The 144,179-nt window shown below is 46.0% G+C and overlaps 2 protein-coding genes across 2 annotated transcripts; both read left to right on the forward strand.

Moving 5' to 3' along the window:
- Positions 1–2,059: 2,059 nt before the first annotated feature.
- Positions 2,060–2,557, forward strand: LOC101558419 (gamma-aminobutyric acid receptor-associated protein-like 2). Its single transcript, XM_055128570.1, has one exon. It carries the CDS (start codon positions 2,060–2,062, stop codon positions 2,555–2,557), a length of 498 nt encoding a protein of 165 aa, XP_054984545.1.
- Positions 2,558–10,940: 8,383 nt separating this feature from the next.
- Positions 10,941–94,530, forward strand: RALA (RAS like proto-oncogene A). The gene is made up of 5 exons (XM_055121647.1): positions 10,941–11,191; positions 75,847–75,996; positions 79,031–79,239; positions 88,917–89,091; positions 92,653–94,530. Exons 2-5 carry the CDS (start codon positions 75,883–75,885, stop codon positions 92,773–92,775), a joined length of 621 nt encoding a protein of 206 aa, XP_054977622.1. The 5' UTR covers positions 10,941–11,191; positions 75,847–75,882; the 3' UTR covers positions 92,776–94,530.
- The last annotated feature ends 49,649 nt before the right edge of the window (positions 94,531–144,179 follow it).

The following is a 144,179-nucleotide window of genomic DNA, read 5'->3' on the forward strand; positions in this document are numbered from 1 at the left end:
ATCATTTCTTTTTCTCCCCTAACTAAAGTACATTTTGCCAAAAATAAATTCTTGACTCCAGCAATAATATCGCTGAGTTGCATTATTTCTCTCACATGGTAGAGGCACCTACTTTGAAGGGTCAGAAGAACGTCACCGCTAGTGGCTAAAGCACCTACTTGGCATGTGTGGTCCTAGATTTCTGTTTCTGTTTTACCACATATCAGTGATGAAAATGTGACCCTGGCTTTATGTAGAGGTGTTAAATTCCAATAGGTTGGCTTAAGAGCAATGTCATCTTTGTACGGTGCTGTTTACACAATTTAAGTAAGTTACTGACTTTAATGAATTATTTTATAAAAATCCAGCCCATGCAGTGTGGTCCTGGCAGATCCAGTATGTTGTTGTTGCTTGGTTGGTTTTGGGGCCACACTGAGCAGTGCTCAGGGCTTATTTCTGGTTCAGAGATCACTCCTGGCAGACTCAGGGAGCCATATGGGATGCTGAGAATTGAACCCAGGTTGGACTCATGTAAGGCAAGCATCCTACTAGCTGTTCTATCGCTCGGGCCCCTGTACGGCTATTTGTGTCTGACTGCTGTGTTGCCTGTGATCTCTGATGCCACAACTTCTGGCTATACTGCAGCATCCTGCCAGTGTGCAGACACCACCAGCAGCCTCAGTGAGCACCATAACCACTGAGCCCTAATCATGGCAATAAGAAATCCAACAGAGGAAAGAGGGACATTGGTGCAAGATTTGCCAGATGTTCTGTGCCTGGCATTGTCACTCAGTGCCTTCAGTAGCTGAAGCCCTGAGTGACAATAAGGAGTAGAGAAGCTTAGCCAACTGGCAACTCAGCAAACTGGCAGTGTGCACGTAAGAGCTGGCAACTGTGTGATACTAAGGCCCTGAGATTTTGAAGTTTCCTGTTAATGCAGTTTAACCTAGTTTATCTTTACAGTTTACATACTTACCTTCAGAAGTCTCACCTTTGTAATTTTTCTCATGATTTGTTTATTTAAAAAATCAATGTTGGGTTCAGGGAGATGCCCGAGGGGTTCAGCACAGGCTTTGCATGCTGGAGCCCTTGGTTTAATCCCTAGCATTGCATTGAGCTGAAAGTGGCCCCTGAGCACCGCAGGGTATGAGCCACAAACAATCGATATTGATCTAATATACTTAAACATGTAATTCTTGACTTTTTTAATGAGTAAGAAAGACAAGAGCCTTACGTAGGAAATTACGGGACACAAGAGAAATGTGGCTGTTGCTATGGCAGTCAGAGGAGGTGTGGAAAGTCTTCTTGGGAAGTGACATGTAAATTGTGATGTGAAAGGTGAGTAGGAGTTTCTGAGGGAAGGGGAAGTAGGCAGTTGGACAAGGAGAGGGAGGAAAATTTGTCCAGATTTGACGAAACAGCAAGAAGAACAGAAAGTATGGTATTGTTTTTTACATCTTCATTTCCTTTCATCCTGGTCTCTTTCTAGGCTGAATTGGAATTGCAACATACCCAGTGATGAAAATGTGATCCTGGTCTTATGCAGAGGTGTTAATTTCCAACAGTTTGACTCAAGAACAATGCCATCTGGGGCTGGAGCGGTAGCACAGCAGGTAGGGCTTTTGCCTTGCACGAAGCCGACCAGAGTTTGATTCCCAGAATCCCATATGGTCCCCTGAGCACCACTGGGGGCAATTCCTGAGTGCAGAGCCAGAAGTAACCCCTGTGCATCGCTGGGTGTGACCCCCGCCCCCCCCCCAAAAAAAATTCCATCTTTGTACAGCGCTGTTTATACATTTAAGTATTTTATTATATAAAATTATATAATAATATATAAAAATTAACAAAAAAGTTAAGTGCTGCTAACAACAGTATAAATTAGACAGGGGTCGGTCACTTATATCATTAGTTGTGCCTGAACTTTTAAATCCATAGCCTAAACTAGATACTTACCGAACTTAAGGCTTGTTCAAAAGTTAAGTTCAAAAGTGAAGGAAGAGGCCTCCGCTGCCGCTGCTGTGGTCGGTGCGCTGAGCCCCGCGGCTCCCCGGCCGGCGGCGTCCTTCCCCGCCAATAGTGGATGTTCCAGGAGGAGCACTCGCTGGAACACAGGTGCGTGGAGTCGGCCAGGATCCGAGGCAAGTACCCCGACCGGGTTCCGGTGATTGTGGAGAAGGCGTCCGGCTCTCAGGTTGTGGACACTGACAAACGGAAGTATCTGGTCCCATCTGACATCACTGTGGCTCAGCTCACGTGGGCCATCAGGAAAAGGATCCAGCTTCCGTCGGAAAAGGCCATCTTCCCGTTTGTGGATAAGACTGTGCCACAGTCCAGCCTGACGGCGGGACAGCGGTACGAGAAGCAGAGAGCCGAGGACGGGCCCCTGGACGCGGCCCCCGGCGGAGAGGACACCTTGGGCTTCCGAGGGCCGCGCCCGGCCGCGCCTCCCGCCCCAGCCCCTGGGACCGGGCCCGCCGCTTTCAGCTCCCGCCAGAGCCGCCCGCGACAGACGCCTGTTAGTGCATCTGTAACTGGATTCAGTTCTTTAGTATGTTATTGGAAGGTTTCGTCTCCTTAGAGTAGTAAATTATCATAGAGTTTTATTTCGAGTTTTCTTTCCTTGCTCTGGCCAACTCGTTCCTCCGGGAGCCGTGAAGATGTTTCCATTCGGGTTCTTCACGTGGAAGGGAGGAGACCGTCAACTTTACTCTGGATTATGTTTGAAACACGAGATGGCTAGGTACTAAAAGCATCCAGATGCGAGATGGCTAAGTATTAAAAGCATCCAGATTAAATCCTTCGGAATCAGAATGCTTCACTAGATTTTGCCAACTGCCAATCATGTTGGGCTGAACTAATATGTTCCTCTTTCTGAAACTATTAAATAATTAACAATAAAACTTCCTTTTATAAAGGCAAAAAAAGTGAAGGAAGAAAATTATATTAGAACTGATTTAGAAAAATTATCCTTACCAAGTAAGCCTAAAACATAAAATTCAGCGACAAAGGAAATGGAAAGATTCCTAAAATTATGGATAGATTAATTACCATTCATGAATATTCTAAAATGACTTACTAAAATTTTTCAAAAGAAACTTATCAAAAGAAAGCTAGAATTCAGATTTCTTTATAATTTTTGGGTTATGATATTAATAAAAATGGTATCTCAAAACTTTTGTGAAAGGAAGGAGAATTTAGGTAGACGTGGGAGGGAGGGATGTGTATATGAGGGACACTTCACAGGTGACAGTGCTAATGTCAAGGAATCAGTAAGATATAATAAAAAAAAACAGCAAAAAAAAAAGAGGAATAACTGATGGAGCAAGTCCCTCAAGAAGATAGGAGGTGCTGACATCTACAGAAGAGATGGGGTGAAGGCTCTGGTTCAAAAATTGAAGGTTTGATTATAAAATGCACTATCTCATGCAATTTTTAATTCTATTCATAACTATACAATATAATTATTTCTAAAGGCAGAGAATACAAAAATTGTCCAAGTCTTCTACTTATTGATACCATGTTAATACCCAAGATTCAAGTCACTTAGATTCATGGGACTTATCCCAACAGAAGTGTGTGTGTGTGTGTGTGGGGGGGGGGTGTCAGGGGTTTGGGCCAAACCCGGGGAAGCTCAGGGTTTACTCCTGGCTCTATGTTTAGGGGTCACTTCTTGTTGTGCTTGGGAATCAGATGCAGTGCTGGGGATCAAATGGCGGGCAGGGGACCTGGGGGGGAGTGTTGATGACTTACAGAACAAGAGTCTTTTTAAAAAAATTTTATTAGTGAATCATCTTGAGGTACAGTTACAAACTTATGAACTTTCATGTTTGCATTTTGTTTACATCCCTCCACCAGTGCCCATTCTCCTCCACCAATGTTCCCAGTATCCCTCCCATCCTTCCACCCCATCCCCCCACCCACAGACCTCTGTGGCAGGGCATTTCCTTTTGTTCTCTCTCTCCTTTTGGGTGTTGTGGTTTGCAATAGAGGCACTGAGTGGCCTTCATAGAACAAGAGTCTTAACTTTAGTCAGACCTCTATTCTATCTCTCTGGCCGGCACACATTTTTTCCTTTGTAAGATTCCTGGTACAATGTCCGAATATAATAAATATTTCGTAAATGCAAATTCAATTCCAATTCCTTAGTTGACTCCACTATTTATTACTGGTAATTTTTATTTTTATTTTTTTTTTAATTTATTTATTTTTAATTAGAGAATCACCGTGAGGGTACAGTTACAGATTTATACACTTTTGTGCTTATACTTCCCTCATACAAAGTTTGGGAACCCATCCCTTCACCAGTGCCCATTCTCCACCACCCGTAAACCCAGTGTCCCTCCCACCCTCCCCAATCCCATCTCCCCCCCACCCCACCCTGCCACTGTGGCAAGGCATTCCCTTCTGTTTTCTCTCTCTAATTAGCTGTTGTGGTTTGCAATAAAGGTGTTGAGTGGCCGCTGTGCTCAGTCTCTAGCCCTCATTCAGCCCGCAACTCCCTTCCCCCACATGGCCTTCGACTACAATGTAGTTGGTGATCGCTTCTCTGAGTTGACCTTTCCCCGGAACGTGAGGCCAGCCTCGAAGCCATGGAGTCAACCTCCTGGTACTTATTTCTACAGTTCTTGGGTGTTAGTCTCCCACTCTGTTATTCTATATACCATAGATGAGTGCAATCTTTCTATGTCTGTCTCTCTCTTTCTGACTCATTTCACTCAGCATGAAACTTTTCATGCCCATCCACTTGACTACAAAATTCTTGACCTCCTTTTTTCTAACAGCTGCATAGTATTCCATTGTATAGATGTACCAAAGTTTCCTCAACCAGTCATCCGTTCTGGGGCATTCGGGTTTTTTCCAGATTCTGGCTATTGTAAACAGTGCTGCGATGAACATACATGTGCAGATGTTGTTTCGATTGTACTTTTTTGCCTCTCTGGGATATATTCCCAGCAGTGGTATTGCTGGGTCAAATGGGAATTCAATATCTAATTTTTTGAGAGTCGTCCAAATTGTTTTCCAGAAGGGCTGAACCTATTACTGGTAATTTTTAATTCTTCTTTCTCATATCTGTATCTTTTGATTACATCCTAATTACCAGATCCCTCCTGATTTTATGAATACCTTTTATGAATACCTGATCTATCCCTACCTAAAACCTTTTCCAGAGCAAACCATTTGTGATAATTTATTTTAATGAAGCATGATAAATTCATATTCTGCATAAAGATCTGAAGGTAACCTGTGTCTGTCTATATACAAGTGCATATTCTAGGCAGTTTCCAATTTATCATGATTGACTTTATTTGCTGTGGGAACTGAGGCTGCCAAAGGGTGAAGGTGCGGCAGGGAGAGAGTTAGGGAAGTGTTAGAGAGATACCTGCACTCTGTAAGCCTTAACACCCAGATTAATACTATTGCCAGTCATACCTCAATAAAAATTTTTGATTAAAAAAAAGACATTGTGAAAGTGATGTGCACTCAGTAGAAACCATACCTTGAACGTTCATCTGCTCTCTGGCTAGCCATATGTAGTACGATACTCTCTTGTTACTTGAGAGTGGCAGTGAGCCATAACTCCCAGAAATCCATCTGATCACAAGGGCAAACAATCTTCTTTCATCTATTTTCATCAGAAGAGAAATTGATGAACAGCAACTCCATCATCAGCAATTAATTTTGGCTCAATACTTCATTGTTCATACCCAGTACACTTTTACTCTGTATATTAATAGTGAGAACCCATACAATCGTTGTTTTTACATTTTAGAGAAGCATTTAAGAAATTACATGGGAGATATACAACACTGCATTATAAAATAGTCTTTGTGTTACATGATTTTGTCCAATTACGGTCTACAGTAAGTGTTCTGAACATGCTTACTATAGGCAAAATAATGCTAAGGTATTTAGTAGGTGTTTAGATTTAAGTGTTCTGAACATGCTTATGATAATGCTAGGATATTTAGTAGGTGTAATTATGTATTTTAACATATATATGTATATGTATACATATATATATTTTATTTGTGCCAGGTATTGAACCCAGGTGTCACACATGCAAAGCACATGCTTCTCTACTGAATCATTTCTCTGGCCCCTGGCATACAATTTATGATATTGAGTATTGGGACATACCCCCAAAATTTCACTTCAAGTCAAGGAAGACTTACATTGTATACAAATTTGCTCAGTGCCTGGGCTAAATTTGAGCTTAGCAATTGCCTTGCATGTGTGAGGTCCTGGGTTTTGTTCCTGACACTGCAAAAAAAAAAAAAAGAAAAGAAAAGAAAAGAAAAAAGAAAAAGAAAAAAATTCTAGAAATTTCTAGTAAAATACAGAAATTAATGTTGGGTATGTGAAAATTCTTCTGATCAACAACTTAGAAATCAAACAAAACCTAACATGGGGTCAATTTTCATTGTGGTAAATGTTGACCAAAGACATTATTTTCAAAGACTTTCTTATTATGTGTCACAGTGCTTAAGAATAGCCCTTGAAAATTGGGTCAAGAGAGATAGTACAAAAGGCTGAATGTATCCTTTGCATTATTAAGTCTCAGAAGCACCTCATGGTTCCTTGAGCACTTCAAGCAGGAACCCTTGAGCAGGACTTAAAAACAAACAAAAAGGAACATACTTGGTTTGCTATGTTTTCACTATTTGAGTAATAAAAGGCTCAATTTTTATCTAAAGTTAGTACTAAAATTGGTACAACTGAAAGACTATGAAGAAACCAGTGGAACATAGGAAAATTAAACAAAACCTAGCACATCTATTTAGGTGATCAAGGAAAATATTATATTTGGAAGATCAATTTAAGCAATCATTTCCTTAAAATGATTTATTACATAACAATAAATATCAATTTTGGAGTCAGTTTAAAGATAGGCATACAAAGTAATTGGATCTCAATAAAATATTATAAGAGCACTACAGTCTTCTCTCTTAGAAGAGACCATAGCCATGTCGCTGACCCTATGCCAGGATGTTTTATTGGGGCGCCCCAGAGGGGGGCAGGTTAGGCCCCTATCTGCCCTAAGAGACCCAGCTGAAAACCTCCAGAACTCAACTACTCCCAGCTGCTCTCCACATGCTCAGACGAAGCCTCACCCATGAGTGAATCTGCAGAAAATCCAGGTATTTGGGACCTGTGACTGAAAACTCCAGGTTCAACAGAACTGGGAATGGGTGCCTTCCCTCAGCCCCCTCCAACTCCCCCCCATTAAAGAAAAAGAGCACTATACAGTTACAAATCCAAAATTGTATTTAATCAGTGTTTTATTAATATAACCCAAGATATCAGAAAAGAGCCAAGGAAACAATAGAAGTATTTTCAACTATACAAGTTAAGGCTTCCATGACATAAAAAAAGAAACAGCTGCGAACTCCACAAATATTTATATACCTTCTTTGGTTTGTTTTGTTTTGGGGCCATACTTAGCGGTGCTCAGAGATCACTCCTGGTGGAGCTCAGGGAATAATATGGGGTATTAGGGGGTGAACCACTTGCAAAGCAAGTGTCCTGCCCACTGTACTATTTCTTCAACCCTAGTATATTTCTTCTCTGCACACAAAATGTTTACATTTCAATCAGTTACTTAATTTAATAATGAGAAAAGGTAATAAAAGCTTGTTCAGTAAACAATAACATAAAAACATAAACTTGCCATATGTGAAATGCTGTTCTAAGCACTTCCACTGTCAGTCACTGTCACTGCCATTCTGTTGCTCATCAGTTTGCTCGAGTGGGCACCAGCAATGTGCAATGTCTCCATTGTTAAGACTTATTGTTACTGTTTTTGGCATATCGAATATGCCACGGGTAGCTTGCCAGGCTCTGCCGTGCAGGTGGGATACTCTCTGTAGCTTGCCAGGCTCTCGGAGAGGGGCAGAGAAATCGAACCCGGGTCGGCCGCATGCAAGGTTAACACCCTACCTGCTGCGCTAACTCATTTAACTTTAAAACACTGTAACAGAATATGGTAAAAGTGAGCAAAATTTTCTATTTTTCTCTCCACTTTACATCCTACACTTTTCATATTAAATCAAAGAAGAGTCAAGTTTCTGTGAAAAGATATTTTAGTAGAACTCTTAAGAGTTGAGTTGGGTTTGGGCTCTTTTTAGGGTTCTGTGTGACCTCTGATAAATTATTTAAAGTGGTTTCCCCGAACTTGAATAATAATCCCAATTTGAAGGAAGATGTAAAAGTTAAAATTCCTTGGCCTCCATTCAACCCTTGCTAATTGACTATGTTTACAATGGGACTGGGGAGTCTCAATTTTCTCTCTAGCCACAGACCTGACTCTGATAAGCAAGGACAATTGAGAACCTGTAGGCTTATCTCCACCCCACCCCCCACTCCCCGGGGAAAAACATTTGAAAATATGTGACTCATGTGGGGAGGAGTTTAAAGACTAATTTGTCAATTATTGATACATTTTCTTGACAATTGGCTCATCTAAGTCCAAACAGAACTTTTAGGGATAGCCCACAGGCTGCAGTGTCCACACATTTTGGAGCCATGTACTTCATGGAGGTGGCACATCACCTTGTACAGTTCACACTATGGCTTACACTCCTTTACTGGCAGTGCTTGCATGGGTGTTCACCAGAGCAACTGTTCTACCTAGTACGCATATGGCTTCCTGAGGACCCTCAGGGTTGACCCCTGAGCGCAGAGCTAGGAGTAAGCCCTGAGCACAGCTCAGTGTATCCCTAAACAAAACTTTAGTTGCAATGCAAGTGCCACAAATGAAGTGGGTTGCACACTTCAACTGAGGCACGTAGTTGGGTTGTAGTTCCCAGCAGACTTTGCATATATATATATATATATATATATATATATATAATTGTGAATGTTTATGCATACATATGTACCTCAAAGGAAAAATATATGTTGCTTTGTCTATTGGGTAAACTTATCTACCTTAGGAAAACACTGGATAAAACCTAACAGGACTACATAATTTATATTGCATTTGCTTAAACAATTATGGAGATGACAGAAAATTCACAGGAAGTTACTTTCATGTTTCAAACAGTAAATTGTATGTTAACTCTTATTATTTTATAGGGATATAAAACAAACTACTAATTCTAAAACATAACTATGAAAAAGCATATTCTAGTTTAAAAAAAAAGATCAGCTTATGGAAGCGTGAACATATGACTATACTGGTCATTAAACTCCTTTATTTTTTTTTGTTCTCTGCTTGTACATAAAATTTGATCATAAACAATACAAACCAAACCTTACAAGTCAGGAAGAAATCTAAATGTGTTTTAAAGGAAATCTTTCTAATGCTCTTTGAATTTCTTAGGTGCTGATCTCAGAAATGCCCATCTGTACCAGGTATTAGTGCTAGTTAATATCTACTTACAATTATGTCTTTTCAGGGCTGGAGTGATTGTACAGTGCTTAGGGCACTTGCCTTGCACAAGGCCAAGCTGGGTTCAATCTCAGGTACCTCACATGGTGCCCTCCAAACCCATCAGGACTGATTCCTGATCACCACTAGGTGTGAAAAAAAAAACAATTTTGTCTTTCCTTGCAATTATCTCAAAGACCCTACAATTCATTCATTCGTCTTACAATATCTTTGAGAGGCAGACTGGTAGAAAGCTATTGTCTTACATTGAAAGAAACGGTATAGATTTCACTAGGGGCATCAGAACAGAGAACAAAAAGGGGACTCAGAATCATTGTTCTAATGTGTGGTTTAGTAGAGTACCCATCGGTTGCTTAAATGTGTTTCTACTCCAGGAAAATGGAGAATAACATCTGCATATTCAAGGAACTGAAGGTGAGTTTTTCACCTTTGTTAGCTATAAATGCAGCTACAGAGGAAGGCAAGAAAATAGTACTTAGTTTGCTGCTGCTGTTTTTATAACAGTTTTGTGTGTGTTTCTGAAGCGTTTGTTCAAAACGATGCGTGCAATTTCGGACAGCCTTAAAGCGGGGTTGGCATACTGAGAGCAATTAAGAAACGTCTGGGTGCCAAGCGCTGACTTGAAGGGGCTGCGCTTCTGTGCCGGACCTTCTCCTCCCTGCTGCGTGCGCCCTCCCCTCCTCAGCCGCACCAGTTCCTGATGCTGGTCACTCCTGCCATACTCAAGATTCTTGTAAACAAGGCCTATGGCACTTGAAGGACTCTTAGACGCTGTCAGCCTGCAGACGGGCACCAATGGGCATATATTTGCTTTCTGGGCCACCCGGGCGGGCTCGTGGGCCCACACGGAGTGCCCGGCGTGCGACACGGGTCGGGACGTGCAAGGAAAGCACCTGACTGGCTGTACCATCGCTCTCTACGGGAGCTCTAGAAACAAAAGAACACTGCAGCGGTTTCCCCCAGGCCAGCTTCGAGCCGGCCAGTCCAGTGCGGGGTCCCGAGCCGTGTGCGCGGGTCTCCAGGCCCCTGCCGCCGTCTGCGCAGCCCCGGCCCACCTTCCTACCCGCATCCCAAGCCGAACCGCGTCCCCGCCCGTAGCCGGGCCTGCGCCGGGATCGGCTGCCCCTGCCCGTGACGGGCGCGGCAACGAGGGATGCGGCGCCTGCGGGAACGAACCTGTCAGCCCCGCGAGCCCGCCTCGATTCCGGACCCCGGGTCCGCACCGAGGCCGTGCCGGCTCCCTCAGGGTGCACGGAGCGGGGGGCACCGCCGCTGCCCACGCTGCCCGCCGATCCCGCGGGGACTCCCAGCCACGCGGTCGGTGGGGCTGCAGACCACGGCTGGGCCATGGCGGCGCGGACGGGCCCGCAGCCCGCCCGCAGACCTCCGTCTTCCGACGCGGGGACCCCCGGCTCCCCCGGGACGGGCGACTCCGCCTCCCAGGGGCTCAGAGCCGCGCCCACCCGGCCATTGTTCCCGGCCCCGGCCCGCCGCACTCCTCGGCGCCCGCGGACAGGAAGTGGCCCGAGGCCCCGCCCCGCGGCCCGCGCCCCGGAAGTGATCCGCGGTGGCTGCTGCAGAGCGGCCGGGAGGAGGGTGGGTCCCGCGAGCTCAGCGCCCGGAGTCCTCCTCCTCCTCCACCGCCGCCGCCGCCGCCGCCGCCGCCTCCGCCGCAGCCGCCGCCGCCGCCGCCTCCCGCTGCCGCCCCGCAGCCACCCGTCCCTGTCCGTCGTCTGCCGCCGGGGCGCTGGGCCTCCCGAGCCGGCCCGAGCAGCGCAGCCGCCGCATCTGGAGCTCGGGGCGGCGGAGCTGACGGTGCAGGTGAGCGAGCGGGCCCGGGCGGCGGGGCGGGGGCGTGTCGGGCGGGGTGCACGGCCGGAAGGTCACCGCCCCCGGGGCCGCCGCCGCGGCGCCGACCCTGCCCGGACCCGGGCCGCCACGCCCTGCGCTCCGCGCGGAGCAGCCCGGCCGGGCGCGGGGCGTTCGCCTGCCGGGGCGCGGGGCACGGCCGGGCGCGGGATGCGGGACGCAGCCGGGGGCGCGGGGCACGGCCGGGGCGCGGCGTGCGGGACGCGGCCGTGGGTGCGGGGTGTGGGACGCGGCCGAGGGTGCCAGACGCGGCCATGGGTGCGGGGTGCCGGACGCGGCCGTGGGTGCGGGGTGCGGGGTGCGGGACGCGGCCGTGGGTGCGGGCGCGCTCAAGGGCAGCCCCGCGCGGGGCCCGTGGTCGGGCAGTGCCCGGCGAGCCCGGACGTGGGTGGCGGGTGGCCCCAGCGCTCGCGCCGTGGCAGGCAACCTTTCAGCGTTTGTTTCCGAATGCATTTAACTGCATCTTGTTGGTTTTTCTGTCTCTCGTATCATGTTATTTTTGTGGTCCTTAAAAGATCGTTTTTAGGCTTCGGATTTCGGTGGGGCAGAGCCTGCGGGGACCCTCCTTCTTGTGCTCCCTCCCTGGGTATCGTTCCTTCCTGGGGAATGAGCCAATCTCGGTGCCTTTTACCGGCCAGTTAATCTCAGCTGTTTCGTGCGGTTCCAGTTCTAGGCACAGAGGAAATTCCTTTGTCGTTCAGTTCTTTGACGACTTGGCTTTTGTCTTTCTTCCAAAACTCTGTCCTTCCCTCGCGACTAAACCGTGTGGCATTGTGATCCCGCGTTATAGCAGCGCGTGCTACATTGTTAAAGGTTTGCTCCTCAGCAGTTAGTGCTGGAATATCAGGGTTTCCCGCTGATAGAAACTTTATGTTTGGAGTTGATGACCACATGCAGTACTATTTTAATCATTTCTTGAAAAGAGGAAATTTGGGCTTGTCACTGTATGCAAACACATCACAGACTTGCTTACAGTGACCTTGACTTTAGTTGCTAACGACCTTTCCGATATATGCATGCTGTTCTCCAGCATATTTGCCGAGTGAGCAGTGATCAGTATCATTCCTGTGAAGCGCTTCCTCACAGTTTATCCCTCTGCTTCCGAGAGGAGAGAGGAAGGGCTCGGCCAGCAGAGTCTGGGCTGTCCCCGAGCAGGGCTGCTGGGGCGGATGATTTGTGTCTGTATAAAGAGGCCGGGTGTGAAAGTTCTGTTATCTTCTGCAGATCTGATCATTGTCCTGCACTGATATTTTTCCCCAAGCGCAGCTTCTACAGAACATAAATAAATGTGCTGGTATCATTTCCTGTTTGTGTGTGTATCTGTTATTTACTTTGTAGCTGAATAGCAATGATAGTCACTTTTTAAAATTTATTTTTTTATTGATGAGATTTTGTGGTTTACAGTGCTATTAATAATGGTTTCTTGTGCACACAATTTCAGCACCACACCCTTCACCAGTGTACCCTTCTCCCTTTCGGAGGAGCCCAACACCTCCTCCCTCCGACTCCCGCTCCCCAACTCAGTTATGTGGATCACTTCTCCAGTTTTTTTAAAAAAAAATTTTAAATGTAAGATACCAATTTTTGAGAATAAATTTAGTCACTGTGAAATTACAAAGTTACTTATAATTTGGCTTCAGGCATACAGTATTCTAACACCAATTCCTTCACCAGTGTCTAGTTCCCTCCACCGGTAACCCCGACCCCATTTGCGCCTACCCACCAGTCTGCTTCCACTAAGGTCATACCCCAGGATACTCAGAGGTTACTCCTGGCTCTGCACTCAGGAATTACTCCTGGTACTGCATGGGGGGGTAGGGAGACCATATGGGATGCCAGGGATTGAACCTGGGTCAACTGCATTCAAGGCAAACACCCTATCTGCTGTACTGTCACTCCAGTCCAGAGGCTTTTTTTTTTCTTTTTTTTTCTTTTTGGATCAAACCCAGCAATGCTCAAGGTTACTCCTGGCTCTGTACTCAAGAATTACTCCTGGGGGGTGCTTGGGGGCCAATATGGGATGATGCTGGGGATTGAACCTGGATTGGTTGAGTGCAGGGTAAATACACTACTCACTGTACTGTTGCTCCAGCCCCAAGACTTATTTTTATTACAGATTTTTGCCTGTTGCTGATAGGGTTTCAGACACACTTTACCCTTGTCAGCACTACCCCCTCCTCCTCCTCCTGCTTGAACACTTCCCTGCACTGTAGTCACGTGGCATGTTTCCACTGGATGCCAGGTCTCCATTCTTTGTTTCTATCATCTTTGTTAGCTCACCGTTCTGTTTCTTTAGATCCCACATAGGAGAGACATCATTCTATGTTGGTTTCTCCCTCTGAGTTCACTAGGCATGGTACTCTCTAGGTCCCTCCATGTAGCAGCAGATTGCATGACTCTGCTTTGCTTATGGCTGAATAATATTCCATTGTGTACATGTACTATCTTTTCTTTATCCAGCCGTTTGCTCATGAACACTTGGGTTGTTTACAGATTTTGGCTATTATGGATAGTGCTACAGTTATGTTGCCTTTGGACCTTTGTTACTACCTTGTGGTGTGTCTTAAATCCTACATACAAGACAGTGACAGTCACATCTAGAACAGTGGGATGAAACTGGTGGATGAAGGAAAAGATCATGCTTTTTATTGTTTCACAACACGGTAGATATCAGGAAAGGATGGATTTCCAGAGGATGGGTTTCCGATTTTAGTCTAGTAACCATTTTGGTAATAGCAGCCCTCATACATCGATTCCCTTCCTGCCCCACACTGAGAGATAAAAGGGTGCGTGCGTGTATTTGTGTGTGCGCATGTGTTTGTGTGTGTGTGTGTGTGTGTGTGTGTGTGTGTTCTTATCATCACACCTTTGCAGGCTAGGTGGTGTTTCTGTACCTCACTGGAGGCAGCTAAGGTGCAGCAGTCGGATTTGAAAGTCCTATTTCTGAGAGCGTTCAGTATTGCCGTGGGTAAGACTTCGGAAAACGGTGATGCATGTGTCTGAGCTGAGCTTCAGGAAAGCACCCATCTCTTCAGTCCTGCCAGCAGTGGGTTGCCGACAGCACTAGCCCCTCTGTGCTCACCCCAGTGAGCCTGTGGTCACTGTTGGCATCTTGTGTATGCATGGGGCGTGCATTTTTCATGTGAACACCTTAGGAAAATAAGGTATTTGGAACCCTAGCCCCATTTTTGATTGCTGCCTTTGACCTCTGAAGGCCTGGGGAAGTCCCTGTTTGAGAGAACCATGAGAAATCAACGTTCGTAGCACGAGCTCTCTTGTAAAATGGTGCTGTAGGTTCTCTCTAGTGGAGTGGGGGGAGGACTTGGAGGGAAGCGGGGAGAATTGTAAAAGAAGCAAGAGCATACAGGGCTTGTTTGGGCCATTTTATTTTATTTATTTATTTATTTATTTATTTATTTAATTCTTTTATTGATTCACCATGTGGAAAGTTACAAAGCTTTCAGGTTTAAGTCTCAGTTATACAGTGCTCAAACACCCATCTGTTTGGGCCATTTTAGATTAGATTTTGTTTTCTTTGGGGGTTTGGTATGAATGAAAGCTTAAACACAGCAGAACACTAATTAGTCTACTTACTATTAAGTGCTAGCAAGATTTTCATCCATCTTTCCAGATCTGCAGTCTTCTCAGAAATGCACGTTTTAAATCAACTTAATTTGAACATGGTTTCTTCGCTCTTGTTTTGGGACCACACCAGCTTGCCCCTGGCTCTGCTCAGGGATCGAACCTTGGTCAGGTGTGTGAAAGCAAAAGCCTTAGCCACCATACTCTCTCTGGCCCCTGAGCAATGTGTTTTCACCTTTTTAAAAAAATTTTTTTTTGCTTTTTGGGTCACACCTGGCGATGCACAGGGGTTACTCCTGGCTCTGCACTCAGGAATTACCCCTGGCGGTGCTCAGGGGACCATATGGGATGCTGGGATTCGAACCCTGGTCGGCCACGTGCAAGGCAAACGCCCTACCCGCTGTGCTATTGCTCCAGCCCCTGTTTTCACCTTTTTGTTTAAAAAGAAGTTTATAGCACTAAAAAGCTTGGTCTCTGATCCCCTTTATCTTTGATTTTTTTCTCTCACCTAAGTTTTTTTTTTTTTTAATTATTAAGGTAATTTTAAAATGAGAGCCCAGATTAGGTGACAGTTGATAGTACGGTGAGAAGGGCATCTGCCTTGCATACGACTCACCTGGGCTTGATCCCTGGGATCCCAGGTAGTGCTCTGAGCACCCCCAGGAGTAGTTCCTGAGTGCTGAGCCAGGAGTGGACCCCAAGTATTGCTGGGTGTGTCCACCCCCACCCCCCCAAATAAACAACAAACCAAACAGGAAGAGTCTAAATGCTTATAAGTTTTAGGGGTACAGTACTATCACGAAAGTGCCACTATCTTCCCACCGCTGTGCATTTTACCTTTCTTTTCCACCACCATTGCCACTACTGTTCTGTTCCTAGACTTTATGGTTTCTAATAGCCATGTTTACTCCCTTGCTTGCTTTGTGTACAGCATATGAGGGAGCTCATTTGGGTATTTTGGGTTTTTTTTTTTTTTTTTTTTTTTTTTTGCTTTTTGGGTCACACCTGGGCAATACTCAGGTTCCTCCTGCTTCTGCACTCTGGTACTCCTGGTGGTGCGTGGGGGACCCTATGGGATGTCAGGGATCGAACCTGGTGTAAGGCGAGCGCCCTAACTGCCATACTCTCTGGCTCCTCATTTGGTGTTTTTCTTTCTGAGCATAGAGCCAAGAATAAACCCTGAGTAGCGCCAGGTGTGGTCCCCAATGAGAATAAATAGGAGATGTGAGTAAATTTTTAGAAATGTGCATCTAGGATTCAATCATACTTAAAAATAAAGTCAGTATCTCTGTCAGGGGGAAGGTCTGTAATAATCTGAAAATTCTAGGCTACTCCCCCCTGGAAACCTCTGTTGGATACAGCAGGCATAATTTCATGGCTGGTTCCTTGTACTGGAACGTAATCAAGGGACTACAGTATCATTTTGGAGAACAGCACACAGCAAAATCATGAAATTGTCGCTTCAGCCTGTTCTAGCTCCTCTGACTGTGGGCCCTTGGGTCATTATCGGTAAAGTTAACACACAAAGCCCAGGTGTTTGTGACGCCCAAGCTATTTCAGGCTGTAGGAAGAGGGTTCTGGGTCCTAAACTTCTGTCCCAGTCCCGGGGTCTGGCTCTCGGCCCCTGTGTGCCTTGTGGCCTGTGCCGACTCTCCTGGTGCTCCTGTCTGCCCATCTCCGTCTCCGTGCTTGGTTTCTCCTGCTGGTACTGGTGCTGACACTGATTTTTGCTGTTGTTTTCCTTTGGGGGGCTACCCCTGACTGTGTTCAGGGATCACTCCTGGCAGCATTTGGAGACCGTATGTGGTGCTGGGGTTGAACCCAGGTTGGCTGTGTGTAAGACAAGCACCTATCCACTGTCCTGTCTGTCTGGGCCTGGCCCTGAAATCTCTTTTCTCATAGCACACTCAGTTACAGCATTATCAGGTTTCTGGAAATCTAGTGTTTCTCTGCCCCGCCCTCCCTGTGATTCCACCCACTCTCCCCCTCCTGCTCTTCCTGCTCCTGAGCTCGCTGGGTCACACCCCTCCAGAATCTCTACCTTGCTTTGATTTTTCTTCTTGATCACCCCTCAGAAACAGTGCTTTGTTTGTTTCTTTGTTTTCTGAAGATAATAGCTCAGCTTTAGAGCAGTTGTCTTGTGTATGTGAGGCCCCTGGGCTCAACCCAGCACCAGAAAAAATAATTCTGTCCTTACCAAGCTGGGCCAGGTGTTCATGCTTGCTGAGTCTATTACAGAACTACACCGCACTCAGTGCCTGCGTGAGCCAGCTGAAGTCACGTAACTGTTCATACACAACACACGTGGCCACACTCGCACAAAATATTCCTTACCGGCCTTTATTAAGTTCCCCAACTTCCTCGATTTACAGCCTCCACCCTTAATATGCCATTTTTTTTTAGATCAATAGAAATCTCAGTTTAATTTGTTAAATAGGTTTAGAACAACTTAGTAGCAGTTGAAAAAGATAAGATACAAATTAAATAACCTTTCAAGAACATAGTACTCTAGCCAGTCTCCCTTACTTGGACATTTAAATAATTTTCAGTATTTTCCAGTTTCAGATGACATAATAAAAGACAGTGCATTTATTGTATTATTAAAGGACTAGCTTTAGTAGAAACACCTGTGAAGGTATCGCCTTGCTTTTACAAAAGCCTTACATTAGTACCTGGTTTTGCTCACTAAAAGTACCCCAAAGAGGATTTTTGTTTTACAACAAAAGCCAAAAGTGGCATCACTGTCTGTTAAGGCTGCCGCCTGCGGCAGCCGCACCTGAGTCATGGCTGGGCGCGGCAGCCCCTCCCCACGAGTGCCTTGTTTCGCCTGTACTCACCATTTCTGTTTTCACGGTAGTGGTGTGACTCTGGGCTCCGGTGGTATGATTTGGTAGGGAAGACAGTTCTTGAAAATGCCTGAAGATGGTATTTGATGAGTGACAGTCACGTCTTTCCGCATGCTGCTGTCTCGTCTGTGACTGCTCACAGATGCCCGTGCTGCCGAGAGCAGAGCGGTGCCTCTCCTGAGGGTCCAGGGCAGTGGACAGTCACCCCCCACTGCAGTGTCTCAGGCCTCAGCTCGCTTTTGGGCATTGATTGATTTTTTAAATTTCTGGCAGTCTAATTGGTGAGTGTAGCTTTTAATTTGGGGCCCCAACCTGGAGGTTCTTGGGGGGAGAGTGGTTCATGTGGTGGAAGGGATCAAACCCGGGGCTCTCAAATGTAAAAAACAAGTCCGCCAGCAGAGTCACCCCCCACCCTCAAATGCCCTCTTCGCTTTCTTTTATTATGTGAATTTAACACTTTCATATGATCGAGGACCATTTTTATTATTTTCCAAAAGTTCATTGTCAGAGCAATGGTACAGTGGGCAGGGTTCGTGCCTTGTACGTGGCCAACCTGGGCTCTGTCCTCGGCATCCCATATGGTCCCTGAACCCCGACAGGTGTGATCCCTGAGTGCAGAGCATGAGGAAGCCCTGAACATCACTGGGTGTGGCCCCCAAACCAAACAAACAACAAATAAATTTAATTGTCTGTTTTATTTGTTCACTTTCTAAATATTTGCGACCCATCACCCCGTTTTCTTATTTGTTCTGAGTATTTTTTGTTTCAGTATTGTTCCTCTTAATAGAGTTTCCTTAACCACTATGTATTCTTGTATTATGATTATTCACATTTGTATTGCCGATTTGGACACGGTTTTCCTGCTATTTTACTAAATACTGATGAATTTCTTTCATTATTGCTTCTCTTAGGCCCAGTATGTTATTTTGTCATTTGTATATAGAGATAGTGCCTCTTTCAATATTTACGCTTTTAATTATTTAACTGTATTAGAACAGTGGGTAGGGCCTTTGCCTTGCACATGGCTGACCAGGCCGACCAGGGTTCGATTCCTCCGCCCCTCTCGGAGAGCCTGGCAAGCTACCCGTGGCATATTCAATATGCCAAAAACAGTAACAACAAGTCTCACAATGGAGATGTTACTGGTGCCCACTTGAGCAAATCAATGAGCAATGGGATGACAGTGACAGAGTATCTCCACAGAAATGTTTAGTAACATTGTCACTGCCTTAATTCGGATACTTATTGATTATTGTGTTTTAAACAGTATACACACTTGCACTAGGTCAGTCACCTTTCCGAGATTTGTCTTTCCGCTGTCTGTAAGAGACTTTTTCTTTTGTTCTGTTTGCTTCTGGAAGCGAATCCCAGCCTTGTGCCCGGAGTCTCTTCCCGTGGTGCCAAGGAACCAAGCGGTGCTATGGCTCCAGCTCAGGCCTCCCCTTACAAGTGGGAGCTCGGCCCTCGGGGCTCCTGTGGCCTATGTAAAGGCCTCTAGTGGAGATGAACTGATGAGACGCAGGAGAGACCAGCTTTCCTAGGGCACCGGCAGAGTTCAGTGTGGACTGCTCTTGCTTTCTGCTGAGTCACCAGTCTGACTCGACTTTTCAGATGGCAGGATTCTTTCAGACCCCTCTGGCCTCTCTCTTTCCCGGAGGGACATCGTCTCTGAAAATCTCCCCCAGACATAGCCATCTCAGCTGGTCGGCTGTGCAGGTCAACTAGCGTCCCCTATTTTGATGTGGTGGTGACTGGGGTCCTTGGGTCTGTAGAGGACAGGACAGCTAGTAACCCGATGACTTGAGCCTGAGGGTGGCATAAATTGTGGTTGTTTTGAGACACATTTCAGACTTAGATAGATGGTCTGCTTGAGTCCGGTCTCTCTCAGGTAGTGAAGCCTGTTCTCTGGCTGGACGTGAGGTGAGTTTGTCCTGCACAGTATATTTCTGCGTGGACTTATCCACGCGGCGCTTACACACCGGTACTGCTTCCTGAATTTGGAGTGGGGGGTTCTTTCATGGCCACCTGAAAGAACTTTCATCCATAAAGTTCAAGTAAGGAGCTCTCTGTAGTTGTATAATTTTAGGGTTAGGTCTTGGTCCCGCTGGGAGCGTGAGTCCAGATCCCTTCATCTGTGTCTGTCTCTCCCTTTGTTTCTGTGATGTTTACTTTCCCAGGGGTGCTGGCCAATAGACTCTCCGTTTCTTGATCACTCACTGCTCCGAGTCCCTCTTGCGATGTCCAGTGCATGGTTTGCTGCCCCGGGAGTGCAGGTGGGTGGGGACTCAGACAGTCTCTGACTCCGCAGGTCAGTGCCGTGAAGCACAGCCAACTGTCTGTCCCCTCTCTCCCTGGTCTCAGCTCCTGCCTCACCTGCTGGTAGGTGCTCTGTCCTGACGTCTGATCTCTTCTGTTTTCACCAGCCTTGCCTCATGCTTTTTGTTTTTGGTCTGAGGATTTTCCATCTTCCTTCGCCTTTCTGCCTAGGGCATTTTGTCTGTGATGGAAAATCCCTCCCTGTACCCTGAGGTTTCGGGGGCCCCAGCCCTAAAGTCAGTGCTTGGCTGATGGTTCCCGGCTGCACCCCGCAGGGAGGGTGGCTCTCCGTGTCTGTCCCCTCACGGACTCTTACTTGCTCCTTGTGTGTCTCAGACGTTTCTGGGTCTCTTGTCATTAGAACTGGATCATTGTTCTGCTTATTTCTTCTTATCCGTTGTTTTCATTTGAATTAAAAAAATGCATCCTGTCTATATCTTTAATTTTGTTAATGTTTATATATTTTGCCTTTTTGTACATTCCCAGCCATTTATGTTTTGTTTTTCTGTGGGATGTCTTTTTATGTTTTTTTGCTTATTTGTGGGGATTTGTAGGCTGGATTTGTTTGAAATAGCACTTTGAGATAGAATTTACATACCATAAGTGTATATCTTTAGCTTGTCTTGTATAGTCCCACAGTTGTACAGTGGTCATTTGGTCTGATTTGAGAACATTTCCTTACTTCAACAGAAAATTCACCGTTATTCCTTTTTCCCTCACCCCACTCCAAGACCCAGGCTTATAATCTACTCTTCCCACCTACTGTAATTCTGTTGTCACACTTAAGAGACAAATTCCATAATGCCATCTAGCATCTAGTTCATGCAGTAGCACTGCACTGTAGCACTGTTGTCCCGTTGTTTGTTGATTTGCTCAAGCATGCACCAGTCACGTCTCCATTGTGAGACTTGTTGCTACAGTCTTTGGCATATCGAATACACCATGGGTAGCTTGCCAGGCTCTGCCTTGAGGGTGGGATACTCTGGGTAGCTTGCTGGGCTCTCCGAGAGGGATGAGGACTCAAACCTTGGTTGGCCACATGCAAGGCAAATGCCCTACCCGCTGTGCTGTCGCTCCAGTCCAGTTCAAGCAGTATGCAGTTAAATTTCCTTGGTTGTCTCCTACTGTTTGATAGTTATTTTTCCCTCATTCCAGTATGTAGTCAAGGATGGTAATTTCTTTTTGCTTGTTATGTTTTTTAATTTCTTGTATATTTTTTCTTTGATGGTATGTGGGTGGGGGGGGGGGTTGTGGATCGGCTGAGGCCATACCACCTGGTACCCAGGGCTTACTCCTGGTTCTGTGCTAACAGAGTGCACCTGGCAGCATGGGGGATAAAATGGGGTGCTGGGCATGGAGCAGTGGCTGGCCTTGTGCCTGCCGGGCGCCTCAGTCCTGTACTCTTACACCTCATTTTAAAGGTATTATTTGTATATCATAAACAGTTTTTTTATTTTAGGTTTATAGTGACTTTTAGTAACTTTATTGAATTGTATACTCATCACAAAATTCTGTTTTTTAAATGTTTTCTTAAGTGGAATAAAATATTCCCAGTAATATAGTCATGACTTTCCAATTCAGTAAAATCTCTTATGGTCATTAATCCTCATTCCTAATACTAGCCCTGGACAATCATGAGCTTACATTTTGTCACCATAGATTTGTCCTTTCTGGACATTACATGTAAATGAAATAATAGGCCTTGTGGATTTGGTTTCTTTAACTTCTTGTCTAGTTCATGTTGTGGTATGTCCTGAACTTGAGTATATGCTATTTTGCTTATCCATTTACTAATGGATGGGCACTTATATTGTTTTTCATTTTTTGTTGTTATAAGTGATTACTATATAAACATTTATATGCGTGACTTTCTGTGTACTTTTCATTTCTCATGGGTAAGTGGAATTGCTAGGTTGTATAAGTACTTAATACTTAGGTTGTATGCTTAACCTTTAAAAAAACAGTCAAAATTTATTTTCTAAAGTACCTGTACATTATTTTGCATTTCTACCAGAACTGTGTGAACTCCTATTTCTCTGCAGGTTTACTAACAGTTTCAACAGTTAGTAGTTTACTCACAGTTTTATAAGAATATTTTTATAGCTATTCTAGTGGGTATAAAATAGTAATAACACTTGGTTTTAATATGCATTTTCTAATGACTGTGTATCTCTTCTTGTACCTATGAATATATTTATAGAGAGAATATATATTCTCTATAAATATATTTATATATTATATATAGAATATATATATGTGTATATATATGGAGAGAGAGAGAGAGAGAGAGAGAGAGAGAGTTTGTTTTTTGCCTTTTGGGGCCACCCCCAGCAATGCTCAGGGGTTAATTCTGGCTCTGCACTCAGGAATTACTCCTGGCAGTGCTCAGAGGACCATTGGACCGAGGTCAGCTGCGTGCAAGACAAACACCCAACCCCCATACTATCACTCCTGCATATATATATATATATATATATATATATATATATAAAGTATGTATATATTGTAATATAAATGTTTTTTCTTTGGTAAATGTCTGCTTAAATCTTTGACCAATTTAAGAAAAATGTTTCTTGGGGCAGCAGCGATAGATTAGTGGATAGGATGATTGCCTTGCATGGAGCTGACCTGGGTTCTGTTCTTGGCACCTTGTGTGTTCTCCCAAGTCCTGCCAAAAGTGATTACTGAGCACAGAGCCAGGAGTAAGCCCTGAAAATTGCCAGATGTGGCCAAAAACCAAAAAAATTTTCTTTTCTTGCTATTGAATTGTAGGAGTTTTCTGTGTTCTGAAATTCTTCCTCAAATAATAGAATTTACAAATATTTTATCCTAGAGAGTTCTTTTTTATTTTATATTTTTGGCAATGGAATTAATCATGAGTGTTCTTTAATTTTTCTAATTTACCGTGTGTCCTTTTTTTTTTTGAGGCTTGAAGAGAAACTGTGCTTACTTCCCTTTCCTGGCTAGATGTCATAGTCAGAGATCTTCCCCTTCATCGTGGTTCTGCAGCTGAGCAGAGAGAAGCTTCCTTTCAGAGAGGCAGGGAGAAGGTAGACATCACTTGGCAGTTGGTGCCTTCCAGGGTGGGAGCAGAAATGCAGGATTTGGCTGGTTTTCTCTCTTCCTCAGCTGTGCTGATGATCCACTCTGCTGGCAAACTCTTACTTGTCAGCAGACAGAGAGACCAGTCTTGCCCCATGGCACTGCCAGGAAAGGCCAGGAAGAGTTGCCAGCCTGGGTCACTTCCCTGCTCTGAAGTGGACAGAGCACCCTGATGTCCAGCCCTGCTCAGTGGGAGGAAGGTTCTTCAGGGTCAAATCCTGGCTGCTGCTTTGCGGATGTTTTGTCACTGCTCACGACTGAGATAAAACCAGAAGTAATGCGTAGAAGTTTAATATCTGGAGTAGGAGAGGAAAAACAACCCTGTGTTTGTGATCTGGTTTCTTGAAACTGTTCGCCTCTGATTTTTCTTAACAGACTCCCGTGATACTAGTCTGGGCTGACATGCTCCGTGTTTCCCACCCGCCTGAAGTGCCTGTGCGGGATGGCCAGTATCAGCAGGGATGAAAATGGATTGTTAGAACTGGTCATGCTTTGCGTTTTTCTGGGAATTCTTGTATAGTCTCCTTAAGTATACTTTCCTTTTGCTCCAAATGGGGGTTATTGGAGTTCCTGCATTTCTGCAGGCTGTTGAAATAGATTCTTAAAGATGTTTTGCTGCTTCTCGAACTCCTTCATTTATTTGACTTGTCAAGCTCTGACAGTGTCCATACGTTGTATGATTAATATTTGAAGAGCTCTTTTTAAATTAGACTATAACAGTTCCTTTTTACGGCATTGTGTGTTCAGTGAGGTAATGGCACTCATTGTGATTTTTATCCCTTTACCTGTTTCTCTAAAATCCCAACTGACAGATACAACTGACAGGAAAATATTACCATAAAATTGAACATAAGTTTCGATGCAGGGTGCCTCTTGTGTTACTGTCATTCCTTCCCAGTACTCTGTTGTGTTTTTGTTTTTGAGGCACTTAGATCATCAGTTCTGTTCATGAAAGGGTTTCATGCTTACAGTGTTCACGCACCACACCCTCCTCCACCAGAGGGTCCCTTTCCCCAACTCCTGCCAGTTCTCGGGTTCTGTTGCCTTTGTTATTCCCGCGCTAAGTGTCTTTGAATCCCTTGTGAGAGAGCGCATTCTCTCTCTCTTCCTGGGGGGACATCACATTCATGATACTCTCCAATTCCGTCCATGTGGCAGCAGACCATGATTGTGTCTTTTCTTGTAGCCGAGTCCGGTTCCATAGTATATACCACAGCTGCTCTTTCAACTCACCTGTCTTGGACACTTGGGTTGTTTTCAGATCTTGGCTGTTGTGAATAGTGCTGTAATGACAGAGGAGTGCAAATATCTTTTCTGACTTGAGTTTTTGGGAACTAGGGGTAGAGGTCCGAAAGTGGAATTGATGGGCCATCTGGAAATTCAGTTCCTCTGAGAAGTGCTCATTGTTTTCCCAAAAGGTCGAACCAACTGACATTCCTACCAGCAGTGGCGGAAGGTTCACTTTCCCCACATCCATGCCAACACTGGTCGTTTCTGTTCTTGGTGAGTGCCGGTCTCACAGGCGTCAGATGATGTCTTACTGTGTTGATTTGCATTTCCCTAAGGGGTGCAGGGCATTTTTTCATATGCCCATTGGCTATTTGTATATCTTCATTGAAAAAGTTTCTCTTCATCGCTCCTCCCCATTTTTGATGGGGTTGTTTTTTCTTACTAAGTTTTACAAAGCTCCATGTATCTTGGCTATTAACCCTTTGTCAGATGAGTGGCAGGCAGCTGTTCTTCGGGGTGTCTCTTGTCCTCATTTCTTTGGTGGTGCAGAGGCTTCTTACTTAGATGTGGTTTCATTTATCTTTGCTTCTATCATTCCAGACAGAATAAAATGGAATTTATTTTTAGTTTGGAAATTGGATGCAGAACTGAGAACTTTGTGTTTGGATTGTCGCTATAAAACCTGTCCTATCTGCTAGAGTTAGGAAGTGTTTCTGGGCTCGCTCAGAAGTGGAGCATCTGCTTTCTGGGCACGGGGCTCTGAGGCCTTAGGATCCCTGGCAACCCCAGTCAGGCTTGAGAGGAAGCCATTGGGCCTGCTGTTTGGTATTCCGGGAACCACAGTGAAGTGTGTGATCTCCTGCGCTCAGCGGACAAATGTGCAAGGATTGCCGTCAAGTGTAAGAGTACTGCCACAGCAGGAGTACCAAAGACTGACCGAGTGTGTAAGAGTACTGCCACAGCAGGAGTACCAGAGACTGACCGAGTGTGTAAGTGTGTTATGCTATAGCCAAGTATACTACCACAGGAAGCATATGGAGACTAACCAAATGTGTTACACTGTAACCAAGTGTACTACCACAGGAAGCACATGGAGACTGACCAAGTGGGGGAGCCCAGCTGCTGCCACAGCAGGATGTGTGAGTCACCCCAGAACAGGGATGGGATCATTACAGAAACACTGACCAACAGAAGGGAAGGGAAGAGTGGCCCTCACAGGACCCCTGGCCCACCCGATTACTCTTAGAAACGCCCCTGAAAGACTAAGCAGCCGCTCCTAGCCAACACCGAAATACGTGTGGTGGTATTTGAGATATCTATTATTTCTGCCATCTTTCTTTAAAATTTCATCTTTGTACATCCTGACTCTGCTTAGGGGTCTCTCTGGGCAAGGCTTTGAGGACCTGTGGGTGCAGGGGCTCGCCCTGGCTAGTGAGCGAGCACCCTGCCTACTGTACCGTGTCTCTGGCTCCTGCACCTTCTCTGTTCTGAGCTTGTCTGTGTCCTGATCTGCACTCTGCTCTCTGTGTTCCTCAGGTGCTCATTGGAGTGGCGCTTAGTACACTGGCATGTTTTTGAAGGCCTGTTCAGTGGACTGAGTCCTGGACATTTCACACACACCTTCATATAATTGCAGATGATAGTCATGTAATTCCTTCAGAGTTCCCTGAAAGTTCCGTCAGACCATAGAGCCCTTGTTTCTTTGGTTTCTAACCATGCTGATCACAGGAATAATACAAGAGCAGCGACTTGTTTGTGGGTCAGGTTTCATGGCTTCAGCCGTGAGGCACACTTGCCGCTGGAGGGGAATCACCCTCTCTGCCGACAAGACAGTTCCTTCCGGGTCCAGCGCAGGCCACAGTGTCGGGTTCATGATTTCCATCCGATCCCCACAAACAAACCCTTTGAGGTTGAGAATAAGGAAACGGGCCCTCCCAGTAAGAATCAGGAAGTAGGGTTTTAAGACAATAAATCTTTGACTATACAAAGTAGAAACACAGACGGCCATTTGGCTGACGCATGTCCCCTCTGATTGCCAAGAATCCTCTTCCTCCTCCTTTCATGCGTGTCCCTCCTGAAGCTAGCGGAGAGCCTCAAGCCCCGCGAGAGCTAGACCCTTGTCTAGTCAAGAGAGCCTAGAAGTCGCCCTCCCTGCCCGGAGCCCAGGAGCTCCCCACATGGAAGGGGAAGGCCTGGCACTAGACCGTTGGCCTCTGGTGCTCAGGGAGATGGCAGACCCTCTAGCTCCCAGACCTGCTCTGACTGTCGGGGTTTCCTTCCCCAGCCCCGAGTGGGGAAGGCAAGTGCACAGGCAGTAGTGATCAGGGTTAGGGAAGGAAGGAAAAAGGCAAAAATATGTAAAATTGTTAGGAGAATCCAGATTTAAAATTCCAGAGTTATTGAATCCAGGGAAAACTGCCCCAAATTCTTAAGAGCTACTGAGAACACAGTAAGTAACCTGTTAGGATTCTAGGTTACCAAGAGAACTATTTCAGGTTTTCCAAGTAAAGGAATTTGTGAAACAAAATTCTGAACTCAAAATTTTGCAAGATGCCCCCAAAATTAAAATACTTCATCTGGTAACTAAATTATTCCTCGTTGATTATATAGTCTTGTTGGAAACATCTATAATTATTATTACTGTAATTCCCCTCCTCCACTATCTTAATTTTAATACACTAGGGGATATGATGCTGCCAGCAGGTCAACCTGTACCTGTGGGGTGAGTGCATCAGCAGCCCGATGGTGCCTTCAGGCCTCCTGACATCCAAAAATTGCCACTGTGCCTCTGCCTGACCGCAACAACTTAGGACCAAGTTTACCAAGTAATTAAACGGCCATAAGTTAGGTATGTGGGAGCCATGCCCAAAGACCACCTTTGGCTCAGCTATACAAGCTCATTTACTGGCCTTATTTCAGAGACCCATGAATAAATCTCGAAAGAAACCAAAAGCCACAGTTAATCTCGGACCTACGCGTGGCTGAACATACCGGGGTAAATCAGAGGGGGGGTGGGTTGGCCTGTGTCTGCCCAGGCAGAGCCCCCAGCAGCCGTTTGCTTCCACAATCCAAAATCGCGGCTGTACCCCCAACCTGACTCCACTGTCTCAGGACAGACCTCTCCAAGACATAATCAGCTGAAAATCCGGGTATGCAGGTTTTATGACTGAAATCTCCAGGCTTTAACAGAGTTGGGGTGGGCTACCTCCCCCCACTTCCCAAGATACACAGAAGCAGTGACAGTCACCTCCACAAACAACTCCAGCCCACTCTGTAGACTCGATTACTGGCCTTGCTTCAGAGACCATAAATAAATCTCGAAAGAGATCAAAAGCCACACAGCAGCGAGTCCAGGGAGACACCACAGAGCCAGATCTCTCTGGGCCTCATACCAAGCCAGTTTCACCGGGGCACCCTAGAAGGAGCAGGTGCCATCTCCCTGCCTACCTAAATGGAATCCGGCGTCCAAGAGCTTCCACAAGCAAGACGCAGGTATGCAGGTTCCAGGGTTAAATCTCTATGCCACATGGTGGCAAAGGCACTGGGCTGTCCCTCCCTGGCTCCCTGCCTGCTCATTGGTCTGGCTGTCACACACACAATGTGCCTCCAGGTGCCACCTTCGCACACCAACATCCCTGTTCCAGAGACACAGCAATCAATGATCACGGAAGTCACCACAGCACCAGAGATCTCTTTGGGCCCCATACTGAGCCAATTTCACGGGGCACCCCAGATGGAGCAGGTGCAGTCTCCCCGCCTACTCCAGATGGAATCCTGGTGACCAAGAGCTTCCACAGCAAGGCCCAGGTATGTGGGTTCCAAGACTAAATCTTTATGGTGGCAGAGGTTCTGGGCTGTCCTTCCCCATCTCCCAACCCCCCTCCTCCCACCCCCGACTCATCAGCCTATCTGTCATCCCACAATGTGCTTTCAGGCGCCATCTTAGCACACCAATAGCCCTGGTCCAGGGATGCCCAGTTGAATCCTAAAATGGATTAGTGCCCTACAGAAATATCTCTGGAACCCAACTACTTACAGTCTAGAATTCCAGAAGTGCGCAGCCGTGGCACTGAAGATACTCAAAATGAGCAATGGACAATCCAGCATCTGCCCCTGGCAGGCAGGTTTGAATGGTGATGGGAAAATTTGAGCAAAACCAAAAGTAGAGAGACAGTATTGGGAAATTGCCTGCCATGGAGGCAGGGTGAGGACTGGGATTGGGGAGAGGGGATATACTGGGGATACTGGTGATGGCAAGTGTGCACTAGTGGAGGGATGGGTGTTTGATCATTGTACAGTTGTATCTCAAACATGAAAGCTTTGTAACTGTATCTCAGAGTGATTCAGTTAAAAAAGAAAGTAATGTGGAGTTCATGCCCAATGCAAGTCAGCTTAATCAATGGCTGAGTAAATAGCAGTATTCCTATATAAAAAATATATATATATATTAAGGTACTGGATACATAGCTGGTAAACACGTTTATTGATTCATTTTGGGGGTGGTTGTTGTAGTAGAAGTTGCTGTTTCTTACAACCAGAGTGTGATTACCAAAGCTTTCCCATCTGGATGTGTGAAGGTTTGTCACAACTTGGTTTCCACTTTTGTTTTAGTATGTTTTGGTCTCAGTTGAAAAGATCTTTTATTAGACTGAGTGAAACATAGTTTAAATTTTCATGTGAAGATATGAGTACTTTTAAATTATAAGTTTACAGTTGTTTTCTTTTACATTAGAGAATGAAAGATCATAATTTTTTATCAATCTTGGGTTTAATCCTTTAATCCTTTGTCTCATTTCCCTCAGACTCCAGCTCCTTACTTGGTACTGTTCGGCTCAGGTAAACTACCCTTTATCCTTAGCGTACCCCACGGTGTGTCCAGCCTGGCTGTAGTTCTGCGTTGTTTGCTTGGGTCCCTGTAGGGGCCACCCCAGTGTGCAGGCGCTGTTCCTGCTCTCTGCGGGGGCTGTTCCTGCCTTGCTCCAGGGCCCTGTGCAGTGCCAGGGTTCGAGCCGGGGCTGTGGGAGGCAGCAAGCACCTTGCCCACTGTGCTTTCTCTCCTGCCCCTACAGTTTTAAACCTTTGATACAAAATAGTGACAGTTCTTTAGTTTCTCAAAGTTAATGAAAATGTACCATATTTGGGGGGATTCTGTGTGTGTGTAGGGTGGTGGTGGAGAGCCTAGTGGGGGTCTTTGTCCGTGCATTACTGCCACCGTTTTGCAAAACAACCTGGTCATTTGTACTCAGAAACTTAATTTTTTAAAGAATGGACCTCATCTAGCTGTCCTTAGGGCTGACTCCTGGCTCTGTGCTCAGGGTCACTCCTGGCAGGCCCAGGGGACCAGAGGGATTCTGGGGCTCAAACCAAGGTTGGCTGAATGCAAGACAAACCCTACCTGCTGTACTGGTCCTCCGCACCAGTGACTTAGGATTTTAAAAATATTTTTTTCCTATAATATAGAATTATTTTATTTTGAACGATAGCACTGCGGGGTAGGGCATTTGCCTTGCTCGAGACCGACCCAAGTTCGATTCCTGTGTCCCTCTCGGAGAGCCCGGCAAGCTACTAAGAGTATCCCGCCCGCACAGCAGAGTCTGGCAAGCTACCCGTGGTGTATTCGATATGCCAAAAACAGTAACAAGTCTCACAATGGAGACGTTACTGGTGCCCGCCCGAGCAAATTGACAAGCAATGGGATGACAGTGCTACAGTGCTAATAAAGAATATGTGCATGAATCTCTGCAAAATGTAGGAAACCCATTAATGCTTATAAATGACTTTTGGGGCGGTTTCTTTTTATTAATACATTATACATGTACATGATACAACTATTTTTTTCAGTGATTTCCCTAAACCTTAAAAATGTTAGTGCTTGGGGCTGGAGTGATAGAACAGTGGGTAGGGCATTTGTCTTGCATGCGGCTGACCTGGGTTCGACTCCCAGCATCCCATATGGTCCCCTGAGTGCCGCCGGGGTAATTCCTGAGTGCAGAACCAGGAGTGACCCCTGTGCATTGCCAGGCATGACCCACAAAGGAAAGTGAGTGCTCTTTGATTTAAAATCATTGAAGTTACAATTGTGATATCAGGGTTCAGATTGATTTTTTCAGATGAATAGTGGTATAAAATATTATCACTTATGGAAGCCAGAGTGATAGTACAGAGGGAAAGTGCTTCCCTTGACCTGGGTTCAACCCCTGGCATCCCATTTGGTCCCCTGCGCCCCACGAGAGTGATCCCTGAGCATAGAGCCGGGAGTAAGCCATGAGTACCACAGGGTGTGGCTTAAAACACCAAAATAAAAGTCCAGAAACAATAAAATATTCCCACTTACATTTAAAATTCTTGACATTTAAAGAACAAATAGCAGTAAGTTTCCTTTCTATAGACTGTTTCCATTGTGATCATCAGCAGACCTAAGTTTCAAACCTGTCCCCTGCAGGAAGTGGGGACAGAGGGTTTAGAAGGAAGCATCCCACAAAGCACTCACAAGAAAGGTGTTTTCAGAACAAAGCGTTGCCCCAGATGTGTTTTCTTGATCCCAGAGCTGAGATATATTGGCAAAATGATCCCAGTAATTAAATCAAAAAGGAAAGAATGATAGCGATTGCTTTTTAATTTTTGTTTTGCAGAATTTTTTCTTTTATTTTTCCTCTTTTTTTTTTAAAAAAAATATTATTAGTGAATCACTGTGAGGTACAGTTACAAACTTACGAACTTTCATGTTTGCATTTGGTTTACATCCTTCTTCCAGTGCCCATTCTCCTCCACCAATGATCCCAGTATCCCTCCCACCACTCACACCCCATCCCCCACCACCCCACCCTGCCTCTGAGGCAGGGCATTCCCCTTTGTTCTCTCTCCTTTTGGATCTTGTAGTTTGCAATAGAGGTATTGAGTGGCCATTGTGTTAGGTCTATAGGTCCTCCCAATATTTAGGTGTTCCCTTCTCTATCTGAGCTGCCTTTTCCCCCAGCATGTGAGGCCAGTTTCCAAGCTGTGGGGCAGACCTCCTGGTTCTTATCTCTACTACTCTTGGGTGTTAGTCTCCCATTCTGCTACTTGATATTCCACAGTTGAGTGTGATCTTTCTGTCTGTCTTTCTCTTTCTGACTCATTTCACTTAACATGATACTTTCCATGTTGATCCACTTATATGCAAATTTCGTGACTTCATCTTTTCTAACAGCTGCATAGTATTCCATTGTGTAGATGTACCAAAGTTTCTTTAACCAGTCATCTGTTTGGGGGTACTCCATTTTTTTTCCAGATTATGGCTATTGTAAACAGTGCTGCAATGGATATACAAGTCCATGCTTTTTAATTTTCTTTACAAGTCCGTTGCTTTCCCTTTGTAGCACTGTCTATAGCACTGTCTTCCCATTGCTCATCTATTTGCTCAAGCGGGCACCAGTAACGTCTCCATTGTGAAACTTGTTACTGTTTTTGGCATATTGAGTACGCCATGGGTAGCTTGCCAGGCTCTGCCGTGTGTGTGGGATACTCTCGGTAGCTTGCCGGGCTCCCTGAGAGGGGCGGAGGAATCAAACCCTGGGCAGCCATGTGCAAGGAAAACACCCTGCTCCCTTTGCTATCACTCCAGTGCTTTTGCTTTTTTTTTTTTTTTTGCCATTTTATTTTATTTATTTTTTAATTTTATTGAATCACTGTGAGATAGTTACAAGCTTTCATGTTTGGGTTACAATCTCATAATGATCAAACACCCATCCCTCCACCAGTGCACATTCCCCACCACCAATATCCCGGTATACCCCACTTTCCCACCCTCCCCCTGCCTCCATGGCAGACAATATAGTCTCTCTCTACTTTTGGGCAAAACTAGAAATTGCGCTTTCCCTTCAATATGCAAAACTTGTAGGCATCTGTGTCTTGGCAGCGTGTCAGTTTCTCAGCAGAGCTTAGAGTACTTGGGAGAGACCTATGGTTCTGGGGACACACACGTATGGTCCATGTAGTGACATGTCTGCATGATGCAGCCAGCTGCGGTCATATGCCGGGCACTGTGCTGGACAGGAGACCAGCATGTGATCCAGCAGGCAGAACCCTCCAGACGTGGTTGAAAAGGGTTGAGTCCATCAAGGAGATGACTGGGTCAGGGAGCAGAATGCCTGCACTCCGAGGAGAGGAACGTGGTTGCTGAGGAGGGTCAGGGAAGCTCAAAGCCTCTGCTATTGGCAGGGTGTTGGGGTGGGCTGCCCAATCCCAGCCTCAGCGCAGGCGGGGATGATCGGGTTGTTACGAATCAAGGACCCGTCCAGAGAACTTGAAGAGCTAGTTCTGGGGCTGTTGGCACAATTCATTGCAGTGTTTTTTTTTTTTTTTTTTGGGGGGGGGGGGCACACCCAGCTTGCTTGGGACTTACTGTGGTTCTGTGCCAAGGGATCAACTGTTACTGCTGGCAGAGCTGAGGGGGCCCTGTGTGGTGCCAGGGAGTGGACCTGGCTTGGCTACATGGTCAGTGTCCTCCTGCTGTTCTGTCTCTCTGGCCCCGCAGAGCAGCATTTTTCACAGGCCCCAAAACATAGAATCAGTTTAATTGCCCATTGACAGATGACTGGATAAAGCCATGGTATATGCACTCGATCGAATATCATTGCATCATCAATAAAAAAAATGATATAATACCTTTTGAGACAAAATGGATGAATTTGAGATTATGCTAAGTGAAATTTAAGAAGTGGAAGATGGTTTTACTCCTGTGTGGTCTAGGAAATTTCTAACGCGTATTCTGAGGCTTGGTGAAACTGGGGTGTCAGCTCAGGCGTGGTGGGGAGGAGTGGCAGAAGGGGCAAGGGGGTCTTCATAATGGGGGAAGTGCAGATGATCACACAGAGGCATGAAGCTAACCCCTGATGTTCCACAACACCACAAAACATCACCCAGTGATACGAAAAAATCTTTTATAAAATGAAGACAAAAACTTACGTATTCGGATTGGGTTTGCTTTCCTGGACTTAGTGGTGTATTGTCACAGAGACCAGCGGTGTCGGCCTCCTGTGGTGCTGGGGGCAAAGGTGCCATCCTTGGCTCAGCGCCTGGGTGTGCCCTGCTCTGGGCTATCTCCCCAGCCCCCAGGCTACTTTTTTACTGTTTTCTCCATCAGTGCTTCTGAAATCATCTCATGTGAAAGAACAATTACATTTTTTCCAATATGTAACTGACTGATACTTTTGTAAAATACAGTGAATTACTTAAAATTCCTAATGGGTAGAAAACCAGACTGTTGAAGCAATGCGTTGTTGAGGGATGAACTCTTCAGTAGAACACATGCCTTGCATATGTCACTCCTGGATTTGATCCCCAGTACTGCAGAGGAAAAATGGAGGGGGGTTAATTTGAACAGACTTTAAAGTACTCTTTAAATTCCTCAATAAGTTTCTTAGTGTGTATTCTCAATTTGTTCTTCCCTAATCAGGAATCAGCCATTACCCTTTGATTACTTCAACTATAGAGGAGTGATATCTTTCTTTTTGTTTTGTTTTGTTTGGGGCCACCCCCAGCAGAGCCCAGGCGTTACTCCTGGTTCTGCACTCATGGATCACACCTGACCTGGCTCAGGGACATGATGGGTGCAGGGGATCAAACCTGGGCTAGCCACTGCAAGTTAAACGCCTTACCTGCTGTACTGTGACTTCAGCCCCAGAGTAGGCTCATTTTAAACTTCTCTATCAATAAAATCATACACCAAATCCCCGACTGCTCTTTTAGCTACTAGCTCTTAGTTACTAGAGCTTTATAGTAGGTCTCTAGTCAGTAGAGTAAGAGTCAGACAACATGTTCTTAAAGGACCAGTCACTGTCAGCCTTTCAGCCCCTGTTTCAATGACACGCTTCACCTATTGTAAGTAGAAAGCAAACACAGCTAATATGTGAACAGATGGGAAGGGTGTGTCTTAACAAAACTGTTTACAAAAAGTAGCATTTGCTTTGAAACTAAATTGCTCTTTAGAAATTTGAAGTGGGACTGGAGTGATAGTGCACAGTGCGCTGGGCGCTTGCCTTGCATGCAGCCAACCTGGTTTTAGTCCCTGACCCCATATGAGCCCTTCAGGATCCCTGAGTACAGAGCCAAGAGTAAGTGCAGAGCACTGCTGGGCGTGCGCCCTCAAAAAACAAAACAAAAACAAATTAACTATTAAAAACTAAAAATAGGAAAAGCATCAGTTTTGTGTTGTTCTTGCCAAAGATGCATAGTCTGAGTGAATGTTTTCATCAGGCAAAACCCTGTGAAGGGCAGTCTCCAAAATAATTGGCCAGCTTTAAAGGCGTATGTTTATGAAGTCAGAGTGGAGACCACGGAGATGCAGCAACTCTTTGCAGTAGATGATTCTAACCAGGTGCAGAGTCTTGGATAAGATCTGAGGATTCTATTGTGGGAATGTTGTTTATGTTGTTTATTTTTCTAAAGTGATACCTTATTATATTTTGTGGGTGATTGTTCTTGTTTGTTGAAATAAACACAAGATATTCAAGTGAGAAGGAATATTTTATCAGCAACTTAAGCTCAAATAGCCAAGGGGGAAACTTTCAGAATGACCTGGCAAATTTTCTGTTAATTTGCGATTGTTTTGAAATTTTAAAAAAATAGGTATTATCATTGGGATGTTTGCTCTTAAAATTATAATTATTTTTTAAATGTAAAAAAATTTTAATTTCATTAGAATATATTATTGATAAAAGTAAATGAAGCGCTTGGTCCTCAGCGCTTCCATACAAATTTAAAAATCATTTCACACATTTCCACCAGAAGAAATCGCCATCTTTTCCCTTGGGATTCCATTGAGTCTGTAGGTGAGGTTGGGGCGAGTTGGCATCCCAGCGATGCTGACCTTGCAGCATCCTGGGGTGTGTGTGGGGTGGGGGGCCAAGTGCTCTCCTGGCTATCACACCAGCTGTGTGCTGCGTGTGGAGTTGTCAGGACAGACACAGCAGCCCCCGTTTTGCTCCCTGACTCCTGTCTGGTGGGAGCGGGAGTGTGGGTGTCACTGCTCCGGCCCTGACTGAGTGCAGGCCTGCTCCTTAGCCGGGAACCAGAACCACCATTGAGCTGCACGGATGGAAAGGGGAGTGGTTTACTTTAAGTCACTTGATTTGTTTTTGTTTTCTTCCTTTTGGGCCACTCCTTGGCTCTTACTCCTGGCTCAGTACTCAGAAAATATTCCTGGTAGACTTGGGGGACCATTTGGAGGTGCTGGGGTGCCCTGACCAGCTGCAGACTGCTGCAAAGCAGGCACCCCGCTCCTCTGGCCCGGAAGTCACTGAATTTTAGGGCGAATTGTTTGTTTCAGTATTTTGGGCCACGCTGGGTGATGCTATCGTAGATAGGTCACTCTAGGATTTCTATAAAACACGAGATGATCTTTCTAAACATAAGAAAAAAATATTTTTAAATACATAAAAAATATAACTATTCCAGTTACAGTAACTCTTCACTCAAGTTCTTAAATGAAGCTGAACTCTTCTTTTTTTTTAATAATGTAGGAGTACTGCTATTTATTCAGCCATTGATTAAGCTGATTGAATTGGGCATGAACTCCACATTACTTTTTATTTTATTCTATTCTGAATGTTACGTCTGGAGTGATAGCACAGCAGGTAGGGTGTTTGCCTTGCATGTGGCCGACCTGGGTTCGAGTCCTCCATCCCTCTTGGAGAGCCCGGCAAGCTACCAAGAGTATCCCACCTGCGTGGCAGAGCCTGTCGAGCTACTTGTAGCGTATTCAATATGCCAAAAACAAGTCTCATGTTACTTGGTGGGACACATTACTGGTGCCCACTTGAGCAAATCAATGAAGAACGGGATGACAGTGCTTCATTCTGAATGTTAACTTTATTTCATTATATTATTATTATTACCCCCCTTTTTCTTTTAATTCACCATGAGATACAGCTACAAAGTTTTCATGTTTGAGCTTCGGTCATACAATCATCAAACACCCATCCTACCACCAAAATCCCCAGTATTCCCCACTCCCCCCATTCCAACCCTTCCCCTGCTTGTGGGGCAGACACAAGTTTCCCCCACACTCTCTCTCTCTACTTTGATTACACTCACTATTTCAACACCAGTCTCACCACCACTTGAACCTGCTGAAAAGGTTGAAAAACAAAATGCTAGACAATTTGTTTTGTATTGCTTGTTATGGATAGAATATAATGTCCAGGAAATTGTGTCATTTTCTTCCGGGAGCTTTAGTTTATAGTCTCTGGGTCTTGGCCATTGATGAGATTACATGGCGTAGAAGATATGACTGCCAAGCTTCTGGAAAACTGGGGATCTGGGGGGAGGAGCCCCAGTCCTGATCCAAGCGGGCTTGGAGATCTCAGTCACAGGTTTCTGCATATCTCAGTTTTCCTGCTGATCTGCTCTCTGGTGAGGCTCATCCCATTTTGGGTAAGGCTCATGCCCTCTTGGGTGAGGCTCGTCCGAGCCTTGGGCATGGCGGTGGTTGGGTTCTGGAGGTTTGGAACTGTTGGGGCTCTGCTTGGGGCAGGAAGGGAAACTCAACCCGCCCCCCCTCCAAGGTGCCCCAGTAAAGACTGCCTGGCTCGACAGCAGGGCATTCTGTGGCACTCTCTTCTGGGAGCTTTAGTTTATAGTCTCTGGGCCTTGACCATCGATGAGATTACATGGCACCAGGTGCAGTTTGTGGGTGTGACTGCCAAGCTACTGGAAAACTGGGGACCTGGGGGAGGAGGCCGAGTCCTGATCCAATCAAGCCTGGGGCGCTCAGTCACGGGTTCCCACCTACCTCTGTGCTACAGGCCCTAACTGCATCTTTTGATCTCTTTCGAGATTTATGGGTCTCTGAGATAAGGCCAATAAATGAGCTTATATAGCTGAGCCGGAGGTGGTTTGTGGGTAGGAGCCGGAGCCAGAGCATATACCTAACTTTTGGCCATTTAATTCTTGGCAAACTTGTTCCCAAGTTGTGGGGTCTGGCCAAAGTCACAGCAGCAGTTTTCGGGTATCTGGAAGTCTGAAGGTGGCATCAAACTGCTGATACACTTGCCCCACAGGTACAGGTTTCCCTGCTGGCGGCACCATATCCCCAGAAGCTGAACTCTTAAGCAAAATGATTTATTATAAAGCCAGGTTCTTATTTTAAAAGTCAGTTCAATTAATTCACCAGTGGCAACACCATAAGATTTTTGGAATAAAGTTTGCCCCTTGGACAACTAAAGTTCCAAGGACATCATGCTATCAGAATAATCCTCTCTACTCTAGCCCCCAAATGCATGTTCTCTGCATGCTCTCTCTCACTTGCTCGCTCTCCCTCCCCCCCTCCTTTCCCTCTGGTAACCATCACATTTCTCACAGAGTGAAAGTTATTTTGTGTGTTTTGCCAATTCGTTTGCATTGGTTATTTATACTCTGCAGATGAATGAAACCATCTGGTAATTGTCTTTAACTTCCTGACTTATTTCTGCTTAGCATAATCTACTCAAGTTCTGTCCTTGTCTTGCAAGTCATCACTTCATCTGTTTTAATAGCTGAGCAGTATTCTCTTGATTACGTACAGCATACCTACTTTATCCAGCATAGATTTTCCTGCCACTTTTCTCCTACTACTATTTATTTGGGGGGGGGCAGGTTTGGCCCAAACCCAGCAGTGCTCAGGGTTTCCTCCTGGCTTTGTGCTCAGGGATCAGTCCTGGTGGTGTTGGTGTTCAAGAGACCATATGGGGTGCCAGGATTGAACCAGGGTTGGGCGTGTGCAATGAACACATCTTACTGCTTGTACTATCCCTCCAGCCTTCTCTTACTGGTTTATATTCAGTCTTTCATTATGAATCTGTCTAAATATCTGACAAATTTCTTGAATAAATAATACAGAGATTCCTACTTTTTTGTGGGGTAGGGGAGTACCGTACCCAGCTGTGCTCAGGGCTTACTCCTGGCTCTGTTCTTAGGGCTCTCCTGCAAATACTCGGGAACTGGGGTGCCAAGGGTCGAGCCAGGCTGACCACAATCAAGGTAACAGCCCGCCCCACTGTACTATCGTGCTCACCCCTGTTCTTGCTGTAAAGAATTTTTAAATAGTTCTAGAGATCGAACCTGGGGCTTCACACTTGAGGACAGATGCCTTACACAGAACCACATCTGTGGCCTGTTTTGCTTTGTTTATCCACACAGACTACCCTGTCTTTTGAAGAATCTGATTTTGAGTTCAGCCCATTTAGGGTGATCATGATACGTGCACTTAAATTATGGGTTTTCTATATTTTTAATGGGAGCAACTAGGCCACATCTGGTGGGTTCATGCCTCCTGACAGGGTTTGATGATATAGGGTGCCAGGAATCGAACCTGCTCAGCCATGTGCTGGGCAAGCATCTCTGTGATCCTTTCCCTCCCTCCCTCCCTTCCTTCCTTCCTTCCTTCCTTCCTTCCTTCCTTCCTTCCTTCCTTCCTTCCTTCCTTCCTTCCTTCCTTCCTCCCTCCCTTCCTCCCTCCCTCCCTCCCTCCCTTCCCTTCTTTCTTGGGGGGTGGGGAGAGATGTAACAACATGAAAAATAATGCTCAAAATGAGTAATTAGGCAAAAATATGCCTTATGTATTGAAAGAAGTACAGTCTAGAATCCAGCAAGTTGATCTGGAATCTATTTACAATTTTTTGGGGGGAATGTTTATTGAAACACCATGATTTACAAAATTGTTCATAATAGAGTTGTTTCAGGCATACGACATTCTAACACCAATCCTACCACCAATGTCCCCAAGTTCCTTCCCTGAGCCTACCCGCTAACAAATCAATTTCATATTATGTGTTTTAATAAAACTTAAAGGAATGGCAAATAGAATTATCAAAATAAATCAATAAGTCAATTTGTGGTGATGAATTACTGTGTTTTTAACCTGTCCTAACCTAGAAGAGGACCACCATAGGCACCATTAGTGAGTGCCATACTCAGTGTACATGTTGGGAAGTTTTACTGTCTTTTAACATTTCTTGTAAAACTGGTTTCAAGACTATGAATTCCCTAAATAGTTGCCTGTCCATGAAGTTCTGCATGGTTCCTTCAAATCAGAATGGTAATCTCTCTGCATAGAGTATTCTTGGTTTCTTGGTGAGGTGTTCGTTTCATTGAGTTTTTGTACTATATCATACTTCCATACTTTTCTGGCTTGTAGAGTCTCATTTGATAGATCTGCTGTATATCTTACGGGCTTTCCTTTGTATGTAAGTTTCTTTTTTGATCTTGCAGCATTCCGTATTATGTCTCTATCTGGGTTTATGTCTTTATATGGGTTTACTGTTTTGAATATAATGTGGTGTGGACTCTGCCCCCGTTCTGGAGAGGCCCAGTGACCCCGCAGAGGCCCATCGGGAATGTGCACAACAAGCAGAGGAGTCGGCGGCCCTGATCATTTCACTCTAGTTTTGTTTTTATGGTATTTCTCTCTCTGTAAGATTCTGTATGCCTTTTTATTTGGATGTTTCACCTGCTGATTCTGTTTCTTCTAAGTATATACTGATCTAGATTTTTGTTTTCTGCTTATCATAAGGATTAAATGAATCTGGCTATGCCTGAGATACCCCTTTTAATGCTGTTTTTACTTGTGTTTATTTTATATTATTGGGGGGGGCACACCTGGCAGTGCTCAGGGCTTACTCCTGGCTCTGTGGTCAGGGACCACTCGTCGTGTGTTTAGGGAACCATACAGAATGCTGGGGTTTGCTGTGTGCAAGGCAAGTGCCCTGCCCCCTGTACTGTCTCTCCAGCCCTTGCCTTTCTATTTTGTTGATATTTTATGAGGAACCTAGCCAGCAGTGCTTGGCATCGGTGCCAGCTGGGGTCACACCCAGGGCCTCCAGGGATTCTTGCCGGTTAACTGACTTGCTTCTTCCTGCTGTTACTCTAGAGCACCATACTCAAAGTTTTGTTTTCTTCTTCAGCACTTCTTTTTTGCCTGCCTGGTGTTGTAATAAGCTCCCCTAATTAATTTTTTGGGGGGAAAACCCTTTCTTCTTTGTCATATTTGAAAGATAATCTTTCAGGTAGTATTTTCTCTGCTGGCAGTTTTTTTTGTTTCGGGCCGTGTTGTTGGGGGTCACACCTGGCCTGTGTCAGCCAGAGGTTCGTTGCTTGGAAGCCACCAGGGCCACACCCAGCAGTGGCCGAGAGACCACAGGGCCTGGGAATTGGCCACCACATCACACAGGCGAGCCCGGCACTGTTTCCCCAGCTCAGCCGCTGTTTTAAATTTGCTGTCTCTTAAACTCTGTTTCCGTAAGAAGCCACCAAGATGGATTCCTAAGGAATTTCCCGTCTCATCAATGCTGTTGCACTGGCTTTAACCTGTTTTGTCATTTGTCTCATTTTCCCAGCTCAGCTGTTCTGTTGGCCAGGATGTGTTTCCTCGGTCTGGACCTTGTGTTGAGTGAGAGGGCTGAGCTGAGGTTTCTCCTTCAGTTGTTGCCCTGGGTGGAGCCGGGGTCCTTTCGGTTTCAGGAGGGATCTGGAACCCTGGGATGCCTCAGCTCAGGCCCGTGGGTCATCTCTTTCCTCTAGACACGGCTGTGGGAGCGTCCCGTTGCTGTCACGTGACCTGCCCTGCTGGCCTTCTGGCTAGAATCTCCAGTGACGGGAAAGGGGTCTCGACTTGCCGCTCTGCAGGCCCTGCAGAGTCCTAGGGTCCTGTCTGACAACGGCGCTTCTTGCTGTGCGGTGCACTGCCATCCCAGGACTCCCGGCGCTGGCTGCAGTTCCCACCATGAGTGGCTTTGCGGGCCCCGAGTCCAGGCACTGGCCCTGTGTGTCTCTGCTTTAACGGTTGCGGTTCTCTGCTGGGCCAAGGGCCGCACTGTTGGCCTGTTGGGTTTTCCCTCATCTTTTGGCCTACACCTGGCAGTGCTTAGGGTCCCTGGCTCTATGCCTAGGTAGGGGTCACGCCTCCAAGTACCCGGGGACCGAGTGTGGTGCCATGGATGGCACCCTCCCCAGGCAGCGGTGTCTCTGACAGCAGCAGACATGCCAGCCTCCAGGTCCCTGTTCACAACACCAAGGACTCTCGGCTACCACCTCAGAAATGCAGGTGCTTGATTAATGGGATGCTCCCAGGAAAACACTGGTGCCAGTTGTATGAGAATGTTGGATTCCGGTTTTTGTTAGAGATCTTTCCCCCAAAGTGGGCTGTTCCAACACATATTGTGGGCATACCAGCTCCTTGAATAAGATTTTATTGGGTTTTTCCCACTCTGTGTTACAATGAAACAAGGTTATTTGAGGTTCTGCTGTTCCTCTAGTGAATCATGCAGAAGCTAGCATGGTGTGAGCTGTGAGCGGCTTTCTTCAGCTGTACCCTTAAGACACGTCCTTGTCAGGTCGTGTTGCTGAATTTCCTTGCCTTTCAGACTGGATAATATTCCATTGCATGGGGACTAGAGCGATAGCACAGCAGGTAGGGTGTTTGCCTTGCACGCGGCCTCGGCTGACCTGGGTTCGATTACTAGCATCCCGTATGGTCCCCCGAGCACCGCCAGGAGTAATTCCTGAGTGCATGAGCTAGGAGTAACCCCTGTGCATCACCGGGTGTGACGCAAAAAAAAAAATGTTGCATGTGTCTGAGCCACATTTTGCTGTTTTATTCATCCTACACGGGACACTTGTGTTGGTGCCATGCCCTGTCTGTTATGAGTTACGCTCCTTTGAAGAGAGCGTAGAGGCCCACTTGCAGTCCCGAGGCGGTGCTGGCCCTGCGGTGACTCTGATGGAGGAATCCAGTGTGCGCTGCTCTCCTCGCCCATCGGCCTGCCTCGTGTCTCCGCGGAGCGCACAGCTTCTGGTCTTCGCACGCCTCTGCCTGTCCCTGTTTCCTGTTCTGCGAATGCCTCCCCAAGGGCGTGTGGTTCTGTGTGCATATCCCTAACAATAGTGATGTGGCGTGTGTTTTTATGTGCTTATTTGTTGGTCAACTTGGAGGATTGTGTTTTGAAGTCCTTTGCCCGTTTTGCTTGTGTTGGGGCCGTGTCCAGCACTGCATCCACCTCCTGGTTCGGTGCCTGGGGACCAGTCCAGGTGTGGGGCCATGTAGGGAGGGGATCAGACCTGCCTCCTGCTTGCAGCCGAGACCTCGCCCTCGCCTTGGGCCTGAGTCGACCCTCTCTTGTGCTGTGCTGACATCATTGGGAAAACTACAGTTTTTTTACTTGTTTTGAATTTTCTGTCATTAATAGCTAGAGTAAAATTCAATCAGGTGTTTAAATGCACATTAAATGCAATCTTCTGTTCCATAAAACCTGCTTCACAGATATGATTACTTTGTCATCATTTTCTTCCAAGAGACTGATGGAGAGCTTATACCAGGAGTAAAATTACTTCTTTTCAGGATTTCATTAAGATGTTTTGTGCAGGTGATTTAGGTAAAACTCCGTATTACTTTATTTTTATTTCTTTTTTACAAGGTTCTTTGTTACTGGGTTTTAGTCATACGGTGTTCCAATACCCAATGTACGTTTGCCACCACCAATGTCCCTCCCCATTTCCCTCCCCCACCCCCCTGCCCTCCCACCCCGCCCTACCCCAGCCTGCTACTCTTTTTTTCTCATGGCACGTTGCCCTTATTTATTTTTTTAATTTTTTAAAATTTATTTTCATAAAGCTGTTTGCAATAATTGGTTACATTCAGTATCTCAACACCAATCCCACCACCATTACACCTTCCCACCACCATATTTCAAATTTTCCCACCACCACTAAAGCCTGCCTGCCACAGGCAGATGCCAGGTAACTTATTTTATATTGATTTATATTGATTGTTATGTATAGCATGAGATCTCCTGGAATTCTAAAATTTTAAATAACCAGCTTGCTTCTGTGGCAGGTGCTTTTCTCCCCCCCCCCTCTCTCTCTCCTCTCTCTCTCTTTCTCTCTCCTCTCATCTCTCATCTCTCCCCTCTCTCTCTCTCTCTCTCTCTCTCTCTCTCTCTCTCTCTCTCTCTCTCTCTCTCCCTCCCTCTCCCCCAAGCTCTCTCTTTCCATCTGGGCATTATGGTTTGCAGTATAGGTATATCCTTTCCAGCACTCAGTTCTTGTCCAGAGTGATCATTTTCAACTATCCTTGTCTCATTGATCTGGTCCCTTCAAAACAGCCAGAATCTGGAAACAACCTGAGTGCCTGAGAACAGACAACTGGATACATAAACTGTGGCACACGGCTGTGGCCAACAGGAAAAATGAAGTCATGAAATTTGCTTATTAATGAATGGACATGGAGAGTATTATGCTGAGTAAAATCAGTCAAAAGGAGCAGGACAGACACAGAATGACTGCACTCATCTGTGGGATGTAAAAAAGTGTAATATGAGACTAATGCCCACGGACGGTAAAAACAAGGACCAGGAGGACTGGTCCATGGATGGGAGTTAGGATACAGAACTCCGTATTTCTAAATCTACCTGCCTGACCCGTGTAATTGCATCCAGATTAGATGCAGCATTTGCGAGCACTGCAGTGAGTGCCCTCCAGCCCCCGACTCAAAACCCCTCTTCCCCAGGCCCTCTCCTCTTACAGGTGAATGTGGGAGAATCAGACCCAACCAGGGTGCCAGTGCTAATCTCTGACTGGAACTAAAGCTTAATTTCCCCTCTTTTTTAAAGATTAGAAACACATGTAAGTAAAGTCTTTTTATTTCTGTTGATTTGTAGTTGGTTTACCATACCATGGGACTCCAGCAGTTCATACTATACTGTGAACATACCCAGGACTGGAGCAGTAGTACAGCAGGAAGGGCATTTGCCTGGCACACGACCACATACAGCTTCCTGAGCACCACCAGGAGTGATCCCAGAGGGCAGAGCCAGGAGTAAGCCCTGAGCACTGCTGAGTGTGGCCCCCAAATCATATAAATAAATGGTAGGTACATACTGCCAAGTGTCTAGTGCAGCCCTTCACCAATGAGAGCCCTCCGTTCTCCTTCAGGCCCCTCCCACACCGTTTCTGTTTGCCCATATTCCTGAGGCTTATGGTACCGTCATGCTGGACCGCATGAGAAGCCATCCAGCTGGGGTGATGCCACTCCAGATTATCCAGGCTGGTATGGTGATCCTCTAAGTCCAGAGGAGGGTTGACAAAAGTAGCTGGGTTTGAAATACTAAGGAGATGAAATATTTTGGACTTCAATGGTTAATTGCACATGAGAAGTTGAGGAAAATACCAAGAATAACTGAAGCTTCTGGTGTGGGCCAGTTATTGAAATGGGAAGCAGAAAAGAACAGGTTATGGGGCCGGAGCAATAGCACAGCGGGTAGGGCATTTGCCTTGCACACGGCCAACCCGGGTTCAATTCCCAGCATCCCATATGGTCCCCTGAGCACTGTCAGGGGTAATTCCTGAGTGCAGAGCCAGGAGTGATGCCTGTGCATCGCCAGGTGTGACCCAAAAAGCAAAAAAGAAAAAAAAACAGATTATAATCTTTTGAATTTGGCTATATGTGAGTATCAAGGATATGAGTAATTAGCAGTTAGAAACAGATTATCAGTTGGTAACTAATTCTTTGCAGTCTAGGATCTTACTTCTTTTTTCTTTTGATTTATCTGATGCCTGCCTTATGGAATCGTATTTTTTTTGTTTGTTTTTGCTTTTGGGCCACATCTGGTAATGCTCAAAGTTTTCTCCTGGCAGTGTTTGGGGGATGGTATATAGTGCCAGGGATTGAATGTGGCTACATACAAAGTAGATATTCTCTCTCTCTCTCTCTCTCTCTCTCTCTCTCTCTCTCTCTCTCTCTCTCTCTCTCTCTCTCTCTCTCTCTCTGGCACCATTTTGATAAACAACATAAAGTATTAGAATTGTATACTACATTTTGAATATAGTGGAGGCGTTTATCCACAGATTTTTAGCTTCCTTACATTTAAAAATAAGCAGGAATACCTATTGATTTGTATTTTTAAAACAAAAAAATGTATTGCTAGAGTCTCACATAGGAAATTTAGATATCCTCTTTCCTTGCAGGGCTTACTCTATGAATTCTGGAATTCATAAGGACCATGACTCCACTGTGAAGTTTAATTTTAGAGATGTGCTAGAGATTAAATCCAGCTCTAGTTTTTTTGATCAAAAGATTCCTTCCCTGTCTGTGGCTATTCCAGATGTGTTGTGTTCTTGTAACTAGAGTTTTGGTGAATAATACCCTGGAAGTAGTATGGTTTGGACTTTCAGTGACCTGTAATTAAATTCTAGCTCAGCTACTTATTAACTGTGGGACCTTGGACATGACTCCAAGCACAGCTTGTAGACTCATTTGTATGTTCTATTATGAAAATCTAAACTCTTACTGAAGATAGTTTTTCCAGTACTTAGCATAGAGCCTTAGGCACTTTAGGTATTTTGCTGGGTTGGTTGGTTGGTTGGTTGGTTTCGTGGACCACTCCTGGCTGTGCTCAGGACTTACTCTTGGTTCTGTGCTAATGGGTCACTCCTGGCAGTGCTGACGAGACCATGTGATACTGATCTAACCCCCATCGGCCAATGAAAAGCATATGCCTTACGCACTGTAGCACTGTACTCTCGCTCCAGCCCAGACTTAGACATTTTAAAAAATTCAATCTTTGGGGCTGGAGAGATAGCACAGCGGGTAGGGCGTTTGCCTTGCACGCGGCCGACCCGGGTTCAAATCCCAGCATCCCATATGGTCCCCTGAGCACGGCCAGGGGTAATTCCTGAGTGCAGAGCCAGGAGTAACCCCTGTGCATCGCCAGGTGTGACCCAAAAAGCAAAAAAAAATAAAAAATAAAAAAAAATAAAAATAAAAATTCAATCTTTATTAAAACACCATGATAACAAAGTTGTTCATTATACAGTTGTTTCAAGCATTTAATGTTTCCAAACATCACTAGTGTAACCTTCCCTAAACCAGTCTCCCCAGTTTCACTCTCAATCCCAACCTGCCCTTTTAGGCACATAACGAATTTACTTTATATTACTTATTTCTGCAAAACTTTAAGAAATGGCAAATATAATGATAAGAAAATAAATCAGTGAGAGCCAGTTTGTGATTACTAAATGATTTTGACCTACGTAAATAAGAAAATTAAAGTCATTTAATAAAATATAACAAAATGCCTATTCTTATTTACATACATATATTTTCAACTCTGGAATCTAAATTATATTACACCAGTTTTTTATTTTATACTTGGATCTCATCATGGCAATAATCATGTCTCACCTGTCATCAGTCAAACTTTTAAATTAAAATTTTTTTTCTTGCTTTTTGGGTCACACCCGATGATGCATGGGGGTTACTCCTGGCTTTGCACTCAGGAATTACTCCTGTGGTGCTTGGTTGACCATATGGGATGCTGGAATCAAACCCAGGTCGGCCACATGCAAAGCAATGTGGCCCTACCTGCTGTGCTATCGCGCCAGCCCCTCATCAGTCAAACTTTTAAAGCAGTTCTTTTTTTTTTTCTTTTTGGGTCACACCGGTGATGTTCAGGGGTTTTTCCTGGCTCTGCACTCAGGGAATTGCTCCTGGCAGTGCTCAGGAATGCTGGGAATCAAACCCAGGTCAGCTGCATGCAAGGCAAATGCCCTACCCGCTGTGCTGTCGCTCCAACTCCTTAAAGCAATTCTGTATTGATATATCTCGGATTTCACATGAAATAGATATGACCTGCACATATACAAATTCTCCCGCTTCCCCCCCTCCACACACATTTCATATAAACACTGCAGTCTACAAAGTTGTTACAGGCATTCAGTATTCCAACACCAATCTACCACCATTACACCATCCCTCCTGCATTGTCTCCAACTTTCCCAACCACTCTTTAAACCTGCCTCCACAGGTCCTTAGTAATTTATTTTTTATTTCTTGTTATCAATAATTTGCTAATCAGATGATACAAAAAAAAAGTTTCTTAGAAGAAAGTTAGTGTAAATAGTTGTATCTCACCATAGAGATGTTAAGTCCTTGTATAAGAGATCACTAAGAGCTGTTACAGGTTAAGTCTTCATTTTTATGCTTTATTAAACAAGATTGGTTACCTTCTACATTACAAACCATCCAATCTGGAGTGCTAAACCTTTCGTATCAATGTTGTAGACTTTGAGGTGTCACTCCAGGAAGTCTGGGATTTTTAAAGAGGGTAGAGCTGGAGTTAAAATTTTCACTCGGTGGCAGCTTTGGGGCGTGTGCACGACTGCTGAGGCTTTCAGGGGTACAGGGAGGTGGGGGGAGGCAGCCCAGGCCCAGCTGTGCAGGAGCCTGGAGATTCAGCCATGAAATCCACAGACCTGAATTTTTCAGCAGATGAATTTCTGAGTGAGGCTCCGCCAGAGACAGTGGAGTCCAGCCGGGGCCTAGCACCGATTTTGGAGTGTAGAAGCAGTGTCTGTGGGGGCTCTGTTTGGGCAGGCCATCCCAGAGCCCCCACCCCCAGGGGGCCCCAAAAGTCTCAGCCATGTGCAGGTGTCCGGAAAAATCTTTTGTGACTTATAGATCGCTTTGGAGAGTTATTTATGAGTGTCTAGAGCATGACTGGTCGATGCGCTTACGTGCGCTGGAGTGGGTGTGGGTGACTCTGGGGCTTCTGGGGGTACAGGGAGGTGGGGGGCAAGCCCACCCCAGCTCCAAGACAGCCTGGAGATTATAGTCACAAAACCCACATGCCTGGGTATCTTAGCAGATTGATTTCTTGGTGAGACTCAGTCGCAAGACAGTGGAGTCCGCCAGCCTTAGACGTTTTAAACCTTTAAATATTTACTTGTTTGTGACCACCTTTTCAGTTGGTTTGACACTTTTATATAGCATAACCATTTTTTTTCTGCAGGAATTCAGATTTGTATTTTCTTATCAGCTCTCGGTGGGTGTGGGAAATAACCTGGCATTTCATTTCATAAGCCCTGTAAAGTCTTAGACAAAACTTGAAAGTGTGTATATGTGAAGTGTTAAAGAGACCCACAGCAATTGGCTTAGCCTTCATTTCACACCTCTGAAAGCTGCAGTCAATGGTCAGTAAACATCAGAAAAATCTAGGCTTTCCATAATAGTCTGGCATAACCTTAGGTCTATTGAATCATTCCAGTCATCTTTTGCAGTAAATTACCAGTGGCTTTTATTATGTTTAAATACACTATAAAAATTGGTGGGGGAGTTAATATACATAAATTTTCTTGCCAGGTTTTCTATCAAGAGCTGTCATCTCATTGCTCATCGATTTGTTCGAGCAGGCACCAGTAACATCTCTCATTGAGAGACTTATTGTTACTGTTTTGATAGAACATATTTTTGGTCATTTCACAATTAACTCATAATTCAACAGTTATTTCTTTTTTTGCCATGTCCTTTTAATTGATAGAATTGGACTTGATGGAAAGAGTAAATTGATTTTTGTTTCAACCTGGGTCCCAGTGAATGACAGTGAAAGTCATTCATGATTGAGTTGCAGGCACACTGTGTTCTAGCTCCAGTCCCTTCGCCAGTGCTCGTTCCCTCCCCCCCACATTGCCTACCTCTGTGCCAGGCTTCTTTTTCCTCCCCTTTTCTTTTAGATTCTGTAGTTTACATACTGTTACTCATAGGGGATCATGCATATCACTTTATCAACAATTTTTTAAAAAATTTATTTATTGAATCACCGTGAGAACAGTTACAAAGCTTTTGTGTTTGAGTCTCGGTCGTACAATGATCAAACACCCATCCTTCCACCAGTGCATATTTTCCATCACCAAAAACCCCAGTCCACCCCCTATCCCACCCCTACCCTTACCTGTGTGGCAGATAATTTCCACATTACCCTCTCTCTCTCTGCTTTGATCGCATTCAATATTTTGGCACCAGTCCCACCATTATTATTTGAAAGTTCCCCCAACACTCAGACCTACTGAAAGGCAACATTAGACAGTTTGTTTTCTGTTGGTGATTATGAATAGCATCTGATGTTGGACAGCTGCAAGAGCAGCCATACAGTCTTGGAATTCTGAAATTTTAATAAATAGATCTGGAGAGATTTCTGTCAAGAGCCGCTCGGTTCTGAGATTCGTTTGTGTGTCTCTGGGATCATGACCATTACGGAGCTTAATAAGTAGCCCGGTGGGCTGTTTGTGGGCAGCATCTCAGGGTCCTGTCAGGGCAAGGGAGGAGAAGGAGCGGCTTCTCCCCTATCCTTTCTATCCCGTGAGGCCTGGCGTGTGTCGTCACTGCTGGCCCACACCTGGATTTTCCAGTGAGCTGTGGGAGATGGAGGCCGCCAGGTTTCCTGGGGAACAGGCGAAGGGACGGCACCTGCTCCCGTCTGGGGTGGCCCGGCACAGGTGGCCTAATGTCAAGTCTGGAGGCATTTCTCTCAAGAGCCGCTCGGTTCCAAGATTCGTTTGTGTGTCTCTCAACAAATATTTCTTAACACTTAGAATGTGTGGGGCACTCTGTGAGGTGTAGATGAAACCCCCTGCTCTCTTGAGCCTTGGGAAGGGGGAGCTTAAGGGGTGTGTGGGACTGAGGCCTGTGGCGCCTCATCTGCAGTGTATGACTGACAGGCCAGGGTAAGGCTTCAGGACTGGGGCTGCATGGACATCTTCTCTGGAGTGGACGTGTGTGAGGGGAGAGCTGATCTTTCCCTGCATGTATAAAAAGGGTCAGGAATGACTCAAGTGTCTTGTCCTGAGGCCCTCAAGTAGAATTGTCACTTACTGATAGGACAGAGGAAGCAGAGGGAAAGGCAGGTTGTGGGAGGTAGAATTCAGAGTTTTGGACAGTTACTTTTGTGTCACTACTTGGATGGTGTTGGACCACACTGGGCTTGCTCAGGTATCGTTTTTGGTAGGCTCCAGGGTGCTGGGGATTGAACTGGGTCAGCTGCATGTATGCAGAACATGCACCTTACCCACTATCCTATCATTTCAGCGAGACTATTTTAAACAAGATACTTTGGAGGCTGGTGGGCAAGCCAGATCTATTTGATAACAAGTTGAAGTTGTGGAATAGCAGTTGACTGTGACTTTGGTGTTCAAGGAAGCGATGTTTGAGTGAGAGTTAATGTTAGTGTCGTCCAGAAGTCTACTGAGGAGAGCATCACAGGAATGAATATGGCCGGAGCAAAGGAGCCAGGCTGTGCCTGAGATCCACTGGCATTTGGAACAAGAGGAAGTAAAAGGAGCGACCATAACAGAGAGACAGGTGAGGGGATATACAGTATTGGACGCTTACACGCCCTTAGCCGTGGACCACAGAACACGGTGACCAAGCAGAGGGGAAGGTGTGAGGTGGAGAGGTGGACTCTCGGGGACAGTGGAGAGGGCCTTGCTGGTGAGTTGTAGTGACTTCATACACCAATACCATAATGTTAACTACTATTTTCATGTTGCATAAACAATAGTAAAAGTTACTAAAAAAAACAACAACAACTATAAAGACATGAAGAAAACCCAGTGATTGTAGTATACTGGCAGTCAGACACACAAGTTGAGAGCAGTCATCTAGGGAGGTGCCGCTGCAGAGGGAAGTGTCGTGTGAGGACTGCGAGTTGGACTCCCCCGGTGAAGACACTGGAGACTAACCATAGTCAGCCTGACAGAAGCAGTTAGGAGTGAGCGTAAGAAGCAGAGCAGGGTTTCAAACTGCTCTCTGAGAAGTAGGTCTGTATCCCACAGAAAGGACAGAGGGGTACTGTGGGTGGGGGCTTCTGCGGCCTCGTCTGTCACCTCTGCTAGAGGGCTGGCGCTGCCATGAGTGGGAGCACCGGTGTCCCCGCAGCACTCCAGCCCAACGTGACCTGCTTCCTGTTTTTGAAGTGAAGTTTTATAACACCGCCACACCCATTTATTTAGATATTATCTATCAAGAAACCTGAAATGCTTATTCTCACAGAAGTGTGCCTAGTAACTGAAAGAGTTGGGGTGGAATGCGTGTGGAAGTCAGAAAGAGGTAGTAGGCAACTGGGCCTTTTCGGGAAAATACTCAGGTATCTTTTCTGGTTAATGTCAGATCAGATGAGAAATCGCAGAATGAGTTAGTCAAGTTGCTTTTTTCATAAGGTGGGTTCAGGAGAAGTCCTGGTGGCCATCCAGAACTTCAAATTCTCCTCATTAGCTATTGACAGTGTCTGTGCATTCAGGCAGTTTGCATGGTCCTGACTCAGTGTGTCAGCCAGGACGAGCTGCCACTGGTGGAGGGGGTTGGTGTATGTGGCTTTAACGGGAGGCTTGCCACCTGGCCTCTCACATGGCTTCCCTGTCGCAGGTAGTGAGAGTGAGTGCCCGAAGCAGAGCCCCGGTCCTGTGGTCCTGGATGTGACCCGCTATCCCTCCATCACATCACATTGATCTGAGATCAGCCCTGGCACACTGCAGAAGGGACTGCGTGACGGTGGCAACATGCAAGCTATTTTTTTCTTTCTTTTTAGCTTTTGCGCCACACCTAGCTGTGCTCTGGGCTTGCTTCTGGGGATTGAACTTAGGTCAGCGTGTGCAAGGCAAGTGCCCTACCTGCTGTGCCGTCTCTCCAGCCCCTGAGCTATTTGAATGTTTAGGGTTCTGTGTGTGATGCGTGCTGCCAGCTTTTCTGTGTAACCAGTGTTTTCCTACTGGCCTGTAGTTTGATTATGTTAAAGCTAATTTTAGCTACAAGCACTAATTTTCCCCCCTTGATTACAAAGTGACATTCTTGGCAGAACACTAGAATACAAACAAGCAAAGAGCCCTGGAAATGTGATATTTGTCATAGTTTCCCATTGTAATCACTTTCTTTTTAAATTTTAATATTTCAATTGAGTCACCAAGACCACTTTTTTTGTTTGTTTTGTTTTGTTTTTGGGTCACATGCAGTGATGCACAGGGGTTACTCCTGGCTCTGCACTCAGGAATTACTCCTAGCAGTGCTCGGGGGACCATATGGGATGCTGGGATTCGAACCCGGGTTGCCCACGTGCAAGGCAAACGCCCCACCCGCTGTGCTATTGCTCCAGCCCCCAAGACCACTTTTTTAAAATAATTTTTTAAATTTAAAGAATTGTAATTTGCAAAGTTATTGATAGTTGAGTTTTAGGCATATAATATATCAGCACCAATCCCACCACCAGTGTCATGCCCCTCCCTCAGTGTCCCCCAGTTCCCTCCCTCCCTCCTGTTGAGATCACTCTCAGAGTCTGCTTTGACTCCAGTGTCATTACTGTTCAATGACCCTAAGGATGCCTCACGGCTGAGCACACGCAGGACACCAGGACTTCCTCCCCAAATGGCACCCTCGCTCTTCTGGAGAGCAGCCACCAAGTACTGAGCCCGAGTAGCCGCGTGGATACAGCCCCAGATTAATAACAGCAACAGTAGTGAAGCTCATACTGATTCTTTGGGCTGGAGCGATAGCACAGTGGTAGGGCGTTTGCCTTGCATGCGGCCGACCGGGTTCGATTCCTCCACCCCTCTTGAAGAGCATGGCAAGCTACCAAGAGTATCCTGCCTGCACAGCAGAGCCTGGCAAGCTCCCCATGGTGTATTTGATATCCAAAAACAGTAACACAAGTCTCACAGTGGAGACATTACTGGTGCCTGCTCGAGCAAATTGATGAGCAACAGGATGACAGTGACAGTGACTGCTTCTTTGATTCAGTTGTCAGTACTTGGTGTCTTTTTTCCTGAGTTCCTTAGGTGCTGGGGGTTTGTAAAAAATGCAAATGCACACACACACAATGGGTGATGTGATATGTTTGCGAGCTCTCGGGCGGCTCTCTCTCTCTCTCTCTCTCTCTCTCTCTCTCTCTCTCTCTCGCTCTCCCTCCCCTCCTCCTCCTCCCCCTCTCTCCCTCTCCCCTCGAGTTCTGTGCTCTGGAGCCGCCAGTGTATCAACCGGATTGGGATGGCTGTTTCTTTGTGGTCCGCTTCTGTGTGTGCTGCTGTGTTCTCTTCTGTCTGTCTATCTCTGATTCTGTCTCTGTAGTCTCTCCTCTGGTCTCTTCCGATCTCTCTTCTTCCTATCTCTCTCCAGGGCCCTTCTGCTTCTCTCCCTGAAGCCCCACTCGCTCTCACTTCTGACTCTGACCCTTACTTCTGACTGTAACTTTCCCCTCTTCTGGCTCTGATGTCTCCCTGATTCTCCTTCACTTTGTGCTCTGCTTCTATGTCTTCTTCCCTACTTCTCTTACAGTCTTAGTTTATATAGCAATCACGTAGGGTGGTGACACAAAGGTGGGTTGAACATTAACAAATCAACAAAGAGGGGTAAAACCTCTCCTCCAGGAGATTAACAAAATCTCATCTAAGGAGATTACTTCAGATTACTAGGAGATCTGCTTAAGGGTGGGATCCCATCCTGGGTTTTGTTGCTTTCTTCTTTCCTCCGCTGCTGGTAATCCACTTAATTAGTTGTAGTAAATCTACTTCTAATATTTCTAGCAATGTCGTTCTGTATAAGCACAGTAAGAGATATCACACTTAAAGTTTGGTTCTTCCTGAGGACATTCACTGTATATTCCAGACCACAGTCCTCAGGCCAGGGTAGTCTTCTTAACCCCAGCAGGGTCCTAGTCTCGTTGTTACTTTTGGATCATGACAGCATTTGTCTATCACCGTGCTCTCAACTTATAGTTGAGTATTGTGGCACTTTGGCCTGGCCTATTTCAATGCCAGGGTAGCTCACAGCTTGCCCTGGGTCCATTCTGTCCCTTGTCGGGACCCTGCTTTTGGGGTGCTAGGAACTAAGGGCAACTGGGTCGAGAAAGCAGATGCCCAAGAGTAAATACTATTGGAGTCAATCAGCTCCCAGGTTACAAAGCATAATATTAACTGTCTTCCTGTGTCTATACAGAAGGACATTGCTTTAAGGTAAACTAAGTTCCCTGCCGCAAGGTTGAAAGGACAACCCCTATGTTATTTTACAGGGGTTGAACTGTGGGCCTCACAAAGGCAAGGCATGAGCTCTGTACCTGTTATCACTGTCGTCTTGAATCAGAGTTTCAAACCCTCCTATCATGATACCAAGGCCACCCACAGAATTGCAGCCGGGAGTGCAGCAGGTAGGGGAGCACAGCTTGAGTTCCTGCTCTAGGGAAATGCTGCTGCACCAGCCCCTCACGAGCAGGACCCTCGAAAGCACCTACCACCGACAAGGGTTGTGGTAGGACTGTGATGGGGTTTCTTTGTTGAAGGCAAAGATACTTGCTGATTCTCAAAGGACACTGGGATAGCCGTGGCCTCGATTGATTTGCAAGAATAGTTTAGTCATTATAAATATATCTTACCCCATTGGAGATGTGGCTGAGTGGTTATGCAGGAATGCATATGCAGGGCCCTGTGGGTTCCTGGCACCGCAGAGAAACCAAAAAACAATAGACATAGCTTATGTATACCTGTCACACTGGCTATAAGAAAGTAACAAGGCTGGTCTCTTGATTCCTAAATCATCATAATTAATACACAGTTAAGAAGCAAAACTCGTTTTGCAGAGATTTTCCACTTGCAATTGTGATTTTTGGCCCATGACAAACTGAGAAGATTGGCTTGCTCTGTAGTTTATATTCTCTAACATGGATAAGTTTATGCTTATTAAAAAACAGTTTAAAGTATCAGCTCAACTCATTAGAATTATCTCTGACCATTTTCCCCCTTCCCCACCCATGGGACTTTGGGAACTTAAATCCTGCAGAAGCTGACAGCTCTGGGACCAGTGTTGACTCTGTCCTTGATCCCTGATACCCTAGCTCCAGGGCCCTCGGCGTGGTACTGTCACAGGTAGAAGCCGACTCAGCTGCTGTCTCATCGTCCCCCTGTTCTAGGGATAAGTGGTGGTTCTTACCTGGGTTTCCATCCCCTAGAGGAAGGCTGTCTGAAGTACGCCAGTTTCCGGGAGTCACTTCCTGGACTCTTAATTTCTGCTTCAGATAGGTGTGTGTGCAGCAGTCTCTGACTAGATGGGACTGTAGAGCTGAAACATTCTTCCCCACAGACAAGCCCCGGGAATCAGCGTGAGAGGCACCAATGACACAGGCAGCGAAATGGCCCACGTGCCAGAGAGCCTTGGAAGTTGCTGGTTTCCCCTTTTCACATTCCCAGGTTCTTTATTTCAGTGTGTGGTCTGGGTACCCCGGCAACAGCAATGTGCTGCTGGGCATCAGTGTGGAGTCCCTGCACCCTGCCCCGCCCTCGTGGCCCCGTCACCCCAGTCCTGAGGAGGGTTCCCTCAGAGGGCTCCCTTGCCATTCAGGGGAGTCAACTTTTCTCATCCTTCCTGCTTTAATATATCAAATGTACATAAATTGGTAATTCTTGGGGTATCTCAAATGTGCATTTATAGGATGAGTAGGGATTAAAATTTAATCGATCAGTCACAACTACCCACCTTCCTGCCCAGATTTCTTTGATACAGGAGTTTACAGACAATTTATTCCACTTTTTTCTTTTCTTTCTCTTTTTTTCTTCCCACACCAATGGTGCTCAGGGCTTACTCCAGGCTCTGCATGCAGGATCACTCCTGGTTGTCTTGGGGAAACATATGGTATGCTGATCGAGCCGTGTGGAAGGCAAGCACCCTCCTGGCTGTACCATCGCTCTGGCCCCTCATTGCACTTTTGCCCGGAATAATTAACTAGGAAGGTCCTGCAGTGAGCCCAAATCCACCTTTCTTTGTCTTTTACTTAATATTGTTCACTTTAAATTCTAAAAATTTTCTTCCCATCTTTTTTTATTACTGCATTGCACCCAGCAGTGCTCAGGGCTGATTCCTAGCTCTGCTCAGGGTCACTCCTGGCAGGGCTCGGGGATCCTTATGGGGTGTCAGGGATTGGACCCGGGTCGGTTCACTGTACTCGCAGACCCTTTCCAACCTTTCATTTTCTCTCGGAAAGGGAAAAAAGATTTTTAAGAAATATGAAGTCAAACAATTTGGTATATTTCAAAAGGTACAGTGCTTTCTGCCTCTGTCAGTGACAGGTTCGAAATTAGAGAAGCAGCAGATTGCTGTGAGTCCCGTAACATGCAGCTTGTTCCAGAGAAGGGAAGCCGTTTCTGCCCACTGGGTGGTTTTGTCTCCAAGGTGGAGAGGAAAAAAATGGAACTTGCAGTTAAAAAGGAACTGCCACAGAAGCGTCACTCCCTAGGAATGGAGAGTAGAATCTCTCCCTCTGCGTCCCCTGAAGTCAGGTCTGGGTAGCGAGTCTTTTAAAAGACCAATTGCTGACACTTGGGATTCCTCATCATTGTGGAACCCTGGGGTATCTTAAGGGATGGGGTGAGTTTCCACAAATCATCACAGGCAAAATAATTATTTGAAACAATGAAAATAAAGCAGTGTTCGCCTCCTGAAAATACTGAAATAAAACTGATCTTGGGAAAGAGAAGTGGTCATACTTACAGGCTTTCGCTTAAATGAATGCATGGGAGTGAGTGCAAGGCAATTGTTACTATCACAGAAATGAAATCAGATGTTTCGTCCTGTGCCGGCTTTATAGCTGGGTCTGACTGTGGCTGTGGGAAAGGGCTCCGAGGGCATTCAGACAGGGCTGCACCTAGCTTGGCGCTAGCAGCCAGGATCCAGTCTGTGCAGAGTGCACCTGGACTGGACAGCTTGCTGGTCTCTATGGTGACTGACATAGTGACATCGTTGTCACACTGTCCGTGTATCACCCAGAGAGGAAGCAGGAGTGTCGGAGACCTATTATACCAGCAGCACCATCACAGCAATGCACATATCTGCATTGATCAGATTTAGTTTCACAGAGTCACTGTAAATCTCTCTGGTTTAATGCAGACCTTAGTTTTTCCACCATTCTTTGAACAATTTCAAGTCAAGCTTGTGGAAGTTCAATTTGGTGGAGGGGGGGGCGGTGCTGAGGGCCAACTCCAGGGCCCTTCGTGCTTGGTGCATGGTCTCCCACGGGCCTGCTGCCCTTGCCGAAGGTCACTCTCTACAGAGACAGACGCTTTATGGTAAGGGGCTTCTTAGCAGTCCACTGGGTGTTTTAGTCCATATGTCGCTTTCTACTTAGGAAACCATGCACTTGTCCTCATGCATTGTACGTTATAGATGCAGTGGCGGGTCTTCTGACACATGAGCTCAGAACTACCTGACTTTCCTTGCTTCTGTTTTTTAGGCTTAAGATTTTAATTCACTGGAATTAGACGGATAGTCTTATCTATTTCTGCTTGCTATTTCTCATATTTTTTTATAAAGTAGCTATTTCTTATAAAGTAGCATTCTAAAACTTTAATATTTTTGTTTCAAACCTTTAGAACCGAGGCTTACAAATTTGAATGGTGCCACAGTTATGTGGATCACATATGTGAGCAGAGGACATTGCTGACTTCTGACAGGAGCCCAGAAAGGAGAAAGTGGTGGAGGGATCGGTGTAGTTGCTCTGCAGCTGTAATGCAAACTATGATATCTCGATAAAAAAAAAGTAAATAAAACAAAAAGATGATTCATGAGCAACAGGCAGTCTTCTGACAGTTGGAACAGCGTTGTTTCATGAGCTCTGTCTTCATCCAGCCGAGACTGTGTTTGAACCCCTGACCCAGTCTGATCAGCCACGTCGAGAGCAGTGTCCAAGGAGGTTGGATACATGCAGTCTTGACTAGCTGGATTCAGTGTAGCTAACAAAAACAACCAAAGCCCAACACGTCATAGTATCTGGGCACTGCGGGGTGTGCTGTGTCCTGCTTGAGCACGCTGTTCTAGCACAGGTGCCTGAGTCTGCTGCAGACTGCATCTCGGCGGTGGCTCGGCCAGTTGGCTTTAGAGCCTACAACTTTTGTTGCAAGAGAAAATTGAATTAAGATTTCCTTTTGTGGTTTTCAGTTGCGTTATGTTTACTTAAGAGCCACCGGGTGGGGCTGGAAGACAGTCGGGTTCTGTCCTGTCCAGCATGTGTCTGGTTCGGGCTTCATTCCTGCCACTCCGGGATTCCCTGAGCCACCCACACGTCGTCGGGTGGCCCTGGGGAGCCGTAGCAGGCCTGAGCAGACCCTCGGAGCCTGCACTCATGGACGGCTTGGCGCCTCTTGTCCTGCCCCTCCAACAGAAAGCATCTTATTAACATCACATTTGCGCACTAACCTGTGGCGTTTAATTAAAAAAAAAAAATGAAAGTCAGAACAGAATGTTGGATTGTATTTAATGCCATTTCCCCCTCTTGTTGTTACTTAGCTTTTCTCATAAAAAATACAAATGGTTGTATTATAGCAATGTTTATATTAAGCTATTATATTTCTTGAGTAAAGCCTATTTAATGGATTATTCTTTTAGTAATAGGTAAACTTTTGGTTTTGTAGTTTATGAAATTTCCATGTTCATAAATGAAATTGTAATGTATTTATTTTTAGTATGATTATTGCTCTACCATTGGCTGTTTTCCAAGTCAAATAATTCTGGTGACTTTTCTTTGCCACCCATGAGCACTACCTTTTTAAAAAATTTTTTCAAATTTTTATAAAGTTGTTCCCAATATTTGATTACATTTAATATTCGAACACCAATCCTACCACCATTACACCTTCCCACCACCATATTTCCATCCTGAACCCCAAGCCCTGCCTCCAAAGCAGAACCTAAATAATTTATTTTGTATTACATGTTATAAATAATCTACTAAAAATGCTCCAAAAAAGTCTTCTTAGAGGAAAGTGTGTGAAGGTTATTGTGTTTCACCCAGGAGCCATCAAGCCCTGCGATAAGAGATTGATTAGTAAGGGCGCACTCTGCACCGAGATGCGACCCGGGTGGCCCCATGTTTGTGCAGTCACTCTGCAGCTGATCGACCACGATCCAGAGGCCAGCTAGACTACTTTTGGTACCAGCAGCTGCTCGCAGAAATGTCTCTAGACTGTAAACTAAGCCATGGCCTCATGCCAGCCTAGGAGAGGATAGGTCTCTCTTTCTCGGCTTTTTTCCCCCTTTTTGGGGAAATGGTATGTTGTCTGCCATTTTATAAGGACCATTAAGGAGGTACGAACTTGGTGGCGCGGGAAGGAAAAAAAAAAGTATGAACTTGCAACAGCAGGACGCGGGCTCGATCTCGGGACTGGGGCAATACCTGCACGCTCTCCGCCAAGATGCGACCCAGGTGGCCACATGTTTGTGCAGTCGCTCTGATGCTGATCTACCACAATCCGGAGGCCAGCTAGACTTCTCTTGGTACCAGCAGCTGCTCGCAGAAATGTCTCTAGACTGTGAACTAAGCCATAGCCCCATGCTGCCCCAGGAAGGGAAATTATGCAATTTCTACATAAATCTCCCTGGACTTAGTTACTAAAATACAGAACTCCCAAACCTCTTCATATCTCTTCATTCCCAGCAATGGAAAACTAATTATCAAATGCTTCCTTGTTAGCAGGGCTGTTTTTTGGGGGGAAACTCCAACAATAGTGAGTTTTGTGTTGAAATATGGAATGTAATCAAGGTAAAGAGAAAGTGAAGTGAAATTTATCAGCTACGCAGGCGGGGGTGGAGGGATGGGGGGTGGAGGTATACTGGGGTTTTTGGTGGTGGAATTTGTGCACTGGTGAAGGGATGGGTGTTCAAGCATTGTATAACTGAGACATAAGCCTGAAAGCTTTGTAACTTTCCACATGGTGATTCAATAAAATAAATTAATTAAAAAAGAGATTAGTAACATGTTGTTAAGGTTGAGCCTTCTGTGCTTTTATATATATATATATATATATATATATAGAGAGAGAGAGAGAGAGAGAGAGAGAGAGAGAGAGAGAGAGAGAGAGAATTACCTTCTTTAATGTACATTTGTTTTTCTTTTTTTGATTTCTTTTTCTGGCTGTGATGAGGCTGACTCTTGGCCCTTTGCTCAGGAGTTACCCTGGTCGGGCTCAGGGGACCACTGGGGTGCCCTGAATCAGATCCAGGTTGGCTGCATGCAAGTCAGATGCCCTACTCTCTGTACTATAGCTTTATTCCTTTTTTAAAAAATATGTACATTTTCTAGTGTCATTCATTTTTTAGGGCTTTGCGCTTGTTTTTCAGTCCCTCCCTTTGTTGTTGGGTCTCAGGACTCGACGCTTTGCAGCCTTGGAGCTGTGGGGCCCAGGTTCCCACACAGCCAATGCCCTCGGGATGCAGGCTGCACCGGCTGGGGTGCTCAGGGCCCCACCCCTGCAGGAGGCCATCCTGGGACCATGCATGCCCTCTTCTGAGTTGAGGGAAACTGGGTGGGGGAAGTGGCTCTGACATACACACACACACATGCATCCACACGCGCACGCACACACAGAGACAGACCTATATCTCTGGGCTCACTCACTGATTAAGTTGGAGCTCAGGCTTTACATCGGATTGGAGGCCCAGGTTCAAGACCAGCACCTCATATGACCCCCCCAGCACCACCCAGTGAGGCCCAGACACAGTAAAATAGAAAAAAGGAATTTCCCCTAAAACTGTCTGAACCTCAAAGTCTCATGGAAAGTCTTTCCTTATGAGTTTCTTCTGCAGCAATAACATTTATGTGAATACTTAGGATCTGGGGGTTTCCCAGTCCTAGACCCATGGTTGTAGTGTGACTCTGGCCGTACTGGTTGTGAAAGCTCTGTATGGTCCCGTCTGTCAGCTGTAAGGCTAGGACGGTAATGATGAAGTCTTCTGAGAGTTGCCTGAGGTATCTAGCAGCTAGGAGTTTCTTACAGAACTATTCAGTAAAGATAGGGCTGGAGCAATAAGTACAGCAGGGAAGACGTTTGCCTTGCACACAGCCGACTCTGGTTCGATTCCTGGCACCCCACGTGGTCCCCCAAGCATTGCCAGGAACAACTCCTGAGTGCAGAGGAGGAATAACCCCTGAGCATCACTGGGTGTGACCTAAAAAGAAAAAAGTTCTCAGTGAAGAAAACATTGCAGGGGCCGGAGTGATAGCACAGCAGGTAGGGCGTTTGCCTGGCACGAGGCTGACCCAGGTTTGATTCCCAGCATCCCATATGGTCTCCCGAGCACCGAGTAACCCCTGAGCGTCAATGGGTGTGACCCAAAAAGCAAAAAGAAAAGAGAACATTGCACATTTCCGTCTTTGTCATTCTCTCCAGATACTGTGATCTCTCTCTCTCTCTCTCTCTCTCTCTCTCTCTCTCTCTCTCTCTCTCTCTCTCTCTCTCTCTCTCTCTCTCTCTCTCTCTCTCGGCAGTGGTAGTGGTTTGGGGCCACACCCAGCGGGTGCTCAGGCCTTACTCCTGGCTCTGTGCACAGGGTTACTCCTGGCGGTACTGGAGGAACCATTTGTGCCACTGGAGCTGAAGCTGGGGTTAGCTACATGCAAGGGAAGCACCTTAATTCTTGTTTGTTTCTTTTTTTCTTTCCTTCCCAGATATTGTGATTTTGATTTAATTTCTTTTTTTCCTGTTCTCCTTGGAATTTTCCTGTTTCTAGAACTATGAGATTAATTTCACGTTGTACATATATTCTATATATGTTCTATAAGAAGGTTAAAAAATTTTAAATGTCGATTCGATACTGAGAGACAGACCCTCACAATTATTCTCCCCTTCTCTTCCCCTCCCACTTGTCTGTGGTTACGTTACTTTAATGATAATGTAAGATTGTTGCTGGATGGACGGGGTGGAGGGAGCCTAGAGGCAAAGCTGCAAGAAGCGCCTGCTCTTTCCATCAGGCATGAAGAAACCACAGATTTGGGAAAAGAGACAAGAGACATAGGACATGGCATTAATTTAAAGAGGCTGTAATTAAAGCAACCACGTATGCAAGCTGCGTAGACAGAGACTGTGACAGTGTACGTGCAGATGTTCATTTTTAGAAATGTCTTCTTTTCCAACTCAGTCTGAGGAAAATGAAAGTTTTTTACAAAAGAGTTAGTGGTTCAAGCTCCCCCCCCCTTTTTTTTTTATGTTTGGAGAAGGAGCCGACCTCTGATGCTGTCCTTCCTCAGGAACCTTGAAGAAAAGCACATCCCTCTAGTCTGCTGCTTCCCACTGTCCTGCGGATTGGGTTTCCCTGGGAAGCTGAGGGTGAGCGAGCCAGCCCAGAGGGAGGGTCTGGATCGTGATGGGAACAGCTCCAGGATAGGAACAGCACCAGATAACAGACAAGTTACAACAGACAAGTATTCACCCTCTTCCTGGAATCAGAAGATACAATTAGAAAATAGTAAGATCTTCTCCAGATATATAATTACCAGTTTTAGAAAAATGATCCGCCCTGCCACAAGAAGGATATGGAGCATTATCTGCACTCTTGAACAGCAGTGGGACAATATGCCTAGTGAAAGCTTAAATAATTAATTTCTATTTCTGAGTCTACCTATGGAAAGCATTTTAAATTTAGAACTAAGTGGTTAGCCAATCTGCTGTTAAATAATTCTGAGTAACTGGAATGAAGACCAGGCGGTGGCGTAGCTTTGCACCAGGAGGTCTTGATTGGATCCCCCACGCATCCTGGGCCCTCCAAGCAGCTGGGTATTGCTCCCCCACTCCGGAACCGGTGGGTTTGGGGGCTAAAAAACATAGCTCTGGTGTGTGGTATTCTGAGATTTGGCTTATAAATCCAACATCTATCGGGTGAAATACTGGTCTTTGAAACGGGCCCGTGATAGCCAGGGCTCGCTCAGGTGGAGCCTGCGGAGGACCGCGCCCACCCAGCACCTGCTCCCGGCCAGGAGGGAGCCTTGTGGAGAAAAAGCAACTGCAAGTCAGAACTCCGTAGAAAGGCGAGTGTGGGATCAGAGCGACAGGACGGCGGGAGAGGCACTTTCCCACAGCCAGCCCTGGCTTGATCCCTGGCAGCCCATGTGGTCGTCCGAATCCTTCCAGGAGTGATCCCTGAGTGCAGAGCTAGGAGTGCGCCCTGTGGCCCCAAACCTTACCCCCCCTAAATGCAAGTGCATGCAGAAGGTAACCTGCATATTCCAGTTTAATCCTTCCCCCTGCTCACACCTTCACCCTTAAAGTCTGGGATTGTGAATGCTCATGCACAGGAAATGTGTGTTTCTCAGTAAAAAGTGGGCACTGGAGGAAAAAACAGGAAAACCAAAAGTAGACCAAAAAAGATCAGAAGAGGGCTACTAAGAGGTAATTTAATAAAGGCTAACAATTAAAAAATAAGATTTAAGAAATGTTTTTATGGGAACCAGAAGCTGTTGTGTACAAGTCTTTTCATTGGTTAATGACTATTTGCTAGTAAGCTTTTACCTTTCTAATAGGTGATCTGATATGTCTTAAGCTCAGTAATTTTTAATGTAGATCATTCAGGCATGGCTGATTCAGTTTCTGTTAAATTTTTTAAATTAGAGAAACTTTGATAAATATTATTAAGCTTATAATATCAGTGAGATAAAGTGAAGCGATTCACATGCTCTGTGTTTGATGATATCCCAGTGGTCATGGCCCACGTCCGGGCCTGCAATCGGGTGTGCAGTGGGCATCCTGCTGGGCTTCTGTGATTGTTCTTGTGACATTCAGACTGTGATGACATCACCTACGAGCACATTTCTTAGACTGTATCCCTGGGATAAGTCAGGGTTATTGTAGAACTAGGAGTACGTAGCATGTATGTGTAACACCTACTAGGCAAATACAAATTATACAAATTAATCTGTTTTGTTAGGTCTGTTAAACAGGCTTGGAATGTTAGTCCTTTAAATTTACGGTTGGGCCCCTGAGCACTAGGACAGTGGGTAGAGCACTTGCCTGGCACACGACAGACCCAGGTTTGATCCCTGGCAACCTGGGCACTAACGCCCCATGCACCGCCAGGAGTGATTCCTGAGTGCAGAGCCAGGAGTATCACTGGGTGTGACCCACAACCCACACCCACACCCCAGAGCAGTCCTGGTTTTTGACTATTGTGCCAGTTCTTTTCACAGTGGGTGGTTGTTCCACTTCTTTTTCTTACCTGTTCAAGTACCCAAAGTGGGTAATTTGCTCAGATTTTCCCTTTCTGTGATGCCTCCTACGGACTCAAGCCCCATGACTGGCTTTCCCTTCAGTGTTTCTCAGCCTCCCCCTGCCCCACCCACCGTGTTTCCTTCCTGTAGCCCCACATCCTCGGGGCTCCTGGATCCTAGCGCCAGGTCCTGAGCCTGCCTCCTGCTCCCCGTTGATGCAATTTTCACTTGTGACCCCCTTGGAGTCTCGTGGGCCCTTTTGGGGAACCTGCTGAGAAATGCTGCCTTCCTCCTTGAACCTCGCCACACTCTCCTCCAGCCGGGGTCCCCTCACGCTGCAGCCTGCCGGTCTGTGGACCCTAACGCCCTTGGTGCTGGCTCCGCAGTGCCCTGGGAGAGAAGTCTCCGGCCCTGGTATGCTAAGGGCTGTTTCCAGCCCTTGTGACTTGCCTCAGCCCAGCTTTGCGTTTCCTGTTGATGCCGTGTCTGTCAAACCTAAGCAAAGCTGCCCCATCCATACGTGTTCTTGGAAGCGTCTGCTAGTTTTAATTGTGGCAAAGGCTTTACCTTCATGGTGCTGGTAATTTACACTGAATAGAGGTTAAATATTTTCTGCACATAAAGAGATTTCTAAAAACATGCCTAAAATGTACATATTGTTGTATTCATCTATTTTGTTTTGACTTTTAGTTTGGGGTGTTTGGGGGCCACACCCTCGGTTGCTCAGGGGCTGTTCCTGGCCCATTTCTCAGGGGTCATTCCTGATAGTGCTTGGGGGGCCACGTGGCTGGAGATGGAACTCAGGTCTCCCGTATGCAAGTTTGCTCCGGTGCTCCGGCCCTGGGCACTAACGCCCCAGACCTCGTCACCAGAATTTTGATTTTATAAATAAGCTGAGACCTACAGAGCTAAAATAATCTGAGCTTTCTTGATTTTAGCAGTTTTTGCTTTGGTGTCTGACAGCATGTCTAGGAAGTCATTTAAATACGTTTTGTTTTGAAGACAAGAATGTTAAACTATCTTTTCAACTCCTGTAACTTTAAAAACATAATACTACTTTTCCTGTAGTTCAGTCTTTTTTCTGATTTTGTGAGTTTAGCTGTTATATTTCAAAACTTTATTCATAGAACTGGAATTCAGATTTATAATGGAAGATGACTTTATGAGTTTAGGATATGGATTACTCATTTCTTATGTTCTGTTTCACTGGTTCTCTCATATTCTCTTTTTTAGTAATAAATAAAGTTTTGTTTATGAACATTCATAATAAAGTAATTCCTTTGTCACTTAAAATTTGTCAGAGTTATGGGCAACCCAAAAGTATGAAACAAATACTAATAAATTATACTTCATGGACATTAAAAAATTACTCTTGGGGCTGGAACGATAGCACAGTGGGCAGGGCGTTTGCCTTGCACATGTTCAATTCCCAGCATCCCATACGTCCCTGAGCATCACCAGGAGTAATTCCTGAGTGCAGAGCCAGGAGTAACCCTTGTGCATGGCCAGGTGTGACCCAAGAAAAAAAAATTACTCCTTTACTCTTAATAAACATGTTAAGAAAATGAAAAGGGGCTGTGAAAATAGCGTATCCGGTATGAAGCTGACCCCGCTGATCCTTGGCACCATGTGATTCCCCAAATACATTGCTTGGAGTAGCCCCCAAGCACTGTTGGGTATGTCTCCCCCTCCCCCTTGCCCCAGACACCCCTCCCCACACACACACAAGAGTAACCTGGATGTGGCTCAGAGGTCTCCCCTTGTACATGAGGAGCCCTGGGCTCAGTTTCCAGCACCGCTTTGTCCCTAAACACCACTGGTGTAACAGGAAAAGAAGAAGAGAAACTGAAAGAAAGATAAGCCACAGACTGGGAGCAAATAATTTCAGAGTATAACTGGTAAAGCATTTGATTTGATTTGATTTGATTTGATTTTTGTTTCATTTTATTTTTGGATTTTGGGTCATAGGTGGCGGTGCAAAGGGGTCACTTCTGGCTCATGCACTCAGGAATTACTCCTGGCAGTGCTCGGGGACCATATGGGATGCTGGGAATCGAACCTGGGTTGGCCTTGTACAAGGCAAACGCCCTACGCACTGTGCTATTGCTCCAGTATATATCTTAGATAATTCCTTAGATATCTTTTTCTTAGTTGTGTTCTGTTTTGTATATTCTAGCTGAAGTTTGTTTTTTTCCCCCTGGGGCCATAACCTCACAGTGGTCAGGCCACACTCCTGACTTTGTGCTCATCATCACTCCTAGTGGGGCTCAGGAGACCATTTGTGGTGCTGGGAATCATGGAGCTTGGGAACCACACGTGGCTGGCCGTTGCCTGCTATACTGTCTATCCAGCCTGAAGATTTTAAAAATATATATACAACAGGGGCTGGAGCGATAGCACAGCGGGTAGGGCATTTGCTTTGCACACGGCCGACCCGGGTTCGATTCCCAGCATCCCATATGGCCCCCTGAGCACCGCCAGGGGTAATTCCTGAGTGCAGAGCCAGGAATGACCCCTGAGCATTGCCAGGTGTGACCCAAAAAGCAAAAAAAAAAAATTATATATATATATATACAACATAGATTATAAAACATTTACCTTTGATATCTATTGTTTCTAACAGTTTCTTATTTGCTTCCTTTGCCCTAGTCCAGAAATCACATTACAAGTTAATAAAGATTATTTGCTTTAGTTGTCTTTGTTTTTTATTTTTTTTGGTAACACAACATAGTTTTTTTATGGAATGAAATTTACAAAGATAAGTTGGAGAAAGAAGAATGTGTGTTAAGAAGAACACAGGCGTCTACAGAATAGAAAAACTAAGCAAGCAGAAATACATATTCACGGGAGAATGAAGTCTCGAAAGAGCACGTCTGCCTCCTGAGCTTTCTTTATAATATTTTGGTACTGTTTTCAGAATAATGAGGAACAGAATGGCCCGGGCCGGGAGCTAGCTCAGAGCTGAGAGCAGACTTTGCATATGGGACTGGCATTTTAGCCAGGTTCCGTGCCCCAGGCTCTGAGCTAGATGTTGTCAGACATGAAGTTGTCTGTCTGTCTCTGGGCCACCCTGGAGGTGCTCAGGGCTGACTTCGGCTCTGTGCTCAGGCATCAGACTCGTGGGGCTCAGGAAACCATTTGTGTTCATGGGGACCAAACCCGGGTTGACGGCATGCCAGACAAGTGCTCTAACCAACCGCTGCACCACCTCTCCAGCACCCCCAGATTGTTCCTCGAAAGGTGGTGGAGAATGGTGGTAGTGGTCATTATTACTTCCTGGCACTAATGGCAATGTTTCTGGTTTTTTTGTTCAGTTTATTTTTGTTTGGGGGCCATAGCCAAAGTGCCCAGGGCTTACCCCTCCTCTGTGCTCAGGGATTGCTCCTAGCAGTGCTCAGGCTGCAGTTACGGTGCCAGGGACCATCCCATGGCCAGCCACATGCGGCACGCAGTCTCCTGCTGTGTTGTCTCTCTGACCCCAGATGGGATGCTTTTATTCTGTCATTACTACACGTGGTGACGTGTTTATGGTTTGGGTTTTAGGGTAGCAAATTTCAAAATGCCACTGAATATTGCTTTTTATTTATAAGGAATGAACCTTGAATTTCATCAAGCATCACTTCAGATCCCATAGAAATATAAATGTATCGGGTTTATTGATTTCTAAACTGTAAAGCCATTCTTGCACATCTGGTTGAATGTTGCTTGGTCATTAATGTACTGCATTCTATTGGGACTTTTTTACCTAGAGTTCGACATCATCTTCACCACATAGGTCAGTCTTTCATCTCTTTATAGGACTTTGCATCAATGTTAGGCTCCTTTTTTTTTTGCTTTTTGGGTCACACCCGGGGACGCACAGGGGCCACTCCTGGCTCTGCACTCAGGAATCACCCCTGGCAGTGCTCAGGGGACCATATGGGATGCCGGGAATCAAACCTGGGTCAGCCGCGTGCAAGGCAAACGCCCTACCCGCTGTGCTATTGCTCCAGCCCCAATGTTAGGCTCTTTTAAAAATTGGAAGCTTTCCCAGTGTTCTGGAACTTTAAAGAGTATTGATAATATATGTCTTTTAGGTGGTTGGAGGAATACACCAGTGATACTCTCTTTCTGGTAATAAACACATAATTGTAAGTTAAGTCCCTTCCAAAATAGAATTATTTATTTTGTTTTCTTGGGGAAAAATTATTTATTTGTATTATTTTGCTTCATTAATACATATGCATTTTTTAATGAAGCAAAATAATTTTCCTTACTTTTGTGAGAAGCAGAAGATTCCTCAGTATGATCATAGAAAAGTGGGGAATGGGAGAAGCAGTTAGCTCGTCTCTTCTCACCCTGGTCATAAAGATTGTTAGAGGGGGCAGCTCTGACCAGGAAGGATATGACTTAACTGAGCTAATTGGTTGACGGTACCACTTGGTGGGAAGCAGCCCTGGCCATGAAGGATATATGACTGAGCTAATGGACTGAAAGAACCAACTGGTGTTTACACAGACATGGAGCTGGAAAGGCAGGAGTCGATGCCCCCGCGTCTTGTATCCTATGTTTAACTGATAAGCATTTAACTGGTAAGATACTTTCTTGATGTATGGGAATTGGGAACACTCCCTAATTGGGAACGTTTTCTTGATATATTGTTTCTGTATGCTTTTCTTCATTTATGAAATGTTTGAAGTTATTTCTGCCTTTGGACTTGTTTATCTTTGTGCCTACTCCTGAGGCCTGTGTGCCCAGAATGGCCGTATAAACCCTCTGTGTAAGCCCTCGGGGTCGCGCTCTGACCTGCTTTGTCAGGACAGCTCGGCCTAGCTAGCTGGAATAATAAAGTCTCGGTGTGTGTTTTGTAATCATGCTGGACTCTTTGTCTCTCTGAGTATTGAGGGTTGGTCTCGGTCCTAACATCTTTGATGTGAGGGGAGAAAAGAGAGGAATGTGTGTTCATGAGAGAACATTCTCCAGAGTGGGAAAGCAGAGGAGAGAAAAAGGTGTTCAAGAGAGAACACAGGCTTGAAAAGCAAGCAAGGCTTGGTTGAAAATTTTCTTAACTTTTAAAAAATTATTTCATACTTAATATCAAGTTTGCTTCTTATTTTAGGGTTTGGGTTTATGATCAGATATCTTGAATGAGATAGGGATCATGTGTGAGTTACTCATATGCAGTATCTCCAAGTTTTTTAGCAAATATCTTTTATGCAGGTAGTGGTCATGCATAAGTTATTTATATGTAGTATCTCCAGGTTTTTTGTTTGCTTTTTGCTTTTTGGGTCACACCTGACAATGCACAGGGGTTGCTCCTGACTCTGCACTCAGAAATTACTCCTGGCGATGCTCAGGGGACCATATGGGATGCTGGGAATCGAACCTGGATCGGTCACATGCAAGGCAAATGCCCTACCCGCTGTGCTATTGCTCCAGCCCCCAGGTTTGTTTTTTGAGCAAATATCTTTAATGTAGATAGTGATCATGCATGAGTTATTTATATGTAATATCTCTTGGTTTGTTTTTTTGAGTAAATATCTTTTTAAAAAAATTTTTTTATTAGTGATTCACCATGGGGTGCAGTTACAGATTCACAAACTTCCATGCTTGAGCAAATATCTTTAATGTAAATAGCGATCATGCATGAGTTATTTATATGTACTATCTCTTGGTTTGTTTTTTGAGCAAGTATCTTTAACGCAGATCTGTAGTGTGTCCACTTTGAGAGTGAGTAATTTTGCCTCTGTGTTTATTTATAGTGGCTTGTAAAGATCTAAGAGAAACTAAATTTCATTTTTCATAAGCCTTTGATGCACGCTTCAAGCTGGGATGTAAAGAAATTCTGTGCCTCGCTTCCTTTTAGAACTGAAACCTCAGGGCTGAGACATGGCCCCATGGACTGAGCTTCTACTTGCAAGAATCCCTGGATTCATTCCTGGCACCTCTGGTCCGGATGCGGCCCCTGTACAGCAGGGAAAGAGGAGAGAGGGTAGAGTGGGTGACATTGAAGGGAGGACGAGAGGGAGAGAAAAGTGGAGGCATGAGTGGAGAGAGTCGGGGTCGGGGGGTGGGGGGTGCTTCAATAAGAACGATTGCCAGCTGATGTTTTTGTTGAAGGGAGGACGAGAGGGAGAGAAAAGTGGAGGCATGAGTGGAGAGAGTTGGGGTCGGGGGGTGGGGGGTGCTTCAATAAGAACGATTGCCAGCTGATGTTTTTGTTGAAGGGAGGACGAGAGGGAGAGAAAAGTGGAGGCATGAGTGGAGAGAGTCGGGGTCGGGGGATGGGGGGTGCTTCAATAAGAACGATTGCCAGCTGATGTTTTTGTTTGACCAAATACTGGTATCTCTTCAACTAAATCAGAAGATGTTAAGATTATTTCTATAGATTATTGGACGGTTTGGTTTGGGTGGCTGCCAAGTGTTTAATGTCTTACTAGACAAGGTGTTCATTATTGACTAGTATAAAGCTGGATTTATCATGGTTAGAAAATGTCTTAAAGTTTTAAATAGGAAACTGAGCATTTGGGAAATTTTGAGATGGGAAATGTTTCATCTGAAGGGCCTTGAATCATTCCTGCATGGGAGAGGCTGAAAAATGGTCGGACAAGACACCCATGTCCTTGACCCAGTGTAGATGCTTCTTGGCATCTATACCAGGAGCACACAAAAATGTGAATTTGAACAAGTCTCAGCACCCCTGTGTGCATGGCAGCTCTCTTCCCACTCCCCGAGGCCTGGAACCTCATGAAGACCCAGCAGCAGGCCGGGGGCTGGAGCAGTTTGGGGTCTCGCAGCAGGGTGTCATGCTGAGCAGAGTGACTCAGGGAGGAGGGCGGATGCTCAGTGGCCCAGAGCTGGTGTGCGCAGTGAGCAGGAGGAATGCGCTGGCCTGACGGCAGAGCCAGCAGCCACGACACTGCCCCCGGAAAGCGCCAGTGGTGCTGGAGGTGGCAGCCCAGAAGACCGTGGAAGCGTTCTTAGAGACGCGCTAGGGAACTCCAGCGGCAAAGCCGCGTGCCTTCTGTGCGGCCATTGCTGGCATGACGCCTTGACCGCATTGGTTCCCTGACCCCAGCAGGGGTGATTCCGGAGCACAGCCAGGAGTGGCTCCCCCACCAAACACGTATTAGTAAGACGTCACTGCCTGCTTCAGGCTGACCATCCACGTTCATGACAGAATCGATAGTCTCACAGCCCGCAGGCTGTGCTTCCGCCTCTCTGGTCTCTTGTCACACACATTGCCCTTGGCTCAAACTGCTCCGTGCTCGTCCCTGTTAGCCTCTGACAGCATGCAGGCAGCTGCTGGGCGCTCAGGTCAGTCTCCAGAGGAGGGAGAGTCGGAGCGGCACCTCCTTGTCTCTGTTGCTGTCTCCCTGTACTTTGCTTTGATACATTGATGCTGGCATGTGCCACCCGGGCTCACACTTGAATACGGTTTCCTTAAACTGCAGCGGGTTCATGGAATTGTCATACTCGTGCATGTGTTTGTCGTGCTATGTAGTCGAGGGTTGGCCTTTAACACCCAAACGCCTCAGGAACTGGAAGCTAACCGAATATCATATATTTCTTAATGGGGGGAAGGAGGGAGAGTTTTCCTAGTGGGAGTTTTCTTTTCTTGGGTAGCCCCTTCAGAGTATGGAATGCACTGCGTGTAGAATGTGTAGTTATGGCACGTTTATGCTTTGGAGAAACGGCTTTGTGAATTTCTGCTTTTTTTTGGTTTGTTTTGGTTTTGGGGCCACACTCAGCAATGCTCAGGGGTTACTCCTGGCTCTGCATTCAGGAATTACTCCTGGTGGTACTTGGGGTACCATATGGAATGCTGGGGATCGAGTCTTGGTTGGCCGCTGGCAAGGCAAATAGCCCCCGTTGTGCTGTCACTCTGGTCTCTCTGCTTTTTCTGTGTCAAAATCATGGACCATATTTTAAATTATTCAGGACAGAAAGCGTTTTAGGGGCTGGAGCAATAGCACAGCGGGTAGGGTGTTTGCCTTGCATGCAGCCGACCCGGATTCGATTCTCAGCATCCCATATGGTCCCCTGAGCACCGCCAGGAGTAATTCCTGAGTGCATGAGCCAGGAGTAACCCCTGTGCATCGCCGGGTGTGACCCAAAAAGCAAAAAAAAAAAAAAAAGCGTTTTAACTCGGTGTAATTGCTAAATATTTTCCTTAAAACACAGACACAACACAACTCGTAAAGTTTTAACTGACATGGCAACACCCCCTTTTAAAAATAAAATAGTTACATAGCTGTGAAATGATTACAGCTTATGGCTGCCAGCAAGTGAAGATCATAACAGCGAGAAATAAACTGTTTTCTAATTTATTTAGTGACACTAACAGCATCATGATTTATAAACTTCCTTAGACTTGTCTTTCAGCTTTGCTGTTAATTAGCTGAGTTAACTTTTTAATTAATTTTTGCTATTTAAACTACAAAGGCACAAGTTATTCGAGATTGGGTTTCAAGTGTATAGTGTTCCCAGACCCCCAGTGTCCCCACCAGCTCTCTCCCTCGCCCCATCCTGCCTCTCTGGCCGGCATTTATTGTTTTGTTCCTGCGCTGCCCCCACCCCTTAGGCACTGTGGTTGGCCTATGTCACTGATAGATCATCATGCGTGTCCCTCTACCTCCTTTCAGTACCCAGTCCCTGTCCAGGGAAGCAGAGTGTCTGCTTTCCCCTATGGTGGCCACGTTGGTCCCTCTTTTCTTTTTCTTTTTTGTTTTTATTTATATTTTTTAAATTTTATCACCATGTGGAAAGTTACAGAGTTCTCAGGTTTATGTCTCAGTTATACCGTATTCAAACACCATCCCTTCACCAGTGCCCATATTCCACCACCAAAATCCCCGGTATACCCCCCGCCCCCACCCCAACTGTACAACTGATGAATTTCACTTCATTTTCTCTTCACCTTGATTACATTCCATATTTCAACACAAAACTCACTATTGTTGTGGGAGTTATACCCCCAAACAAGATAACCCTAATAAGGAAGCATTTGATAATTAGTTTTCCATTAAAAGATTGTATGTTTTCAGGTTTTAGAAAAGGTTGCGAGGCCGCGTAAGCAGCCGCGCGGCTCGAATGTGTCCTAGTCCCGAATCCCGGAGCCGTGTTAGTTGCTGCTCGGTGTCTCCAGGGCTCCATCTGGAGAAGGTGTGCAGGCGGCACCTCCTCCTTCCGGCTCCCCGGTGTTGCTGGCCCCAATTCGGGTCCGGAGCATTTTCCGGGCCGCGTTGCTCACCAGAATGCCTGCCGCTTCTCTGTTGATTGTGGCAAGATGGCGCCGAGGGTGGGTCGAGGCCATGGCTTCCGGCGGTCCCTCTTTTCTGACCTGTCCCCTCTTCTGAAACGGGAAGCCTCCCACTAAGGACCCAGTTTTCCTGCTCTTCATTTCTTTTTCCTTTGGACGTCATTCCCATATGTGTCCTGCATCTGAGTGAGACCACTCTGAGTCTTTGCCCTCAGACTCATTTCTCTCAGCATGATGCTCTCCAGATCCAGCCATGTATCAGCAGGTTGCAGACTTCATCTTCGCTTCTACCTGAGCAATACTCCGTTGTGTAGACTTTCTGTACTTTCTTTATCCACTCATCTGTTCTTTGGCGTACAGCTCCTTTCCAGATCTTGGCTGTTGCGAATAGTGTGCAGTGAACATATGCAGGTGGTGTTTCTGCTGTGTGGCCCCCTGTCCCCAGGAGCAGTGCTGATGGTCCTAGGGAAGCTCAGTTGCTGGTATTTTGATGAATGTCTGTTTTGGCTGGTTTTTAGTGGTGATAGTCATGTAGAACCAAATGATCATGTCCTTGGTTGCCTGGAATAAGTGCAGCTTAGTTCTTGTTGCTGAGTTGAATTAAGAACAGGATTTGATTTTTTCAAATAGATTTATCGGGGCTGGGTAAGGTGCTCACCTTGCATGCAGCTGACCCAGGTTCACTCCCCAGCATCACATTAGGGTTCCCCAACTCAGCCATTGGTGATCTCTGGGTGCAGAGCCAGGAGTAAACCCTGAGCACAGTCAGTTGTGGCCCAAAAAACAAACTAAAACCAGTTGATGTATTATCTGGCTTATGCCATCACCTGAAAGGTGGAAAGCAGCATCAATGGAAGGTGCCCGTGTACTCCTGTAGTGAAACGGGTAGCAGCACTGGCTTTGTTTCTTAAAACTTGGGCAGAGAGACATATAAGCAGGGCTCTGGGGAGTGCTTTTGGTTTCCGATAGGGATGTGGGCATGGTTTGGGTGCAGCCAGAGTCTCACCCCCTGCGGGAGCCCTGTGGTTTCAGATGTGAGGCACAGAAGCACAGTCAGTCCTTGCCGGCAGTGGCAGCAGCTGTACCACACAGTGCATGCAGAGTGTCCCCCGAAGTGAAGGCAGACTGCAAACAGCTCTTTGTCTGTCCAGTTAAGGTTTGTACTAAGTCATCGATTTTACCAAACTGTGTTCACATTACGCATTAAGTAAAGCAAACAGATATGGAGTTGTTAGGATATGGGAAGAAGCCTCAATTAATTAACTCTGGGGATTTCAACTTTACACACACACAAAAATCAGGTGATACTTGAGCGTGGGTGAGGGGCAGGGGAGAATTTGGGTTTTGGTTTTGGGTTTGGGGTTTTTGTTCTTTTGGTTTGGAGTGCTTGCAGTGCTCATGCTTCCTCCTGGCTCTTAGATCAGAACCACTCCTGGAGGGCTCGGGGGACCATGTGGGGTGCTGAGGCTTGAACCTGGGTTGGCCTCCTGCAAGGCAAATGCGCTCTCTACTGTAATAATGCTCCAACTCCTTGGGCCAGGGAGGGGGATGGGGAGTGGGGGCGGGGGTGTTCTGTTGTTTTGAGTAAGGCTCAAGAAAGACCAAGAAAGATTTCAAAGTGGAGAGGAGTTAGCCAGATAGAATGTCCGTATACCCAGTGGAGAGGCTGCGCCACCAGGCTGAGTAGGGGAGAGGTGTGGTGAGGAGCGGAAGGAGGCTCATGGGTGTGGTATCGACTAAGATGCAGCAGGGCGGGCGGGGTGTGGGTGCCGTTGGGCTGCATGCACTCGGGGAGTTGGACCCAGACTCTCAGCGTCCTGCCTGTCCTGTCACGGTGCCTTTGTCATGCATGTGGCCTCTCCCCCCCAGACTTGGTGTCATGGCAGAGGTGACTACTGGAGAGACCAGGTCTCCATGCTGAGTAAACAGAAGCTTGTGTGGAAGAGGTGAGAATGAGTGACACTAGACCGGCTGCTCCCGGTGTCCATCCATCTTCGTACACACAGATGTCCCGGCCACATGACTCGGGAGCTGGAACACCGGCTCCTGCTTTAATTCTAGTACCAAATTGTTAGGATGTGATTTTGTTTTTAAATGGGAAGTAAGCGAACCTTTGAATTGGCAGTTTTTGTGTATGTCATTTGCTTCTTAGCAAAATTTGAAACTGTCTCTCATGAATTTTTGTCAGTATAGGTTATGAAAACCAGTTTTTACAATCTGGGTGGTTAGAGTCTAATCAAATGAATGCTTGTCAGGGAATTTTCACTTTTGGCCAAGACTCATTTGAAAACTGCCCTGAGAAGTTGCCTTGAGGCAGATACTTGTGTCACTCCATTATTGCCCGTGTCTCTGATCACTGAGTTCGCCCCTAGGTGCCTCCAGGCCTCCTCTGACATCTAAAGTTGCAGCAGAATGAAAACCTTGAACTTCATGGACATGGTCTTGTTCCCTCTCTGGAATCCTGCAGACAGGACTGAGTGTTACTTGTTCTTTCATTCATTCTAGATTCTTCTTAAGCTTTGCTGCGAGCTGTGACCCAGGATGGCCACCAACAAGCCCAAGGGCCAGAATTCCCTGGCCTTACACAAAGTCATCATGGTGGGCAGCGGAGGTGTGGGCAAGTCTGCGCTGACCCTGCAGTTCATGTACGATGAGGTAAGCACTGCATTCTGTTACTTCGGCAGGATCCCTTAGGCCAGGGCCTTGCCGGGCAGGTGTCCGTGAGCGCCCTGCCCGCTGCTCTTCAGCCTGTGCTGATGGTGCTGGGATGGAGAGCGGACTCCCGGCGCAGGCTCTTATCCCCTGTGCCGTGCTGGGTGGAGTGCTGGGGTTTTCCCCAGTTTTAAAATTCAGAGCTAACCTTTGTACACAGCATGATCTAATAAGTCAAAACTTAAAATCCTTGAAAACTCCTTGGAAGGAGCCAGAGACATAGGACAGTGGGGAGGGTGCTTACCTTGTACGCGTCTGACCCAGGTTCCATCCCCGGCATCCCATGTGGCTCCACTGAGCGCACAGGATTGATCCTTGAGTGTTGGGCCAGGAGTAAGCCCTGAGCATCACCAGGTGTGACCCTGCCCACTCCCCCCCCCAAAAAAAAAAAACCCTCCTTGAAAGACAAAATTAAGCTGAAGAAACTACCTATTTTTAAGCAATCTTAACTCCAACTCTTCTATAGTTAGTATTTTAAGTTTGGTTTGGGTGGATGTATTCAGAGACTGCCCTGGCTCTGTACTTGGGATTGTTCCAGAATACTCAAGGGATCGTGCAGTGTTGGGGGCCAGGCTACACAAAGTGTGTGTTTCACCCTTGAGTCCTCTCTCTGGCCCCTGTCTTTAGTATTTCAGTGGTTTCCACCTTAAATTAATAGAGCCGGTGGATGAGTATCACACCTGAGTTGAGACTTGAGAGTAATATACATAGATTTTCTTTGATGAATTCAGAGGAGACAGTTCATCGTTGTGTACTTGGCATGACAATATTAGGCGTTGTTGCCCTAGTTAGAGTAAGATAGTATTTTTTTAGAGGACTGTTCCCAAATCTGAGTAATTTAAAGCCAAATTTAGACCCAACCTCAGTGTGTGTTTCCTGTTCCTGGGGATGGGAGCTGGGGTCTCCTACTCCACCACAGCCCGGAGCTCCCATTCTTCCCCCCATAGAAGCAGGGGTCACGCTTATACTTTTCCTGTTAATCTCCATAACAGTCCTGTATGGCAGATGGTTGAATCTCCATTCTACAGTTGGAAATACAGAACCTCAAGGGCTAGCTGCCCTCCCAAGAATGGTGGTCATGCGTCACCGTGTCAACTCTGGTGTTCCAGCCCTCTCAGTGCATGTTGGCACCCTGGTCTCCACTGTCTGCTCATCCACACTTATTTAGCATCCGCAGACTCTTTGACCCATCAGTTGATGTGCTTATTGGTGGTCCGATACATGCTGACCGAGGAGATGGGGCGGTTCTCTGCGGGGCAGGGGCAGGCCAGAGGGGGCTAATGGCACAGTGTCTCGGCTATTACCAGGCTCCTGCACACAAGTCCTGTGCCCCCGCGTTCAGGGCACCTGCCAGCCTGGAAATGGCACTTTAGACGCACTTGCGTTAAGTGCTCAGTCCTGTTTTTGCACTGCCCTTTTGTCTGTGAGGGTTTGTTGGGGAGCCACACTGGACACTGCCCAGAGTCACCGTGGTAGCGACGAGGCCTGTGCCCGCTCGGTGGGCTTCTCCCTGAGCCCAGACTCTTCCTCTCAGTGCCTGGGCTCCTTTGGACTAACCCTGGAACCAGCAATCTGGGCAGTAAAGATATTCATATATGGGATGTTTACGGGTTGAATGGTTGAACTTTCATATAATATTTGCTAAATATTGGCATATAAATGTTGTGGAGTATTATATAACTTGAGCATTTACAAATGCATAATATCTGCAAACATTACATGTTCGTTTTGTAAAAAATATGTTTTATTTTTTAAAGATGACTTTTTATTAAGTGCCTCCAATGTTTCAGAAGTGTAAAGTTAAGGAGTAGAATAATCAAGATCCCAGCTCTCAGGGATTAGATTCTAGTAGAGGAACATAGATCTTGGGCAAATATTTAAGAAACCAGAGAAGTGTACATAGAACACATCGCTAACAAGGACACAGGGCAAGTTTACCAAGGTGATCATTCACAGGGCTGATGGAAGCAGAAATGTAAGTTATTCAGTTGTACTGTTTAAAAATACCAGAGGTTGGGGTTGGAGATAGTGCAGGTGTTAGGCACTTGCCCTGCATGTGGCAGAACCAGTTTGATCCCCAGCACCAATATGATCCCCTAAGCACTGCCAGAGGGGCCCAAACCAACACACACTAATTAGAAGATTGGGGGGAAGTTTAAAATCCAGAATGTGACATCCTACCAAGTAGTGTCAGCCTCAGCTTCTTAAACTGTGGGTGGCAGTTACTGGGCCATTGAATATGGAATGGCATAGAAAAAATTGGCAACAAGAAAAGGTTTCTGAATTTCTTAATGACCAGAAATTAATTCAAACTTGTCTCCTAATGAATCTGATGTTTCTGGCAGCTCTAATCCACTTGGATTTCTCAGGTAGAAAAGAGTCATGAGCGAATCCCTCATATAAGCCACATTGTTGGTTTGATTCATCTGGAGAAAGAAAAGGTTTGATAGGCTGGACATTAGTCACGCAGCAACCTCCTCAGTACTCCCTGAGCACTGACAGGTGGGTGTAGCTCCCCAGAAACAAAAAGGATTTTGCAACTTCTGATGCTAATCTAAGTATTGACTGGACGATGGACAAGACTTGCTGTAGAACAAAAAGTAGCCTTGCAGTGATCCTGGACACCACAGGAAATAGATGGTAGATAATAGATTCTGTTTATTTCCAGTTTGGGGATGAGGTTTTGCATTTATAGCCACACAGACATGAATTCTTAAATGGAATAGTCAAGACATAGTGTAGTGTGTCCAGGAGGGAAAGTGAGACACTTCCAAGCAGTGAACTGTCTGACGCTCACAGCTCGGCCCCAGCTTGCTGCAGGTGAGGGTCACCAGATTGTCCAGGAAGAAACTTCAAACTCGTGTCTTCCCAGCCATCTCTGCCAGGGGTTCTCTGGCTGCTCTGGCCGTTCCGCGGGACTCTGTTTAAGCACTGAAAGCCATAACTGAGGCAGGTGTGCCGCCCTCCCTCTCCCTAGTTCGTGGAGGACTACGAGCCCACCAAGGCCGACAGCTACCGGAAGAAGGTGGTGCTGGATGGGGAGGAGGTGCAGATCGACATCCTGGACACGGCGGGGCAGGAGGACTACGCCGCCATCAGGGACAACTACTTCCGGAGCGGGGAGGGCTTCCTCTGCGTCTTCTCCATCACAGAAATGGAATCTTTCGCAGCCACGGCTGACTTCAGGTACACAGGGGGTGGTGTTGGCTCTCTGCACACTGCCTGGCGTGTCCCGGAAACAGCTGTCCGTGCGACCGCTCCCTCTGTCTGTCTGTCTGTCTGTCTGTCTGTCTGTCTGTCTGTCTGTCTGTCTGTCTGTCTGTGTCTCTCTGTGCTTGTGTTCACTCCCTGTCTGACGTCAAGCTGGGACCTGACCCACCGTGTGGTCTCCTCAGCCCTTGCGGTGGCCTGCTGCAGCCCGAAGCACTATCTCGCTGCTGACCCGCAGGCCCAGGGCCTCTCACATCACTTCTCTTCCGAGCAGGACTGCTGCCATCCAACCCCAGAGTCCCATCATGAAGCTCTGACCCACATTGCGAGTCTCTTGTATTGTCACTGGGTTTTCTGTGTCACACTCAGCAGGCACCTGGCCATGCTCGTACTACAGAGCCCTGAGGTCACAGTGTGGGCAGCAACTTGAGTAGAAATAACAGTATAGCTTGGCAAGTCAGGTTGTATTATATAATCTGCAAAAGTATGTTTAGCTGTTGTCTACTTGCCTGTTTATTCTGGTGTGGGAACCACACCCAGCAGTGCTTAGGAGCTACTGTCCATGGTGCTCAGAGCCCAGTAGTGCTCAGGAGCTACTCCCCATGAGGCTCAGAGCCCAGCAGTGCTCCCGGGCTACTCCCCGTGGGGCTCAGAGCCCAGCAGTGCTCCCGGGCTACTCCCCGTGGGGCTCAGAGCCCAGCAGTGCTCCCGGGCTACTCCCCATGGTGCTCAGAGCCAAGTAGCACCAGGCCAAAGCCTGACCCTGGCGCACAGAACAGGGGGAGCTCAGCTCTTTGGGCCAGTTCTCCGGGCCCTGTCTTTACTGTGTATATAATAAAAATCTGTCATCGTTTATTTGGATTGGAGGGGAGGTTTTGGTGAGAGGAGAAGGATTTTTCTGTTTACCTAAGAGAAATTCGGTATGAATTAGCCGTTGAGTCATTACATAAATACTTTAATTACGCGTTATTTTTGTTTTTGTTGGGAGCGTCCCCATCTCTGTGCTTGGGTTTCACTCCTGGTGCTGCTCCGTGGACCGTGCAGGGCTGGGTCAAAGCTGCATCTCAGAGCGCGTGCTCGGCCAGCCACCTGTCTTCTCCGGCCCAGCCCCATATTCTTCGTTCTGTATTAGTGCTGGCTTTGGGGGGCCGGGGAGTGAGTGGGGGAGATGAAAAGTCCATGTAATGTATTCCTTTCTGGTGGTTTTTTAAAATTTTTTTATCCTTTTTTATGATTTTTTTAATTGAATCACTGTGAGATGGATGATCACACAGCTGTTCATGATTGGATTTCAGTCAGTGTTCTGACACCCGTCCCTCCACCACTGTACATTTCCCAGCACCAGTGTCCCCAGGTTCCCTGCCATCACCCCCCACCATCCCCACCTGCCTCTACGGCCAACACGTTTCTTCTCTCTCTCTCCTTTTCTCTCTCCTTCTCTCCCTTTCTCCTTCTCCCCCGTCCACGTTTCTCATTTCTCTTTCTTGTACACTCTCTCTCCTTTGGGGTATTATGGTTTATAATACAGATACTGAAAGATTATCATGCATATCCCTTCTAACACTCAGTTCTTGTCCAGAGTGATAATTTCCAAATATTATTGTCATACTGGACCCTTCTCTATATCACTGCCCACACACACTTGGGATAGATTCTAACCATTGACCAGTCCCTGTCCCTGTTTGCCCTGGCATTGGATATTAGTCTTCTACTATATATATGTATATTTTATATATACCACAAACGAATGCAGTTATTTGATATCTGCCCCTCTCCTTCCGACTCATTTCACTCAGCATGATACTCTCCATGTTCTTCCATTTATGGGCCTGGATGTAGGGAGAAAGAGACTCTAGTTCACTGCTGGTGGGAATGATGACTGGGTCCACCTTTTTTGGAAAACAAATGAATATTCCTCAAAACACTAGAAATTGAGCTCCCATTTGATCCCAGCAATACCACTTATGGGACTCTACCCTGGAGCCCAAAAACACAACGGAAACACCCTCTGCACTTCTATGTTCACTGTGGCACTATTCACAGTAGGCAGAATCTGGAAACAGCCTGAGTGCCTGAGGACAGATGAATGGATAAAGAAACTATGGCATATGCTACACAGCTGTTAGGACAGATGAAGTCACGATGAAGTCACGAAATTTTCCTGTAAACGAACGAGTGGTTTGATTTTTTTTTTTACTTTTTTTTTATTATTGTTATTTTTTAATCACCATGAGATGCAGTTACAAAGTTTTTCTGTTTGAGTTTCAGTCACACAATGATCGATCATTCAGTGCACATCTTCCACCACCAAGAACCCCAGTATTCCCCCCACATCCCGCCCCACCCCCCACTGCCTCTGTGGCAGACAGTCTCCCACATGCTCTCTTTTGTACTGCTTGTTAGGAATAGTCTAAGATGTCATGGCCACGCTCTCCTGGAATTCTAAAATTTTAGATGGTTAGGCTCGGTTTGGAGCAATAGCACAGTAGGTAGGGCGTGTACCTTCTACCCCGCCAACTCAGGTTTGATTCCTCCGTTCCCTCTTGGAGAGCTCAGCAAGCTGCCAGGAGTATCCTGCCCACACAGCAGAGCCTGGCAAGCTACCCGTGATATATTTGATATGCCAAAAACAGTAGCAAGTCTCACAGTGGAGACGTTACTGGTGGCCGTTCGAGCAACTCCATGAACAAGGGGAGGGCAGTGCTACTGGCTCCGTTTGGAGATTCTTTTGTGTGTGTTTTGTGTGGATCATGGCTATTAAGGAGCTTAAGTAGCAGCTGGGAGGCAGTTTGTGGGCATGACTTCCAGGTCCTTTGGAGATGAGGGGGACCAGCCCATCCCCTATCCCTGGAGGCCTGGAGTTTGCTGTCACTGAACCCGAGTACCTGAACTTCTCATTGGATTCCGGAAGTTGGCGGCTGCCGGGGCTTTTAGGGGGCAGGTGGAGGGAGGACGCCTGATGCACCCCGGTGAAGTTGGCTTGGCTTAATGTCCGGTGGCATCTCTGCAGCAAACTGCTCGGTTTGGAGATTCTTTTGTGTGTCTGGATTGTGGCCCTTGTTTCCATCTTTTCCAGAGAGATAAACTATTGCATATACCCTGCAGGGTGCTTCCACTCACCCACAGCGCACTGCACCACCAGCCCTAACTGCAGCTTTTGACCTTTTTCAAGATTTATGGGTCTCTGAAATAAAGCCAATAAATCAGCTAGTATTGCTGAGCCAGAGGTGGTTTGTGGATGTGTCTCCCACATACCTAACATTTTGGCCATTTAATTTCTTGCTAAACTTGGCCCCAGGTTGTTGGGGTTCAGCTAAAGGCACAGCAGCAATTTTGGGGTAGCTGATGCACCCCATAGGTACAGGTTGACCTGTGGCAACACCATATCCCAGATTTCTTTCTTTTTTAATGTTTATTGAGGCACCATGGTTTACAATGTTATTCATGGTTGCATTTCAGCCATCTGATGTTCCAGCACCAATCCCTTCACCAGTGTGCACTTTCCTCCACCCATGGCCCTATTTTCCTTCACCCCCCAGCCTGCTTCTATCCCAGGCACTCTTTTTTTTTTTTTAAATGCATTCTTTTTTTTTTTTTTTTTTTTGGCTTTTTGGGTCACACTCCTGGCTCTGCACTCAGTAATTGCTCCTGGCGGTGCTCAGGGAACCATATGGGATGCTGGGAATCAAACTCGGGTCTGTCGCTTGCAAGGCAAATGCCCTCCCTGCTGTGCTGTCGCTCCAGCCCCTAATGTACTCCTTTTTTGAAGAGTCACACAAGCTAGTTGAATAAAACTTGAAACCGTGAGTGAGTCCGTGGTAACAGAGGAAACATGGTCACTGTGTCAGAGGGAGAGCGGCTGCTGGCCCTCCCTCTGTGACTGAGCAGAGGCGGGTGCCGAGATGGGAGGCTTGCAGGGCACCGCGCGGGAGCACAGGCTCAGCCTACCTTCCAGCCCACATGTGATTACAAGGCATCACGTGTGCATGCATCCAGCAGTTCCTGTTCTGCCAGCAGCCCGGCACACCACTGCAAGCCAGTCACAGCATCAGCAGGCAGATGTGGGGGCGGGGAGGATAAATGAGTGAACAAACTGAAGCAGATAAACCAGCCACCACGGGAGGCATAAGCAGCAAGGAGGTGAGCAAAAGGGACCCTGGGGGACACCAGGTGTGTGGGTCGGAAGTAGAATGCACTCTCGGTCTGCAGACCCGTGTGCCCAAGGGGAAACATGAACTTTAACATGAACTCGTACAAGCAGTCCTTTGCATGTACTATCAGAAGGCTCACGAACTCAAAGGATTCTAGAAGAACATTCTTTGCAAAAACGTATGTCATTGAGAAAGTTTTAGAATATGGATTTATTTGCAGAATTTGTTTTATTGGTCTCTGTAAGTACCAAGGGTGGCAGATTCTGGTGACTTGTATTCCTAGGAGACATGTTGGAAGTTGTGTCAGGGGCCAGTGAGGTAGTGCAGTGGGCAGTGCATTTGCCTTGAGCGTAGCCAGTGCCTGGTTTGAGTTCTGGCATCATGTGTGGTCTCCCGAGCCCCACCAGGAGCAGCGCTGCCAGGGGTGAGCCCTGAGTACCACCAGATGTGAACCAAAAACAGAAAGAAAAGTCAGTGCTTATTTTTAATACAGCAAAATTTGAGTGCTTACTACGTTGCATTTTGTAATAATTACTAATAATGGAATTGATTTTGTGACCATAATCACCAGAGCCGAAGTGATATCTCAAGGGGTTATTTTTATACAGGTAGAAAGAATCTTGGACTGTCGCTGTGCAGAAAATAGGTGACCTGTTTGTCACTCTCCCCTTCTACCTCCCTTCCCGGAACCATAGCTCTGGTGACTCCCCACAGCCGCGTCCTCAGCTCGCCCGGCTGCCTCATAGGGACGCAGCTGTGTCGGCCTTTCTGTGCTCCTGTCTTCCCTGTTGTGTTCACACACAGACCCAGGAGCTGTGCTCTAGGGTTCAAGTGTGTATTTTCTTCTTTAATGGCAAACCCCTAAAACTGAACCCTTCTTGGGACCAGAGCCATAGTATACCCAGTGTGGTGTTTGCCTTGCACACGACCAACATAGAATCTATCCCATACAGTCCCCTGAGCATCACCAGGAGTGAGCATGACCGGGTGGGACCCCAAAACAAAGAAGTGGACGCATCTCTTAGCTGCCTTGGTATTCCTCGTCTCGACCCGGGTTCAATCCCCGGCATCCCATATGGTCCCCCAAGCACCGCCAGGAGTAATTCCTGAGTGCAAAGCCAGGAGTAACCCCTGAGCATCGCTGGGTGTGACCCAAAAAGAAAAAAAAAAAAACTTGTATTACCTTCTTCTGCATCTCACATATGTCAAAAATGGAGAGGGTGAATCAGTTTGCAAAGATCCGTTTCTATTCTCAAATTGTGTGATACTCTCAGAATCTCTGCTTAAGGCATCATCACATAACAGGAAATGCCCCTGAAAGCTAGACGCCTGGCCGGGCCTTCCTCTGACGTCCACACAGTAGCTAACAGATGACCAACTGACTCTAGAATATAGTCTCTGTGCTTCTGAGCCCACTAATTCCAGTTCCCGTGGCCCCTTTCCTGATGGTAGTAATCAGACTGCAGTCTCAGTATGGCTCTTCCCGAAGAACCTCGCTAGGTATTTATTCATTAAATTCGTGTCTTTATATCCATATGAGCGAGGTGCTGAAGTCACCAATGCCTGAGTCAGTCTCACCTTCCTGGAACTTAGTAAGACCAGGTGATAAACCTTTGTTTAAGTTGTTGATCAAAAAGGACGCAAGAAATGTGAGATGGAGCAAGGAAAGCCTCTTCAACAACTGGTGCTGGGAAAACTGGACAGCTACATGCATAAAAATAAACAGACCTCTATCTAACGCCAAGCACAAAAGTCATATCAAAATGGATTAAAGACCTCAATATCAGACCTGAATCCATAAAGCACATGGAGGAAAATGTAGGAAGAACCCTCCGTGACATTGAAGCTAAAGGCATCTCTAAGAATAAGACACTACTGACCAAGCAAATAGAAACAAACATAAAAAATGGGACTATGTTAAACTAAGTTCAGATGAGCCTCAGGCATGAAGGGACTGGCAGAGAAACCCAGGTGTGCGGTACCCGGGGTTGAGATCTCCAAGCCTGCTCGGATTGGGACTGGGCCTTCTCAACCCAGATCCCCCATTTTCCAGTAGCTTGGCAGCCACACCTACAAACTGCCCCTGGCGCCATGTGATCTTACTAACAGCCAACATCCAGAGACTATAAGACCAAGCTCCCAGAAGCGTGCAGCATCTAATAACCTTGTTTTCCCTCTTGGAGAAACTGACAAGCTACCAAGAGTAAGGAGAGGCTGCTAAAATCCGAGGGCTGAGTGTAATAGAGACATTACTGGTGCCCGCTTGAGTAAGTCAACGAATAACCAGTTAAACTAAGGTTCTTTCTGCACCTCAAAAGAAACAGTTACTAAAATACACAGAGAGCCCACAAGATGGTGAAAAATTATTTACCCAGTACCCATCAGATAAGGGGTTATCCAGGATATACAAGATAATGGTGGAACTTTACAAAAAGAAAAAAGAAAACAGACCACCAACTCCATCCAAAAAAAAAATGGGAAGAAGAAATGAACAGAAACTTCCTCAACAGAAAAATACAAGTGACCAAAAGGCACATGAAGAAATGCTCCACATTGCTAATTATCAGGTAGATGCAAAACAGTAAATCAAAACAACAATAAGCTATCATCTTCCACCACCAGAAACTAACACACATCAAAAAGAACAAGAACAACCAGTGCTGGCGCAGATGTTGGGAGAAAGGGATTCTTAATTCATTGTTGATAGGAATGCCAGCTGGTCTAGCCTTTTTGGAAACCAATATGGACATTCCTCAGAAACTAGAAATTGAGCTCCCATTTGACCCAGCAATATCACTTATGGGAGTATATCTCGGGGATGCAAAAAAGCACAGTAGAAATGACACCTACACTTCTTTGTTTATTTTAGTACTGTTCACAATAGCCAGAATCTTGGGGAAAAAAACCCAAGTGCCCTAGAACAGATGAGTGGTTAAAGAAACTTTAGTACATCTACACAGTGGAATACTGTGCAGCTATTAGAAGAGGTGAAATCATGAAATTTGCATATAAGTGGATGGACATGAAGAGTATCCTGCTATGTGAAATGAGTTAGAAGCGAGGGACAGAAACATAGAACAACTGCGCTCATTTGTGTAATATAAAATAATATGAGACTGACACCCAAGGACAGTAGACACAGAGCCAGGAATATTGCCCCATAATTGGAAGCTTGCCTCATGTGCTGGAGAAGAAGGCAGCTGGGATAGAGAAGGATCACTAAGTCAATGATGGTTGAAGGGGTCGCTCATCATGGAAGATGTGAGCTGCAAGTAGAAAAAGGACCAAACATGATGGCCTCTCAGTATCTCCATTGCAAACTGTACAAAAGTAGAGAGAGAGTAAGAAGGAAGGTGTCTGCCACAGAGGCAGGGGGTGGGATGGGGTTGGGAGGGATACTGGGGACATTGGTGGTGGAAAATGTGCACTGGTGGAGGGACAGTGTTCTATCATTGTATGACTGAAACTCAATCATGAAAGCTTTGAAACTATCTCACAGTGATTTGATTAAAAAAACCTTTTTAATAGATCCCTATTCCCTCTGGTATATATGTATTTTTTTAATCACTGTGAGAACAGTTACAAAGCTTTCCAGTCTAAGTCTTGGTTGTACAATGATCAGACACCCACCCCCTCCCCTCTGGTGTATTTTTTATTGTATTAAACACATTTTAATACAAGGCATTGTTTTATAGAGACATAACTAAAGAATTTCCTAGCATTGCCTTGATCCCTAGTTACTTGATTAGTATCAATTCTAACTAACCCTCAGCAGAAACAGTTGGAAATGTTTTCCAAGAACGTGAAGGTTTCCTTGTCCATCATGGTCACCACTTTCCTCCCACCTCTCTTTAGCCTATATCCTTGCGCAGGAATGGTCAGTCTAATGGAGCAGTTTCCCTCTGCCATGTGTGCTTTGCCTGTGCCCCGGTCCCCTTGCCAGTGTCCAGTGGACAGCTTCATGCTCACTCCATGCCAGAGAAGTCCCAGGCATAGGGTGCCTTCCCAGAAAGGCCGTGATCACAGACACTGGTTCCGTTACGGGGAAGTCCCTGGCTTCCAGCCTGGCAGTTCTGTGTGTATGCCATGGAGTCAGGTTTCTCAGAGTCAAACCTTTGTTCTCAGCTGTGACGCTTCAGATCTCCTTCATCTCATCTCTAGGGTGAAGATAAAACTAACTGGATTTGGGTGAGATTTGAACGTGTAACATATGATAAAAAAAAAAAAATGTTGCCCTCATGTTGTAAACATGAGTCCAGGGCTAGGTGCTACAGAGGTGGGACTCGGACACACACTGTCTGAGAAGACGAGCTGGGTGAGGCCTCAGAGTTGGGGAAGATGGATGAGCTGAGACATCATGGTAAGATCCTTGTAAAATCAGGTGCACTTTGCTCAGTTGTAATGATCCTAGCATAGTGTTTGATTTTTCTCTTTTTCATCTAAAATGTTTATGTTCTGATGATTTCAACATCTTTTGAGTTGTCGTAAAACAGTAGACCTAAGTCTGGCAGATTTCTTTTGTCTGTTGCTTTTCATAAGAAAACATTTTTCTCCAGTAATCTAATTGTACCACTCACCATTACTGAGCATTAGCACATGCCACACAGTTCTTCAGGCCCTATTTTACTACAAATAGGACACGACTCAGACACAGGAAACTTTCAGTCTATAGTTCTCTAAATGCAAGTTTAGAGATAAATTTATCTGTACTCTAGGTCTGACTTTCAGATACTTTTTGGTACTTAGAGGCTCATCATGATTTGTAATACAAATACTGAGACTATGAGACTTTAAAAGCATTTATTGGACACCTGCTGCAGTTTAAGAATGACATCCTCTGCCTCAGGGCATCCTCCCGAAGCCCATGGCCTGCTTGTCATGAGAGTAGAATAGCACTGGGCAAATCCTCGTTGAGAGACGGGGCAGGGCTGTCAGCACCTAGGCAGTCTGAAAATAGGCCTAGGCAAGTGTAGTCTAAGGGAAGATGGTAATTAGTTGGCACACCCTGTTTTCTGAGTGGGGCTCTAGAACAGGAAAAGAATATTCGGTAAGAATAGACCGTCAGGACAAGGTTGCACTTGGTTAATAATGCCATGTTCGTGTTTCATGTGGTAACGGTAGCACGGTGTGAGGTTGACAGCTGCAGAAGCAATGTAGGCTGTGCCTTTAACAACAGACTCACTACTCTCTTCACAACTTTCCTGCAGATCTGAAGTTTTTTCAACATAAAAACATTCATTTTTGAAAAAAAGCACTTGACACTTCCCTACCCCTGTTGACTGGTTTGTCCGTGTCTGTGGAATGTTTTCTCCCATCAGCGATGTGGCTGTGTGAGTGTGATGACAGGTGCAGAGAGCGAGGCTGCTTGCTTGCTTCCTGCCGCGGATGGCAAAGTGCTCCTTGTCACTGAGAAACATGGGTAGGTGCTGATTGCTCGGTATTTGGTATGTCTTCATATTAATATTAATAAAAACGTGTTAATATTTCTCTTTTTTAAAACAGGGAGCAGATTTTAAGAGTAAAAGAAGACGAGAATGTTCCATTTCTGCTGGTCGGTAATAAATCAGACTTAGAAGATAAACGGCAGGTGTCTGTGGAGGAGGCGAAGAGCCGCGCGGACCAATGGAATGTGAACTACGTGGAGACATCTGCCAAAACGCGTGCTAACGTCGACAAGGTAAAGGCGCTTCTCATTGCACGGCCCCGTGTCCAGCAGTGCGGCCAGCTTGCCTTGCGTTTCGGCTCCGCGTTCTGTGAGCGCCAGCAGGTGTCGTGTTGCTGCTCTTCTGAACACCCAGCGCAGAACAGTCGCCTGTCACTTGGGCCTAGGAGGGGGCGGGACAGGTGCCCTTTGATTCTTGGTGCCTGCGGTTGCTGGTGCTATGCTCTGATGGTGCTCCTGCCGCGTCCTGAGGGCAGCCCTGTGGGGAGCCCTGGAGCGCCCTGCCTTCCCTCCCTTCCCATCACCTGCTGTCCAGGCTCTTCTGTGCAGCGCAGGCCCCAAAGACTGCACCTGAGATGTGGAAGGACCCTGGGGTGGGCGTGTAGGGCCAGCTGCACCCGGGGTGAGGCCTCACTCCCCGAGCCCCCGTGGCTGCCAGACTGCACGTGCCCGGCCGGTGTCCTGGCATCATGCAGATAGCACCCACGTGTCTGAGGGACAGCTTGGAAGGCTTGTGCACTCTGGCCTGCAGTGACGCATTGGCGCTGTGTCCCCCTCAGAGGGCCTGGCCGGGCTGGAGAGCAGCAGGCTCTGAGCACAGCTGTGGCCTCCCCGGAGCAGGGGAGCCCTGGCCCTGGAGCTGTGGCTTGTCAGGCGGTGAGAACCAGCAGCAGCAACGTTTGACTAGGCCAGTCGCACGGCAGCAGCTCTGGCCCGAGGTTCTCAACCTAGGACTCCCCTGGCGGTGCCTGAGACCCCCACCCACTGCAGTCTGCACCGCGGCCAAACCAAGAGAGAAAAGTCAATCATGTTTTTTCATAAAAGAAAAAGAAAATCTCACCTATAAAAAGAAAAGATTGATTATTTTATTGTTGTTTGGGGGTCACACCCAGCAATGCTCAAGGCTTACTCCTGGCTCTGCACTCGGGATTCACTCCTGGTGGTGTTTCAGGGACCACTTAGGGTACCAGGGATTGAACCCTAGTCGTCCATGTGCAAGGCAGATACCCTATTCGCTGTGCTGGCATCACTCCAGCCCCCAGGAAAGAGCAGTTTTTCAATAGCATTTTTCAGCTAGTCCTGGATAATGCACTGTTGCATTGGGGGGCGCTTCGGCTGCCCAGGACCAGGAGGAGAGTTCAGAGCCCAGGGCGCAGGCTGTGCTGGTGGGAGCCCCAGGCTCAGTCCTGGAATCACACAGTTCCCCAAGTACCACCTGGAGTGTCCCCTCCCCAACTAGCAAGCCAGGAGTACCCCCTTGAACACCACTGAGTCACAATAATAACAGTAATAATAGTAAAATTGTACCAAGAAACATCAAGTTCCAAGAACCCATTCTACAAATAAAATCTTCTATCTCCATCCACACATTCAGTGAGTGTAATGTTCAGGGCAGTCACCAGGCGTGTCATTTGTCACAGAAGCAGCAGACTGGAGATGTCCAGGTGTCTGATACAGACAGGCCCAGTCTTGGTGCATCCGTGTAGTGAGGGCTTCTCAGCATCAGAGTAACATTCCCAGTAACAGAGCTCAGCGTCTCTGCACTGTAGGGGCCAGGCCAGGCCAGCCCTCAGCAGGGGAGGGCGGGACAAGGTGGGCTAGGGGGGCCTAGGACGGGGGTGCGGGGGCTGCACTTAGGTGGAGTAGAGGTGTAGTAGCTATATTCAGCCATAAACATGACCACTATTATGAGCATGTTCCTGAGGCTAGAAGACCAAGAGGAGGTTGAGGGCCTAGCAGGGTGTGGCGTGCTCAGGCTCTGGCCTTGCTGGCTGGCCGGGGCCTGGAGCTCAGGCACGGGGCAGAGAGACACAGCGGGCCAGCGGGGCTGGGACAGGGAGCAGGGCCGAGTAGGAGCTTGTTGTCATCTGTGCTTTAACACACACATGTATTCAGCGTCAGAAGATGACATATGAGAACTAGGTCACAAGCATATGCTTTTCCCATGGCAAATGCCCTTTTGGATTTCTATATCTGAATTTTTTTGCCAGCAGAATGTGTAATATTTCAGAAGCACAGAATTAATGGTATGGGACTAGTTAGTTACTTCGTGCAGTGAACACGAGCCTTAGCATTGCACGGTCACGGTGGAGGCGGTTGTCTCCGCTTAAGTCTGGGGGCGGGAAGCCTCTCAGCTGCCAGGCAAAGGCGGATTCCCACGTGTGGGGTTCTCTGACACGGGCTGCCCCTTGTGTGTTTCAGAAACGCCTCCCCGTGCCTTTGCCCTAGTCCCCGTGTGCGCAGAACAAGGCGTGTGTTGATGTTTGGTTAGCCAGGGGGTGTCCTCCTTCGCCCCCTGCACCCCGCTTTCCTGCTCCCGTCTGTGCGTGTGTGCGAAGTCATCAGCCGTATGTCGTGTACATGCATGTGGCGTTCCTGTGTGTGGAATTCTTGCCTTACTGAGGTTTTGCATTCTACAAGTACTACTCTGAACTTTTTCAAATCTAGAAGGCAGTACAGATCATAAAGTTATTTACCCATTTGCCCTACACACGTAATTATTTGTATACAGTGTGAATTTTTTAATTAATTTTTGTTGAGGGGGTGCTTTTGGGGTCACACCTGGTGGTCTCAGCGGTTACTCCTGGCCCTACACTCAGAAATTACTCCTGGCGGTGCTCGGGGGACCATATGAGGTGCTGGGGATTGAACCTGGGCTGGCGACATGCACGGCCCTCCCCGCCGTGCTGTCACTCCAGCCCCTACAGTGTGCATCTTCATCTTTCTCTGTGTGTAGACATTTCTTAGTGATATTTGTTCATTTTGATTTGGCCTTGGTGTTTTGGGGTGAGGGTCATGCCTGCCTCTGGGGCTCTCCCGGGGTCCAGGCCAGGCCCCACTGCAGAGTCACCCTCAGCTCTAGAACCCTCTTTCCCTGCTGGTATTGAACTTCTGGACTTCCCACTAATGCTTTCAGATTATTATGCTGATTTTAACCTCATTTGCTACTTTCTCAGTTGGACATCAGAGAAGAATGCATAACTTCTGAGTGAAATTGGCATTAAAATGAAGTACCCGTTTTCTTCCATCGTTCCTTAAAATGAAAAAAACTGAAGAAATGCAAATTATGAAATGTCAGTTTCGTTAACCATCAGTCATTTTAAAATATCAGTTGATAAGATTATAAATTACTTTTATGTAACTTTTGTCCCTTGTAACTTAAAAATTTTATCTTGAAAACAGATGGAAAAATCAGTTTATGTCATGTGAATACTTTTACCATAAAGAGCTACTCAGAAACTTTTGCAGCTTTCTCGGTAGACGTAGAGAAACAGACTTGTCTCCTCTCCCTGTTCTTCTCCAAACAGAAGCTCTGAAAATTGACTCTCTGGGATGGGGGGGTGGGGGTGACAGAGTGCTCAGGGCTCCTGAGGGCAGCGGGGCCCTTGGCATGATCGGGCCCGTGATCCATGGTGCTGCTGGGCCCCCAGCCACCTCCAGTCCCCCTCCAGGTGCCGGGCTCGTGCCTGGCCCCTGTGCCCTCTTCCGGCCCCCCATGAGTCCACATGGGGTTCGGAGACGCGCCACACCCAGCTCGACCCATGTGCTTCATTTCTTATGTTTTCTTCTCTCTAGGTGTTTTTTGACTTAATGAGGGAAATTCGAGCCAGAAAAATGGAAGACAGCAAAGAAAAGAATGGGAAAAAGAAGAGAAAAAGTTTAGCCAAGAGAATCAGAGAGAGATGCTGCATTTTATAATCGAAGCCCAACTCCTTTCTTATCTTGACCATACTAATAAATATAATTTATAAGCATTGCCATTGAAGGCTCAATTGACTGAAATTACTTTAACATTTTGGAAATTGTTATGTATCACTAAAAAGCATGAATTGGAACTTCACTTGAAAGCCAAATTCACTTAGAAAGAAATTAATGTGGCTTCGCGAAGAAGCAGTGTTCAACCTTCCTCCTACTCGCCCCCCTGTCATGTCCTGGACGTCTCTCGAGCACGTGTCCGGCCATTCCTCCCTGGACTGCCGCAGGTGAGGGGTGGGGAGGGCAGGAGAAGGTGCTTCCTCCAGGTTATGAAAAAGCTTCGATTTTATATCATTTGAAAATGTCTTGGTCTAATACTGCCTTGAAAAATGACAATTGTGAACATGATAGTTAAAACTGTTACCACTTTTTTGTTGACCATTGTTATGCAAAATATAGAAGAAAAAGTTGCTGGCATGATCGTTGCATATAGTGAAAATGAGAGTAACTCATCTGTGAGCCTGCATTATTTACCTGGTGTTAACAGAGAGAAGGGGTGTGAACTTGTACATGGAAAAGTTTGAATATGCCTTAATTTAGAAACTGAAAACTACCCGATTACATGGACCGGTGTGTCCTCGCCCGTGTTTCCTGGTGAGAGAATACACACCTCTTGTGTGGGCTCAACTTTGGCGGAGGAGGAGGAGTCTTAGGAGAGAGCAGCTCAGAGTCTGTCCAGCCTACTGGTGTGCCGGAGTCCGCTCCTGGACGGGCAGGTCCCGAGCTGCCTGAATGCTTTTCAGTTTGCTAGAAGGTAGCTGAAAGTGAAGGGCCAGCATCTTCTTGGAAGGTCATTTTAGACTCTGCGGATTCTCAGCAGCTGTTTCTGAGTCCTTTTCCTTTGAAGATGCTGGTCCCAGAGTCCACTTTGTTCAGGTGGTGAATGTGTTGAGTTTTTCTGTCTCTTTGGAGCCGGGCCCAGGAAAAAAACTGTCCAAAAAATTGCCTTCTACTCTAGAACAGTTAGTGCTCACAAGTCTTCTCCACATTTATATTCATGGCATTGTAGTTGGGTGGTGTGGGAGCTATTCTGGAGAATTTGTGATCTGTGTTCATAACAGGACATGGTAGCTACGTTCTTCCTAGCTAGCATCGAGCAGTCCGGCCTGAGCGTGCGCAGAAGACAAGTTTGGCGAGCACCGAGCAGCGAGGCTACTGCCCAGTGTGCCCGTGGCAGTGACACCAGTCGTGTTCCCTTTGCCTCTGGGGAATGAAACTAGGAAGTTGACTCAAGTGCTGCTCCTTTTGCTCAGTCTGAATTTCAACAAGTCAGAGATGTGTCAGGCATTCCAGGTAACAGGTGTATGTGTGAAATGAGCAAAAATAGGCTTTTTAGGAACCCAACTCTAAATATCTCATCTGGCTTATCATGTTAAATATTTGTCCTTACGGGGTTTGAGATACTCTTCCATTTCATATTTTTCATCAGCTATGCCATGTGCAGAATTAAAGCTCCCGTGTCCCTCTGGCCCTGCGGCCCGGCAGTCCCTCTCGGACTCATCATAGTCTTATTTAACCAGGGGTCCTAACCACTAACACGTGACTTTGCTTTGAGAGCGTTCCTCTCCCGGGTACTCAGGTGCTATGAAGCCAACTGACAAAGATGCATTACATGTCTTAGGCTGATGCCGCTACCCAGTTTGGTTTATTTGCAATTTGAGCCATTTAAAGACCAATAAACTTCCTTTTTTAAAAAATGTTTGTGGTACTGTTTTATGTTTACTATCTGAGGTGACACGTTCAGATTTATCAACCTGCACCTTTGACTGGGGAGTCGAACAACTACATCTTCTGAGTTATCAGTTTGCTATTGCTTCTGTGTCATACGAGCCCAGCCTAGGACCTGCTCCCATAGTGTCAAGGCTGAGGAACAGAAGGATCCCGAGTACACAGCCAGTGCTCCTGTGCCAGATGGGTAATCACAAACGTATACATTACTTTAAAAACTCTAAAGTCTGAAACGTAGAGGGGACAGATTCATGTTCACTTTCTAACCAATACGAACCCCAGAGATAATTTGTTTCCAAATTGTACCAGGAATGACCACCTGGGTCAAATTTCCCCAAGCTTTAGGCCATTCTCTTCATGGTTTGTGTCTTGAGAAGTAGCACTGTAGCACTGTTGTCCCGTTGTTCATCGTTTGCTCAAGTGGGCACTAGTAACGTCTCCATTGTGAGACTTGTTACTGTTTTTGGCATATTGAATATGCCATGGGTAGCTTGCCAGGCTCTGCCATGCAGGCGGGATATTCTCCATAGCTTGCCGGGCTCTCCAAGAGGGACGAAGGAATCAAACCCAGGTTGGCCGCATGGCAAGGCAAATGCCCTACCCACTGTGCTATTGCTCCATCTGTCTACTGAGAAGTACTGGTAAGTGCCTGATTGATTGGGAGTCAGGCAGTCTCGGGCCCGGTATCGAACACAGTCTTTCAAAATCTAGCTCATTTTATTTTATTTTATTTATTTATTTATTTTTTGCTTTTTGGGTCACACCTGGCGATGCACAGGGGTTACTCCTGGCTTTGCACTCAGGAATTACCCCTGGCTGTGCTCAGGGGACCTCATTTTAATTTCTTAACTCATAAGCTGTGCCACAATGCATTTAAGTTATAGTTGACATAGTTTAGCCTAATGATTTGAAAATGTACATGAGCCCAGGATACCAAACAATGCTTTGAGATCTCCAAGGCAAAATGTCTTGTCTCATTAGTTTACTATAGCAGATGAGCATCTCTCTTCATGCCTGAGTGCTTCAGCTCTCACCCAGCCTGTGACAGAGCTTCCTTCTGCCAGTCTCTCCCCCAGCACAGGACCACAGTATCAGCCCCTCCCTGCCCCTCACTCAGCACTCTAGCTTTCTCTCAGTCTAAGAGTTGGTGGTGGTTGGTTTTACCAGTTTTTATATTCCACATATGATTGAAATCATCATCTGGCCAATTGTCTTTCAGTTTCATTCATTCATTCATTTATTTTTAATTAACAGGTCACTTTTCTTTTTGGGTCCCAGGGACGCACAGGGGTTACTCTTGGCTCATGAACTGAGGAATCACTCCTGACAGTGCTCAGGGGGCCGAATGGGATGCAGGGAATTGAACCCGGGTCGGCTGTATGTATCGCTCCAGCCCCCAGTTTCTTAACTTAGTCACTAGAAGTTTCACCCATTTTTTGTCCCATGTGACACAACTTTGTCTTCGCTTAAGAACAGAGTCGTGTGGGCCAGAGAGAGAGAGCAGCAGGGAGGGCATTTAACACCTTGCATGTGACCAACCCATGCTCATCCCTGGTACCACAAATGATGCCCCCCAAGCCCTCCCGGGGTGAGCCTGGAGAGTAAGACCTTCCAGGAGTAAGCCCTCAGCCTTACCCAGATGTGGCCCCAAAACCAAAAAAGTATTGGTTGATTGTATCCTGACCCCAGATCTTCAGGGAGGGTTGGGTTGGATGTCGTGAAGGGGCCTCCAGGCCCCATAAGCACGTGGTGGCTGCACAGTGAAGAAGAGACCTTCCCAGGTGGATCAGCCGGGACCGACTGAGCATCTCCAGGAGACTGGCAGGGGGTGCTATGGAGGAGAGTGACCCCTGGTGCTGGCAGCACGGTTGCTAAGAGAAAGATCAAGTGCTGGGAGGCAAAATCTTATGCAGAGCCCAACCGTGGAGTCGGGCTCCCCACACTTGCCCAGAACATCAGTGGGGACAGCGTTCCTTGGCAGGCCAGAAGCTTGCTTTCCATGTTTTTATTTTCTTGTTGTTTTGTTTTTAATTTGAACTGCAGTATAATTCCTCAGTCCTTTGCCCAGGCATGGCCACAGCAAGTTAGACAGGGTGGGGGCCGCAGACGGGGACAAGGGTTAGGCCGTCTTACTCCCAGGCTTCTCACCGGTACTTCCGGAAACGCACTGAGGCGGGAGCATCTTACATCTTAGGTTAGTGAGGCAGCCCAGGAGTGTGCCTCACTTGGAATGGCTTTCATCAAAAACCTCAGGGAGAACGGGCAAGTGCTTGGAGCACCTGGCAAAGAGCAGAACCTGTGAACTAAGTGAAAAATAGAATCAAGAAAGGTCGACCTAGAAGGGAAAGAAAGTCTGAGGGCGACAGGAAGCTGGTCTCTGAAGGAAGCACATGGAGACTTCCCTATGAAAGCCTGAGAGTTCCTGTGCCACAACTTACACCTTGTTGAGCACAGTCAGAAGACCTGAGCACCACTGGGTGTGACCCAAAACCAAAATTTTTAAAAATTACAAGAGGCAAGAACTCTTCCCCACCACACCCACCAACAAAGTTTATTGTGGGTTCCCTATTTATTCCTGGGTTCCTTATGGTCTCAGACTACACGTGGGGCTTTTTGTTTTTGGCATTTTTGTAGTCTTTTGCCTTTGTCCTACACCCAGTGGTGCTCGGGGCTTACTCCTGGCTCTGCTCTCAGAGATCACTCCTGGCAGACTCAGGGAACCATATCGGATGCTGGGGATCAAACTTGGGTCCACTGCATACAAGGCAAGTGCCCTGCCTGCTGTACTGTCGCTCCAGCCCTACATGTGGGTTTTATCTGCACCTAGTCAAGAACAGGCCAGTGGGTGCTGGGGATGGGGGGCTGCTCTGTAAGCTTTGGGAAGTTCCTGGGAAGCTGGTCTTAATGATTTGTTGCAAGGCTAGAGGCAGTGATTCTGCAAGGGTGTATTTCCTCATAACAGTAGGGCCCCTGAGCAGAAATAGTGCAGGGGTGAAGGCACTCTCCTTGCATGCAGCTGACCCCAATTTGATCCTTGGCCCCCCATATGGCTCACTGGATAATGTCAGGTGTTATCCCTGAGCACAGACCCAGGAGTAAGCCCTTAGAACTGCCAGGTGTGGCCCAAAATTAAAAAGGAAAAGGAAAGAAAGAGGTCAGAAAGTTGAAGAAATAGGAATTCTCCCAAAAGCTTTAATGAGGCAAACATTGCCCTGTTTCAAAACAGTGACGGCATGTGCACACACACACATTATAAACATATAACCCTGATGAAGATAGATGCAAAGATCCTCAACAAAGTGTAAACAAACCAAATCCAACGGTAGATCAAAAGGATTATACACCATGACCAAGTAGGATTCATCCCAGAGATACAAGGATGATTTAATATATGCAAGCCAATTAACAATGCACCACGTCAGTACAAGGAAGAATAAAAATCACCTGTTCATATTAATAGATGTAGAGAAAACATTTGACAAGACCCACTACCCATTCATGATAAAAACTCTCAATGAGGTTGAAGGAACTTTCCTCAACATAGTTAAAACTGTTTACCACGAGCCCACACCAAGCATCATATTCAATGAAAGTCTGAAAGCCTTCCCTCCAAAATCATGCGCAATTTAAGGCTGCCCATGGGGACACTGGTGCTGGGAAATGTGCACTGGTGGAGGGATGGGTGTTGGAACACTGTATGACTCAAATCCAATCATGAGCAGCTTTGTAAGGGTCTCTCTCACTGATTCAATTAGTGTTTCTTTTTTTTTAAAAAAAAAAAAGACAAGGCTGCCAAATCTCACCACTGCTATGCAATATAGTATTGGAACTCCTCGCCACAGTCATAGCAATTGCTTTCTTAGGCCAGAAAGAGAGATTAAGAGCATCCAGGCAGATTCTCACTATTTGCAAATGACATGCTGCTATATTTAAAGATATCACAAGAAAGCTTCTGAAAACAATAACCTTGCACAGTAAGGGGAGAGGCTGCAAAATCAATGCACAGAAATCTATGACTTCCAGATGCAAATAATGGAATAAAAGACAAATTTAAAAAGCTAAGAGATAGTACAGCAGGTGAGGTACTTGCCTTGCACATGACTGACCCCAGTTTGATCCCTGACATTCCACATGGTCATCCAATCCCTGCCAGGAGCGATCCCTAAAAGCAGAGCGAAGAGTAAGCTGTGAGCACAGCTGCATGTTGCTCCTAAAACAAACACAGGCCAAATAAATTCATTCACATCTGTGCTTCAAACAAGCACCTAGGAATCAGCTAAGCAAAAGAGGTAAAGACTTACACGAAGGAAACTATAAAATACTAATAAAAGAAGTAAAAGAGAATATGAGGCAATGGGAAAATATCACTTGTTTATGGACTGGAAGGATTAACGACAAAATGGCTATCTCACTCAAAGTGTGGCACAGACTCAGTGCAGACCCTATAAAAAATACACATGACATTTGTAAAGACATAGATAAAACACTATTGAAACTTACATGGGTAATAACAACCCTAAAAGGCAACGCAATCTTAGAGAAAACGAATCAAAAGACAAAGGTTTCTCTGTCCCTCATTTCAAACTGGACCATAAAGCTGCAGTGTCACAACAGTGGAGTGCTGGAATAAGGACGACTCTCAGGCCAGTGGAATAGAGTTTGGAGTCCAGAGATAGATGCTCAGAGAGATGAACAGTTAAATCTTCAACAAAAGTGCAAAAACTTTGAAATGGAGCAAGGGAAGCCTCTAACAAGTGGTGTTGGGAAAACTGTCAATCACATGCTTTTAAAAAAAGAACTTAGACCCCTTTATTATTGTTGTTGTTTTGTTTCGTTTCGGGGCCATGCCTGGTTGTGCTTGGGTCTTACTCCTGACTGCTCAGGGGTCACTCCTAGTAGCGCTCGGAGGGTCGTTTGTGGTGCAGGGCATCAAATCTGGGTCAGCCTCATGCAAGGCAAGCATCTTACTCGCTGTACATCTTAAATCGCTCTGACCCTACTCAGACTTATTTTTTAATGCCATACACAAAAGGTAGTTCAAAATGCATTAAGAACCTTGGTATAAATCCATAAATTATATTGAGGAAAACATAAATGAAACTTCATGACATTGAATCTAGAGTCATCTTCAATGACTCAAGAAAATGAAAGTAAAGATAAATGGGACTATGACCAACTAAGAAGCTCTACACCACAAAGAAACAGTGACCATAGTTTAAAAAAATTATTGGAAGAAAATATTTGTTCACTACCACTCATCTTAAAGAGCTGGTAATGGGGCTGGAGTGATAGCACCGCAGGCAGGGCTTTTGCCTTGCATGAGGCCAACCCGGGTTCGATTCCCAGCATCCCATATGGTACCCCGAGCATGACCAGGAGTAATTCCTGAGTCCATGAACCAGAAGTAACCCCTGTGCATCACCAGGTGTAACCAAAAAATAAATAAAATAATATAACTTCTTTTAAAAAAAAGCACTAGTAAAACTTTATAAGATAAAATAAAAAACAAAAACTACACCAAAAAATTAAGAGACGAGATGAACAGACACTTTCTCAAAGAAGACATATAGATGGTAGATGAAAAAAATCTTCTGCATCACCTATCACCAGGGAAATGTAAATCAAAACAACAGTGAGATACCCTCTCACACCACATGTGAGACTAGCACACATCACAAAGAACAAAAGTTAGCAGTGTTGCTGAAGTTGTAGGGGGAGAAAAGACTCTCAGTGAGACTGTTGGTTCAACCTTTTTTTGGAAAACATTTTGGACATTTCTTAAAAAACCAGGAAGTTGAGCTCCCAGATGAGCCAATTCCACTTCTTACCATCTGCCCCAAGACCCGAAAACTATATTCAGAAAAATAGATTTGCAACCCTATGTTCATTGCAGCAGTATTCACAATACCAAAACCTAGAAACAACCCAATTGTCCAACAACAGATGACTGGATAAAGAAACTATGGTATGTGAACACAATGGGCTACTACTAGGCCATCAGAAAATACAAAGTCACACATTTTGCTGCTACATGGATGGATCTGGAGAGTATCATGCTGAGAGAAATGAATCAGAGGGAGAGAGACAGAATAATCTCTTTTATGTGGTTCATAAACACAGTAGGGGAGTAACAAATGCCCCTAAAGCAATAGAAATGGAGAACTGATCTTTAGTAGGAAGCAGGTCAGTGTAGGGTGGGGGGTGGGGAGTGGAGAGGGGAGGAATAGGAAGATTGTGGGTGGGGAAACATTGGGACAGTGGTGGAAGGAAGTGAACACTGGAGGATGTGGTATTGAAATGTTTCACGCATGGAATCTTCTCAGTATTGTAGATCACAGGGCCTAAAACAAAACAAATCATAGTAAGTGAAGTGCCCTGCTAGTACGCAGATCACTTGAAAGCAGACTTTGAAAAGTCAACAGATGAATGCTGTATAACCCAGAATATCCACTAAAATAAGTGTTCTTAAGAATCTAGTGGTGGACGCCGGCTGAGAAGAAATATCTTTCTTTCTCGTGAAGAAACGCGGCGTGGCGTTAACCATAGTATGATGTCCATTAAGCTGACACGGACCTGGTGGCGTGGGAATGGGATACAAGGGAATAAATTATTATGTACTTGGAACAGCGGGACGCTGGTGGAATCTCGAGCTGGGGCCGATACCAGCGTATTACCTTTGATTCCAGAAACTGCTTGCAGACATTCTACCAGGCTATCAGCTAAGCCAGAGCCCCACGCCGGCTGATGACCGGAAATAACCATCTTTTTTGGTTTGTTTTCCCTTTGTCAGGCAGCGTGGTGATTACTAAACAGGCGTGATCTCGGTGGCGTGGGACGAGGGGGGAAAAAGATAGAAAAGTTATGTAACAAACATCGGGACTTAATATCTCTACATTCTCAGCAATGGAGAGCCATCAAATGCTTCCTTGACAGTGGGACTGTCTTTTCTTTTTTGGGGGAAACCCTAGCAACAATAGTGAGTTATGTGTTGAAACATGGACTGTAACCAAGATAAAGCGTAAACGAAGTGAAACTTATCACTTACAAGGGCAGGGACTGGGGGGGCGGGAGGGGGCAGGAGGTTTAATGGGGTGGTTGGTGATGGAATATGGGCACGGGTGAAGGGAAAGGTGTTTGAGTATTGTATAACTGACATAATTCTGAGAACTATGTAACCCTCCACAAGGTGATTCAATAAAATTTAAATTAAAAAAAAAAGAATCTAGTGGTGGAGGGGCAAAGATATAAAAGCAGGGGAAGGAGCCTGAAGAGGAGGGTCCCCTGCCCTTTCCCGGTCCCACGTGCTCTCACTGTCTGCTGGACGCAGCTGGGTGTGCCCTGGTGTCCAGTGCCGCAGAGGTCGCACAGTGTCGTTGGGCCATGTTCCCCAGAGCAGAGCACGTGAGACCACATTTGGGCTGGGCGCTGTGCTGGGCACGGACTCTGCGGCATTCCCCGAAGTGGGAAGCCTGATGCCTTTGAAGCTGAGTAGGGCTGAATGAAGATCATTAAAAGTTTCAAGGACGTTTCCCTGACATCAGCCTAGCAACCAAAGTTCCCAAACCAAAGCAGTTTGGAAAAGGCCCACAATACTAATATTTAAAAACTAGTGACATACATTACTAATTTTTAATAGCAGAGACAATTTCTGGGACAACTACATCCCAGTTTGGGGTGTGCAATTCCTTTGTTTTGCTTTATGGAGCTCTCTTCTCCCTCCGAGAAGCCCATGTCCTCTGCAATGTACTTCCTTTCACTTTGCCATTTTGTTTATTTGTTTGTTTTACTTTCTAATCGAATCACCTTACAAAGCTGTTCATGATTGGATTTCAGTCAGACAGTATTTCAACACCCATCCCTCCACCAGTGTACATTTCCCAGCACCAGTGTCCCCAGGTTCGCTCCCACCACCCCCCACCCCGTCTGCCTCTTTGGCATTCACCTTGCCTTTGTACTAGAATGTCCTTGCTTTACTATTTGTCTTCTCCTAAAGCTCTTTCTGCAAGAACAAGCAACAGATCTAGGAAACCTGAATATGTAAGATCTGACCTCCTTTTCCTTTGAGGAGCAAAGCCTAGCTTTGAGAGATAGAGAAGCAATGGCAGAGCCATGACAGGCTCATAAAGAAGCCAGAAGAAGCTAGGCCTAGGTTTCGGTTCCAGAATTCCTGGAATTGAGCACAGATACCTGGAATTGAGTCATGATTTCTCCGAAGTGACATAGCCATGGTGAGGTCAACTAAGGGTTACTAATCAGATGCAGGTAGGGAAGCCCCTCCTATATGACACTTATGTAACTCTTATGCAACCCTTATATAACTCCAACTTATAACCAATCAGCTAAGTACAAGTAGTGGAAAGCCCCTCAGACTGCAGCCAAAAGGGTGGTCCTCGGAAAGTCCCTGTGTTATAATGCTATGGTATAAAAGCCCCTCACTTTTGAGAGTCCGGGCCGCTCATTCTGAGAAGGCTGCCACTGTGTCGGTGAGCCCAACGAGGGCCCTAGCTCAAGCTAGCCAAGCTAGCCAATAAAGACCCTTTGCTTATTGCATCGCAACTTGTCAACCTGTGATTCCTGCGGGGAGATCTCGGCTGGTTTAACAGCTTCAGCCTGACAACCATGGTTCCCAAAAATTCCAAGTGAGGGCACCACTTCCCTTGCCACAGGGTTCTAGAGGGTACCTGGATTGACCTGGCATTGCCTTCACAGGGCTGAAACCCAATTCATGTCCATACTGTGCAGGAGATTGTGCAGACTTTGGGATCTCTGCCTCCACAGCACACATGAGAGCATCACACCACAACCTTGCTCATCATGGTGACAGAAATGCGGGAAGAAAAAGGGGAAGTTTAACTTAACTATTCTAATTGAATTTTTTTTTCTTTCATTTTGGGGCCACCCCCAGTGATACACAGGGATTACTCCTGGCTCTGCGCCGGGGATCACTCCTGACGGGGCTCAGGGGACCATATGGGATACCAGGGATTAAACTTGGGTCAGCCTACTGTACTGTTGCTCCAACCTAGAATTTTCAACTTCTGAAAAATGATTTTTAGTGTTTTGGGTCACACCTGAATATGCTCAGTGCTTACTCCAGGCTCTGCACTCAGGATTTACTTCTGGCATGCTCAGGGGACATGTGGGGTGTTGGGGACTGAACCCGGGTTGGGTGTGTGCAAGGCAAGCACCCTCCTTGCTGTAGTATCTTCTCGAGCCTTATTTTCAACTGAATATTTTAAACAATATTTTTGAAAACACATAGGATCCCAACCCCACACAGGCAAAACTGGTCTTTGTTCCTTCTTGGATGAAGACATGGGCCGAGAGAGCCCCCAGGTGGGCGCCAGTTCCTCAGTCTTCTCTGCAGCCACCCCACCCACAGCACTGCATTTCTGGAACTCTCTACCTGGTTCTGATTCGGGTGGGGGTCACATCTGTTGGTGCTCAGGGTGGGTCTCGGGCGCAGTCATAAGTAACAAGTCAGCCAGTGTGCAGACCTGCCCCTGCTATGCTCAGCTGTCCATCCAGTGTTGGGGTCAAACAGGACCCTCACCTAGGCAGCATGCACTGCAGCCACAGAGTCGTCCCCGGGCCAGGACAATATGTCTTTCTTCCTGGTCAGTCCTGCCCTTGTGACCTTCCCCCAGTGGACATTAGCTGCACTTTCCAGAGAAAGAAGATGTGTCACACACACGAACATGCTCCTTCCTGGGCAGAGAGGGCAGGACTAAGGCTCATGCCCTGCATGTGGCTCACCCATTTGATACCGGAACAGCATGCTTCCCCGAACCATGTGCAGCCCTGGAGGCCTCCCTGCACGCAGGGGAAGCCAGTGTGCTGCAGGGCTCAAGCAGCACCTTGTCCTCGGGCCCCCTGGGACTGACTACCACCCACTGGCTGAGAATTACCACGAGGGGCACCAGGCCCCCTCACCACCACTTGGCAGCCTCCCTCCCCACTAAATGTCCAGGGTTTTGTTTTGCTTGGGGGCCACACCCAGCAGTGCTCAGGGGCTACTCCTGGTGCTGCACTCAGGAATCACTCTTGGTGGGCTCAGGAGACTATATGGGATGCTGAGGGTCGAACCCTGGTTGGCCTTGTGCAAGGCAGATGCCTACCACTGTACCCTCTCGAGCCCCAAATGTCCATTCTTTACTTTTGACTTTGAGACAATAGATGAGATCAAGGGTTTGAATAGCAAAAGTTAACATTTCAGGTTGGGTCTGAAGAGAACTCTAGTAGCAGAACAGATGCCTAGTACTGCATGGGCCCCAGACTCTGCCAGATATGGCCCCTGTAAAAAAAGGGGGTGAAGCAAGGGCTAAAGGATTCTCAGGACAAGTGGTGAGTAGCCAATATCTTACATTTGGGTGAATGTAAGAAGAGAATTTTTTCTGTTCTAATTATGACTCTCATAATTAGTTGGCAGGTATAGCTTGGTGGTAGAACATCTACCTGCCTCAGAATACACAGACACACACACTCACACACACAAACCTCTAGATTGAGGGCAGAGGAAAGTAAAGTGGAAGTCAGGAGAAAGGGGGCCAGAGCAATCGCTCCATGAGCAGGTGAGTAGGGTGTTTGCCTTAATCGCAGCTGACCTGGGTTTGATTTTCAGCATCCTGTATGGTCCATAGCACCACCAGGAGTAATTCCTGAGCACAGATCCAGGAGTAACCCTTGAGCATCATTGGATAGGGCACAAAATAAATGAAGAGGAGAAAAAAATGAAGAGGGGAAAGGGAGGGGGAGAGAGAGAGAGAGAGAGAGAGAGAGAGAGAGGGAGAGAGGGAGGGAGTAAGGGAGAGAGAGGGAGAGAGAGAGATTAGACAGTAATCAGTAGCCCTGGGAAGAGGAATGTATGATAGAATTACTGCAGGGAATGAAGATCTAAAAGCAAAAGGAGAGGCCAGAGCTGTACTATAGTGGGTAGGACACTTGTCTTGCACACAGCCAACCTGGGTTCATTGCTGGTAACCCACAAGCTCCCCTGACCCCAACAAGAGTAATCTCTGAGTGCAGAGCCAGGAGTAAGTCCTGAACACAAGTGGTGTCACCCCCAAAACAAAAAATAAACAAAAACCAAATAAAGCAAAAGGACCGTGGCCACTCCCATCTGCAGGTCCGTGGAGAAACCAGATATCATGGAAAAGCCTCAAGGTCAGATGAGATGAAGTCTATACTTTTATAAAATTTAATTTAAAAAAATACTGAAGAACTGTGATTTACAAAGTTACTGCTAGTTGTGTTTTAGTAATATAATATTTCAATACCAATTTCACCATCAGTGTCAGCTTCCTTCACCATGTTCCCAGATTCCCTCCCCAGCCCATCCCCCACCCCATCCCACCAGTCAACTTGAAGGCACATTACAAAGCTCCAGTGGTTGGGCTGGAGCCATAGCACAGCAGGTGGGGCGTTTGCCTAGCACGTGGCCAGCCCGGGTTCGATTCCCAGCATCCCATATGGTCCCCTGAGCACCGCCAGGAGTAATTCCTGAGTGCAGAGCCAGGAGTCACCCCTGAGCATCAGTGGGCATGACCCAAAAAGCAGAAAGACAAAAAAAAAGCTCCAGTGGCTGCAGCTCAGGTCTCATGGCAGAGTCCTCGGGACATGGAGTATAATTAATAGCTATGAACTCTGCTGCAAAGACAAAATCATGTATTTAAAGGCAAATCTAAAGTTTGCCTTGTATTTGACCAAATTCCAATTCAGTCTCCAGCACTCCAAATCGTGCTGAGCACTGCCAGAATGACTCCTGGTCTCAGAATCAGGAGTAACACCAAAATAGAAAGAAGGCAAGAAAGAAAGCAAGAAATCAAGAGAGAAAGAGAGAAAGAGAGAGAGAGAAAGAGAGAAAGAAAGAAAGAAAGAGAGAAAGAAAGAGAGAAAGAAAGAAAGAAAGAAAGAAAGAAAGAAAGAAAGAAAGAAAGAAAGAAAGAAAGAAAGAAAGAAAGAAAGAAAGAAAGAAAGAGAGAGAGAGAGAGAGAGAGAGGGAGGGAAGGAAGGAAGGAAGGAAGAAAGGAAGGAAGGAAGGAAGGAAGGAAGGAAGGAAGGAAGGAAGGAAGGAAGGAAGGAAGGAAGGAAGGAAGGAAGGAAGGAAGGAAGGAAGGAAGGAAAGAAGAGAGAAAGTTAGTTCAGGTTTGTCCAGAATTGGAAACGTGTTCCATGCTCTCAAGATCTCAGGCCCCTCTCTCTGTTGCTGCTTCACCTTCAGAACCCACATTTGGAGCAACAGAATGGAGGAAGAGACAGAGAATGAGCAAAGACACACTTGCTATTTTCCAGGGAAGGGCAGAGAACCTCATGCATATTTCCACCGCATTCATTCATTCAACCAGAGGCTCAAGCGCTAACTGTTCTGAGTGTGACAGCCTTAGGACTAATCTTCGCAGATGCACTCAGGTCAAGATGAGGTCCCTAAGGATGGGTCTTCCCCAGATGAGCTGGTCTTCGAAGAAAAGAGCAGGCATGCAAGAGTGAGTCATCGGGGCACCATGGAGCCTGCTCAAACACAGCCCAGGGCCCATTCAAACAGAACCAGTGCCTGCCCAAAAAGAGCCCAGGCAGACAAATGCTCCCACACTCCTCAATCCCTGCCATACTCCTGGCCAGACTCAATGCCCAGGACAAGCCTCATCCAAGAAATTATTAAATCCACTGAAAAACTCAGGTCTGTGGGTTTTGTGACTGAAATCTCCAGGCTATCATGGAGTTGGGAATGGTCTATCTCCCCCCATCTCCTTGTACTTCTGGAAGCCCCAGCAGTTGAATGCACACCCCAAAGCCGCCACCCAGCTAAACTTTAACTCCAGCTGTATTACCCTCTTAAAGCTTCCAGACATCCTGGGGTGTGGGGTTGACATCTCAAACTCTACAACACTGATAAACCAGTAGTAGCACACCAGGTTAGATGGGCTGCAACAAGAAGGCAACCGATCTTGATTAACAAAATATAAACACGGAAGTCTGAATCTGTAACTGTTAGGGTTCTGGATCCCAGAGACCACACAAAACAGTAAGCTTTGCAGTATATAGTTTATTCGACACAAGTCAAACAAGCTTTGAGTTCAGAGCTGAGGAGGATGAGAAAGCTGACCGGTCACGGCTGTCCCCTCTGGCAGGAGAGTGACCCTCCCCCATTTCAGGGTCCTTTTATACTCAAAGAATGCAAGGGGCTTCCCTGGTCATCTCATACCACTCCCTGGTGACCTTTTCCTTGTTTGGTCCTGTAGTTATCTCCACTGACTTCATGCAGGGGTAATTCTGATTTTTCGACTGATTCCCATAAATGGGTGAGGGATAGTTCTGCCTTTTTGGCTGATTCCCATAAATGGGTGTCCGGTACAACTGCTGGTTTGGCATAGTGTTGCAGGTTCAACCAAGTGTTGGGAAGAGCTGCTCTTTTCTGAAATGCCTGTGCTGATGCTAAGACTAAGTATTGCAAGAGGGGAGTGGGTCTCCACGTAACAACATCTTAGTAATCTCTTAGACAAGGACTTAATAGCTTCAAGGTAAGATACAACAATCTCCACTAACTTTCTTCTAAGGAAACATTTTTTGATCATTCCCTTAGAAAATTGTCAATCAAATGTTAAATAAATTAAGGGGCTTAAGGGGTGGTTAGAGAAATTGGGGACAGTGGTGGAGGGAAGGTGGGAATATGGTGGGATTGGGGTTGGAATATTGAATGCCTTTCACAAATCATCATGAACCACCTTGTAAACCAGTGTTTATATATATAAAGTATAAGGGGGAAATTGAAAAATTAAATAAATTTTTTAAGATACCAAGGTATTAAGTTATACATAATATAAAACTTTTATCAATAAGGACATAAGTATCTATTAAAATATACATACTTGCAGGCCAGAGCTTTTGCCTTGCACGCAACCAACCTGGGTTCGATCCCCAGCATCCTACATGGTCCCCCAAGCACTGCCAGGAGTAATTGCTGAGTGCAGAGTCAGGAGCAACCCCTGATCATCACTAGGTGTGACCTCAAAAGCTATATATGTGTGTGTATATATACACACATATATCACTGTATCACTGTCATCACTGTCATTCTGTAGCTCATCAATTCACTCAAGCCGGTGTCGCGCGCCGCTTCGACCAGCGAAGAAACACGCAACCCGGAGATTCTTCTTGCAGCGATTTATTCAGAGACCTTCCATGAATTGGGAAAGAGGGGAAACGGGGAAAGAAGAGAAAGGAGAAGGAACGAGGGATGAACAAGGAGGAACCGACTAGCTAGGCAGCTTCCCTCCTTATATACCTCTCGCTGCCTGCTTATGCCCAAGTGTCTGCTGCCGATAGGCTAGTTACACCTTGTGGGTGTGACAAGACATCCTGTTTCCTTATTAGGAGTTGTTTTTGAAGCACGATGCAATTTACAAGAAACAGGTGTTTACGAAGCATGGGTCCCTGGAGGTTCTCCACAGCTCCCCCTTTTTGTTTTAGAACAGCAAGTCTGCCTAGCGACCTCGGCCCCCTTGGCCTTACCCATCATTGGGAGCCCTCTCGCTTGTAGGTCCCTGTCTTAGGTTGGTCCAAGGGTCAGGTGGGGTATAATGCACACTTTCAAACTCAACTACAGGAGGTCCCCTGCAGTTAAGGGCTCTCAGCTGCATAATACTTTTGCTACATCCGGCTAGACCTGATTGTTCAAAGCGAGATTATTGTTTCAGAGTTGCAGGCCAAAGCTACGGGGATTGCTGTGCTTCCAGGTCCGCAAATGCCTGTGAATACCACGGCCTTTGTAAGTAGTTGTTCTTGCTGCATTTTGTATAGACACCAGGCAAAAACCAAAGCAGCGAGAAGCAATAAGGATAGTACTGCTCCCACCCCCGCCCACTCTTTGAAGAAATGGAGGGGACTTCTACTCTGGTCTTATCAAGATGGGTAAGGAAGGGGATAATCTATGCACAGGCGTCAAAGCAGGCCATGTTGTAGCAATGGCCCAGGAAGCTGCTTCTTCAGCTCGTATCGTCACAGGAATCAGGCTGAGCAGGAGCACTAGTTTCCACATCTTGGTCTACTGGGTGCTCAGTCTTCCGTGTCAGGCGTTCAGGAATCCACACTGGTTCTGCCCTGTCCTGTGGAAAAACACAAACAGAACCCCTGGACCAGGTTAACACTGGGTCCGGGCCGCACCATTTACCAGAAAGGATATCCTTCCATTTAACATATCCTTGGCACACAGGGATCTTTGAAGGGTGCCTATCTGCAGGGGAGGTGCCCTTATCATCAATAATCAAAAAATTTAGAGTAGGGCCGGAGCGATAGCACAGCGGGTAGGGCGTTTGCCTTGCACGCGGCCGACCTGGGTTCGATCCCCGGCATCCCATATGGTCCCCCAAGCACCGCCAGGAGTGGTTCCTGAGTGCAAAGCCAGGAGTAACCCCTGAGCATCGCTGGGTGTGACCCAAAAAGCAAAAAAAAAAAAAAAAAAAAAAAAAAAAAAAAAAAAAAAAAAAAATTTAGAGTAAAAAGTGCAATAGAGGTTCTTTCTCGAGGGGGCCGTCCCAGGCCAACTCCCCCTTTTTGTTTTATCAAGCATGCTTTAAGGGTGGAATGGGCACACTCAACAATGCCCTGTCCTTGTGGGTTATACGGGAGGCCATGAGATAAAGAGACTCCCATCTGGGCACAAAATGCGGTGAATTTTGCAGAGGTGTATGCCGGACCGTTATCTGTTTTCAGTTGGGCCGGGATGCCCCAGGCTGCCCATGCTTCAAGGCAATGAGAGGTAACATTTGTGGAACGCTCTCCAGGAAGGGGAGTGGCATGAATGATACCGGAGCACGTATCCACGGATACATGGAGATATTTGAGCCTGCCAAATTCCGAGAAATGTGTAACATCCATTTGCCAAATGCGTAAAGGCACAAGACCACGAGGGTTTATGCCCATGGAGGGGGCAGGAAGAAAAGGGACACAGTGTGGACAATGTAAAACAATTTCCCGAGCTTCGGCTCAACGGATTTGAAATCTATGTTGAAGGGTCCGAGAAGAAACATGGAAGCTGTCATGAAAATTTTTGCTAATTGTAAAGGGGACTGAATAATGAAACAAGATGGTCTAGTGAGTGCATCAACGCAAGCATTGCCTTCTGCTAAGGGACCCGGAAGGCCTGTGTGAGAGCGGATATGTGTAACAAAAAATGGTTTTTCACGGGTCCAAAGAATTTGTTGTAAAGCAGATAACAAGGAGGCTATCGAGCTGGAGGCCTTTATGGGTCCTGCCACCTCGAGTGAGCAAAGAGCATTTACAACGTATCGTGAATCAGAGATCAAATTGAAAGCAAAGGGGCAATGCTCAAACACTGTCAAGACAATGTGAAGTTCCACAACTTGAGGGGACGAAGTTGGAAACTGCATACGAATAGGATCTTGACCCTCTATCATATAAACCCCCCAGCCTCTACTTGATCCATCAATGTAGATGTTTGGAACATCCCGAAGGGGTACATAAGAGGTGACTTTGGGGAAAATTACCGGATGGGTTTTAAAGAAAGCCATCAGTGGATGTTTAGGATAACGATTATCAATAATATTGGGAAAAGAAAATCAGAGAATCGCCCAATCATCATGTAAGTTACACAAAGAAACTATTTGGGTGGAATTATAGGGGGTTATAAGCGTATCTGGAAGTTTTCCAAAGTATTGCAAGCAGTCCTGAATACCAATCATAGCCAAACAGGCTACAGCTGCAGGTTATAACTCCGCGGCTTTCGCCGGAGAGACCCTAGGATGAATCCACAGAAGGGGTCCCTTCTGCCATAGGACTGCAGTAGGCTGCCCATATGTTGGAAGCACACAACGTAAAATGGGAAACTCAGGCTGCATGCGTGTATTGCTAGCAGCGGTAAGAGCTTGCTCAATTTTGCAAATTCCATTAGGAAAGTGCGCCAGTCCAAGTATTGTCCAGGCGTCAACACCGCTCTAGCCACCTGTTGCCAATCATTTGGGGTCATACAATATCTGAATAAGCCTTCTACTTGAGTTAAAGTAAATGCCGCGTTGGCTCCATAAGTCTTTACTGATTCTGCCAAGGACTTAATTATTTTAAAATCTAGGGACTCGTGATATCGCTGTTGATTATTATCTTCAAAAACAGGATAAGTTAACTGTAGCTCTCGCCTAACCTCTGCCCAGAGCCCGGGTTTTGCGAAGGAAAGCCCGCCTCCTGGTTTGTTAAGATAAGGGGGCGGATCATCCTCAGAGCCCTTTAGCAGCAAGTATCGGTCACTATCATGTGTCGCAGCTTCCTCCTCAATAGGGAGGTCAGAATCCCCATTAGCGGGGCTGGAGAGATAGCACAGCGGGTAGGGCGTTTGCCTTGCACACGGCCGACCCGAGTTCGATTCCCAGCATCCCATATGGTCCCCTGAGCACCGCCAGGGGTAATTCCTGAGTGCAGAGCCAGGAGTGGCCCCTGTGCATTGCCAGGTGTGACCCCAAAAAAAGCAAAAAAAAAAAAAAAGAATCCCCATTAGCCCGTCCCTGCTGAAATTGATGTAGCGAGGGATAAAGAGACGGACGGGTCATGGATGGTTCTCGGGGCCTTCCTCTCTTTTTTGGGGCGCGTCCCTCCATCAGCGGAGTTCCCCCAGAGGCCTCGCTATCCACGTCCAAACCATCCTCTAGCGCAGAGGCTACAATGCCATGACGGCTGCCTCTGTCTGACAGTTCCTCCTCGTCCCCTCTAACGCTTCCTGTCCCAGTTGTACGTCGTTATCACACTTCTGGTCCTCTAAACTTCTGACTAACTTATTAAAAGCGAAAGGGGGGTGCAGCTCCTTAATGCAGCCATAGAAAGCAAAAGCAAAAAGACAAAAGGAGAGACAAATAAAAACCCAACCTGCAAGAGAAACATACACATCCATCCCACTCATCCCACTAGCCACAATTTCCGTGGACTTTATTGTCCTGACTCACCACAGGAACTTCATCGCCACAATTTCCGTGGACTTCATCGCCCTGAATCGCAGCAAGTTCTGAATCGACCGGAGGGTGCTGGAGGTCGGGTTCCCCGTATGGGCCATCAGCTGTCGCGCGCCGCTTCGACCAGCGAAGAAACACGCAACCCGGAGATTCTTCTTGCAGCGATTTATTCAGAGACCTTCCATGAATTGGGAAAGGGGAGAAACGAGGAGGAGGAACCGACTAGCTAGGCAGCTTCCCTCCTTATATACCTCTCACTGCCTGCTTACGCCCAAGTGTCTGCAGCCGATAGGCTAGTTACACCATGTGGGCATGACAAGACATCCTGTTTCCTTATTAGGAGTTGTTTTCGAAGCACGATGCAATTTACAAGAAACAGGTGTTTACGAAGCACGGTCAGTGGAGGCTCTCCACAAGCGGGCACCAGTAATGTCTCCATTGTAAGACTTGTTACTGTTTTTGGCATATTGAATACGCCACGGGTAGCTTGCCAGGCTCTGCCGTGTGGGCGAGATACTCTCAATAGCTTGCCGGGCTCTCCGAGAGGGACGGAGGAATTGAACCCGGGTTGACCGCGTGCAAGGCAAACACCCTACCCACTGTGCTATCGCTCCAGCCCATATATATACATATATATATATATACACACACATACAATTTATGAAGAATATTTCTATCAAGAGGTAGCACTTGTAATTGTGGAAATTATAATTACTGGAAACTTTTAGAGTTAAAAGACTATAGTCTTAGTAATCACAAAATTTTAAAGTTTAAAAAAAGAGAAAAAACAGCAGACACTGAGAGGCACAGATGGACACAGGCATGTGGCATGGGAGGTAGAGGCTGGGGGGTGTCTGCCAAGAAGCTCAAGGGCCGCTGGTGAACATCAGAAGCTAGAAGATCAAGAATAGTACCCGGGACATTGGTGGAGCGAAGGGAGGGGACACTGGTGGTGGACTGATGTTGGAACAATAGCCTGAAGGAACTCTATTATGAACAACTTTGTATATCACAGTGTCTTAATAAAAAAAATTTTTTTAAGAGTATATTTCTCCTGCAGTGGTTCTCAACTGCGGGTCCTCCAACAGGTGTTAGCCCACAGGTAAATACAGTGAAAGCGACTGCAGGGTGCTAGGGAGCAGACGGGAACCCCCTGTAGACCCCCTGATTCTAGACTTACAGCCTCCACAGCAAAAAGAATTCTGCTATTTGGAGGGACCCAGTGGTGGAATGAAGGGAAAACAGGGAGGGACCCATGAAAGTTTCCAAGCTAAGGTGGGAGGTACAGTGCTCAGGGGACTTATGGGATGCCGGGGGTGCAACCCAACGCAAGGCCCTACCTGCTGTGCTATCGCTCCGGCCTCAATATTTTATTTATTTCTGTACGTACGTATGTATCTATTTATTTATTTAACATATTCGATCTTTTTCCTCTTGACTCTGTGTTCAGGTTTTTGGGCCACACCCAGGGGTGCTCAGCGGTCAGCCCGGCGGGGGTCTGGGGACCGTATGCGGTGCGAGGATGAAGCCCGGAGCCCACACGGCTGGTTGCAGGCAGCGAGGCGCAGAGGCGAGGACGCGGCGGGCCCTGACCGAGGCCCTCAACAGGCGACTCCGCGGGGACCCAGAAGCCACGGGCGGAGCGAGCGCCCTGTCGACTCCAGCCCGGCCAGCAGGGGGCGACTGAGTCGCGGGAGCCGGCGGGTGTGAGCGGGTCGGGGGCGGGCCCAAATCCCTGACGTCACGGGGTAGCCGCTGCATCATTGGTCTCTGCGGCAGGGAGGGCGGGCCGCGGTCGCGTGCCTGGGTGCCAGAAGCCACGTGGGCCGCCGCTGCTCGGGGGCGGTCCGCGGAGTCCGGAGCTCCGGGCGCTGCGACCGGGACCTGGACCCGGAGCAGGGTCGGGACCCGCCGCCCGCAGCCGGCCCGGCCCCGCCTGCCCGCCCGCATCCGGTCTCGCCCCCCCCCCCCCCGCACTCACGGAGGGGCTGGTGCCCCGCAGCCCGCGCCCCGCGCCCCCGCCGTGAGTGCGGGTCGGGAAGACGCGACTTCCCCGGACGCTGCCGGCGGGTCGGCCCCGGGGACAGGCCGGCCGCTGGCGCCCTGCGGGGGAAGCAGAGACCCGCACCGGGGGAGGCTGGACGGGCTGGGCGGGGACCGCGAGCGATGGGCCCGCTGCACGGGACGCCCGGACAGACCCGGCCCCGCCCGCAGCTGCCCGGCTTCTGGCTCTCCTGGACGCTGCCCGCACCCCCTTCTCTCGCTGCCTGATCACCGTCTCAAAATAAAACTGTTTTTACTTCGCTACTGTCCCCTGCTGAGAGGCTTCTAGTTCTGTATCCGCGGTGGAGGGCGCTCCTGGGGCCCCGGGCGGGGCTCGGCCCGCTCCGCCTTTCCCCGCAGGGCGAGCGTGGCGCCGGGACGCCCAGCGAGCACTGGGCTCTGAGCCCAGCCGGCTGCGGCGGGCTGCGGCGTCTCCAGGGCCCCCTCTCACCTTCCCCGCCGCTCACACCCGGGCCTTGCTGCTCTGGGGGTAGAGAGAAGGTACTTTGTGAGCGATCAGCAAGCAGTTCAGGCTCCAAAATGAGTTTGCAGGATGCAGAGATACTTTCCTACTTCCCCCGTCTCTCCTGTGTGGTACTGTTAGTGAAGGTTTTATGCTTTTTGCATGCGCCATCCCAGCATCCCACAAGCACCGGCGTCCCCACTTCCCTCCACAGAGGTCCCAAAGACCCTGCCCTTTCAGCCCTCCTACTCCAAACTCAGGTGTGTGCACCAGCTCTCCAGTTCCAGTGTTGCATTGGGTTATGTTTTGCTCTCTTACTATGTATCTTTATACCCCACGTGCGAGAGAGTATTCCGGGCCAATCCCCTCCCATCCGTACCACTTCACTCAGCATCGATACCCTCCAGTTCCATCCATGTGTGGCAAATTGCATGATTTTGTCCTTTCTCACAGCTGCACCGTATTCCATCACATGTATATACCACAACTTCTTGACCCATAATTAGCACAACTTGGCTATTGTACTAAGTAAGTCAGTGAACATAGGTATGCATTTACCCTGTCAAATTAATGTGTCTGTGTTTGGGAGGCAGATTTCAAGAATTGACATATCGCTGGGCTGAATGAGTTCTGTTACTACTTTTGAAAGAGATCGTCATGTTGCTTTCCATAAAGAGTATACCAGATGACACCCCACCAATAGTGAAAGATGGGTCCTTTTTCACCACAACTGTGCACACACTGGCTTTTTCCAGACTTTTTGATATGTGCCATGCTTATTGGTATAAGATGTTATCTCGTTTTTATTTCCCTTTTCTGTTCATAAGTGACAATGAACACTTTTTCATATGTCTGTGACATCTCTTTTTGGAAAGTTATTATTTATCCCCTAACCCATTCTTTGTTTTGTTTTTTTGTTTGGGCTATACCCAGTGATGCTCAAGGATTACTCCCGGTTCTGCACCAGGGAATTCCTCTCTCCCCCTCCTCCACCTCTTCCTCCCCCTCCCTCTCCCTCTCCCCCTTCTGCTCCTCCTCCCCCTCCTCCTCTTTCTTCTTCTTCTTCTTCTTCTTCTTCTTCTTCTTCTTCTTCTTCTTCTTCTTCTTCTTCTTCTTCTTCTTCTTCTTCTTCTTCTTCTTCTTCTTCTTCTTCTGCTTCTTTCTTATTTTTTTTACATAGACTGGCAGTTTTTCCAACACTATTTGTTGAAGAAACTCTTTTCTTTGCTTCACTTTATGTGCTTAGCTCCTTTGTCATAGATTAATTGCCCATAAATCTGGGGGTTAATTTAGGACTCTTAATTCTGTCCATTAGTCTGTGCATCTATCTTTATTCCAGTATCATGCAGCTTTAATTATTATAGCTTTGTGATATAGTTAAAAATTGAGAAGTGTTATGCATCCCATCTTCTTTTTATAAAAACGTTTTATGTTCTAAATAAATATTAGAAAAAAGTTTTAGTAGAGTTTGTTCCCAGTCTTTGAAGAACACCATTGGAATTGTGATGGGAATTGTATTGAATTTCTATACTTTGAGTAGGAAGGTCATTTTGACAATGATTCCACCAATTCAAGTTTTTTTGCTGTTGAGATTTTTTGTTTATTTGTTTGCTTTTAGGACACACACAAATAAAGTACACTCAGCTATGCTTAGGGGTTGCTCCTGGCTCTGAACTCAAGAATTACTCCTGGCAGTGCTCAGGGAACCATATGGTGTGTGACAGATTGAACCCATGTTGGCTGTGTGCAAAGCAAATGCCCTAACACTGTTATATTACTCTGACCCCTTCAAGAGGAGTGTGTGTGTGTGTGTGTGTGTGTGTGTGTGTTTCAGGGGTTTTAATGTATATTATCATGCTGTCTGCAAAGAATGATAGTTTAACTTTTTTCCAACTTGATTCTGTTTGATATCTTTTTCTTGTCACATTGCTATGGAGAGGACTTACAAAACTCTGTTGAGTAAGGACCTCCCTGTCATGGGCCTGGCGTCAGGGGAACGGCTTCCATTCTATTTAGTATGATGATGGCTGTGGGTTTGGGGTAGATGAACAGTAGATAGTACCGTCTCTATGGCCAGTACTTCCAAGTCTGGGAAAGTCCTAGTGAGAACCTTGGTCTTCCCCAGGATGTCTAGTCATCAAGATCCTGGATCACTGTCCAGAGCTCTTACCTTTATTTACTTAACGAGGATGAGAAACTCCTCTTCAGGAGCGCTTGCTTAAAATTATGTGAGATAGTGAATGAAAGCTGCCAAGTTTATGGGTTATCCCTCACCCCTGCTGCCAAGTTTATGATACAGACAGACAGACAGACAGACAGACACACACACACACACACACACACACTCATCAAACAGTTTGCCTTCGAAATAAAAGAAATTTCCATTAAAATTATGTTTAAAAGTATTATTTTATGGTAAACTACTTGTAATTCCAACACTCTGGCTGATTAAAGACTGCATTAAAATGGTTTTTAAGGGGCTAGAGTGATAGCACAGCGGGTAGGGCGTTTGCCTTGCATACAGCCGACTCGGGTTTGATTCCCAGCATCCCATATGGTCCACTGAGCACCACCAGGAGTAATTCCTGAGTGCAGAATCAGGAGTAACCCCTGTGTTTCGCCAGGTGTGACACACACACACACAGAAAAGTTTTTTAAAATATTGTTTCAGGGCAACACCCCAGACTTGCTCAGGGTCTCCTGTCTCGGGTGTCCCTGGGAACTGTGGGGCCTGTGCTGTGCCAGAGCCTGCGCCTGCAGCGAAGTCTGAGCTACCCCACCCCGCATTTCTGTTTTGAGGCTCTGAGCCAGGACCTCCAGATACTTACAGGATGTACCTGAGTGAGATGTGAGCAAAGTGTAGTCCTTGAGAAAAGCATTTTGACATGACATTGGTGAAACAGTGGAGCAAAGCCAGCTTCCAACTAGTTGCTAGAGTCTATTTAGCAGATGAGGCGGGATTGGATCATGAGTGGGTTTGGTTTGGTTCAGGAGACCACGCCTAGTGGTGCTTACTGCTGGGTATGGTCCTTCCCCCACTCAGAAAGGGAAAAAAAGTAATGAAGGGAGTGAAAACTACTCAAAGCTGCCCTTAAGAACCTACCTAGTTTTCAACAACACAAGCCCAAATGAAACCTTAGGTTATGGGCCATTTGCTTGACATTTATATTTTGGATTTGAAATTTCTTTCTGATAGTCTACTTAGAGCTTGCATAGATTATTTTACCTTTCAGAAATACCAGGTCTGATGACCTCCAGATACTTACAGACAGATAGCCCTCCTACACGTTCTCTCTCTCTCTCTCTCTCTCTCTCTCTCTCTCTCTCTCTCTCTCTCTCTGCCTCCTAAGTACTATTCAGGGATCCCAGAACCCATCCCAGTAGTTTTTCAGCCAGCCAGCTCCAGAGTGCACCTCAGGTGATGGGGAGCAGGTGCCAGACACCTTGATCAGTGATCAGGCCAAGGATACTCGCTAGATCTGTAACCTCTCTCTCCCTGGCCCCAAATACCAACCTTCTTTCTTTCTTTATTTCTTTCTCTTTTTTTTGGTTTGTTTTATCAGTATTTTCAAAGCTCACCTCCTTCAAGGCACAGTGATGAGCCTCTCCAGGAGGCAGTCCTGGAAAACACTGGGAATAATGGGTTGTAGTGCATCATCTTCTTGCACCAAGATCTCTTTGACTTTTACATTGATGTGATTTTTGTCTTCATAGAAACAAACGACATGGCCACATAGCCACATTTTCTTGATTTCCCCTGGTATGCAGCACTCTTAGAAGGTGAGATAGTAGGCCGGGGTGGGGAGGGGGGGTGGTTGTCCTGATGCTCTTTTGGCCTTGTGGCTCAGGAATGCAACAGTGGGAGCCCCCCTCCTCCTCTCTCCAAGCAGCATGTTCCAGCCTCCTGTCTCTCTCCCCCATGGTTGGCTGTTTACCCTGGAGCAGGTCTGGCACAGCTTCTCCCCGCTCCCAACCCCTGTCATTCCTGACACGCTCTGGCTTCTCTCTCTCCCTGGTTGCTTGGCTCCCCACTCCTTGGGGTACTATACATTTGGGACCCCATCATTTACAGTGGGTGTCTCTAGAAGAGTCTTTTTTAGAAATATGTCCTGAACACAACCAAGGGAGAGCCTGTGGTATGGGGAACTGGGTTGGTACAGTCATTATTTGTTTGTTTGTTTGGTTTTTGTGCATACCTGGAAGTGCTCAGTGTTTACTCTTGGGTCAGTGCTCAGTGATCACTCCTGGTGACTCGTAGGGGACCAATTGAGATACTGGGGATCCAAACCAGGCTAGCTACATGCAAAGCAAATGCTTTCCCACTATGCTACCTCTCCAGCCCAGCACAACTATTATTTGAAAGAACTAGAATATATGTCAAAGTGTTTTTTTCAAAACATCACCTAGAAATGATGCAAATAAGATGAAGATTCACAAGAAGGTCCCTGAGTGGAAAGTGAAAAAGATATGATTCAAGCTGCTAGAGGGACTTCCTCTGTCCCCAGCCCCCAAGGACAGCAGCGAAGCAGTTGTTTGGAAAAAAAAATGATACACAAGAATTAAATGACCTGGCTTGTATTTTTCTTCAGTAGTAGATTATTCGGCTGGAACAGATGGGGGTTGAGGTAACAATTATAAATAGCCTAAGTGATGAATTAAAATACACAATTGACAATAAAAAGTTAAAATACATAGAGAAGAGAAAAATTAAGGAAAACAAAATTCTAATAATCATTAAAATTGGAAGATTTATACAAGCATTATAGTCCTTTATCTACCTTTTCATATATTCAAAGACATGCTAAGGAAAACATGCAAATATACATATGCATGATATGGGCCAGAAGTAACAGGCCAGACAAAGACCCCTTTATTTTTAACCTCAATTTCTGTCTCCTACATGATTAGCTCAGATTAGAAGTGGTTGTCTCTTTGAAACTAGCTAGACACTGCAACAAGCAGTGTTATTTCCCCCCTTTGAAAGACCAACAATATATTGAGATTTGTACCTGGTGTGGGAGGGAAGGCATCTTTTAACGGGTTGGGCAGTGAGTGGTGTTTGGAAGTAACCACAAATCTCTCTGTACTGACAAAAGGCTGATTGTTAGAACTGTGGCCAGTCTTCTGGGTTAGTTGGAACTCTGGAGTGAGGGCCAGCTGGGTGTGGCATGCTCCGACCATGTGTAGTCCCTGGAATTATATATCCCAACTAGAGAAAGCAGCAAGAGCCCGCTGCCCTTTCCCAGTGGTGTCGTGACTAAGCTGATTCTGGTCTACTGTGTCACTAGACTCTTTCCAGACCTTTCAGAAGTTACTCATTCCAATTTTAATGACTATCAAAATTTGATTTCCCTTCATTTTTCTTTTCTCTATGTATTTTAATTATTTTAGTTATAATATCTCCACCTCCATTTTTCCAGCCAAGTAACTATCACTTCGCTTGTATCACTTGTCATCCCGTTGCTCATCGATTTGCTTGAACAGGTGCCAGTAATGTCTCCATGTCCCTGTCGCGTGCTAGTGTAGCTCAATGGCATCTGCTCACTCCAGGAACATGAAGGGCATCAAACCATTCATTTGGGGTTTTGACGAAGAAGTCTGACCATCTGTAGGTGGGCGTTGAGGTGTCAATGGATGCTTCTGATGCCATCGTATGTACGTTGAAAGTGCAGACAGTCATTTTAGTCCTTCTTCGTCTTGGTAGCTGAGTTCGGCCCTGAGATTTTATCAGCCTCTCCTTACTCGTCTTTCCCAATGCTGCCCCGTATTGGAGGCTCTTTCAGGGTCAGAAGAATGAGGCCTGTTATATTATTACTGTTTTTGGCATATCAAATACACCACAGGTAGCTTGCCAGGCTCTGCCATGCGGGCAGGATATTCTTGGTAGCTTGCCGGGCTCTCTGAGAAGGATGGGGGCTTTTGGGGCGGCCTCTAATCGTCCTTACATGTGTTCCTAGCCTACTGAATGTAAGATTTTGGTCAACTGGCATGCTGTAACGATCTGCACACTGACAAACACGCCCCTGCCTTCATCTCTGAGCAGCACTTGTTGGTTCACTCTTTGCCGGTTGGCACCATTGCTGTCCCCGCCCCCTCCCAACCTCCCGCCACGATGAGGCAGTGAACCATTGAGAAGGAAATAATCTACACTTAAGAAAAATGCATTTTGCAGAAATAGCTTCAGCAGAAAAAAAAAGAAAGAAAAATGCAGGCCAGATTATTTAATTCTTGTGTTATCATTTCTTTGGTTCCCTGCAGTGCTTGGGGGTTGAGGGACAGGGAAATCCCCCGTGCAGGTGTGAATTTGTTTGTTCAGTGGATAGGGCATTCACCTTACATGCAGCTGACCCATGTTTGATTTCCGGCACCCCATTAGATTCTTCAAGCACCGCTAGGAGTGATCCAAGAGTGCAGACTCAGGAATAGGCATGCATAAGAATAACCATATTATGATAAGCTCACAGATAACAGCATTCAAAATGGTGGGAAGAGGCTGGAGCAATAATTCAGTGGGTAAGGTGCTTGCCTTGCAGGCTGCCACCCTGGGTTTCATACTTGGCACCTCATAAAGTCCTCTGAGCACCACCAGGAGTAATTTCTGAGTCCAGAGCCAGGACTAATTCTGGGCATCACTGGGTGTACCCTCCCCTGCAAAAAAAAAATGGTGGAAAACTGAAAAACTTTTCTCTTCAGATCTGGAACAAGATAAGGTTTCCATTCTCTTCAGTAGTCTTGAACACAGGTTTAGAAATCCAAGTCAGAGCATTTAGACAAGCAAAGTAAATAAGAGGAATTCAAATGGGAAAAGAAGTCAATCACTGCTTGAAGATGGCATGATAATATACATAGAAAATCCCTAAACCCCCACCAAAAATATTTCTAGAAATGATTAACGCATTTAGAAAAATGGCAGACCCATGGAATCAGTGTCAATGAATCTGTTGCATTTCTATGTACAAAAATTGAATTAGTGCTAAGGTTTTTTAAAAAGTGGCCCCCACACTGGAGTGCTGTGGTGCCAGTCCAGCCTCCAGGTTGCCCCGGCCGCCGGAAGTCACACCCTCGACCCACACTCGGTGCCATCTTGCCACATTCAACAGAGAAGAATCCAGGTGTTCTGGTAAGCCATGAAGGCCGGAGAATGCTCCGGACCATAGACCGGGCCAGGAACACCGGGGAGCCAGACGGAGGAGGTACAGCTGGTACGCCTTCTCCAGATGGAGCCCCGGCGACACTGAGCAGCAACTAACACGGCTCCGGGATTCGGGACTGGGACACCTCCAAACCTTTTCTGAAAAATGAAAACATACAATCTACTGATGCCATCCAGCATGTCTGACTGTTGGAGAAAAACCTCCAAATAATAATAGTGAGATTCCCATTGATAATTTAATGTAATCAAAGTAAGAAAGAGTAAAGTGAAAAATGTCTGCCACACAGGCAGAGGGGGAGTGGGAGGGGGGTATACGGGGGTTTGGTGGTGGATCAAATATGAAAACTTTGTAACTGTATTTCACAGTGATTCAATAAAAAATAATTTTAAAAAATAAAATAAAAAATAAAAGAGTAAAATATATTTTGTTTTGCATGTTAAAGTCAAATATTTTGTTTTTATTGAGTGTTGTATGTAATTATAAAGATAATGTTATAACAAAAAATAAGTGGCCCCCATCTGTATAAAATTCATACTACTCTGAGAAAGTTATGCAGACATCAATTTCAACTACTGGTCCGTGTACTGGTGTTAGTTCACAGACATAAAAGGGTTGAAAATTACTGAGTTAGAGAATGGGAAATTTTAAAGGAATTTCATTTATAGTTTTATGAAGCAATAAAATGCCTGGGAGATTCTGGTGATTAGAAAAATGCAAATCAAAACAGTAACGAAGTTATCTCATACCAATGAGAATAGCATATATCAAAAAGAATATAAAAAAAATCAGTGTTGATGGGAATGTTGAACAGTTCTGTCTCTAGAGAAAGCAGTATAGAGATTTCTCAGACATGTAAAAATAAAACTGCCATATCACCTAGCATTTCACTTCTTGGCACCTACTCCCAAATACAAAAACACCCATTCAAAAGAACATATGCACAGGGACAGAGTGACAGGACATTGCTGAGGGCGTCCCAAAAGTTATGGTATATATACACGAAAGAATAGTGAACACGAAACAAGAGAACCTAGAAGAAATGGATAAATTCCTGGATTTCTACAATCTCCCAAGACTGAACCAAGAAGACCAGGAATACCTGAGCAGTCCTATTAATATCAAGGAAATTGTAATTTTAATCAAAAGTCTTCCCAAAAACAAAAGCCCAGGTCCAGATGGATCCACTAGCGAATTCTTCCAAACATTTAAAGAGGACCTGTTGCCAGTTCTTTTCCAGCTTTTCCAGGAAATTGAAAAAACAGAAACCCTCCCAAACAGTTTCTACAAGGTTCATATCTCCCTAATACCAAAAGCACACAAAGACACCACAAAAAAAGGAAAACTACAGGCCAATATCCCTGATGAACACGGATGCAAAAATTCTCAACAAAATATTAGCAAACAGAATTCAACAACTCATCAAAAAGATCATACACCACGACCAAGTGGGATTCATCCCAGGGATGCAAGAATGGTTTAACATTCGGAAATCAATCAACATAATCCATCATATCAACAAAAGAAAAGAACCATATGATCATATCAATAGATGCAGAGAAAGCATTTGACAAAATCCAGCACCCATTTATGATGAAAACTCTCGCCAAAATGGGTGTAGAAGGGACTTTCCTCAATATAGTCAAAGCCATCTACTACAAGTTTACAGCAGGCATCATCCTCAATGGGGAAAAACTAAGAGCCTTCCCTCTGAGATCAGGGACGAGAAAAGGATGCCCACTCTCTCCTCTCCTGTTCAATATAGTACTGGAAATACTTGCAATAGCGGTTAGGCAAGAAAAAGGTATTAAGGGCATTCAGGTAGGAAAGGAAGAAATCAAACTCTCACTATTTGCAGACGATATGATACTATACTTAGAGAACCCTAAAACCTCTACCAAGAAAGTCTTAGAAAAAATAGACTTGTATAGTAAAGTTGCAGGCTATAAAATCAACACCCAAAAGTCCATGGCTTTCCCATACGCAAATAATGAGAGAGAAGAAAGCCACATGATAAAAGCAATCCCGTTCACAATTGTGCCTCAACCGATCAAATACCTTGGAATCAACTTAACTAAGGAGGCAAAGGACTTGTATAATGAAAACTACAAAACGCTACTTCAGGAAATAAAAGAGAACATGAGGAAATGGAAAGACATTCCCTGCTCATGGATTGGATGAATTAATATTATCAAAATGGCAATACTCCCCAAAGCATTGTACAAATTCAATGTGATCCCTATAAAGATACCCTTGACGTTCTTCAAAGAAATGGAGCAAACACTCCTGAAATTCATATGGAACAATAAGCCTCCACGAAGAGCTAAATCAATTCTTGGGAAAAAGAAAATGGGAGGAATCAACCTCCCCAACTTCAAACTATACTACAAAGTGGTAGTAATTAAAACAGCATGGGGGGCTTGAGTGATAGCACAGGGGGTAGAGCGTTTGCCTTGCACACGGCCGACCCGGGTTCGATTCCCAGCATCCGATATGGTCCCCTGAGCACGGCCAGGGGTAATTCCTGAGTGCAGAAAAAAAAAGCAAAAAAAAAGCAAAAAGCAAAAAAAAAAAAAGCATGGTACTGGAACAAAGGCAGAGCTGCAGACCAATGGAACAGGGTTGAAGATTCTGACACACCGCCCAGATATATGATAATCTAATCTTTGATAAGGGAGTGAGAAATGTAAAGTGGAGCAAGGAAAGCATGTTTAACAAATTGTGCTGGCAAAACTGGACAGCTATATGCATAAAAATCAACTCAGACCTCCACCTATCACTATGTACAAAAGTCAGATCAAAATGGATTAAAGGCCTCAACATCAGACTAGAATCCATAAGGTACATTGAAGACAAGGTTGGCGAAACCCTCCATGACATTGTAGCCAACAGTATCTTCAAAACTGACACGCCACACTGGTTGAACTCTACAAGAAGAAAACATCCAACCCCATCACAAAATGGGGCGAAGAAATGAACAGAAACTTTCCCAAGGAAGAGATACGAATGGCCAAAAGGCACATGAAAAAGTGCTCTACATCACTAATCATCAGGAAGATGCAGATCAAAGCAACCATGAGATACCACCTCACACCACAGAGACTGGCACACAATCAAAAGAACAAAAGCAACCGCTGTTGGAGAGGATGTGGGGAGAAAGGGACCCTTCTACACTGCTGGTGGGAATGCCGGCTAGTTCAGCCCTTTTGGAAAACAATATGGACGATTCTCAAAAAACTAGAGGTTGAGCTCCCATTTGACCCAGCAATACCACTGCTGGGAATATATCCCAGAGAAGCAAAAAAGTATAGTCGAAGCGACATCTGCACTTATATGTTCATCGCAGCACTGTTTACAATAGCCAGAATCTGGAAAAAAACTGAATGCCCTAGAACGGATGACTGGTTGAAGAAACTTTGGTACATCTATACAACGGAATACTATGCAGCTGTTAGAAAAAAGGAGATCATGAATTTTGCATATAAGTGGATCGGCATGGAAAGTTTCATGCTGAGTGAAATGAATCAGAAAGAGAGAGACAGACATAGAAAGATTGCACTCATCTGTGGAATATAGAATAACAGAGTGGGAGACTAACACCCAAGAATTGTAGAAATAAGTACCAGGAGGTTGACTCTATGGTTTGGAGGCTGGCCTCACATTCTGGGGAGAGGGCAACTCAGAGAAGGGATCACCAACTATAATGTGGTCGGAGGCCATGCGGGGGAAGGGTGTTGCGGGCTGAATGTGGGCTAGAGACTGAACACAGTGGCCACTCAACACCTTTATTGCAAACCACAACAGCTAATTAGAGAGAGAGAACAGAAGGGAATGCCTTGCCACAGTGGCAGGGTGGGGTGGGGGGAGATGGGATTGGGGAGGGTGGGAGGGATGCTGGGTTTACTGGTGGTGGAGAATGGGCACTGGTGAAGGGATGGGTTCTCGAACTTTGTATGAGGGAAACATGAGCACAAAAAGTGTATAAATCTGTAACTGTAGCCTCACGGTGATTCACTAATTAAAAATAAATAAATTTTAAAAATAAATAATAAACTGAACTTACAAAAAAAACTGACACGCCACTGGCCAAGCAAGTGAAAACAGAGATAAATAAATGGGACTACCTTAGACTAAGAAGCTTCTGCACCTCAAAATATACAGTGACCAAAGTACAAAGATAGCCTACAGAATGGGAAAGGATATTTTCCCAATACCCATCAGATAAGGGGTTGATATCAAGGATATACAAGGCACTGGTTGAACTCCACAAGAAGAAAACTGCCAACCCGATCAAAAAATGGGGTAATGAAATGAACAGAAACTTCCCCAAAGAAGAAATCCGAATGGCTGAAACATGAGAAAATGCTCAACATCACTAATCATCAGGGAGATGCATATCAAAACAACAATGAGATACCATCTCACACCACAGAGACTGGCCCACATCCAAAAAAACAAAAGCGACAGGTATTGGCGTGGATGTGGGGAGAAAGGGACTCTTCTTCACTGCTGGTGGGAATGCCGACTTGTTCAGCCCTTTTGGAAAACTGTATGGACGATTCTCAAAAAATTAGAAATTGAGCTCCCATTTGACCCAGCAATACCACTCCTGGGAATATATCCCGGAGAGGCAAAAAGGTATAGTAGAAATGACACCTGCATTTCTATGTTCATTGCAGCACTGTTTACAATAGCCACAATCTGGAAAAACTGGAGTGCCCCAAAACAGATGACTGGTTAAAGAAACTTTGGTACATCTACACAATGGAATACCATGCAGCTGTTAGAAAATATGAAGTCATGAAATTTGCATATAAGTGGATCAACATGGAAAGTATTATGTTGAGTGAAATGAGTCAGATAGAAAGAGACAGACATAGAAAGATTGCATTCATATGTGGAATATAAAGTAGCAGAGAGGTACGAGCTAGCAATGATGCAACTTCTGGCAGAAATTCCTCTGGACTTAGTTACTAAAATACTAAAATACAGAAATCCAGAACCTCGCGGCCACTATTGTGGCCACACGACCTCATATCTCTTCATTTTCAGCAATGGAAAACAAATTATCAAATTTTCCTTTCCAGCAGGTCTGACTCTGGGCGGGGTTGGGGTTGGGGGAGAACTCCAAACAATAATAGTGAGTTTTTTGTTTGAATGTAATCAAAGTAAAGAATAAATAAAGTGAAATTTATCAGCTACACAGGCGAGGTGGGGGACTGGGGGGGCGGGGCGGGGTGGGGGGGAGGTTTACTGTGGTTCTTGGTGGTGGAATATGTGCACTGGTGAAGGGATGGGTGTTCGAGCATTATATAACTAAGACTTAAGCCTGAAAGCTTTGTAACTTTCCACATGGTGATTCAATTAAAATTTTTTTAAATAAAAAAAGAAAAGAAAAAGAATAGTGAACAGCTGTAAGAGAAGATGAAGCCCTGCAGTTTGTGGCAACACCCGTGGAACTGAAGGGTAGCATGCTAAGCAAAATAAGTCAGAGGGAGAAGGAGGAATACAAGGTGACCTCATTCAGCTGTGGAATATAAACAATACTGAACATTGGCAGGCCTCCATGTGGGAACACACATCCAATCACTAAACCAATCACTGAGGGTGAGATAGAGGTGCTGTGAAGACCAGACTAGAAGAGATGAAAAGACAGTGGTGGAGGGGTGAGTGAACTTCGGGGGGTAAAATTTATATATCAATATTATAAATTTTAGCAGTATTTTAATTCTCAAAGTATGATAAAAATAAGTTTAAAAAATACCTTAGGGGATTGGGGGATGATGGAAGGGAACCTGGGGACACTAGTGCTGGGAAATGTACACTGGTGGAGGAATGGGTGTTGGAACACTGTATGACTGAAATCTAATCGTGAACAGCTTTATAAGGGTCTATCTCAGAGTGATTCAATAAAAAATACCAGAGAAATCCCAATGAACAGCTAAACAAATCCTTGGGTAAATAAGATGAGAGAATCACCTTCTCCAACTTCAATGTGGTAGCAATTGAAACAGCATGGTATTGGAATAAAGATAGACCTGCAGATCAATGGACTAGCATTGACTATCCTGACACAGACCCTCAGGTATATGATCAGTTTAAAGGAGCAAAACAAATTTTTAAGGGAGCAAAAAATTATGAAGTGGAGCAAGGATAGCCTCTTTAGCAAATTGTGCTGGGCAAACTGTGCATCTACATTAAACAACAACAACAACAACAACAAAACCTCTTTCTAATGCCATGCAGAAAAGTCAGATAAAAATAAATGAAAGACCTCAATATTTGACCTGAATCCATAGGGTACATGGAAGAAAATGTAGGCAGAACCCTCCATAACACTGAAGCTAAAGGCATCTTCAAAGATGACCACTCTCATGAGCTGGGGAGAAGGCAGCTGGAATAAAGGGGGGGGGGTCACTAAGCCAATGAAGGTTGGAGGGAATGTTCAGGATGGGAGAAGTGTGCCAAAAGTAGATAAAGGACCAAATGTGATAACCTCTTAGTATCTGTATTCCAAACCATAATGCCCCAAAGTAGAGAGTACGGGGAAAATTGTCTGCCATAGAGGCAGGGGGAAGGTTAGAAAGGGGACATTGGTGGTGGAGAATGTGCACTGATGGAGGGATGAATGTTTGATAATTTTGTGACTGAAACTCAAAGATGAAAGTTTTGTTACTGTTTCTCATGGTGATTCAATTTAAAAAATAAATAAATAAATATTACCACTGACCAAGCAAGTGGAAGCAAACATAAATAAACAGGACTACATGAAACTAAGAGGCTTCTAGTACCTCAAAGGATATGGTGACCAAGACACAAATGCAGCCCATAGAATGAAAAACATTATTCACCCAATTTCACACTAATTCTTTAAAAAATTTTCTTTTATTAGAGAATAACTGTGATGTGCAGTTACAAACTTGTGAACTTTTGTGTTTGCAATTCACTCATACAGTGATCATTTACCCATTCCCTCCACCAGTGTCCATTCTCCTCCACCAATGATCCCAGTATCCCTCCCACCATCCCACCCTGCCTCTGTGGCAGGGCATTCCCGTTTGTTCTCACTCTTTTTGGGTGTTGTAGTTTGCAATAGAGGTATTGAGTGGCCTTCATGTTCCGTCTATAGTCTACTTTCAGCTCGCATCTTTCAACCCGAATTGGTCCTCCTAACATCCTTACTTGGTGTTCCCTTCTCTATCTGAGCTGCCTTTTCCCCCAGCATGTGAGGCCAGTTTCCAAGCTGTGGGGCAGACCTCCTGGTCTTTATCTCTACTACTCTTGAATGTTAGTCTCCTACTCTGTTACTTTATATTCCACAGATGAGTGTGATCTTTCTGTGTCTGTCTCTCTCTTTCTGACTCATTTCACTTAACATATACTTTCCATGTTAATCCACTTATATGCAAATTTCATGACTTCATCTTTTCTAACAGCTGCATAGTATTCCTTTGTGTAGATGTACCAAAGTTTCTTTAACCAGTCATCTGTTTGGGGGCACTCCATTTTTTTCCAGATTGTGGCTATTGTAAACAGTGCTGCAATGAACATAGAAATGCAAATGTCATTTCTACTATACCTTTTTGCCTCTCCGGGATATATTCCCAGGAGTGCTGGGTCAAATGGGAGCTCAATTTCTAATTTTTTGAGAATTGTCCATACTGTTTTCCAAAAGGGCTGAACCAGTCAACATTCCCACCAGCAGTGAAGGAGAATTCCTTTCCCCCCACATCCACGCCAACACCGTTGCTTTTATTTTTTTGAACGTGGGCCAGTCTCTGTGGTATGAGATGATATCTCATTTTTGTTTTAATCTGCATCTCCCTGATGATTAGTGATGTAGAAAATTTTCTCATGTGTCTTTTAGCCATTCAGATTTCTTCTTTGAGAAAATTTCTGTTCATTTCCATCCCCCATATTCTGATGGGGTTGGATGTTTTCTTCTTGTAGAGTTCAACCAGTGTCTTGTATGTCTTTGATATCAACTTCTATCAGATGGGTATTGGGTGAATATCCTTTCCCATTCTGTAGACTGTCTTTGTATTTTGATCACTGGTGTTTTTTTTTTTTTTGAGGTGTAGAAGCTTCTTAGTTTAAGATAGTCCCATTTGTTTATCTCTGTTTTCACTTTCTTGGCCAGTGGCGTGACACTAATTCTTATGGGAAAATGCTACCTGCCTCACCCTGTGGCCCCTATCACTGGGTCCAGGCCGCCAGCTCCCTGGGCCCAGCTCGACCCAGCTTGAGCGTGAGTGGCATCAGGCAGCCCCGCGGCTCAGCACTGGGAGACCACATCTCCAGCTTAATTTTGTCCTCCCCACTTATTCCTGCACAGGCTGTGACTAATACCGTGCTTTCCCTCTCCACAGCACTGGGCATGGTGATCAGTGATCTGTTCTCTCTAATGGACCCTGGCCAGGTCTACTGACCTCAATACTAAGCAAGAATTGGCAGCCTACATTTGAGAAACAGGAGTCCAGGACCTTGTACTGATTTCCCAAAGGTAGAAGGATGCAGGGGTGGGAAGGGAAGAATCTAGACTGTTCTGCCTGATAAAGCAAGGACCCAGGAGGCAGAGGAACTGATGCTGACTTTCCCCCATATCTCGGATTCTTCCTTTGCTGAGCACTCACGCTGTTTAGGGCCCATGTCGTCACAAGAGTGGGTATATTCCTGAGCTCATGATACCTGAGCATCATATAAAAGATTTGTACACGAAATTCAGATGCTCAAGAAGTGTAGAGTTTGCTGCGCAATTTAAGTAGTTGGCACTGGGTCCCTCCCCAGTGTCAAGGCTTCCCCTTTCACTGACGTGGATGGCACTGGTCCTTTCCTCCGTGCCCATCCAGATTATCACACACGGGGCCCAGCTCCAATGTGTGATGGCTTGGTCTTGCCCCTACACATCCCTGTTCTGTTCTCTGTCCAGTGTACATGTTCCTGGGCTGGGATCTGCAGCTGGAACCAGGTTGCCCGTGTCCCCTTGTTGGGGCTGCTGCTCTGTCCCCTGTGAGCCTAGGGCCTCTCTAGGACTGTGTCCCAGAAGCTCTGTCCTCTTAGCTTTCTAGGGCCACAGTGTGTGGGTGAGATCTTGTTCTCTTGCCATCTGCCTGGGTGTCGGTAAGGGGCTCAGAAAGAGTGGCCTGGCCGGAGCCTTCCTCCTGCCTCCGACCGTCTCCCACCCAGCCTGGCATCCCATTACTTAATTTGACGGGATACCATTTTGGCAGGTGAGATTTAAAACCACCAATTAAATGAACTCGCTTTTCTGGCAGCCCCTCTCTCCCTCCCACCACAGAGCTTGCGACATCCAGTGACCACTGCCTGTCGTCGGGAGACACCCAGCATCCATCCCACCTATCTTTTGTTTGTTCGCTTTTTTAGGAGCCGCCAGTGGTGGGCTTCAGAGTCACTTCTCCTGCCTCAGGGGATCGCTGAGTGTTGGCATTTTCACCTAAGAATATTACTGATACCCTCATCAGACTAGGATCAGTACTCAGAACCCAGCCAGGGTTTTAGGAGAGGAAAGGAAGACTTCAAATCCAGCGACGGAAAGGCTGTGAGGTGCTTTTCTCCGGGAAGGCTGACTCCCTTTTTAGACTGGGGGTGGGGTGGATCCAGGAAAGCTGTCTTAGGAGCCGCATTTTGAGCCAGGATGGACAGTGCCAGGGAGCTCTGTGCGGGGTGCCAGGGCCCCAGGTTCCCAGGCCAGCTTCACTTGGAGTTGTGTGTGAGGCGGTAGTAGGCCTCGGCAGCCCTGTCACTGGGATTGGAGCCACCTTCCTCTGAGGTCTGCTGACTCCATGGCCTGAAGTGGGCCTGGGTGTAAGGTCAGCGGTTAGCAGGTGGCCTTTGGCGTAGGGGAGAGGACCGGAGGGAGACTGAGGCAGACCCTGAGGAGGTTTCTCAGAGAGGCTGCAAGCCTCAACAGTTGACCCTGAGGAGTAGCGGAGAAGCCCATGGCCCCAAAGCACTAGTTCGGGCTTGACTAGAGGAAAAGGTTTAGGAGCACCTGTCCACACTCTCCCCTCCTCTCCAGCCCTCCACAGGCTGGAATTCTTTGCTGGAGAAGGATCAGCACCCTGGGATCCATTTCCATTTAGGATCTGACAGGCAACCCAGTGCCTCTCACGCGTGGCGTTGTCTCTGCCAGGTTCTGAGAATAGTATCACCCCCCCCACACACACACACACATGCACACACACCCCCACCACCACCAGTTGTAATTTTCGATGACCCCAGGTGCACTGGTCTCGGGTTCGAGGCTACTGAAGCAACACAGTTGGCTGCTGTTGTTTTCCCCCACTGTGCTAGGGATGGAATCTAGAACTGCACACAAGCTCGGCCCCATGCCTGGTCTCCCGTGGTTCTGAGGCCCAGAGACTGGGCTGTGGCAAAGGGAGGACCCAGGAGCAGAAATGTCTGGTTGGGGACTGACTCAAATCCTCGGTTTCAAGTTTTGTGAAAGTATTTCTGTGTCTCAGAGAAGACCCTGGGTGCGAGAGTCCTTGTGAACGGAGAGGACACAGTCCATGCCGACTAGAACTGCCCAGGCCAGGCACGGTGAGATGTGCTTGTGTCTGTTCAGACCATCGTGGGTGCAGCCTCAGGACTCCACAAGACGCTTCTGATGTAGACTCTGCAGCTCTGATTTGGGTTCCGTCACTCAATTCAACTTCTCAATATTGGGCGATGCTTTGGGAACAGTCTGGGCCACACCCGAGAGAGTCTGGGGTCTCCCCCAGGCTCTGTGATCAGAGGTGTTCCCGGGACCAGGTGGTGCTGGGTACACCCAGACCTCCCCCGTGGAGACATGCACTAAGCCTTTTGACAATCTCTTTGTCCCCCTCGGGTGATTCTTGTGGACCTCAAGACTTTGAAAACTACTAGTTTATGTTGCAAGCTAGTGGGTGATGAAAACAATTCACTCTTTGATTTCTGGTTGGTCTTTGGGCCACTAAGATCTTTTTCTCCCTCCTAAAGCAGGCAGACAGGTGGCATGGGGGGGCCTAGCAATGGGTTTCTCAGAGAAGTAGTAAAAGCAAGACAGAAGTTACTCTGTTACTAGCTCTGAAGTTGCCCCTAAAGCAGGAAGGCCAGACTCACGTTGTGGTCACAGTAACTGAGCCAATAACTGACATGGGTCCTGGCCCACTGGCCAGAGATGGTTGGACTGTTCCAGAGAGGAGAAACTCCTGAGGTCAGAAAGGCTGTGATTAGAACATGAGGTGACCCACAACTGTATGCTGTGATCCCTGGAGAATGTTGAGATGTCCACCATCATGGCACCACAAATGACAATTTCACTATCTGAAAATCCTGTGCTCTTTAAATGTTTATCTCCATCTCCTCCTTAGCTCCTGGAAATCCCTGATTACTCTTACTATCTCTAAAGTGTTGCCTTTTCCATAATACCATTTAGCTGGACTCATACAGTATCTCATGTAGTTATTCCAAACAGATTTATTTATAAATATATGTATTTATTTATATATGTTAAAAAATATATATGTATGGAATAACAAACGTCCAAGGATAGCTAAAACAATTCTTGGGAAAAAGATGATGGGAGGCATCACCATCCCCAACCTCAAACTTTACTACAAAGCAGTAACAATTAAAACAGCATGGTACTGGAACAAAGGCAGAGCCGTAGACCAATGGAACAGGGTGGAATATCCCTACACACAACCCCAAATGTATGACCATCTAATCTTTGATAAGGGAGCAAGAGATGTGAAGTGGAGCAAGGAAAGCCTCTTTAACAAATGGTGCTGGCACAACTGGACAACCACATGCAAAAAAATGGGTTTAGACCTTGACCTGACACCATGCACAAAAGTCAGATCAAAATGGATTAAAGAGCTTTTTTTTTTGGACCCGGCTGTGGAAGGAGCATGATGGAGGGGCCCGAGGGAGCGCCCTCGGACCCCAAGCAGCCCACTGAACTAATTCCGGCACGGGACCAGAGACCCCACGGCGTGCTGAAGCTGTGGGACCCGGGCATCCCCCAATTCTTTTAACCTGTCTCTCTCTCAACTCCTCCCTCCTGAGCACAGCGCAGGGGCCGCGGTTTTCCTGAGCGCAAAACGGAGTCGCCGATTCAGCCAAAACAGGACGTGAGCGCGCTTGCGGGAGTCCCCAGGGGGCGGGGGCGGCGACCCCCGCCCACCGCAGTTAGATACTTAAACCCACCTCCCCCACGTGTGCTTCCTTTTGGACCCGGCTGTGGAAGGAGCATGATGGAGGGGCCCGAGGGAGCGCCCTCGGACCCCAAGCAGCCCACTGAACTAATTCTGGCACGGGACCAGAGACCCCACGGCGTGCTGAAGCTGTGGGACCCGGGCATCCCCCAATTCTTTTAACCTGTCTCTCTCTCAACTCCTCCCTCCTGAGCACAGCGCAGGGGCCGCGGTTTTCCTGAGCGCAAAACGGAGACGCCGAGCCTCTCTCTAGGTTTCTCCATCTTATGAGCACCATAAAAGGGTAAAAGTTTATAGTGATGTTATTTCTGGTTGTACTTTCCCTGGACTTTATACAGAAACCCAAAACCGCCGCGGCCGCGCGACTTAATGTCATCTTAATATGAGCAATATGTAATGGTTCCTTTCTAATGGGGCGGACTTTTGTGGGAGATCCTAATAGTAAGTCTGTTGCTGAAATATTGAAGGCAATCAAAGTGGTACCCATCTCACTAGACTGAACTAAGCTATATCCCCACGCCGGCTGAGAAGAAATTTTCTTCTTTCTCGGGAAGAAACGCGGTGTGTCATCAACTACAGTGTGATGTCCATTAAGCAAACAGACCTGGTGGCGTGGGAATGGGATATAAGGGGAAAAATTATGTACAAGGAACAGCGGGACGCTGGTGGAATCTCGAGCCGGAGCCGACACCAGCGCAAGACCGTCGGTTCCAGAGACTGCTTGCAGATACTCTACAAGTCTATCAACTAAGCCAGAGCCCCACGCCTGCTGATGACGGGAAATAACCATCCTTTTCGGTTTTTTTTTCCCTTGTCAGGCAGCGTGGCGATTACTAAAACAGGCGTGAACTCGGTGGCGCGGGGCAAGGGGGAAAAAGAAAAACTATGTAACAAACAGCGGGACTTAATATCTCTATATTCTTAGCAATGGAGAACTATCAAATGCCTCCTTGGCAATAGGACTGCTTTTCTTTTTTGGGGGAAACCCCAACAACGGTAGTGAGTTGTGTGTTGAAACATGGAATGTAATCGAAATAAGGCGTAAACGAAGTGAAACATATCATGTGCAAGGGTTGGGACTGGGGAGGTGGGAGGGGGCGGCAGGTATACTGGGGGGGTTGGTGATGGAAGATGGGCACTGGTGAAGTGAAGGGTGTTTGAGAACTGTATAACCGACATAATCCTGAGAACTATGTAACCCTCCACATGGTGATTCAATAAAATTTAAAAAAAAAATGGATTAAAGACCTCAACATTAGACCACAAACCATAAGGTACATTGAAGACAAGGTCGGCGAAACCCTCCACGATATTGAAGATAAAGGTATCTTCAAACGTGACACGGAACTAAGCAATCTAGTAAAAACAGAGATCAACAAATGGGACTACATTAAACTAAAAAGCTTCTGCACCGCAAGAGATACAGTGACCAGAATACAAAGACTATCCACAGAATGGGAAAGGATATTTACACAATACCCATCAGATAAGGGGTTGATATCAATGGTATATAAAGCACTGGTTGAGCTCTACAAGAAGAAAACATCCAACCCCATCAAAAAATGGGGCAAAGAAATGAACAGAAACTTTACCAAGGAAGAAATACGAATGGCCAAAAGGCACATGAAAAAGTGCTCTACATCACTAATCATCAGAGAGATGCAGATCAAAACAACCATGAGATACCACCTCACACCACAGAGACTAGCACACATCCAAAAGAACAAAAGCAACCGCTGTTGGAGAGGATGTGGGGAGAAAGGGACCCTTCTTCACTGCTGGTGGGAATGCCGACTGGTTCAGCCCTTCTGGAAAACAATTTGGACGACTCTCAAAAAATTAGATATTGAATTCCCATTTGACCCAGCAATACCACTGCTGGGAATATATCCCAGAGAGGCAAAAAAGTACAATCGAAACAACATCTGCACATGTATGTTCATCGCAGCACTGTTTACAATAGCCAGAATCTGGAAAAAACCCGAATGCCCCAGAACGGATGACTGGTTGAGGAAACTTTGGTACATCTATACAATGGAATACTATGCAGCTGTTAGAAAAAAGGAGGTCAAGAATTTTGTAGTTAAGTGGATGGGCATGAAAAGTTTCATGCTGAGTGAAATGAGTCAGAAAGAGAGAGACAGACATAGAAAGATTGCACTCATCTATGGTATATAGAATAACAGAGTGGGAGACTAACACCCAAGAACTGTAGAAATAAGTACCAGGAGGTTGACTCCATGGCTTCGAGGCTGGCCTCACGTTCCGGGGAAAGGTCAACTCAGAGAAGCGATCACCAACTACATTGTAGTCGAAGGCCATGTGGGGGAAGGGAGTTGCGGGCTGAATGAGGGCTAGAGACTGAGCACAGCGGCCACTCAACACCTTTATTGCAAACCACAACAGCTAATTAGAGAGAGAAAACAGAAGGGAATGCCTTGCCACAGTGGCAGGGTGGGGTGGGGGGGAGATGGGATTGGGGAGGGTGGGAGGGACACTGGGTTTACGGGTGGTGGAGAATGGGCACTGGTGAAGGGATGGGTTCCAAACTTTGTATGAGGGAAGTATAAGCACAAAAGTGTATAAATCTGTAACTGTACCCTCACGGTGATTCTCTAATTAAAAATAAATAAATTTAAAAAATAAAAAAAAAGAAAAAAATATATATGTAAAAATATATATATGTAAATATATATATATTTATTTATATATATATTTATTTATATATGTAGTTATTCCAAACAGATTTATTTCACTTAGTAAAATAATTTAAGTTTTCTCAATGGATTTTCATGGATCAATAAAACTTTTTTTATACTGAATAATACTTCGAACTCTGGGTGTACCAGAGTTCGTTTACCCAAAAACTACTGAAGATACCACAACCTTTTCATCTCCCTAGAAGGAAACCCTGAAATTATTAAATACTCACCAGGCATTTATTACTCACATATATCACTCTCACTCATGCGGGGGTGGCCTTCCATGGTGGTCTATAACTTTGGCTTGAGAAAGCAAGCAGAGATGAAGTGAGGAGTTTCACTGTATCGAAGTAAAGATTCTGTGTGTGAACCAGACCTTCTATGTTCTGGCTTTTTGCTGGTGCCAAGACGGCGAGCTCATAGATGTCTCCTCATCTTTCCAGATTGGGGAGAGAGGAGGAATGAGGAGTATATAGAAAATATCAGTAGTGAGCTATCAAAAATAAGACCGATTCAGTTTTGAAATTCACTAATATATATATTATTAAATGTATCTTCCCTTTTTATTTGATGTTAATCCTCTTTTTTTTTTTCTCTTTGGGTCACACCTGGCAATGCACAGGAGTTACTCCTGGCTCTGCACTCAGGAGTTACTCCTGGTGGTATTCGGGGGACAATATGGAATGCTGGGAATTGAACCAGGTCGGCCGCGCACAAGGCAAACGCCCTACCCACTGTGCTATCAGTCCAGCCCCAATGTTGTGCCTTTGATTCCAAAATTCACACATGCTTGGTTGTAGTACTTGTAGTACTTGCATAAGTACTTACCAGGAATCACACACTATGGTGCTCACCAAGAGTCCTACTCTTGACCACAGACTTTCATACCTTTTAGCTTGCAGCGCTTGCTTAAGTTTGCACTTGATGTCCTTGGCTGTGTGCTGGAGACGCAGCATTGTTGTGGTGCCGCTAGGGATCTGGACAGTGCTGGGGGCACTCAGTCAACACTGGGAACTGAAGTCACAATCTCATACTTGCAAGGCAGGTGCTCTCAGCGACTGTCCTTCCAGCCCCACCAGGGCTGCTTAACTTTCTTGGTGGAAGGGGGGACGCACACCTAGTCATGCTCAGGACTTATTCCTGCTCTGTGCTCAGAGATTACTCTGGCCGTGCTTGGGGAACCATTTATAGTGCTGAGGAGTCAACCTGGGCCAGTTGCATGCAAGTACCCTCTCAGCTGTCCTATCTCTCCAGCCCCCAAACGAGGGCTACTTTAACGAGACCCCGATGTCCTAAATGCCTGAGGAATATAGGAACCTTCACTTAAGATTCTATAAGAGAGACTTAGGACTCAGCAAATACAGCAAAAAGAAATTGAACCACTCTGCACCAGACTGTCTCATTCGGGACACCCCTGAGGGGCCAGGTGAATCCCTCCACTTGCCCAACAGAGCCCTGGCAGCCGAAAACCTCTAGGACCCAATCGCCGCCATGCTCATGGCCGATCTCCACAGCTTCAGAAAGAGCCTCATCCATGAGAATGAATCTGCTGAAAAATTCATGTATGCGGGTCTTGTGACCGAAATCTCCAGGCTCACATGGGAGTCAGGAATGAGTGACCTCCTGATCACTCTGTGCTTCCTGCAGCCTGGAAGTCACACCCACGAACTACCTCTGGTACCATATAAGCTCATGAATGGCCATTATCTAGAGATTCACAAATAAATCTCAGAAAAGAAAGAGACCAACATGCGCAGAGATGTCTCTGTGCCCCAAAGTCATCATCCAGTTAAAAGGTTTATTCTAGCTATATCACTCTATTTAAATTTTTAGAATTCCTGGAGTGATACCTCATACTTTGCAGCACTGATATACCAAGAAAATAGCACACCATATTTGATGGGGTGTAATGTAGAAGGCAATATATATGTATATAATATCGTATATTATATTCTTCACACACTTTCCTCTAAGGAAACTTTTGGATCATTTTTGGCAGATTATTCATAACAAGAAATACAAAATAACTTATTTAGTATATGCTTTTGGGGCAGGTTTGGGTAGTGATGGTAAAATTAAAAATAATGGTGGTGGTATGGTGTAGTGATATCAGATTGGCATTGGAATATTGAATGTAATGAATTATTGTGAGTAACTTTTTAAAAATTTAAATTTAAAAAAAGAAATAGAATATTATATGCAAGTTACAGCAGGCAACTATGCAGTTCAAAGGCCACACTAGTGAAGAGACTGTAACTTAAAACTTCATGCTGGTACCACGGGTATGCACAGTAGAGAGGGCTTTGCTTTGCAAGTAGCCAACTTGGATTCCATCCCAGAGCTTAGAACCAGGAGTAAGTCCTCAGCAACTACCACTGTGGCCTAAGACAAAACAATAAGTTCCTTAAATTAGAAAAATTTTAAGTATTTAAAGGTCAATAATAAGAGGAACAATCTAACAATATAACAATATTCCAAGGAAAGGAAAGAAAGAAAGGAGAAGAATGTCAGGTGGAAGAGATAAAGGTCACAAACTTCTACAGCCTGAGGAAGGAGACTTGTGGGCAGATCCAGGAAGCTCAGAGGCCCAGTCAAAATAACCTCCAGGAGGTGGAGAGATAGTACAGCAGGGAGGGCACTTGCCTTGCATATAGGTTCGATCCCTGGCACCCCATATGAGCACACTAAGAGTGATGCCTGAGCAGAGCCAAGAGTAAGCCCTGAACTCTGCCAGGTATGGCCCCCAAACAAACAAACAAACAAACAAACAAGCAAACAAACAACAAAGCAACCTCTTAGAAGCAATAAACTAGTGCAGCAAAGTAACTGACTACAAAATCGATACACAAAATATTTTACTTTTTATTTTAAATTTAAAAAAATCTTTGGAGAGGCAGTCTGGTGAGCAACGCGGCTGGAGAAATGCTCCGGACCGGAACCCGGGCCAACAACACCAGGGATCCAGATGGAGGAGGTACAGCTGGGACGCCTTCTCCAAATGGAGCCCTGGCGACACTGAGCAGCAACTAACACGGCTCCGGGTTGCGGGACTGGAACACATCCGAGCCGTGCGGCTGCTAGCGCGGCCTCGCGACCTTTTCTAAAAACTGAAAACATACAATCTTTTAATGGAAAACCAATTATCAAATGCTTCCTTAGTAAGGCTGTCTTTCTTGGGGGGAAACTCCAACAACAATAGTGAGTTTTGTTTTGCAATATGGAACGTAATCAAGGTAAAGAGAAAATGAAGTGAAATTCATCAGTCATACAGTGGGGGGTGGGGGGCGGGGGGTATACTGGGGATTCTGGTGGTGGAATATGGGCACTGGTGAAGGGATGGTGTTTGAATATTGTATAACTGAGACATAAACCTGAAAACTGTGTATCTTTTCACATGGTGATATAATAAAAATTAAAAAAAAATCTTTGGACCGTATGCTCACTGATGGCTCTACACTCAGGGATCACTTTTTTTGTGGTGCTCAAAAGACCATAAGGGTTGCCAGGGATTTAACCTGGATCAGCTGTAAGCAAGGCTAGTGCCTTACCTGCTATACTCTCTCCAACCCCTATGTTACATTTCTATATGCAAACAACAAACTAGAAGAAATAGAAATCAAAAACTCTTCTTCAGCATGGAAAGATAGTTCAGGAGTAAAGTGCTTGCCTTGCACATGGCTGACCTGACTCAATCCACAGCACCGCATAGACACCCACCTCCACCCCACTGGCAGGACTTATCTCTGAGAACAGAATGGGAGTAAACCTTGAGCACTGCCAGAAACCCAAACAAACAGATGAACAAAACAAAAAAAAAGTCTACTTCATTTAAAATAGTTGCCCAGAACATCATGTACCTAGGAATCAACACAGGACACGAATAACTTATACCATGAAAATTATGTCCCTTAAGAAAGAAATAGAAGAGGACAGGAGGAAATGGAAAATCATGCCATTTTCATGGATTGGAAGACAATATTTTCAGAATGTCTATCCTACTACCCAAAACACTATACAGTGTTAAAGCAATTCCCATCAATATCCTGATGACATTCTTTAAGGAATTAGAATAAACATTACTAAAATTTGTATGGAAACATAAACCCCATAAATAGCCAAAGTTATCTTGAAAAAACCGAAACAAAGAAGTTGGGAAGCATTGATTTCCAGAACTTAAGCTATGTTAAGAAGCTATTACAATCAAAACAGTATGCTACTGGAATTAGGCTCGACTGACAAACCAACAGATCAGAATTGAGAGTTCAGTGATACAGCCTCAGCTATATGGACAGTTATCTATGACAAAGGATTGGGATAAAGGAAAGCATCTTCAAGAAATTGTGCTGGGAAAACAAGATAACCACTTGTGAAAAAGTGAAACTGTGGGATATAATGTAGAATCTCAACTAACATAAACAGTAATACAGAGGTTTAACTTGCAGCATTTTAGTAAACCCTCATACCAGGACTTAAATGTCTCCATGGTGAGATATAAGAATTTAAACTAATTTTCTCCAAAGGAAATATTTTTGATCATTTCATTATCAATTTATTGATAATCACGATCATCACGATCATGAAATCCTCTTGATGGTCGAATTGCTCCAGCGGTCTCAGTAATCTCTCCATTTGTCCTATCCCTGAAATTTTAGAAGCCTCTCTCTACTCGGCCTTCCCAACGATGCTGCATTGGAGGCTCTTTCAGGGTTAGGGGAATGAGATCCAGCTTGTTACTGGCTTAGGCATATGGATACACCATGGGAAGCTTTCGAGGCTGTCCCATGTGGGCAGGAAGCTCTCAGTAGCTTGCTAGTTTCTCCCAGAGGGAGAAATAGGTTATAAGATATCGATAAGATATCTTATTGATAATGACAAGCAATATAAAATAAACTGTTGTGGGCCTGCCAGGGGGGCAGGCTTGAGGGGTGATTAGGAAAATTGGAATCACTGGTGGAGGATTTGTGATAGCAGTCGTGGGATTTGGGTTGGAATATTGAATGCCTACAACAAATCATCATGAACAACTTTGTAAACCACAGTGTTTAAATAAAGTGTAGGGGGATAAAAAAAAAGTTTACAAATGTAGGCCTGGCCTGTTTTATGTACACTCCAAATTATTAAATTTTTGTAAAAGTTTACTAATAACAGATAAGACAATTATTATCTTAAGGAGATCCAAGTAAAACATTTAATGCAGTATATTTTAGATTGGGCTGGAAGGATAGCACAGCAGGTAGAGTATTTGCCTTGCACGCGGCCGATCTGGGTTTGATCCCTCCGTCCCTCTCGGAGAGGCCAGCAAGCTATCCAGAGTATCCTGCTTACATGGCAGAGCCTGGCCAGCTACCCTTGGCGAATTCAATATATCCAAAACAGTAACAACAAGTCTCACAATGGAGACGTTACTGGTGCTCGCTCAAGCAAATTGATGAACAACAGGTCAACAGTGCTACAGTGCTACAATTCTTAAAGGCTGGAGAATTTAAGATCTATCTTGACCTTTGTGAAAAAGATACACAAACTTACTGAGTCAATTCAAAATTATTCCAGTTTCTTTTCTCTCTTTCAGGACAACCTAAGCTTCTCTGGAAACTTGGTGTCCTGTGCGCCACCCATATTACAGCTTCACTTGCTGCTGATTTTAAAATAGGTCTATATGAGTTTATTTTAATCTGGAAGAAGAAGCTCTACATGGAACGTGGTTATAAATTTTAAGCCCTTCTGGGTATTTGCAGAGAGAATAATAGTGCAAAAGGGATTTTACATGGAAAAAGTCTGCAAACCAGGCAGAGAGTTATTATAGTGGATAAGGCATTTGCCTTGCATACGGCTGACCCGGATTCAATCTCCAGCACCTCATATGATCCTGGGAGCACCTTCAGGAGTGATCCCTGAGCACAGAGTCAGGAGTAAACTCTGAGCACCGCTGGGTGTGGCCCAAAAACTTTTTTAAAATTTTGAAAAGGTCTACAAATGCCTAGCACTCTTGTTTGATAGTTGACTTCAAGACTGGAGAATCAGAAAATATATTGCCAGACTCCAGCCTTTCCTCTGTGGCAGACAGACGTACGGCAGACAAGCCTTTGAGGGGGCAGTACTGGCACCTCCTGGAGACACCCACACGCTGCCTGCCCCACACCTGCTGCATCAGGAGCCCAGGGCTGGAGCCTGGTGACTAGCAGCACAGCAGCCAACTCTTCAGCTGATTCTGCTACTGACCTAGAATTGGAGGGACAAAATTTCCTGGTATACTCAGAGACTGGCACACATCCAAAAGAACAAGAACAACCAGTGCTGGTGCGGATATGGGGGAGAAAGGGACTCCATATAGAACTCACACTGCTGGTGAAAATGCCGACTGGTCCAGCCTTTTTGGAAAACAATATGGGCATTCCTTAAAAAACTAGAAATTGAGGGGCTGGAGTGATAGCAGAGTGGGTAGGGCATTTGCCTTGCACCAGGCTGACCCGGGTTCGATTCCCAGCATCCCATATGGTCCCCTGAGCACCGCCAGGGGTAATTCCTGAGTGCAGAGCCAGGAGTAACCGCTGTGCATTGCCGGGTGTGACCCAAAAAGCAAAAAAAAAAAAAAACCAAAACAACAAAAATTAGAAATTGAACTTCCATATGACCCCACAATACCTCTTCTGGGAATATATCCCGAGGGAGCAAAAAAGCACAGTAGAAATGACATCTGCACCTGTATGTTCATTGCAGCACTGTTCACAATAGCCAGAATCTGGAAACAACCCAAGTGCCCAACAACAGATGACTGGTTGAAGAAACTTTGGTACATCTACACAGTGGAATATTATGCAGCTGTTAGGAGAGATGAAGTCATGAAATTTTCTTATAAGTGGATGGTCATGGAGTGTATCACGCTATGAAATGAGTCAGAAAGAGAGGGACGGACATAGAATGACTGCACTCATTCGTGGAATATAAAATAACATAATATGACATCAAGGACAGTAGAGACAAGGGCTAGGAAGATTTGGACAGTTGGACGCCTGCTTCATGAATTGTGGGAAAAGGCAGCTGGAATAGAGAAGGGATCACTAAGTCAACGATGGTTGGAGGAATTGTTTGGGATGGGAGATGTGTGC

Source organism: Sorex araneus, chromosome 1 (genome assembly GCF_027595985.1).
Source record: "Sorex araneus isolate mSorAra2 chromosome 1, mSorAra2.pri, whole genome shotgun sequence".
Classification (NCBI taxonomy): domain Eukaryota; kingdom Metazoa; phylum Chordata; class Mammalia; order Eulipotyphla; family Soricidae; genus Sorex; species Sorex araneus.

Coding starts and splice junctions, on each gene's coding strand:
- LOC101558419 (XM_055128570.1), top strand. CDS start 2,060: ATGTTCCAGGAGGAGCACTCGCTGGAACACAGGTGCGTGGAGTCGGCC.
- RALA (XM_055121647.1), top strand. CDS start 75,883: ATGGCCACCAACAAGCCCAAGGGCCAGAATTCCCTGGCCTTACACAAA. Junction 75,997..79,030: donor TGCAGTTCATGTACGATGAG/GTAAGCACTGCA, acceptor CCCTCTCCCTAG/TTCGTGGAGGACTACGAGCC. Junction 79,240..88,916: donor GCAGCCACGGCTGACTTCAG/GTACACAGGGGG, acceptor TTTTTAAAACAG/GGAGCAGATTTTAAGAGTAA.